At 49.8% G+C, this 116,874-nt stretch overlaps 3 protein-coding genes and 1 non-coding gene across 4 annotated transcripts; 2 read left to right on the top strand and 2 right to left on the bottom strand.

Annotated features, from left to right (window-relative positions):
* The first annotated feature begins 937 nt into the window (after positions 1 to 937).
* On the top strand, positions 938 to 26,853 carry PTPN23 (protein tyrosine phosphatase non-receptor type 23). Its single transcript, XM_026500708.4, has 25 exons — positions 938 to 1,108; positions 9,058 to 9,132; positions 17,941 to 18,068; positions 18,323 to 18,399; positions 19,096 to 19,145; positions 19,301 to 19,432; positions 19,699 to 19,779; positions 19,850 to 19,981; positions 20,069 to 20,116; positions 20,543 to 20,599; positions 20,714 to 20,772; positions 20,912 to 20,991; positions 21,113 to 21,227; positions 21,320 to 21,385; positions 21,782 to 21,927; positions 22,197 to 22,508; positions 22,609 to 22,763; positions 22,864 to 23,015; positions 23,104 to 23,283; positions 23,372 to 25,136; positions 25,218 to 25,402; positions 25,497 to 25,601; positions 25,690 to 25,828; positions 25,932 to 26,045; positions 26,124 to 26,853. Exons 1-25 carry the CDS (start codon positions 1,025 to 1,027, stop codon positions 26,601 to 26,603), a joined length of 4,917 nt encoding a protein of 1,638 aa, XP_026356493.2. The 5' UTR covers positions 938 to 1,024; the 3' UTR covers positions 26,604 to 26,853.
* Positions 26,854 to 27,137: 284 nt separating this feature from the next.
* On the bottom strand, positions 27,138 to 94,457 carry SCAP (SREBF chaperone). The gene is made up of 23 exons (XM_026500710.4): positions 94,377 to 94,457; positions 59,818 to 60,037; positions 48,007 to 48,136; positions 40,061 to 40,218; positions 39,092 to 39,312; positions 38,821 to 38,926; positions 38,005 to 38,177; positions 37,475 to 37,601; positions 36,074 to 36,186; positions 35,021 to 35,115; positions 33,724 to 33,822; positions 33,370 to 33,588; positions 32,155 to 32,531; positions 31,457 to 31,645; positions 31,168 to 31,369; positions 30,982 to 31,097; positions 30,373 to 30,895; positions 30,198 to 30,283; positions 28,493 to 28,575; positions 28,220 to 28,386; positions 27,980 to 28,060; positions 27,572 to 27,778; positions 27,138 to 27,488 (listed from the first exon to the last, which is right to left on the bottom strand). Exons 2-23 carry the CDS (start codon positions 59,937 to 59,939, stop codon positions 27,243 to 27,245), a joined length of 3,840 nt encoding a protein of 1,279 aa, XP_026356495.1. The 5' UTR covers positions 59,940 to 60,037; positions 94,377 to 94,457; the 3' UTR covers positions 27,138 to 27,242.
* LOC113257307 (U6 spliceosomal RNA) lies at positions 86,870 to 86,976 on the top strand. The gene has a single exon (XR_003316921.1). It is a non-coding gene; the product is annotated as a U6 spliceosomal RNA (small nuclear RNA).
* Positions 94,458 to 103,707: 9,250 nt separating the features above from the next.
* ELP6 (elongator acetyltransferase complex subunit 6) lies at positions 103,708 to 115,013 on the bottom strand. The gene is made up of 7 exons (XM_026500712.4): positions 114,845 to 115,013; positions 112,964 to 113,042; positions 111,589 to 111,659; positions 108,963 to 109,081; positions 107,358 to 107,559; positions 105,246 to 105,392; positions 103,708 to 104,132 (listed from the first exon to the last, which is right to left on the bottom strand). Exons 1-7 carry the CDS (start codon positions 114,896 to 114,898, stop codon positions 104,004 to 104,006), a joined length of 801 nt encoding a protein of 266 aa, XP_026356497.2. The 5' UTR covers positions 114,899 to 115,013; the 3' UTR covers positions 103,708 to 104,003.
* Between the last annotated feature and the right edge of the window lie 1,861 nt (positions 115,014 to 116,874).

Consider the following 116,874-nt stretch of genomic DNA (forward strand, 5'->3'; position numbering starts at 1 on the left):
TCTCCAAAACGTTTCTCAAATCTGCCCACGTTTTACCTCCCTCTGCCCCAACCCAGCATCACCTATGTTCTGGAAGACTACAAAAAGATTCTCACTGGCTTCCCAGCTTCCACTTTTGCCCTCACGATCTCCAAACCATTCTCCGTCTTATTTCTAAAGACAGGTAATACATACATGATTTAAAAATTCCAGCTCTACCCGTCACCCCTCTAGAGGCAACTTCTCTGTTTTGTGGTCCCCTTCCAGTCTGGGCATCCCAGGTACTCAGGTGGCCATACATATTCACCGCCGCCTGTCTACCCACATGGCTCTGGGCTTTAACACTCCACCAAGGCATTCTTTTCCCATCCTAAGTGGACAGACACCTCAGTCTCTCAGGCAGTCTGCGGCTTTTCAGGCTGGACCAAGTGTACCAGTCTCTAACTAGTCATTTCTTTGTCCCAAAGCTCTGCAACTTGGGATAAAACCCTTCGCTCTCTTCTTAGCTGCATCTCCCACCTGGCCAAGGGGTCCCTCCCTCAGGGCTCAGTTTCCAAGTCACCTCTTTGGGGCGGCCCACCCGTCACGTTATCTCTATCACAGCACCTGCCCCTGTCCTCTATGTCCCTCGGCTCTACTTGGGGCTACAAACTTATGGCTGAACTAACACCCTCCCCGCCCCGAGACAGGAGCGCCGAGCCCAAAGCCAGGCCCGCAGGTCCGCCTGGCCACAGAGGAGGAAACCATCTTGTGAGGGCTTCGCAGCTAAGCGAAAGAAGACTATCACTCCCAGAAACCCTTTCGCGGGGGGCTGGAAATTCGCTCTCCACGCCCTGTCTGCGGAGGAGACTGAGCATGCGCAACGGCAGCAGCGCTTAGCCCGAAAAGCTGCGCGGGCGGGGACTGCATCTCCCAGCAGGCCCTGCGTGCAATTTTCATCCCCGCGTGACGAGTGACTTCCGGCGCGGAGGGGCGGGGCTCGCGGCTGAGGCAGCTGCTGGGGCAGCTAGGGGAGCGGCCGGGTGGCCGGCGGGCGCCAGCCGCCATGGAGGCCGTGCCCCGCATGCCCATGATCTGGCTGGACCTGAAGGAGGCCGGTGACTTCCTCTTCCAGCCGGCCGTGAAGAAGGTAAGTGCTTCCCCCACAGCCCCCACCTCTCCCGCGTAGCGCCGTCTGCCCGCGCGTGACGCCCCCTGTGCGTCCATCATCTCCCTAGGCCTTGGTCGAGTGAGGCCAGGAGGGGCCTCCGCTGGATTTCCTCAGCCTGGCCCACCCCCCGCAGGCATTCCTGTCCCCTCCTCGCCCGCTCGGGGCTAGCACCCACAGTCTCGTCGAAACCCGCTTCCCGACTTCTGCTCCGGGCCATCCACAGTTCCCACCGAGGCAGCGCACTTCCTCGGGTGTGACGCTCGGGACCTGGTTCTGCTCCGCCCCTCCTCCTCCTCCTCCACGCCCGGACCGCCCCGCGGGGGGGGTGGGCGGCCCTGGCCGTCTCGTTGACCTGTGCCCTAAGTGTGCGGTCGGTCCAGGATCCTCCCGGGACGGACGCCGCGGATGTGGTTCAGCGTGTGTGTTTTAAAGGTGGGAGCCAGAGGAGTGCCTGACCTCTGCGATTGGGGTCTCTCAGACAGTTGGTGCAGTTCTCCCTGGTCTCTTAAGAAGAACCATATTCGGGAGCCCCCTAGGATCCAAAGATATAGTGCCTTGATATTTGTGGACTGCTTTTCTTAACCGCTTGGAGGGGCTAAACAGTGTTGTAGTTCCTGGAGAAACCTTAGCAGTTGTTGTGTTGAACCTTCAGTTGAACGGGGGAGACAGGCTGGTCTGGTGGTGGTGGAGGCAAGAGACCTCTGGCGAGATCAGGTGGGGCTGGCTCGGAGAGGGGCCAGGTGTGTTGAATGAGCATCAGGTGCCCTCTGAGACATCAGCCTTGGGGAGGGCCACCTAGTAGCATTGGGTCAGAGCAGGAGTGAACAGGAGCAACCAGGTTGTTGCAGGTTGGCATCCTTGTGGTTTTAGCAGAGCAACTGCCAAAGTCAGTCCCAGGTATTCGAGACGGTGCACCACTCAGCAAGGTACTCAAGAAAAGGGGTAGGAGAAAGTAGGTTTGAAAATGGTTCCTCCAAGCTGTCTCCCTCCCTCTCTACACTGCCAGGGCCTTAGTTCAGACACTAACAATTTGTATTCCTTTGATTCCGTCATTAAACTAAACCTCTTTGGGCATTTGTTTCCTCATTTGTAAAGAGAGGAAATTAGATTAATCTAAAACTTGAGAGTTTTGTTACCTTTTCCCCAGACTTTGGTCTTCTATCTGCTCTTCCATGCAAGCTCAGTTAGATGAATTTTTCTAAAACACAACAAAACTCCCTTGTTTTCAAGTTCAGCCCTAACCCATATAGAGTTCTCCCTGACCAACCCCAGCCCTTTCAGTATTTTTGAGGGCCCAGTGTATGCTTGATCTGTGTATTTCTGATACAGATTCTGTTCATAGTCAGCCATTTGCTGTTCTCCTAACATTGTATGTTTGCTCTTCTGTGCCTTTGGTTGTGGAATTTCTTCCATCCAGAAGTGCTCTCTTCTTTGTCCTGTGGGATGGGGATGGGGCCCTTCTGTATATTGGTTCTGTCCATCTTTTCAAGGTACAGTTCTTTCTCTTCCAGAAGCATTCTTTAATCCTTTCATCTGGGTTAATCTTTCTCTCCTCTGAATCCCTTTTTCCATTCTTTTCCTGGTGTTAGTATGTGTGCTATGTTTTAACCCCCCTATTCAATTCTAAGTGACCTGAGAAGCATCTCCCTGCCCTCGAAGCTTAGCAGGGGTCCCTCTACATAGTTGGCATTCAGGAAAATGTTTCTCAAATGACTGAATGACATTTGAGAGGGAATTTAGACATGGTGACCATAAATTTATGGAAATCCAGTGGATAAAATCTTAGCCCAGAAATCCTAGGAAATACTTTGTTTGAACTTAGCCTTTGATACTCTGGTCACCCTTACCAAACCAACAGGGTTTTATGTGAGTAATGACTTCTCTGGAAGCCTCTCTGAGCCTCCATGAGAGTAGGTGCTCATTAGCCATTTAGCCTGAGGTGGTATCAAATCCTGAAGAAACTGCTCACTTCCTAGACATCAGCTCTTTTTCTTTGTTTCCTCTTCTTTGGGATTGGGGAAGATATTGCCACTTACTTGGTAGGTTAAGACTGTGGCATGTATTTGCATGAACCCACTGAAAAGGAATAGCAACCTGTGGGTGGGCGGGGCTTGTGAATGGCCAACTCCGTCAGAGTACCCTGGAACTCTTCTGCAGGAGACTGCAGAAGCCACTTCATCCTGGGAACTCTTCCTGACCCGAACGCCTCTCCCCAACCCTAGAGCCCCGACTCTGCCCCTCATACCCTTGTCCTCTTCTACCCTTTCTTTCAGCCATGGGACCCTTCACCAGTGATTTGGAGCTGAGAGGTAGAATTTAGTTTACTGGGGTAAAAATTCGTTCTGTTGAGGTCAATCTGTTGAGCACTGTTACCTTGATAACACAAATGAATAAGAGACATTCTTTTTTTTCTTTCATGGAGTTCAATTTAGTAGAGGAAATTTAAAAATTAAATGGTGGTATCAGTGGAAGAGTATGTGTACAGAAGTACCAGCCTAAGGAGGGGCCATTAGAGAAGGCTTGGTGGGCTTTGAAGGATGAGTAGGAGTTTTCCAGATAGCTAAAGGGTTTGTTTCTTTGTAAAGCCTGGGCTGTTGAAAAGACCTTTCGTAATGGTTAGTATTGGTTTTCACTCCTGATGGACGTGCCTTCAGTTATGGAGTAACGTGAAATAAGAGCCAGGAGAACAGCAAGCCAGTTTGGAACTGCAGTGCCAAGCTTTAGGTTGGGATACCGGGGCCCACATGTTTTCTGGTGGGAAAATGCTGCTGGCTCTGTACTCTCTTACCTGTGCTTTGGAGCCCAAAGTGCTGACTCACTGGAAGCTGATGAAGGCTGACTTGTGCTCTTCATCACCGAGCGATTTGGTGACAGGTGTTGGTATTTGAAGTTGTTGCCTCTTCTCCCAAACACCTGCCCTTAATCAACTGCACTAGAGCTTAAGTCAGGCTCACTTAGACTTAGCTGTTAACATCCATCTCTGATTCATTTATTGAACAAATCGTTATTGAGTGACTGTAGGTGCCTGCCCTGGAAACTCAGGGCTGTATGTAATGACAAAAATCCCTGCTTTCATGGAGCTTATCTTCTGATGATCCACATGGTAACCCTTCCTCAAGGGCAGATGTATCATGTGGTAGCCACCCTGCTAACTTGAGCGGCTTCTGGGCCTCTCCCCTCCTCCCACTCTGGCTGGATTGATCTCTAAATCGCCACCTTTCCACCAGGTTCCTCCAGAGAAACTGCCTGCTATTCAAGGCCTGCCACGACTTGGCTTCAGCCTGCCTCTCTCTAATTCATTCCCCCAGGCCTCTCCTATAGGAACTGCCAGCCTCTTTTCCTTCCGCATCTGGCCTTTGTTCTTTCTCTGGTCCTTCCTGGAATTCCTTTCTTCCCTTTCATTACTCAGGTTGAACCGTACGTCCTCAGGGCCCCTTTAGCTGCCTGGCTGTTGTACCCCACTCCTCCAAATTCAGACAGGTCCTAGCACTCAGTTGACTTGCGCAACAGTGCGCACACTCTTACTACCTCTTCTTATGGTTCATCTTATTTACTTGTGGGTAAAGTCTGGTTTTTAGGTTTGTGGAATTTCTCTCCCTCTTCTCAGTTTCCCATGGGATAGCTTACTCCTTTGAAACACTTGCCATTTGCACAGAAAAGAAAATAAGACGACCAGAGGCCTAAAAGGGGACCCTGCCTCCTCAGCAGTGAGGAGCATGGGACACTCCCATTACCTCTGGTGGTGACCTGTCTTTTCTCTTATCAGAGGTTTGGAGTCACTGAACCTGTCCGCCCAGTTGTGTTTTACAGCAGAATAGCTTCAGGAGCAGATGACGTGCATTGTCCAGTTCATTCTCTCTGACTTTAGTCGCATACACCAAAAACCAGTATCCATTTCATTCCAGATTCTTTCCTTTACTCGGGAAGTAATAAATACTTGTGTGTGGAGAGTGCTTCACAAGTGTTGGTTGAATGACCTAGTCTAGTTCTAGCACCCGCCAAGAGATGTAACTTGAGTTGTCCTTACTGGTGTTGTTTAGAAGAGATGTCGGAGAGATTCCTTGAGTGTAGGGCTAGGTGTTAGACTAGCAAGGATGAAGGTCTGTTCTCATCCTCAGTGCTCTTGGCCTGTAATTTCGTTTTAGGCTTGCTGACATCAAGGGGCAGTAAAACTTCTTTCTTTGAATAAAATTAATCTCATTTGAAGTTCAGTATTAAAGCATATATTGTATTTATTAGCAGTTCTGTATTTGGGACTTAGTTTTATGTGTGTTTCCACGGACCAGCCCAAGGAATGCCTCATATTTGAGTAAATCCTGCAAGTGGGGAAGAAAGAAATAAGTGTATGGTGAACAAAGGTAATGTTCACACATGTGATGCCTTTTATTCTTTTTTTCTTAGATTACTGCTTTAATTAGCACCGTGAAATTCCAAGGTGTTATACCAAATTAAGAGCAAAAACTAAACACCCCCACCACCTGGTGGCAGGGGGGGGCACATACACAGAAGCATGAGAACGTGTTAATAGAAAAGAAATGGAATATCCCTGGGTCAGGAAACCTGGCTTAGGGTTCTAGCACTGCCATTGCTAATCTCTGGTTTCCCTTTTTCCAATCTGTAAAAAAAAAAAAATGGCAGGACCCAGGATCACTGTTTCCAGTGATCTCATCTACCTAAAAAATTTCATGCCATTTGTTGCTCCGTAAAAGAGAAGAGTAGTAGCATGGAAATAGCATAGACATTGGAATCAGGCAGACCTTGGTTTAGGTCCCATCTTTTCCACTTAATTGCTAAGTGACTTTCAGCTGCTACAAATGATTATATAACTAATCTGGTCGTCATTTTTCTCACCTGTAACATGGAAATCATATACCTCATCAGCTTGTGAGAATCAAGAATTAATGCGTGTGAGTCCGTATTAGAGGTCTTGACATCATATTGATATTTCTCTCTGGAAATGGCCTTTCCATTCTCTTACTATTTTGCACTTGTAACTCCTTCCTTTTCTTTTTTATCCCCCCCCACCCCACCCCCGCAGTGGCTCTGATCCTGGACACGTTCCCAATTAACATAGACCTGTCCATAGGTCTTACTGTTTCCTCAGAAAAGGATTGCCAGCTACTCCAGAGCCTGCCCAGGCTCTGGAGGTTCTCTGGCCCTCTCAGCCCTAACTGGCTTTTGGTTGTGTAGGTGCACTGGGGTCCTGTCGTTGCCTTCTAGTTCTTGCTCCTGGTCTGCGATCGCAGAGTCCAAGGACTTCCTGCTGCTGAGCCTTCCTTCTCAGGCTCTGTCGGGAGCTTCAGATCCTGACCAGACTCCATTCTGCAGCTCTAAAGAGTTTGATTTCACCGTGTTTGTGTGTTCTTTCTTTGTGTGTGTGTGCGCGCGCATATGCATATATCTCATGAAGCTTTGAAAGGAAGTTGTACACATCTCAGCACATCCTAAGAGTAAGGACATTCTCCTATGTAACCATATTATCATCACACATAAGAAAATTGACAAAAACTTTCTACTATAATTTATATTAAAATTTCACCTATTGTCCCCAAAGCATTGTTTTTAAAGATTTTATTTTTAAGTAATCTCTACACCCAATGTGGGGCTCGAACTCAACGACCCTGAAGTCGAGTCACATGTTCTACCCACTGAGCCAGCGAGGCACCCCCCAAAATATTTTTGACTTTTTCCCCCCAAATTCAGTTTCAGTCAAGGTTCCCATATTGTATTTAGTTCTGTTTCTTTAATCTTTTAAAATCTAGACTAGTCTCCTGTTCAGCCCCACCCCCATGACATTGATTTTTTTTTTCAGAGACTGGGTTAACTGTTGGTCCCATCTTTTGAATTTTCTTGAGTGTCTCCTTTTAGTATTTTCAGTTTGTTCATCCATCCTCTGCATTTCCTGTAAATGGAACCATTTGCTGAGTATCTAACACATCTAATAAGGCCCCTACCATTCCCGATGCACTTATTGCTTGGTGTGGGTTGGGGGGGTGTCACTGCCATGACCCTGCCACTGTGCCAGGCACGGTCTGGTGAAGGCATGTTTAGAATGTAGGGAGAGCAGCGGCTAAAGTTCAAGGAAGTGACATTTCATCTGAGTCTTTTTTTTTGTTTTAAGATTTTATTTATTTATTTGACAGAGAGATACAGTGAGAGAGGGAACACAAACAAGGGGAGTGGGAGAGGGAGAAGCAGGCTTCCCGCTGAGCAGGGAGCCCTATGCGGGGCTCGATCCCAGGACCCTGGGATTATGACCTGAGCCGAAGGCAGACGCCTAACCAACTGAGCCCCCCAGGCGCCCCTCATCTGAGTCTTAATAGAGAAGAGGGGACAACATGTGAACAAGCACTGAGACCTGAGAGCAGCAATTCCACAGGACTGTTGGCTGGGGCCCCTGGGAGTTGCTAGAAGAGAGTCCTTGAAGGCTGTTGGGAGCAATTGTGAAGGGCCGTGAACTCTGTGCCTAGAGTACCTTTGGTTTTGGAGGCTTCTGGGAGCCATTGTTGCACATCCTTTTCAGATTACAATTTTTCTCTTTAGATTGCAACTCATTTCTCATAATCTCACTATCCTGAGGAAAGTGTGTTTGGGTTTATTTTTTTCCCCAGGTGTGTGTGTGTTTCAGAAGGCTTTGAAGTTAGGAGTGACGGTGGATTTTGCTGTCTGGTCTCTAGGTAAGGGGTAAATTTGAAGGGGTGACAAGAGGCTAGAGAAGAGAGCTCATGGACACATGGGACTTGCAGGAAGTAAAACCAACAGAAGAGGGTCAGGGTTGGTGGTTTGGGAAAGTAACTGGTTGATGCTGAACTAAGCTCAGCAGGCGCCTCCCCTCTGCCTGTCCCTCCTCTCCCTTTCCCTGCCTGGGCAGGTAGGAGCTGCCACATGGCCTTCCGGGTTCCCTTGTGGCTAATGCCCCAGCTGTGTGGCATAGGTTCTAGGAAGGGACCTCAGAACAGGTGAGTGGGCCACAGACATGGCGTGAGTGTGCTACTGGACGGAGCAGGCGACCTCTTTTCAGACTTTTTAGCTTCCTTCTCTGCTTCACAAACCTTGGTTAAGGCCTTAGGGAACCTGTGAGGTGGGCATCAGTGCCCGTAGCGTTTGCGGAATGGGTCCATCTGGCTCCCCCAGATTGCTACCTTAGGCAGCAGGAACCGCAACAGGGGCAGTTCAGCGGTCTTAGTCTGTTGATCCTGGATGAACAAGGGGTCTTTTGGTCCAGGCTGTGCCTCTAGACTGATGAGTGTGCTCATTTCTGAGAGAGTCAGCTCCTGAGGTGGTGAGTGCTTTTGTGGCCAGGCGTGCCAGTCCCCTCTCTGATGTGGGCACTGACTTTTCCCTCTCCTGTCTGGAACATTCCCGTCACACACCTGTGGGCCTTTCTCCAAGGTGAGGATGATATAAATCATTTATACTGTGGTGCCCTTTCCTAGCCAGTAGGGCTGGCGGAGAAGGCTTTGCTCTCCCACTCTTGTGTGGTATCTCTTGTCTGCATTTGTTGTTGGGTTAGGATTATGGTTGTGATTCCAGAACACAGCAAGGTCCAGTCCTTGAGGGAGGCTTGAATCTGTGGCCTGTTTTGGGATGCTCAGTAGGATCCCATTTCAGCCAGCTAAGTTCCCCAGCATCCAGAGCTGCCAGAGTCCTGAACTTGACAGAAAGGGCTGCAGCCTCATGAAGACCAGCCAGCGTGTTCACGTAGGGCCAGCCGGTCGTATTTTCCATTTTGCTCAAAGGTAGAGCCTCCCATGGTCAGCATCTTAGTGCTACCCCGTGATTGAGGTAGAGCTCCCAGTGGTCCAGCAGATACGCTGGTAGTGGATCTAGCCTGGTGACTGCCAAGGCCTCAGGGCAGGAGTGAGAGCAGGGGAGTGTTCTGTATTCGTGGTTTACGTTGTTCTCTGTCTCTCTCTCCCTCTCTCTAGTTTGTCCTAAAGAATTACGGAGAGAACCCAGAAGCCTACAATGAGGAACTGAAGAAGCTGGAGTTGCTCAGACAGGTAGGAGGATAGTCTTTTTATGCGCTTGTGAACAGGACAGGTTTGGTGGGGGGTGAAGAAACCACCTGGAACTGTGTTCTTGTTTTAATTTAATATTTTTTCCTCTTTAAAAGCAAAGTTAATGATAGAAAAGTTTGAAAATGCTAAAAAGCCACAAAAAAAAATCCTTCTCACAAATTTTTGTATGTATATTTTGTAATTTTATATATGATTGACCCTTGAACAACACGGGTTTGAATGTGTGGGTCCACTTCTATGCAGGTTTTGTATAGTACGGTACTGTAAATGTATTTTCCTTATGATTTCTTTAACATTTCCTTTTCTCTAGCTTACTTTATTATAAGAATACAATGTATAATACATATAACATACAAAATGTGTGTTGATTGACTATGTTACCAGTGAGGCTTCTGGCCAACAGTTGGCTATTAGTAGTTCAGTTTTTGGGAAGTCAGAAATTATAGTGGATTTTTGGCTGTGCGGGGGGTCAGCACCCTTAACCCCACACTGTTCAGGGTCGACTGTGGATACTGTATAAAAACACAGTAGGACCCTACACCGCCTGTATAGTTTACGTAGTCGGCTTTTTCATTTAACGTGTTGTGGATTTGTTTCTGTATCCATGAACACAGAACCATAGTATTTTTAACGTCCTGTGATCATTCCATTGCACTGTGATTTAATCAGTCTGGTCTCAGAGAACGTTAGGTTATTTCAGTTTTCACCGTTGTCAGTCTGATCCGTGTCTGCATCCTTGGGCACTTCTGGTTGTTTCTGTAGGAACTAGTGGGTGAACAGGAGACGCTTGCTTTCATTCCCACCCCCGGCACGGTACATGCCTACTGCTGCTGTTACCATGCAGTGCTGGCAGTCTGGTAGGTGAAAAGGGTATTGAGTTCTAATTTTCAGTTTTTGGTTAATAGTAAGATTTCACAGTTGTTAATGTATCACATATCTTCTTTTAGGACTTGCCAGTGTCTTTTGTCCATTTTTCTCCTAGAGTTCCATAGGCAAACCTTGTATTGTGCTTTGCTTCATTGCACTTCACAGATACCGTGTGTGTTTTTAAAGATTTTATTTTTAAGTAATCTTTACACCCAGTTTGGGGCTCAAACCCACAACCCCAGATCAGGAGTCGTGTGCTCCACCGACCGAGCCAGCCAGGTGCCCCTACATACTGTGTTTTTACAAATTGAAGGTTTGGGGCTGTCCCGCCTGGAGCTTGTCTGTTGGCACCATTTTCCCGACAGCACTTGTTCTCTTTGTGTGTCTGTGTCACATTTTGGTAATTCTCACAATATTACAAACTTTTTCGTTATTATATTTGTTAGGGTGATGTGTGATCGGTGAGTTTTGGGGTTACTGTTGCAGTTTTTGGGGGCACCATAGACCCCATAAAAGCACGCAAATTGAATCGGTAAATGTTGGGTGCGTTCTGACTGCTCTGCCGACCAGCTGTTCCCCATATTTCTCTCTCTTCTTGGGTCTCCCTGTTCCCTGAGACACAACAGTATTGATATCAGGCCAATAAATAACCTTACAACAGCCTCTAAGTGTTCGAGTGAAAGGAAGAGTCTCATGTTTCTCATTTTAAATCAGAAGCTAAAAATGATTAAGCTTTGTGAGGAAGGCAGGTTGAAGGCCACGGTGGGCTGAAAGGTAGGCCCCTTGCACCAGTTATCCAGGTTGTGAATGCAAAGGAAAAGTTCCTGAAGGAAATTAAAAGTGTTAATCCAGTGAGCACATGGTAACACTGCTGATGTGGAGAAAGTTCAAGTGGTCTGGATAGAAGATCAAACCAGCCACAACATTCCCTTAAGTCAAAGCCTAATTCAGAACAAGGCCCTGACTCTCTCCAATTCTGTGAAGGCTCAGAGAGGTGAGGGAGCTGCAGAAGGAGAGTCCGAAGCCAGCAGCGGTTGGCTCTTGAGGTTGAAGGAAAGATGCCGTCTCCCTAACATCAGAGTCCAAGGTGAAGCAGCAAGTGCTGATGGAGAAGCTGCAGCAAGGGGTCCAGAAAATAATTCACGAAGGCGGCTACCCCACACAGCAGATTTTCAGTGTGGATGAAACCACCTTATACTGGAGGAAGATGCCATCCAGGACTTCACAGCTGGAGAGAAGTAATGCCTGGCTTCAAAGCTTCGAAAGACAGGCTGACTCTGTTGTTAGGGGCTATGCAGCTGGTGACTACAAGTTGAAGCCAGTGCTCATTTCCATTCTGAAAATCCTAGGGCCCAGAAGAATTAGGCTAAATCTACTCTGCTGTGCTCTAGAAATGGAACCACAATGTCCAGATGGCAGTACTTCTGTTTACAACGGAGTTTACTAAATATTTTAAGACTCCCGCTAAGATCTGCTCAGGAAAAAAAAGATTCCTTTCAAAATGTGACTGCTCGTTGACAATACGCACGGTCACCCCAGAGCACTGATGGAAATGTACGAGATAAACGTTTCCATGCCTGTTAACACAGCATTCATTCTGCAGCCCATGGATCAAGGAGTCATTTTGACTTTCAGGCTTATTCCTTAAGAAATACATTTCATAAGGCTATAGCTGCATAGATGGTGATTCCTCTGATGGATCTGGGTAAAGTCCATTGAAAACCTTCTGGAAATGATTCACCATCTAGATGACATTAAGAACAATCATGATTCATGGGAAGAGGTTAAAATGTCAACATGAAGAGGAGTTTGGAAGGAGTGGATTCCAGCCCTCATGGAGGACTTTGAGGGTTCAAGATTTCAGTGGAGGGAGTCACCGCAGATGTGGTGAAAACAGCATGAGAACTAGAATCAGAGCCTGAAGGTGGGACTGAATCACCGCGATCTCATGATCAAACTTGAACAGATGAGGACTTGCTTCTAATGGATGAACAAAGAATATGGTTTCTTGAGCTGGAATCCATTCCTGGTGAAGATGCTGTGAAGTTGTTGAAATGACAACAAAGGATTTAGGGTATCACATAAACTTAGTTGGTAAAACAGCAGCAGGATTTGAGAGGACTGACTCCAGTTTTGAAAGAAGCTCTGTGGGTAAAATGTCCTCAAATAGCATCTCATGCTACAGAGAAATCCTTCGTAAAAGGAAGAGCCTATCAGTGGGGCAAACTTCATTGTTGTCTTAAAGAATTTGCCACAGCCACCCCAGCCTTCAGCAGCCGCCAGCCTGATCAGTCATCAACATGGAGGCAAGACCCTCCACCAGCAAAAAGATTACGACCCACTGAAAGCTCAGATGATGGTTAGCATTTCTTAGCAGTTAAGTACTTTTTAATTAAGGTATGTACTTTTAAAGATATAATGCTACTGCATTAATAGACTGTAGTATAGTGTAAACGTAACTTTTATATACACTGGGAAACCAGAAAATTCATTTTGACCCACTTGATTGTGGTGGTCTGGATCTGAACCCGTAGTGTCTCTGAGGTATGCCTTTATCTTTGTTCTTATTAAGGTATAAGACTTATTCACACATTGATATTGTTCCTTTGTCTTACGTGATGCAAATTTTTTCAGTTCATTGTTTTTTGTTTTGGTTTTATTTTTTTAAGTAGACTCCACACTCAGCGTGGAGCCCAGTGTGGGGTTTGAATTTACAACCTTGAGATGAAGACTTGAGCTGAGATCAAGAGTCGAACACTTAACTGAGCCACCCTGGAGCCCCAGTTATTGTTTTTATTATGTTTTTAATGCAAACTTTTCAAATTTGACATATAAATATTAAAGTCAGGTCCATCCCATCATTCCTTTAACCTGCCTTTGCTATGCACTGAGAAAAACTTCATCACCTAAATAAAATGTAAGCAGTTACTGATGTTCTTTAGTACGTGTACTGTTTGATTTTTACGTAAACCTTTATATGGCATTTAAGTATATGATAGATGAGGGTAGGCTCAAGCTTTAACTTCTCCATACTTTTTCTATTTTTGGAAACACTCCTATGCTGAATTCTTACATACACATTAGGTCTATTCAGAATTCCCTGTTCTCTTCCACCATCTATCCTCCTGTGACAGGTCCACAGTATTTTTTTTTTTTTTTTTAAGATTTTATTTATTTGAGAGAGAGTGAGAGAAAGCACAAGAGGGGGGAGGGTCAGAGGGAGAAGCAGACCCCCTGGTGAGCAGAGACTCTGGGATCTCTGGGATCAGGACCTGAGCCAACAGCAGACGCTTAACTGACTGAGCCACCCAGGCGCCCAAGTCCACAATATTTTAAGTATTATTTGTTGTGCATTTTTCTGTCTGGTAAGACTAATTCCTGATAATAACTTCTTTTTTAAGTTTTCCATGGTTATTCTCACATGAATATTTGTCAAGTTCTGCAAAATAGTATTGGGAATTTTGTGAGCTCATAAAACTTACAAGGTTGATAAGATAGAGTTAATATCTTTATGAGGTTGCTGTTCTCTGCATTTCTTCATATATTATTTTTTCAGGTTTCTCAGTAAACTTTTGTTTATTTCTAGACTTTTTTTTTTTTAAGATTTTATTTATTTATCTGACAGAGAGAGACAGCCAGTGAGAGAGGGAACACAGGCAGGGGGAGTGGGAGAGGGAGAAGCAGTCTCCCAGCAGAGGAGCCTGATGTGGGGCTCGATCCCAGAACACCGGGATCACGCCCTGAGCCGAAGGCAGATGCCCAATGACTGAGCCACCCAGACGCCCCTAGACTTTTTTTTATTGTTGCTATTATTGAGTGTCCTTCCCCCTTCTTTTATCTTTTCCACCTGTTACAGTTGGCATAGAGAGAAGCAGTTGAGCAATTTATTTTGTTTTTGGTTGTTGTTGTTGTTTATTATTTATTTTTAATTAATCTCTCCATCCACTGTGGGGCTCAAACACATGACGCCAAGATCGAGAGTTGCACACTCCCTTACTGGGCCAGTCAGGTGCCCCGAGCAATTTATTTCGTTAATTATCTTCTTTCCAATGGTATTTGAGTTCATTTTCTTGGGTTTTCCAAATTACCCGAGTCATACCATATACACATAATGATTTTGCTTTCTTTCCAATGGTTGTAATCCTTATTTTCTTGGAATTGGCAGACATTTCCAGAGCATGGTTAATAATTGTGAGAATGATTTGACGCTGGCGTCGGGGTGTCAGCTTGAGCGCGCCGCTGGCCACTGTGCCAGTGTCAGGTGGCTTATTTCTGCATGTGGGGGTGCAGCGGCCCCTCGTCCTCTTAGCGACTCAGAGCCGCTTATAGTGGCGGGGTGTCTGTACGCTCGCTCACTTTGTGTTCTGATCAATTAACAGGTCATAAAAGCTGTAGAAAACTTGGTAAATAAGAGAAATATAAAGAACAAAACAATCATGCCCAGAGAGAATCACTGTGATTTTACACATTTCGTTTTTATTTTTAAAGCCGGAAGTTAAAATAACATTGTCAAAGCACTATAGACCAAGTCATTTTAATTGTTAAAAGATTCGCTTAAGGGGCGCCTGGGTGGCACAGCGGTTAAGCGTCTGCCTTCGGCTCAGGGCGTGATCCCGGCGTTGTGGGATCGCGCCCCACATCAGGCTCCTCCGCTGTGAGCCTGCTTCTTCCTCTCCCACTCCCCCTGCTTGTGTTCCCTCTCTCACTGGCTGTCTCTGTCTCTGTCGAATAAATAAAATCTTTAAAAAAAAAAAAAAAGATTCGCTTAAATTTTATTATGTTTCTAACCTTTCTTGTGCCCCTTAGCAGTAAACAAGGAACAATAGCCTAAATGCTATTTCTGGAATTAATATTAGGAAAGCATTTTTCCCCATTTTTTAAATAGAAATGACATAATATTGAATAATTTCAGCTCAGCTCTGGCAGGGGGCAAAGCATGATCCCAAACAAAGAGAACTAAGAAGAGCTCTTTGTCTTCTTCCTATACTGGAGTTCCAGTCCTGCTTTATTCATTCTGTTAGCAAATGTTCATTGACCGCTCTCCTAATCTCAGGGCCTCCTGTAGGCCCTGTGGCTTCAGCAGTGAATAGAACGAAGTTCCTGTGGCGTCACGTGGTGGTCTAAGTAAGAGTCCTTGAGCAGAGCAGCCCGGTGCAGCACCCCGGCATTAGGCTAAGCTTCCGGCATTAGGGAAGAAGGCAGAGGAGCCAAATCCTGGGGAAAAAAACAAAGAGAAAAACCAAGATTCCCAGTGAAGGAGAGGCTTCATGAGGGATCCAGGAAGTGTGACGCTGGAGTGGGGGTTTCATTTGGCAATTTCGAGTGAGGTCTTCATCCTTCCACGGGACTTCCTGATGCCTCCCTCAGCCTCCTGAGGTGGTGTGGTCCCAGCCATGCGTATGGTGGTTCACCAGAGACACAGTGGAGCAACAGGTATGGGAACCAGAGCTGGAAGATCTGACGTAGGCTCAGTTCCCAAGCAAGAAGTATTGTACTGCCTACAGCATCGCGGGGACAGTGTTATCAAGGCCAAGTGCCAGTTTGCTTATTGTACTTTGGAAAAATTGGCCCAAGAGTTTCAACAGTGGAAGGCTCCAATTAAGGGAGCTACTTAGGAGTCCATTGCAGATCCTTTTTTTTTTTTTTTTTTTAAGATGTATTCATTTGAGAGGGGGAAAGAGCGGGGAGTGGGGCAGAGGGAGGGAGAGAACATGCACGTGTGGGGGGAGCAGGGGCAAAAGGGGAGAAGGCTCGAGGGGGGGAGGGGCAGAGGGAGACTCTCAAGCAGACTCTGCACTGAGCGTGGAGCCCAGCGAGGGGCTCAGTCCCACAGCCCTGATATCATGATCTGAGCTGAAACCAAGAGTCCGGTGCTCAACCAACTGACCCACCCTGGTGCCCCCTGGAAATGGAAGGCAGATAAAACTTGGGGAGCTGTAGGCAATCCTCTTTATGCGATCTGGCCTTTGTTTCCTCATCCGTAAAGCAGGGGCTGGAAGAGTTGTCTCTAAGACCTTCCAGTTGCAACTCTGAGGTGTATTCTTGATTTACAGTGCATAAAGCTGGCAGGCATGGTGAGGGGCTTGTGGGGGGGTGGGAGTGGCGTGATCTCCGAGCTCAGCTGCTCCTGCTCTGCCTAGCTCCTCCAGGTGCAGGGCCATGCAGGGCGTCCGAGAACACGGCAGGTGCACCGGGACAGGGGGGCCTCTTCCTTGGCCGGATTAAAAGTGCCGGTGGAATTGTGTGACTTGGAGGGAGGGTTGCTTCCATTGTTTCTCAGAGATGGTTTTAGGAAGTACAAAGACAAATCTTTTCTGTTACCTTTTTGAATCTGCTTTAGTGAGTGTTAAAGAAAAATGTAGCTAGCACATCAGCCCTGTTGTTTCAAAGAGGCGGCTGCTTAGGATGTGGCTCCACTTTGAAAAATGTGTCAGCCTGAAGGAAAATGTGAAGTCCCTGTGCTATTTGACTATGGCAGAGGTTCTGATGGGGAGGGGGTGGTGACCAGATTCCAGAAGCCCTGGCCTGAGGGACAGGTCACACCTTCGCTGTATGGCTATGAACACGCCTCATCCTTGCCCTAGGCCCTCTGGAGGCTGCTGCAGGAGGGAGCTTATGCTCCTGTTCAGAGAGGAGCCGGAGGGCCTGGGGAGCGCTGTTGAGTGGGACTGGGGCCGACTAGCCCTGCCCAGCCCTGCCCTGCCGTTCCTTCTGAGAGCATCCCAGGCAGAGGCCTTGGAGCCCAGCTCTGGAGTGCGGTGTCCTCCAAGAAGGGTTTCTGCTAGCCGGTGCTGGCCAGCTCTCCTCTGGGCCTTGTTGTTGCTGAAGTCCCCAAGGGGGCGGAAGGGTGCCGTGGCTCTCTCCAGCGGGCGGGGCGAGGGTGGGCATGGTCCTTCTAGCCTGTCCCTTCTTTGTTTTGTGCACCTGCTTCTGGGAGAGGATGTTGTCTGTTCTTCTGTTTGAGCACAGGGTTCATCTGCTTTGTTTTGTTTATTTCCCCAAAATGGGAATAGCTTTATTGTTTTTTATAAAAAGTGGAAATTGGGGGAGGGGGGTGGGGGGGATGAGGTAACTGGGTGATGGACATTAAGGAGGGCATGTGATATAATGAGCCCTGGGTGTTATATGCAACTGATGAATCACTGAACTCTACCTCTGAAACTAATAATACACTATATGTTAATTGAATTTAAATCTTAAAAAATTTTAAAAATAGGAAAAAGCGAAAGTGGTGTAAAGAGTAAACAATAAAAAGAAATGTATGTCTCTGTGTGTATATACAGAATAGGATAAGTTACGTACACCCTGCTACCCAGTGGTAATCACTTAATATTTTGGTGTACAACCTTCTAGAATCTTTTATCTTTGTCTATATACCTAGTTGGCTGTCAGTATCTATACGATTTTACGTAAATGAAATCATACTGCTCATCTGTTACCTTTTTTTGGCTCAATAAATACATCACGAACATCTAAACATAATAGAGACTCTCGTTTTCAGTCTTTGTGGCTGTATTTGCTTTTGTAGTCTTGGCATAACTTATTTAAACAGTTCTCTTTGATGGAAATGTTGGTGGCATCCAATATTTGACCCTGTTAATAATACTGCAATAAATATCCCTGTATGCTCACCAAGCAGTTGCTTTTCTGGGTATCTTTTATTGTGTGTTTTAGATACAGAACTGTGGGTAGCATCAGGTACGTGCACATTTTTAACGCCTATTGTAAAACTGCGTTCCGGAAAGGTGGGACTGACTCAGCCCGCCCTGGCTGGTGGGATGGCTGTTGAACAGCTGCAGGCATCACTGTGGGCTTTCTCGTAGCTCAGATGCAGATTTCTTTTTTGAGCCTCTGTGGGCAGACAGACCTGCCTGTACTCTACCCCAAGTGACGGCAGGCCTGCTTCTCCCATCCGCCCCCCAGAATGCTGTCCGTGTCCCACGGGACTTTGAGGGCTGCAGTGTCCTGCGCAAGTACCTAGGCCAGCTCCACTACCTGCAGAGTCGGGTCCCCATGGGCTCGGGCCAGGAGGCCGCCGTTCCTGTCACCTGGTGAGAGCTGGCAGGCAGGGCTGCGGGGGGAGCCTGGAGGGTCCCTGGGGTGGCCCATGGTGTTTGGATGGTGGGGATGTCCCCTCCCCTTCCCCAGCCCCCTCCCCTCTTCCTGCTGCAGAGGATGGGGAGTGGCTTGGTGTGGTGTCCTTAGGCCTCCCTCTGACCTGCACTGGGGTGGCTCATCCTCTCACCTGGCCTCAAGGCCCTGGCCAGCTCCTTCCCTTAAGATGATGGGGGTGGCATGTCTGCAGGACCGAGATCTTCTCTGGCAAGTCTGTGGCTCATGAGGACATCAAGTATGAGCAGGCCTGCATTCTCTACAACCTCGGTGAGCTGCCTAACCCTTTCCCATTGGCCCTACCTCCCAGCCCTGCCAACCCAGGATCTCAGCAGGTCACAAGGCAGTGGGCTCATGGAAAGAAGCCCCTGGATGCTGACCCCTTCGCCACTTTCCCCATAGCTCTGCCAGCACCTCTTTTCTGGGCCATGGGCAGCCACCCTGCTGGGGAGAAGCTCCGCTGGGCTGGCTGCCACATGGTGTTGCTGTTGTGTGCTCTGGCTAGGAGCGGTGACCTCTCTTCTTTGACTGGACAGCTCTGACCCCCCTAATGGCTTTGGGCTGTTCTAGTTGAGAGAACAAGGCTGGCCTCAACTAGCCCTGCTGTCAGCCCTGATGACTTAGCCTCAGTATGGCCCAAGGGAGAAGCTGGGGAGCCTGAGTCCTGTGTAGGCATCCCTGGGGCCTCAAGACCGGACCTGTAGGCGGGGTGCTATGGATGGGAGTTCCTCCTTCCTCCACCCCCATGTCTGCCTGGTGTAGAGCAAGAGACTGAGGGGCTTGGATGGACTTGGGAGTTTCCCCTTCTGGTGTCCTTGGACCAACTGCCCCAGTTCTCAGACCCTGTCTTCCAGATCATGAGTGACAACACAGCCTCCCTGTCTTATGCTCAACAAAGGCATGGGGGCGGGCAACTCGGGGAGCAGCCCCAGGCTAGCCCTGACACCATGTCCTCTGACTCCCCAGGGGCTCTGCACTCCATGTTGGGGGCCATGGACAAGCGGGTGTCTGAGGAGGTGAGGAGGGGAGGGGCGGTGGGCGGGACATAGGACATAAGCAGGGGGGGGACTAAGTGTTCTTTGCCTCCAGAGTTTGCATCCTGTCCCGTGGGAGTGGACACGGGCAGCTGTCTGGCTCTGCCTCTGGCCATCATCGTCCTCTTCCTCCCCAGGGCATGAAGGTCTCCTGTACTCATTTCCAGTGTGCAGCAGGCGCCTTCGCCTACCTGCGCGAGCACTTCCCTCATGCCTACAGCGTGGACATGAGTCGCCAGATTCTCACTCTCAACGTCAACCTCATGTTGGTGAGGAGGTGCCCTTGTTGGGGCCCAGTTCAGTCCAGGGAGGGGACAGCCAGCGCTGGATCCTGGACCAGGCCCTGTGCACGTGGCAGTGGGGCCTTGGCTTTGATCTTTTGAGTCCCCGGTGGATCAGGGCAGGACAGTGCTGCTTGGAGTGGCGAAGGCGGGAGGAGAGAGGACAGGGCAGGGGATCTCTCTGTGATCCCCCTGATGGGCAGGGTAAGGTCTCTGGGTGAACGAGTGAATGCACCTGCATTTTGTCGGCACAGGGCCAGGCTCAGGAGTGCCTTCTGGAGAAGTCAATGTTGGACAACAGGAAGAGCTTTCTGGTGGCCCGCATCAGTGCACAGGTAGGGGCAGGGGTGGATGGTGGCCCTCAAGGGACTGAGAGCAGGCCTTCAGTTTACTCCTGGCCCCCAGGTGGTGGATTACTACAAGGAGGCATGCCGGGCCTTGGAGAACCCCGACACCGCCTCACTGCTGGGCCGGATCCAGAAGGACTGGAAGAAGCTTGTGCAGATGAAGATCTACTACTTTGCAGCCGTGGCTCATGTGCGAGCCCCGTGACGGGTGGGGGGGGGCGGGGGGGCGACCACAGCTTGGGGACTAAGTCGTGGTGTCTGTCCTTTCTTCCCCCAGCTGCACATGGGAAAGCAGGCTGAGGAGCAGCAGAAGTTCGGTGAGCGGGTGAGTGAGCTGTGGCAAGGAGGGGTTCGGACTGATGCCAGCCGTGTTCACGAGGTGCTAGAACGGTCCCTTCCCTTACAGCAAAGGGGGAGGCTCTCCTCACTGTCCTCACCCCCACATCCTTGCCTCCCCCACAGCTGCAGGTCTGGTGTTTGTATTGTGTTGTCCCATCTGCTTCACCTTCATCCCCAGCGGACTGCGGGTGTAGCTGCCCCCCCCCCCCCCCCAGTGGGGACGTTGGGTGGGAGGTGGAGCCGTAAGGTGGAGCCGGCTGGGCTGCCGCACTCAGTGCCGTTGGCTGGGCTGATGCCTGGCTGCTTCCTCAGCTTCTGGTCTTCCAGCGGGTCACCTCATGGCCAGGCAGGGCTTAACGGGGTGGCAGAGGGAGGGAAGGATGGACCGGGCTCTGCCTGCTGCCCCCCACAGGTCGCATACTTCCAGAGTGCCCTGGACAAGCTCAATGAAGCCATCAAGTTGGCCAAGGTAAAGCTGAGGAAGAGCCTGGCTGCCCCTCAGAGCCCTGAGAGAACCTGGAGCACGCCTGGTGGGGCCGAGGGTTGGCCTGGCACTGAGTCCCCTCCCATCCCTGTCCCATAGGGCCAGCCTGACACGGTGCAGGATGCACTGCGCTTTGCTATGGATGTCATTGGAGGAAAGTGAGTCTGTGGGGCTGGGGGTGGCCTTTGTTCCTTCTTGTTGGGGAGGGTCTTGGTCCTCTGCCTGCATCATTGGGAGGAAGGCCCCGGTAGCTGAGAGCAGTGGCCTGACTGCTGGACTCCCTGCTTCTGACTCCAGGTACAATTCTGCCAAAAAGGACAATGACTTCATCTACCACGAGGCTGTCCCAGCACTGGACACCCTTCAGCCTGTAAAAGGTCTGGAGCTGAGGGGAGGCCGAGGATGGGGGGAGAGCGTGAAGATGGGAGTATAGAACAGAGGCAGACTGGAGGCTTGTGTGGGCCTCCATTCTTCCTCTCACCATTCTTCCTCTCCCAGGCGCCCCCTTGGTGAAGCCCTTACCAGTGAACCCCACAGACCCCGCTGTTACAGGCCCTGACATCTTTGCCAAACTGGTACCCATGGCTGCTCATGAAGCCTCGTCACTATACAGGTGGGCGGGAGGGGCTGGCCCTGTTCTTAGCACAGCTGGGGTTGGAAGGTCTCAAGACCTAGTTTCCAGCAATTGCTTTGTCACTTTGGCAGTGAGGAGAAGGCCAAGCTGCTTCGGGAGATGATGGCCAAGATTGAAGACAAGAATGAGGTCCTGGAGTGAGTGCAGGGCTGGAGGTGGGAGGGGGATGGGTGGGTGGGTGAGGACGCAGGCCTCTGTGGGGTCCCCAGTGCTGCTTACAACAGGGAGAGTAAGAGTGAATGTCCTCTTGCATCAGGTTTCCTGGCTTTGCCCTTCCTGCCCATGGTCTTAGGTGCTAGATTTATAGGGGGACAGTCACCTGGCTTGGGAGGGTGATGTTCCTGTGTCTGTTTTCAGCAGTGCCCCAGGTGTGTTCTGTGGGGCCAGGCTAGACCTCCAGTGATGGAGGTCAGGATGCTGATTTGTCTCTGCAAGGACCCCAGACCTAGTTTCAGTGGTGGGGGCTCACCCTCGCGAGAGGAGAGAGAGTTGGGTCGGCGCCCACCTGGTCCTGTCTCTCCCCCACCCCGCAGTCAGTTCATGGATTCAATGCAGCTGGACCCTGAGACCGTGGACAACCTTGATGCGTACAGCCACATCCCACCCCAGCTCATGGAGAAGTGTGCGGCTCTCAGTGTCCGGCCCGACACCGTCAGGAACCTTGTCCAGTCCATGCAAGGTTAGCAAGGGAGAGAAGCGAGTGGGTGGCAGAAGTCCTCTGCAGCGGCCTTCTCCATGTCCCCTGTTCACTGAGGACAGAGGTCGTGCAAGCACCCACCCTGAGGCCTCCGTGGATCCCGGCACCCTGCGTCTGCCCTGCTCAGCAAGCCCGGGGCCACACGCAAGCCCTTGACCGTGTGGGTGGTTCTGTCTCCCCGGGGACGGACGCAAGTTGGGTGCCCGGTGTGCCTGCGTCAGGAGCTGTTCCCTTCCCGCAAACACCCCCAGTGCTGTCAGGTGTGTTCACGGATGTGGAGGCCTCCCTGAAGGACATCAGGGAGCTGCTGGAAGAGGACGAGCTGCTTGAGCAGAAGTTGCAGGAGGCGCTGGGCCAGGCCGGGGCCAGCCTGGCGGGCTCCAAGGCAGAGCTGGCCGAGGTGAGGCGAGACTGGGCTAAGTACATGGAAGTCCATGAGAAGGCCTCCTTCACCAACAGCGAGCTGCACCGGGCCATGAATCTGCACGTGGGCAACCTGCGCTTGCTCAGCGGGCCGCTGGACCAGGTCCGGGCTGCCCTGCCCACGCCAGCCCTCACCCCGGGTGAGCCGCACGCACTCCCCCGCCCGCCCGCCCCGTCCATGCCTGTGGGAGGGGGTGCGGGGCCGGAGCCGCTGGTCTCACCGACCACCGCTGCTCCCAGAGGACAAGGCTGTGCTGCAGAACTTGAAGCGCATCCTGGCCAAGGTGCAGGAGATGCGGGACCAGCGCGTGTCCCTGGAGCAGCAGCTGCGGGAGCTCATCCAGAAGGATGATATCACGGCCTCGCTGGTGACTACGGACCACTCTGAGATGAAGGTGGGGTTGGGGAGCTGGGGACAGTCTCTAACTGTGGGCTCCACCTTGCAGTGGTGAGGCCCTGAGTGTCTGCCCCCCGCACCCCACCCCCCTCCCTCAGAAGTTGTTTGAGGAGCAGCTGAAGAAGTATGACCAGCTGAGGGTGTACCTGGAGCAGAACCTGGCAGCCCAGGACAACGTTCTCCGGGCGCTGACCGAGGCCAACGTGCAGTACGCAGCCGTGCGGCGGGTGCTCAGTGAACTGGACCAGAAGTCAGTGTCCCGCCCTGCGCTCTGGCCCAGACTCCCATGCAGAGCTTGGCTCAGCGCCTCACCTCCTGCTGCCCTTTATGCCCACCAGGTGGAACTCCACGCTCCAGACCCTGGTGGCCTCCTACGAAGCCTATGAGGACCTGATGAAGAAGTCCCAGGAGGGCAAGGACTTCTATGCGGACCTGGAAAGCAAGGTGGCTGCTCTCTTGGAACGGGCGCAGTCCACCTGCCAGGCCCGCGAGGCCGCCCGCCAGCAGCTCCTGGACAGGTGGGTGTGGCCTCGGGGCTGCTGCAGCCCAGACCGCAGCTCCGCTGATGGGGGTCTGGCTCCACTCCTTCCTGACCTTGTTCCACAGGGAGCTGAAGAAGAAGCCGCCCCCGCGGCCCACGGCCCCAAAGCCGCTGCTGCCCCGGAGGGAGGAGGGGGAGGCAGTGGAGCCAGGAGACCTGCCCGAGGAGCTGCGCAGCCTGCCCCCTGACATGGTGGCTGGCCCACGGCCACCCGACACCTACTTGGGAACTGCGGCGCCACTCCACTTTCCTCCCAGTCCCTTCCCCAGCTCCGCGGGCCCAGGACCCCACTATCTCTCAGGTCCCTTACCTCCTGGTACCTACTCAGGTCCCACTCAAGTGTTGCAGCCCAGGGCCCCCCAGGCCCCAGGCCACCCTGCAATGGCAATGGCCCCTGGACCTGCCCTCTACTCAGCCCCCGCCTACACACCGGAGCTGGGCCTCGTGCCCCGATCCTCCCCACAGCACGGTGTGATAAGCAGTCCCTATGGGGGGGTAGGGCCCCCCCCGCCAGTTGCAGGTCTGCCCTCAGCCCCACCTCCCCAGTTCTCGGGCCCTGAGATGGTGGTTCGGCCAGCCACTACCACAGTAGATAGTGTCCAGGCCCCCATCTCTAGCCACGCCGCACCACGGCCAAACCCCAGCCCTGCTCCTCCCCAGCCCTGCTTCCCGGTGCCCCCACCACAGCCACAGCTACTGCCCACGCCCTATACCTACCCTATGGGAGGGGCCAAGCCACCCCTCGCAGCTGCCCCTGCCCAGCACCACTTTCCTCCTGGGATTCCCCCAGGTTTTCCAGCCCCCAGGGTTGGGCCCCAGCCCCATCCCCCAGGAGTGGCATTTGGGCCCCAGCCCCCCCAGCAGCCCCTTCCACTCCAGCATCCGAACCTCTTCCCACCCCAGGCTCCGGGGCGGGTTCCCCCCCAACCCCCTTACCCCTTCGCCCCTCAGCCTGGCGTCTTGGGACAGCCAGCACCAACCCTGCACACCCCTCTCTACCCGGGCCCCTCTCAGGACCCTCTGCCCCCCCATTCAGGGGCTCTGCCCTTCCCCACCCCTGGGCCACCTCCGTCTCCCCATCCCACCCTGGCATACGGTCCTGCCCCTTCCCCCAGGCCTCTGGGCCCCCAGGCAGCTCCTCTCTCCATTCGAGGCCCCTCACCTGCCGGCCAGCCCACCCCCAACCCCCACCTGGTGCCTTCACCTGCCCCGTCACCAGGGCCCGGCCCAGTGCCGCCTCGGCCCCCTGCCACAGAGCCACCCCCATGCGTACGCCGGGGCACCGCGGCTGCAGACCTGCTGTCCTCCAGTCCGGAGAGTCAGCACGGAGGCACCCAGCCCCCCGGGGGCGGGCAGCCCCTGCTGCAGCCTACGAAGGTGGACGCGGCCGAGGGCCGCCGGCCACAAGCCCTGCGGCTGATCGAGCAGGACCCCTACGAGCACCCCGAGAGGCTGCAGCAGTTGCAGCGGGAGCTGGAGGCCTTCCGAGGCCAGCTGGGGGACGCGGCGGCGCTGGACGCTGTGTGGCGAGAGCTGCAGGACGCCCAGGAGCATGATGCCCGTGGCCGGTCCATCGCCATTGCCCGCTGCTACTCCCTGAAGAACCGGCACCAGGATGTCATGCCGTACGACAGCAACCGCGTGGTGCTGCGCTCAGGCAAGGACGACTACATCAACGCCAGCCGCGTGGAGGGGCTCTCGCCCTACTGCCCGCCCTTGGTGGCCACCCAGGCACCGCTGCCTGGCACGGCTGCGGACTTCTGGCTCATGGTGCACGAGCAGAAGGTGTCGGTCATCGTCATGCTGGTGTCGGAGGCCGAGATGGAGAAGGTGAGAGGGCGAGGGGGAGGGGGCTGCGCAGGAGGGACCCTGGAAGAGGAGCCCTAACGGCCTCACCTCTTGGTCCCTCAGCAAAAGGTGGCGCGCTATTTCCCCACTGAGAGAGGCCAGCCCATGGTGCACGGCGCCCTGAGCCTGGCGCTGAGCAGTGTTCGGGCCACTGAGACCCACGTGGAGCGGGTGCTGAGTCTGCAGTTCCGGGACCAGAGCCTCAAGCGCTCGCTCGTGCACCTCCACTTCCCCACTTGGCCTGAGTTGTGCGTCTGCTGTCCCGGGTGGGGGCTGGCAGGTGGGGGGTGCGGTAGGGGCACCCTCTGAGGCCGGCTCTCGGCTCCCGCCCGCACCCCGCAGAGGCCTGCCAGACAGCCCCGGCAACCTGCTGCGCTTCATCCAGGAGGTGCACGCGCACTACCTGCACCAGCGGCCCCTGCACACGCCCGTCGTTGTGCACTGCAGGTACGGCCCGCACGGGGGGGGGGGGGGGGGGAGGGGCGCCGACGGGGGCCCAGCCCTGGGCCCTGCTTACACCCGCTTCCCACCGCAGCTCTGGGGTGGGCCGCACGGGAGCCTTCGCGCTGCTCTACGCCGCCGTGCAGGAGGTAGAGGCTGGGAACGGGATCCCTGAGCTGCCTCAGCTGGTGCGGCGCATGCGACAGCAGAGGAAGCACATGCTGCAGGAGAAAGTGAGGCGCGGCTGGTGGGGGCGGGTCGGTGGGTGTGGGAGGGGCCCTCCACCGCGGGGCAGCAAGGCCCGGCCCGGCTGACCAAGCCGAGGGCCCTCTCCAGCTGCACCTCAGGTTCTGCCACGAGGTGGTGGTGAGACATGTGGAGCAGGTCCTGCAGCGCCATGGCATGCCCCCTCCGGGCAGACCATCGGCAGGCACGAGCGTCAGTCAGAAGGTGAGGAAGGAGCCCCTGGGGCTGGCGGGGCCAGCCGCAGCCTCGTGGACTGGTTTCCACCCACTTCTGTCTTCCTAGAACCACCTTCCTCAGGACTCTCAGGACCTGGTCCTCGGCGGGGACGTGCCTATCAGCTCCATCCAGGCCACCATCGCCAAGCTCAGCATCCGCCCTCCCGGGGGCCTGGATTCCCTGGCCGCCAGCCTCCCAGGCCCCGTAGAGCCCCCGGGGCTGCCACCAGCCAGCCTCCCGGAGTCCGCTCAGCTCCCATCCTCCTCCCCACCCCCCCTCTCTTCACCCCAGCCTGAGGCCCCCCAGCCTGAGGAGGATCAGCCAGTACCTGAGGCCCCCAGCCTGGGGCCCCCGTCCTCCTCCCTGGAGCTGCTGGCCTCCCTAACTCCTGAGGCCTTCTCTCTGGACAACTCCTTGCGAGGAAAGCAGCGGATGAGCAAGCAGAACTTTCTGCAGGCCCATAATGGGCAGGGTCTGCGGGCTGCCCGTCCCACTGATGACCCCCTCAGCCTTCTGGATCCGCTCTGGACACTCAACAAAACCTGAATAGGCTTTGCCTGCCCGGTCCTTACACTACATCATCTCCTGCGCCGGTCTGCCCACCCTAGCAGGGCCTCTCCGGCAGGCCTGGTCTCTTACTCCCATTCCTGCTGCCTTCAGCCCTACCTGGCCCAGCCCGCACCCCTGTGGGGTGGAAATGCCTCATGGGCCTTGGGTCGGGTTCTGCTCCTTTGTGGGACCTGACATTTTTCAGCTCTTTGCTATTAAAGTAATAAACCAACCTGTTCTCTGGCCAGCGTCTGCCCATTGCTGCCTTAGGAAGGGAGCCTGAGCCTCGGTAGCACCGCCTGAAACGTGGTGCCTTTAATGAGCGTGGATGTGGCTCGGCGCCTTCCACGCCTCTGAAGGCTTAAGGAGGCAGGCCCGCAGCCCGCGCTTGCGGAGCCTCCCTACCCGGTACCGGCCCTGTGCACCGAGCACGTCACAGGCTCGTGCTGGGAGCGGCTCGAGCACGTGCAGAGCAAGTGCTGCAGCGGCTCTAGGGCAAGACGCAAGTGGCTTGGAAGGCCCGTGGGCAGATGGGATTAAAAAAAAAAATTTAATATTACAGTCACGAGGCAGGACAGGACAGTTGAGAGACCGCTTCCGGAAGACTCAGCTGTGCACCGCAGCCCCCGCCCCCGCTCAGTCCAGCTTCTCCAGCACGGAGGGCACATACACCAGGCTGAGCTCGCTGCCAAAGTTGCAGACGATGGCGGCGTTGTCCAGCACCAGGATCTGGCGGGTGGGCTGGGCCTCACTGTTCTTCCCCAGGTAGACGGTCTGTAACAGGTCCCCGTAGTTTAGGTCCCAAAAGGAGACACAGCCCTGGCCGCCAGTCACCAGCAGGTTGTCGGAGATGACCCCCAAGCTTGCACCACAGCCCAGGTCCTGGAGGCAAAGACAGGATCAGCTCAGTGTCTCGAGTCCCTCCCTGAAACACCCAAGAACCCTGTGGCCTCTGTCCTGCCCACCTGCTGAATGGAGTAGAGCTTGATGCCGGTGCTCCGGTCCCAGATGCTGATGAGGTCATCCAGGCCACTGCTGATGACGCAGGACGTGGTACAGGTGAGGGAGGTGATGTCCCCACGGTGAGCGAACATGTGGCTGACCCGGCTGCCTGTCAGCACATCCCACAGGCAGATGGCCCCATCTTGTCCTCCACTGGCCAGCACCATGGTCTAGGAGAACAGGCCCAGGGGGGCCAGATCACTGGGGGAATACCTCTGTCCACAAGGGTGTCCCAGTGCCCGGGGGGGTGGAGGGGGTGTCCTCCAGCTCTGCTTCCCAGAAGGTTCTGGGGCCAGCTGTCCACACTCTGAAATAGAGGCCATGGCTTGGTACCCTGGCACCCCACCCACAGCCCCCCGTGGCCCCCTCACCTGGTCAATGTACACAGCTGTGATGGCCCCCGAGTGGCCCTGCAGGGTGAAGAGGCAACACGAGTCCTCCAGACGGAACACCTGGGGCAGGGGTGGGCATCAGGTTCTGGTCTCAGGTGGTTTCCCAGTTACATTTTGGCCAGGACATCCCTCCTCTGCATCCTCTCCCTGGCTGACCCCACACGCTGGCCATCCCGGGCTAGGCCACCCCAGCCCCCACAAGACGGAGCCAACCCTCACTCTCAGTGTGTGGTCCTGGCTCCCGGTCACAAGTCGCCCAGCCGCGGCCTTCAGGGCTGTGATGGGTTTCTGGTGTGCACAGGGCACGGTGTGGGTCAGGCGACAGGCTACTGTGTCACTGCTGCTATACACAGGGGACGTGGGGGAACTGCTTCGCCCTGGAGTCCCTGGAGATGACAGGCCAAGTATGGATCTCTGAGGAAACACCCTGCAGGCACCACCGCACACCCCCCCCACCAGGTACAGGCACCTGCCCAGCACAGGCCCTCTGACCTCGGAACTGCAGGGGGCTGAGGGCAGTGTGGGTCTCCAAGGAGAAGAAATCCAGGGAACCGTTGAGTCGGGCAGCCACAATCCTGGAAGAGAAAAGTGGTTGCTGGTGGCTGTCCCTCAGAACACCCAGGCTGGGGGCCGAGCACTGTGGCCATCGGACAGGTCAGCTCTGCTGGGCGTATAGGAACAGACGGAGGGACCAGGGCCAAGAGGTGAGCACAGGTGCTGGGAAACACGCTGAAGCCAGGGGACCCAGGCTGAACTCTCCTCTGCCTCTGTTTATCTGTGATACAGGGACAGCTATGCCCCTCGCAGAGTGGTCACAAGGGTAAATGAGCTCATGTGTAAAGTGGCACCTGGTAAGACTGTGAATTAAAACCCCTCACAGGCTAGAACTAAAGGAGGGGCTTCTTTTTTTTTTTTAAAGATTTTATTTATTCGACAGAAATAGAGACAGCCAGCGAGAGAGGGAACACAAGCAGGGGGAGTGGGAGAGGAAGAAGCAGGCTCATAGCGGAAGAGCCTGATGTGGGGCTCGATCCCAGAACGCCGGGATCAGGCCCTGAGCCGAAGGCAGACGCTTAACCGCTGTGCCACCCAGGCGCCCCTAAAGGAGGGGCTTCTGAGGAGAGAGGAGGGCCTCAAGGGGGCCGCAGGAGGCACTGCGGTTTCCGCCCTGGAGAAGCAGCTTTGATCAAGCACCACCCACTGCACCTCCTTTTTCCACAAAGAAAGAATTTCTTCACTGCCCAGGAATTCCTAGGCAGAAACGGGGGCATTTGCCCAGGGGTCCCCAAAGCCTTGAAGTAAGTGGAGTTCAAAGTCTTCCTCCAGCACAAGGCAGTGCATGCCTGGGCCCTGAAGTGGAAGGGCCCCGGCCAGAGCCTGCCAAGACACGGGGTAGGGGGCGCGGGGAGGGCGAGAAGGACAGCCCACGGTCACCGGCAGCTCTGAGGGCTGGGCAGGCACCCCAGGCCTTCCCTGAGCCTGAGAAAACAAGCAGCGGGGAAGAATTTCCAAGTGTGGAGGAACCGACAAACGTGGCCAGGCTGGAGGGGAGGGTGTCAGCCAAGGCCCGTGCAAGCAGCCTCGAGGGGGCCGAGAGGACAGCAGCACCCACTAGAACCTGAGAGCTGAGGGCCAAGGGTACCCCACCCCCGAGAAGAAAAAGGCTCCGGCTCTAACTAGAGGCTGGTGCTACAAATGGTCGGGACCCGGAGGACAGAGCCAGCACGGGACAGGTGGGTCGTGTTAAGCAGGAGGCACCTGGTCGCAGAGAGACCTGGGTTTAACGGCCAAGAGCGGGGAGCGAAAGCTCTGGTGGCTGAGCACCCACAGCCAAGGAGCACGCCGAGGAGGGAGGTGAGAGCAGCGGACCGCAGCGGACCGCATCAAACATGAAGGGAAGTTTTAAAAAGAAGGTTCTGCTGAGAAAGCATTTTTCTGTCACTGAAAATGCAGCCAAGACCTGGTAAGGTCCACACTGATGGGCTCATCCCAGAAACCCTGACTTGGCAGAATAAGAGGGAAACCGAGTCACAGTGATTAAGGGCCTAAGTGTTTCACTTGTCACCCCTCACAGTGGTGGCCTACCTGCTGTTCACAGGTGTGGGGCTGAGTACTGAGAAGGACCATCAATGGCGCAGTGGGGAAGGGACCAGGAATGGGACACCTGGGTAGAGGCTGGGCGGTGCGGCGCTCTCACCTTTTGTCCAGAAAGACGAGGGCCGTGATGCCCGAGGACACCTCCTCGCTGCTGCAGCGCAGTGTGCCCTCGATGGCGTCCCACACCTGCAGGCCCAGAGGCCGTGAGCACCTGCGGCCGGGGACGCCCCCACAGCCCGCGCACCGACGGCCTTCCCACCCAGGCCCCTGCCCACCTCCAGGCGGCCACTGCTCCGCCCCACCACGATAAGGCTGCCCTGTAGCTCCAGGCTCCAGATGGAGCCGTCTGCGCTGGGGGCCCAGGCCAGGGAAGGGGAGCCCTTCTCGGGAGGACAGCCCCCCTCGTCCTCGGGGGTCAAGGGCGGCCCGGGCCCAGGGGAGGCCGGGCGCAGGGCTGGCGCGCGGCTGGGCGCCAGGCCGTCCTCCTGGTACACGCGCTGCACCAGGCGGCTGAAGTCGTAGCCCGGGCCGTCGCGAGCACGGCTGCAGCCCGCCCGGTGCCGGGGCTCGGGCTGCGTGGGTTCCGAGAGTCTCGGCTGGGCTGAGAAGTTGGTGTCGATCAGGCAGGTGAGGTCTGGCTGGTCCCGGAAGAGGGCAGGCGGCGGAGGGCCCCGGGGCCGGTGCCGCAGAGGGGGGCTGTCCCCCGGCTCCTCTGGGCCCCCCTTCCCGCTGTCGGACAGCCGTTCCCAGCTCTCCTGAGCCTCAAACGCGCTGCCAACGCCACTGTCGCGGCGCTGCCTGCCAGGGGCCAGGAGGACTGAGTGAGGACAGAGTGGGATGGGGGGACGGGGAGGGGCGGGGGTCGGAGGAGGGCGGGCACCTACCCCGGGCGCGGGATGCGCGTGAGGCAGTCCCCGGTCTGCGCGTCCCACACACACACGTGGCCCGCCAGGCAGCAGCTCACCAGCAGCATGCCGTCGCTGGCCAGACACTCGATGTCCTGCGGGAGGGGCGCGGTCAGCTGTGGGCCCCGCCCCCGGCCCGCCCCCGGCCCCGCCCCCCGCACTCACCATGAGGTGCCCGCGCAGCACCAGCGGCACGATCTCCGTCTCGGGCGGCGCGTAGCCGTAGTCGTCGCAGGGCAGCTCGCCGCGCCGCCGCCGGCCGGGCCCGCTGCCGGGCTGCCCGTAGTTGCGCGGGCAGAGCACGCGGTAGAGGCAGAGCAGCAGCAGCACGAGCACCATGCCGGCCGCCAGGCCGAGCGCCGCCACCCTGCGCGGCCGGGAGAGTGGTCAGGCGCGCCCGCCCCTCCCCCTCCCCTCCCCCCATCCCCATCCCCTACCCCCTCTTGGGCCTTACTTGTACAGGGTGACGTCGCCGTGGGCCGGTGCCACGCCCGGCGCCCTGGGGCCGGCCTCCCAGAGCCCACCCGGCCCGGGCTGTCGCGGGCGCCAGGCACTGCGGCCGTCCTGGGGGTGCCGCCCCTCCAGGGCCTCTCTGGGGTTCAGACGCAGCGTGACCGGGATGACGGGCAGCAGGCTGATGTACCTGGGGGGGGGGGTCAGCGGGGTGCCTGCAGAAGGACCCCTCCCCACTTCCCACAGGGGCTGGCTCCACCGGCTCCACTCCAAGCCCACCCCCTGGGGACAGGCTTCCCAGCATTGGGGGGGCAGTCAGCGCGGAGCCAAGTTCCTCCCAGCCCAGCTCTAACACCCAGCCTTGCTCTGTGACAGGCACCAGCGCGGCAGAGCCACCACTGCATGCGGGCTGCCTCTGTCACCGTCCTGGCACAGAGTGGGTGACCACTGGCGGGTTGATCTCATTCGGGCTGAGGGGCTGGCAGCAACCTGTGACTTCCCAGGCCGGGGGACCCAGGGCTCCTGTCGGGTGGTGGCTGCCTGATGCACTGGTTCCTACCTCACGACCCTATGCGGGTTTCTTTGAAAGAAACTGCGGAATTCAAAGCAATGGGTCTCCGGCCTGAGGGGGAAGGGACGCTCTGGGGACGAGGCGCTGACACCAGGCGGGGAGGGGGCAGCCGGCACAGCCTAACTCACCTCTTGGCCAGCGTGATGTTGTAGTAGCTGAAGAGCGTCGGCCAGTGGCGGAAGGAGAGCTGCCTCCAGAGTTCTTCATCCTCAGGCCCCCACGTGACCTCCGGGACAGGGCTGTCATGGGCACCCTCTGCTGGGCCCCCAGGCTCAGGTGGCTCTCCAGGCAACGTCTGGTTCTCGGGTAACTTAGGGGCATCGGGTGGGAAGATGGAGAAGGCAGGGTCCGGGTGGCTGGCGGGCAGCACACCACTAGGCACAGGCATGGGAGTCAGGGCGCCCTCGCCCAGCGGGCTCTGTTCGGTCACCTGGGCAGCAAGGTAGGTGCGCAGCCCGGCTGGGTCTGTGTACACCAGGATGCCGATCCAGACGACGGTGCCGGCCTGCAGCGGGGCAGTGGACGTTCAGCGGGGCCTCTGGGTGCCCCGACCCCCAGCAGCCTTGGCCCTCATGCCAGAAGGAAGCAGCACAGGGACCTCAGGCCTCGAGGTGGGGAGAAGACGCAGGTCCCAATCTGTCCTCCCTTCTGCCTCGCCAAGTCCTCCCACTACCACCTGGGCCAACTGCCACTGGAGGGACCTGGTTCCCTTTTCACGGTCATGGTTTGGGTTTCCCAGCCTTGAAATAGAAGAGCGTCCTTGGAACTTCCCCAATCCCCATCTATCGGCTGGGGCCAGAAATCAGGCACCATTCCCACGGACAGCGTGGCGAGAGGGACCAGCTAAGTGACCTGCTCCAGAGACGCCCGTGGGTCCCCCAGTCCGCAGAGGGCCTCAGCCTTGCTCCCTCTCCCGGCAGCTCCAGGGGGCGCCACTGCTGGCCACTAGCCAGCCCTGCTCCTCTCCTTCCGCCCAGCCCAACAAGCCAGTGATTCTGGCCAGCGTTTTCTGATGCCTGCGCACTGTGTGGCAGGGGAACCCTAGCTTGGGGAACCACGGTAGTTCCAGCCCGGAGCACCCCATCAACCAGGCTCCTGTCCTGGGTCCCTCTAGGGAGATGATGACTCTTATACCCGATGCTCCCAGGGCTGCTTCTCCCATGGATAGGCTTATCACCTCAGAAGCTACCAGGACCCGGGCAGGAGCGTATGGTGGGCAGCTTCCCAAAGCCAGGCTTCCTGGGGCCACGAGGACCTGAGGGGCACCCCCCACCTCCAAGGCGAAGTGCAAAAGTCCAGAGGGAACGGAGTGCTGGCCCTCAGAGGGCAGGGGCGGAGGGTACCATGATAAGGCGCTGTGCCAGGCGGGTGCGGGCCAGGAAGTAGACGACGCGCAGCCTCTTGGGGAGCCGCAGGTTTCGGAAGGAGGACGGTTGCAGTGTGATGGTGTGGGGTGTGGAGGGCCGCACAGCCAGCTGCCGCTCGAAGCGTGCTGGCCGCCCCACTGGTTTCGCTGGGGGCAGGCAGGCCTCCGAGGGCAGCCGCTTGTTCAGGTCCGCTAGCTGTGGGGGGCGCAGTGGTCGGGGCTTGAGGCTGCTGTCCGGTGGCTGCCCCTGACCGAGGTCTGCACAGCTCTCACCCCAGGACACCCTGAGTATGGCCAGGAAGGGGGGGGGCAGGGCACAGCGCAATCCTACCTCCATCCGGCGAATGTCAATGGAAAGGACAGTGGTGAAAAACAGCATCTGAAGGAAGAAGTCTGACACCAGGCCCACGACAGCAAAGAGACAGAACTCCTGGAATAAGAGCAGATGAGGGGACATGATGACAGCATGGCCCAGCCCCTGAGAAGCAGCTCCCTGCCTGCAGGCACCTCAAAATCTGCAGGGCAGTGGCAGGCAGAGCCCCACAGAGAGAAAGGAGATGCCGAGTCTAGGAGCAGCCAAGGAGAGGCAGTGCCTGCTGCTCCCTCCCTCCCCACCAGGGGGCAGCAGAGACACCCCACCCCACCCCCACCAGGGGAAGTGGAAGGGTGGGTGCTCTCCCTAAACCTTCCAATCCCCCTAGGGAGAAGGGCCTGATCCAACCTGCAAAGCTCTGAGCCCCACCATCCCCCTTCCCCAAAAGCCCTCCCCCACTGACCCTCTGGCCCTGCTTAAGTCCTATGACCAATGTGTATCTAGCACCCAGGCCTGACCCCACGCAGGACTCTCAGAAAGCCTGGCCAGTGACTGCACAGCACCAAAGGAGGGAGAGAGGGCAGGAGGGAACCAATTTCTGCCCTGAAACTGAATACAGTAGTATCTCTGCTCCCCAAGCTCTGTCAACAGATGGGATCAGCTGATTTCAGTTTTTCTCCTCTGCCCTTCACCACAGCTTCCACTCCCACCCGGGGTAAGATGAAGGACCCAGCTCATGGTGGCACAGTGCTCACGGCAGCTCTAATGTCCCAAGATGGCACTGTGTCCTGCAGATGCCCTCTGGGTCACCCTGTGTTCTCTGCTCACCCCCACAACTCAGTAGGCCTGCCAGCTCTGGGGGAAGGAAGGCGAGGACAAGACAACCCTCGAGCAGGGTCAGCAAGTCAGCGTTCTCACTCCGTGTAGGTCCCCCTCCACCTGCTTGCAGCCCCACAGCTGAGTGGGGGCACTTGGCCAAGAGCAGGAGCCACTCGGAGTAGTGGGTGGTGGCCCTCCCATGGGGGGGGTATGTCTGGAGGCTGCAGATATGGGTCAGGCCTAAGCCTAGGAAGGAGGAGGGGACCAGTGCAGGGGCCCCACAGGGCTTCTGCTGAGAAACGAGAAACAGGTCTCACTGGACCTGGGTGAGAGCTTCTGAACCAGGCCTGCCAGCAGCACTCTGCACGGAACGCCATCCGGGCAGCACAGGTCCCGAGGCCGGGGTGTCTGCGCTGAGAGGGGACCCCCCGCACACAGGTGGGGAACTGAGCAGCTGGCTCCACACTCACCCGCGGGGCAGGCCTTGGGGCCTTACCTGGATGGCGGGCACCAGGGTGAAGTAGCCAATGAGGATGATGCCCAGCTCCGTGGCCATGTTCTTCATGATGGACCAGCTCTCACTGCTGAGGCCTGCAGAGGACAACGGGGCCAGGGGGCCAGCACATGGGGAGGGTGCCCAGCCTTCCGAGGCAGCCATTCCACCCCAGGGGCCCAGCGCCCAGGAGCTGCCACCACTGCACAGCTGCTGCGGGAAGCAGCTGGAGAGCAGAGGAGAGCTGCAAGCAGCATCAGAGGAAGGGAGAAGCAGGGTGCTGAGATGAGCACATCCGAGAGGAAGGCCGAGTGCCACCCACTCTGGCACATCCGGCCTCCACGTACCGTTCTGTCTGGTCCGCACAGGCCTGCCCACACCGGGCAGAAGGCCCGAGCGATGGAAGTGCTAGCAGTGTTCTTCCTCCAGCCCCTCCCCCACAGCAAGCACCTGCTGGCTAAGGGGCCAGGTCCCCTTGTGTCCTCAGAGCTCCCCATCGAGCGCAGGGCCTGGCGTCTCATAGAAGCTCACGAAGGCTTGTCGAGTGAACGAACAGCCTGCCCTCGGCCCCGCTCCCACAGACTGGGGGTTAGGAGGAGGAAGCACAGAGTTCAGACTTCCAGCTCTAGGCTCTCTGCCCACTTTCCTCAGCATCCCGATCCCCAGCTCTGGGCACCGAGTCACAGGCCCTTCTATGGCAGCTGTGGAGGCAGCGTCTCTGAAGTGCCCAGCCGCGGGAGCCTGGGCCGAGTGTGGCGGCGGGAGGCAGGAAGAGAAAGCACCAGGTGCCAGTCTGCACAGAGGGCCACCGAACACTGAGCCCTGCCACAGAATTCGGCTGTGTTCTTACTGACACATGCCCCAGGACAAAGTCAAGTCCAGCGGTTCTGTGGTTCCTCAGGGCTCGTGCTAACACGCCCCCAGGGCCTGGTGGTCCACGCCATGCTACACCAGAGGTCAGAGCAAGGGCGATTTCTGGGGCTCCCTGTCCCCTCCACAGCAGGAAGCCCAGCAAAGAAGGCCCCCCCAGGGCACCCCCACTGCCAGCCGCGTTACCTTGGGCTATGCGCAGCTTCACCTCGAGGTCCACTGGGGTCGAGACCACGGACTTGGTAAGCACCAACACGTTCTCTAACCCAATAACCACCACAAGGTAGGGGAAGATCTCGCTGGGGACAGAGAGGGAGAGGGTGAGGACAGTGCTGAGGAGGGCCCCCAACACATGCTGGTTCGCCACGGGTGTGGGCCCCAGGAAGGCTGTGGGCTTTGCGGCCTCTAGTGGGAGGCTGCTGAGTGACTTCCAGAAGCGCAGGGCGCAAGCCCCAGCCTCCCCCGCCACCCCACACAGGGCCTCTGCCTGCACAGCTCTCAGCTTTCAGGCAGGCCTGGAAGCCTGGCCGAGCGGTCAGCAAGCATCCCGGCCTCCACCGACGCGGCACACAGCGGCTGCCGGCGCACCGCTCTCCCTGTCCCTCCCACACCAGACTCCGCTGGCCGGAGCAAACGCCAGGAGCCTCGGCAGCACTGCAGGCCAAGCCGTCGGGACTAGGTAGAAGGGGGATGAGAGGAGCCTCCAGCCCTACTCACCTCTGCAGAGGCTGTCTGGAGAGCTACTAGCTCTCTGGGAGCTGAGGCTCACACTGCTGGTGAGGAGCCACGAGAGGCAGGGCCACCGGCTGAGGTATGCCTGCCGGGATCCCCGCCGTGGGGCGGTGGAACCCAGGGCTCTGAGGAGGGCACAGCAGACGGCCCGCGGGGGAGGGGACATCAGCCCCGTCAGGTTCAGGAAAGGAAGCAAGTGTTCCGCGAGCAAGGGAAGTAACAGAAAACACAACGTCGCTGCTCCCGCAACCAGCCCCGGGAGGGGACAGGCCAGGCGGTCAGCGACCACTAACGGACGGGCGGGTGGGGCCTAGTGAGAGTGGTGGAGACCGAAGACAAACACGGGGCAGGGCTTCTGGCCCAAGAGTTGGAGAGAAATGGCAGGAGAAAAGCACGTGTCAATGGAAAGGCGGCAAATCAGAGTGTGCTTGTGTCTTAAAGACTGCGAAATGACCTATTTTATTAGTCACTTAAATGTTTTCGTAGTAAAGGGAAGAAAATGTACGTCTCTTAACCTCCCACCCATCTGTGCCTTAACCATCGAGGAGCAGTATGCATGTGTATATGTAACAGATGAACACACACGCACACGCAGGTCAAGACCACACACGTGCGGAAACACACGTATATACACATATATGAACACACGCCCTACACACACACCCATACATGTATTACATGTATGTACAGACACACTACACGTCCAGGAGTACGAACACAAGCCAAAGGTAAAGAATGTACCTCTTAAACGTCAAGATAACAACGCGAAGACACAACGCAACAGCAAGCATCCAGTCCCGGGCAAGCCCAGAGGCTCTCCGGCCTGAAGCTCGGTGGACCCTGGTGGGGACCTACCCGCCGTTGAGGGTGGGTGTCAGGCCGAAGAGTGTGCAGAGCCCCACGGACATGAGCAGCGAGCTGAGCACTGTGACCACGGCAGCCAGAGCCAGTCCCCACTTGGACTTGACCATGTCGATCTTGCCTGCAGGGCGGAGAGGACACATCAGGGCAGCATCTCCCCCAGACCCGGACGCACCTGGGCCCTTCTGGGCTTATCTCCTAGGAGCAGAGTGTGCCCTGACATCTGAGAATGGGGAGGACCCCGGTTTAACCCAAGCAAAGGACAGCCACGTATACTTCCCCGTCTCAGGGAAATGGTGTGTCTTTTAGGAACCCTAACCCAGGAAGGGTCTTTTCCCAAGAAGCCCAAGAAGGCCTGGACCCACCCAAGCCCGAGACTGTGCGGGAGGACGAAGCCCTGGCTTTTGCGAGCACTGGGCATGTTCGACATCTCTGCCCGAGCCACTTCCAGAGGTGGGGAGCAGGTGGTCTGGAATGCGCACTTAGCTTGGAGAAAGCCCCCAGCCCCTGTGCTGTGGACCCACGTGTGGAGAAGTAGATGTAGGCGAACAGGATGATGTAGGTGGTGACGAGGGGGATGAGTTCGGCGATGCCAATCTCCTCCTTGAAGTGCACGTGGACCAGGCTCTCGGCGCGCAGGCTGCAGTTGGGGCTGGGGTGCAGGAGCATGAGGCGGGCCCGCAGGCTGCCCAGGAACCTGGTCATGGAGTCGGGGGGGGGGGGGGGAGACGGATTGTCCCTCTTGGGCCAGGGGCAGAGACGACTCCTGGAAGGCAAGTCCATCAGGGCTTCCCTCTCCTCCCCATGATGGAGGGCGCTTTTCTGGGGTGTCTGAGCTCCCCCTAGTCTCCAAAGTTGTCTCAGGAGCTCCCCCGCCTCCCTCCTCAACACCCTTTCCTGACCGGTCACGGCACTCTGAGTACCCGAGCCCCAGGACGGCCAAGCGGAGGCATCTCTGGTGCTCTCGTCCTCGGCAGGGAAGGCCTGCGGCCACTTCAGGCTCAGAAGCCACCCGCTTGGGACTCCCGCCAGAGGCTCCAGAAAGACCATTGGAAGCACCAGGACAATGAATTTGCCTTAGTCCCTTCTTCTTCTTCTTTTTAAATTCAATTACCCAATGTATAGTTAGTCCCTTATTCTCAACCAGGCGTCAGGTCATCCCCGCTCAAATGGGAAAACAGAGTATCCTTCAGTCTAAGGGAGAAACATTTCAACAGGAGGCCTGAAAACTGCACTTTCCCCTTGGGGCATTCCGGACACCCTAAACCAGAACGGGGACTACTCAAAGACTCATGCCATCCCACAGCCCGGCCGGGAGCCCCGAGTGCCGACGGCCTTACTTGGCATGGTAGCGCTGGAAGACCAGCGTGATGGTGTACGAGACCATCCTCTTCCTGGTGTAGAGGCTCACCCCGCTGTACTTCCCAGGAACACCAAAGAGCAAGTCTGCACACAGAAACCAGCAGGTACTGACACAGGAACACAGCCACGATGGAGCCATCAAGGACCCCTCCCTACCCCCCACCCTAAGAAACAAGGGGTAACCGCTGATCTGCCAGAGTGCCCATCAGAGAGCACACGGTGACCCACAGGCACCCTGCCCGGAGGTACCTTTGAGCGTGGCTGAGGTCTGTAAGGTTTTGGGCTCGTGCTGGTGGATGGTCCCGATGATGTCAGGATCAGCATGGAAGCGCTCCCGGTCATTCTGCCAGAAGTTCCCGGGGGACAGCAGCAGGCACCCATGCTCAGGAAGTAGGTTCCGGAGCTTCCTGAGGCCCGGCAGCAGGTCGGTCACCTGCAGGCACACCTCCTCCAGGCCCCTGGTGCCGGAACTGTGCGGGAGAGAGCACGGGGCACCTGCTGAGCCTTGCGCACAGGGCAGGCGCGCTGCACTTACGGGGAGCCTCTGTCATCGGGTTCCTGGGAGCCTGCTACCTCAAAGAGCCCACGGATTAGGACAGCAGGGGAAAGTTCTTCCAGGTGGTCAACAACCAAACCGTGTGGTTGATGGACCTTCACAGGACACATGAGGCCCCAAGCCTCTCTGAGAAGTGCCTTCCGGGAGCACGCACAACCTCTCACCCACTAAGACGCCTCAGCCAATTCAGTGGGCAGCTAGGGTGAGAATGAGGTGCTCCGTTCCATTCACCGAAATGCGTGTCAAAGCCCTCAGCGAACTACAATCCCAGCGGGCGAAGCGGCCTGTGAAGCCAGCCCACTCCAGAGACCCACGGGGGGCGGGGGGAAGTGACCCCCAGGTGGAGCGTGCTTCTCCTCGGCCTGACCGCCGTCACGTTCATGCCTCAGAGCCGCCGAGCAGTAAGCCACCTAAGGCGCGGGGCAAGCGGCTCCCCGTCAGCTCAGCACAGGCTCGACGCTGAGACCCAAGGACGGACCCCTGCGCCCTCCACAGAGGTCCAGGGGAGTGAAGCCACAGTGGCCCCACAGGCTGCTGAGAAACGCAAAGGTGGCTTCCCTGCCACTCTTCTCACTTGTTCGATTTCTGCCGAGCTGGACGGCACCCCCCCGCCCCATCGGTACGGACGGATTCAGGGAGGCTGGGGTCTCTGGGAGAGATACCTGTCTCTCAGCACGTGGTTCCGGATCTCCTCCACCAGCTGGAATGCCCGGGACAGAGGGGAACGGAACACATCCACTGCCAGGAGATTCCTGTGCCAGGGAGACACCGAGGACTTCACAAATATCTGCTGGATGTAAGCCACGGGGGCACCCACGTACTGCAGAAGAAATAGGGAAGCGGTGGAAAGGTCAGCTCAGCACAGGAGAAAAACAGGCCCACGGTGAGGAAGGGTCCTGAGCATCTACGATGGGCAAAGCGTGTGGGGCCCAAAGGACAGGCCTTCAAAAATGAAGATGTCCACAAGAGGCTCTTTACCATCTACGAACCACTTTCCTACACGCCTGCCAATAGACCAGGGGTCGGCAGACTAGGGCCACAAGCTCAATAAGCCCAACACCTGCTTTTCTAACTACGGTTTTCCTGGAACACAGCCGTGCCCACTCCATTCCATCCTGGCCCCAGCTGCTTTCATGCAATGATGGCCCAGGGGTGTTCACCCCAGACTGTGACCCACAAAGCCTAAAGCACTTACCATCCAGTCCTCTATGGAACCGGCCTGCCAAACTCACAGTGGACCCTAAGCTCCCAGTAGGGTGCAGCCTGTCTTACGGATCCTGCCACTTGCAGGTCAGCAGATTTTCATCCAAAGACCCAATTTTAAATCCCAGCTCTCCACTGTACAGCCTTGAAAACATGTTGGACTTCTCTGGATTTCAGTTTCATCACTGTGAAAGGGGGTGACTGATATTCACCCTGCAGCATCGAGAAGACGCGTGCACACACACCCCTCCCGCCACACAGACCCACAGACACACACGGGCATACAAACATCACATGCAGAGATTAAGTACTCTCGGAAATATCAGCAATAAACAGTTGCGGCACATCTTTACATCGACCCCCCGCCCCCGACAGTCCTACGAGAAGCAAGGTGACTCCCCAGGCTTTCATGACTCGTGCAGGGTGGTGCAAGGGCCCAAGCCCATGTCTTCTCACTGAATGTCACACATTCCCCTCACTAGAACCTGCCATCTGCCTGGGAGAGCTAACAGGCAGCTGACCAAAGAATTCAGATGTGTAACAGGCATATCTGAATGATTCCCAGTGATGGAGAGGTCTGGAACACCCCCAAAATGAGGTCCTGGATTAGCCGTGGCAGGATTACGGCCCAGGGAGACACTGCGTGGAGCTGTGAGGTGGGGGAGGCCTGGCAGGAGAGGAACAGGGAGGGCCTCGGAGAGCACAGCCAGTCTAGAGAGCACAAGGGAGTCCTGGCAGGTAATACCAGAAATCACAGCTAGAATGAGCAGGGGGCTGGGAGGACGCCTGCCCCAGAGGCCTGGACACTAAGCAGCTGACAAAGAACAGCCCCCCCCGGGGGGGGGGGTTCTGAGAGGAAGGCCGACCGGACGACAGCAGCGCTCGGGAAGCCCACTCAGGAGTGCGGAGTGCAGCGTCATCCGGTGGAGGCAGGGCGAGACAGCCTACAGCCTGCAGCAGGGAGCTGCAAGGGGGGTCTCCAGGCCTGTATCGCAATCGGGGACTCCCAAGGGCAGGGGAGGAGATGAAGGAAGGCCACTTGGCCACTCGAGGAGAGGTTCTCGCACAAGCAAGGCTCAGGATGCTGAACACGAGCAGCAAGGTAAGGCCTCCTGTGCCTCTGCAAGTTTACATTTATGAAGCCATGTCTTACCACGGCTCTGGGGACAGAAGGCCTCACCTGTCTCGTCACTGGCACCGCAGGCCTGCTAGAGCAGCCCGGAGGCACAAGAGGGATCTGGATGCAGCTGGCTGCCGCAGGCTCTGCCCTGAGTAGCAGCTCATGCGCTCAACCCCTCACCCAGGCCTGAGCGGGCGAGAAGCCGTCTGGAGACGACGGCTCTACAAGGAGAGCCACCCCAGGGCAATCGTCCCCAAAGCCTGTGAAGGACATGACGTGTCACCCAGGGACAGCACGGCACTGCAGAGCCTCTAGCCCCGGGTCTGTGCCCGCTGGCCACAAGGCTGTGTCGCACACGCCACCTCCTCTGTCCAGTGCCCTGCTGGGGACACCCCTCCACCCTCAGGCCCACCGAGCCTCTGCGAATGAACCCTTAGTGTCCGGGCGGGAAACTCCTTCCGGCTCCTGGGCCCTCCACTCCTTCTCCAGCCCCCTTCCCACCCAGGCACCTTCTCTCCACCCAGGCCACCATCTCAGTAAGGACTAACAAACATGGCTCAGAACCAGAGCCTTCTCCCTGGGCTCTAGGGACGGCTCTAGAAGTTCTGGGAGCACCTTGCTCCCCCAATTTTTAAAAGTTTCTGCCTAAAGTGTACATATTATGACTACCATCATCATTTTTAGGGGAGAGGATCCTTGGCTCTCGTCAGATTTTCACAGGAGCATGTAATCCCTTTGCCCTAGACATCTCTTTCTCCGCTGTCCTTCCACTAGTGCCGGGTAAACCCTCTACTCATTCGTTTGCACGCCCGGCCAGGAAGCCCACCAGGCAAGAACCGGGGAATAATGAGTCCTACTGCACAGCTCTGATCCCTGGCCTTGGCTGGGCCTCCCTCTGCTGGAGGACTCTTGCCTCACCCTCCCTGATTTCCAAATGAACTTCCCAAACAGCTATTTCACGTTTTTGCAACTCTTCCAAGGTCACGTTTTTGCAACTCTTCCAAGGTCACGTTTTTGCAACTCTTCCAAGGTCTCCGTCTGCTCATTTAACAGGATTGTAGCAAACTCGTCACCCAACACAGGCCCCCTCTTCTGGGAATCAAAATTCCCTTACGGTGGTTTATTCAACAGGAATAGGCCTGCCTCTTACCTCAGTCTGGGTTCCCCAGGAGCAGGCCCTAAGACGGGTGGTTTATTTGGGAGGGGCAGAAAGCACAGAGAGGGGAAAGGGACAAGGAACAAGGCAGGGAAAGCCGCCACCAAAGGGTGTTACTGGCCAAGTGACCTTCATGGGTAACGGGGCTTAGCTGAGTCGTCCCGCCTAAGGGACTAGAGGGCTCAGCTATTACACGGCCCGCCGCGCAGCTACTGCTCGAGGGCTGCTCCTAGGGGACGCCAACACCCCGCACCTCAGGCCTTGCTGCCCCCGACATCCTCTGACATAGGAGGTGCAGGGACTGGCGGGCAGGCGGGCAGGCGCTGAAAGGGCAGCGGGGATGTGGCCAGGACCCCACCACTCCCAGTGCTGGGTGCTATCACAATCGCTAGTGGGTATCGAGTGAGAAACAGACATGGAGACAGACGTGACACGCGGTACCCGAAGGGAGTGACCACGGAAGCGTCCAGGCCCGGGGATCCAGGTGCCCGCAGGCACGGAGTGCAGACTCCGCACTAGACGGAGCTTGCCGCAGTCCGTCTGCTACCGCGGCCCCAGGCGCCCCCACCTCCCGGGGCTCACGCCCACACGCAATCCCCCCGAGAGTGCGCTGCGCCTAGTGACTGGCTTCTGACAAACAGATGACAACAACAGTAATGAGATGTCGTTTCTGAGATTAGGTTACAAAAGATTATAACCCTTGGGGACGTAATGCTGAGTGAAATAAGCCAGTCACAAAAAACAAGTACTGTACAATTCTACTTACACGAGAGACCTAAAGTAATAGATTTATAGCCACAGAAGGAGCAACGCTGGTTGCCAGCGGCTGGAGGAGGAGGGGGTTAATGGGTATGGAGCTTCTGCTTTACAAGATGAAAGGTTACAGAGACGGACGGCTGCGCTACACGAATGTATTTAATACCAGCGAACTGTGTACCTGCAAAGGGTTCATACGGTAACTTTTATGTTGTGTATTGACACGCACACGTGTGCACACGCGCATAACTGGAAAGAAAAAGACGCTAATTCTTCCTCTTTCCCGTTCTTCAGGGGCCGCCACTCTGGTGAAGTTATGAGCCCTGTCATGAACTTCTCTGGAAGGTCCACGAAGCAAGGAACTGAGGGGACCCTCCGCCAGCACACGGTGAGGAAGGGAGCCTCTCAGCTCAACGGCCTGCAAGAAACCTGTCTGCCGACTGACCGCGGAGCGGGCCTGGAAGGAGATCCTCCCCAGCCGGCTTGGAGATGACTGCGGCCTTGGCTGACACCTTGAGTGCAGCCCTGGGAGACCCTGAGCTAGAGGACCCAGATAAGAAAACCAGGGCCCAGAGAGATAAAGGATGTGTCCAAGGACAGAGGTGACAGGCAGCTGAGCCAGGATTCAAGCCAGGGCCGCCCAATTCTCAAGCCTGTTTTTTCTCAAAAGCCAATGTGCCTGGGTAGTTGGGAACCATGCGAGTTCCCGCAGGAAACAGGAAACAAATGGGAAGGCCCAACACAAGCAGTGCAGTAGGGGAGCTGAGGTCTTAGGGATCCCCAGGGTCTCCAGCCACCAGCATTCACAGCATGAGGCACTGACCGGAGCTCCTTGGAAACCCCACGTCCAGGCTCAGCCACCACCACAAATACCGCAGCGCTGGCCCTGGAAGCCCAGTCGGCTCTGCGGCCAGCCCGGCAGGGCTTCATGGGAAGTTCAGGTTTCCTGATGACTGGGTCTAGGGAAGCCAGGCCAGTGCGGGAGACCTCAGCTTGTTTTGTTCTTGTTTCTTTAAACACAGTCCTTCCTCTACATTCAAATAGAGCAACCTAGAGCTCCAGGGAGTTTACCTTTATGCTGACAACACCCAGGGGCTCTCTGTAAAACAGTGACAGAAGACGCCTGTTACTCAGCAATTCTGACAAACAGGGCTCCTGATCCTTGTCCTCCAGCCCCAGGCATGTAAGGGGGGGGCGGGGGGGGGCAGGGAAGGGCAGGCTCAGGGGACCGAGCTGGGTTCAACTTCTAGTGCCAGCCCTGGCTGTAGGCCTTGGACAACGGTGTCTGCACTCTCTAAGCCCTAGGCTCTTCCTAGGGAACAGGGATGGAATCCCAGACCTCACACATCAACTGGGAGGACCCAAAAAAAACCACATACAACCATTCGGCAAAGTGGCCAAAAACATGTCAGTTATATGGGGTTACATTACCATGGCTTACAACCATTAAAATTAGATTTGGCGTCTCCTGAAGATCAATCCCTCCACTCCTTTCACACCCCCACCCTTCTCCTAAGCATGGTCACCTCCATCCCCAAGTTTCTCCAAGTTCAATACAACTGCTCCTACTGCCACTTTCCTCATGTCCTTGCCTCTGGGGGACTGGCTTCCCACTGCCCACACACTCAAAGTTGAAACCCCACCGCCGCAGATTCAACTTGGCCCCAGCTACCTCATCACCTATCATGCTCCAAGAAAAATGCCTCACTTGACATTCCTGCCCCGCTACAGAAGCCACAGTTCCTCTGTCCAACAAGAAGCTTTTCTTCAGCATCCACTGTGTTAAAATACCGGACTGCACATGCTTGAATGGAACACAATTCCTACTGGGTGGAAATACAGAGCAGAGAGGAGAAACAGGGCAAGAAAGCTGGGGAAGGCTTCCTGAAGAGAGTGGCATCTGAGCTCAGGCTGACGGACTGCGGGCCTGCTGTGTCCCCGAGGGCAATCCAAGCATTTGAACTTTGCTCCTTCTCCAGAACTTTGGCCAGATCTGATCAATGACAGTGACAACAGTGATAGCCACAAACGTGTCAAAATGCAAGTGATGGGCCAGGCACCGCACTAAGCCTTTGCCTGCCTTCGAGTAATCCTCTGATAACTATGATATAGATAGCATTACCATCCCCACTTTATGAATGCCGAAACAAGGGCACAAAGGCGTGAAGTAACTTGCCCAAGGTCACATGCGTGTGCGAAATGCAAAGCTTCTACCATTTCTGCTTTGTTCTTCTCTTTCTCCGGTAAAAGCATCTCTCTTTCTAGAAAGTGTCCCTCCCAACCTGACAAAGCCATTAGTTAGTGACTCCGAGAAAGGGTGGGCCTGACTCAGAGCACCAGGACCCCGCAGTGGGTCTGAGCCTCCTGCTTCTCCGTGGGAAGTGGTCCTCTCTCGTTCTCAGCCTCATGATGGAGACAACTAACAGATGAAGCCAGTCAACAAAGTACCCGCCTTCACCACAGGATCTGGGATGGGGACAGGCAGGTAACCTCACTTAGGATCAACCTGGCACCCTCTCACCCTGCACGGGACTGCCTATTGCAACAACACGGGGCTGAAGCTGCCGGAGCTGCTGTTGGGCAGATCAAGAGTGTCGCTGACCGAGCAGAGAGGTGGGCTGCTCTTGAGGCCCAAGCCATACTATCCCTGGGTTCTAGGACTCCAAAGATGACCTTTTTGCTTACTCTGGTTTGGGCTGAGTCTTCTGTTCCTTGTAACTAAAGCTTCTGTTTTGCTGGTCTGAATTTTTAGCACGGACTGTCCGTGGAGGTAAGGTAACTGACCGCTGACCTGCACAGTACCAGGTGACTGCACCGAGGCCTTCAAGGCAGGGGTGGGGGTGGGGGTGGCGGGGGCGGTGGAGGGGGCTCCAGTGAGGAAGAGAGAAAACAAACAATCCTCTGATTGTTGGCCCTGAAGTTATTTGTACACCTGCTTACTATCATCATCCCAGACCAAAGAAGGGCACAATGGAAGTTTAAAGAGCTCACAAACACGTCACCCCCCTCCCCCAATAGCTGTAGCATTAAATGTCTCCCCTGTACCGTCAGGCCCACCGAACTCCTGGAGTCACGCAGCATCCGCACAGACCACCCTGCTGTGACCAGGAGCCAGTGCCACTCTGTGGTACAAGTGCATCCAGAGGTTAATGAAGGTAAAAGGTCTGAACCAAGAAGGGCCTATGCTGCGCCAATGGTCAAGCTGGGACATGAAGTCACAGAGCTGGCTTCTGCCAGCATCGGACCATGCTCCCTCTGACCTTGATGGACAGAGTCCTAGTAAGACGGATTCATGTACAGCTTAATACACACCCAGCTGACCAGCCAGGTCTCTGTTTAGCACCAGCAGGGCTAAGTTTTTAACAAGATACCTGATGGCTACATTACCCACGAAGGGAACAGAAAGGAATGTATACTCACTGTCAGAGAGAGGGCGGGAGAGGAAGAGCTCTGCTCTCTGAGCTCTGGTTCTCTTCCTTAACCACACACCCAGACCAGCACGAATCCACGGGACCAAAGCACAAGTGGAAGGAAGGACCCTTTATCCACTAGCTGGCAGGTAAAAGTTAGAGATGGGCTAACTTGTAAGATCTCCGAAGAACGAGTCCAGTGTCACAGCGAGTGAGCTCCCCTGCCTGAGACCCTGTACTGGAGCGGCTGTTACTTCCTCGTGGACATCAGTGCTCAGCTCAGAGACAGTCAACCGAGGACAGTGTGGTCCAGAAGCAGCACGGACCTGGGGTCAGGAGTCCTGGGGTTCGGATGCAGTGCTGACCCCACGTAAACTAAACAACAGAGGCCCTTCATCACTCTGGGCCCCGCCTCCTTAACTGTAGAAGGTATTAAAAAAAAACCCCAAACACAAAAACTCAACTCTTTCTACCTAACTGCGTTGTAAGGAGAAAATCGGACCTAACCAATCTGAAAAAATGAGGTGCGCACTGCATACATTGATGATGTCAAGACTCCGACGACAGAACATTCTCTAGGGATGCTCCATGGTCAGTCATGGTTCTCATGACCACCTGGGGCAAGGAGGAGATGGCTTGTCTGCCAGAGCACTGCTCGGCCCCGCACGTGGTGTGTGGGCAGCCCAGCTAGGAAGCCAGACCCATCTGGCCATAGCGACAACAACCACAGGTCCCAGCCCGCTGTAGGACAGTCACACTTTTGTGTCATTTGGGGTTTCCTTTCAGAAAAGGTTATTCGTTAACTGTGTGACTAAGTATTTGCGGTGTCTCAGCAAAGCCGGTCAAGCGCACGTATCCACCAATCAGAAGCTGGCCACCCCCACTCTCACTCCCAGAACCCCTGCCTTGGCCGATCTCCACCCAACCCTAGGGGCTCTCCCCGGCCACACGCTGAGCACCTACCCACTCTGGCCGCTCACTGGGCTCCCCTGGTTTGTGGTCAGGGGCCGCAGGCGGGGGCGAGTAGTCCTTCACGGGCGTGGTGAACTCCACCGGTCCTGTCCCTGGCAGGGGCAGTTTCAGCAGCGGGCAGCTGGGACGAACAAGGAGAGGAGGGTTAGAACATGGCAGGAGCACAGTGTGTGTCGGGATGAGCGACGTGGGAGCCACTGCAGGTACTCTGCGTTCTCCCTGCTGGGACTGTGCGTTGTAAAATACCAGAATCATAAAACTTCCGGACTAGAAAGACACACAGAAGCCACCTAGATCAGAATTTTTTAAGCTCATTTTTAGTCACAGAAAGCTTACAAGGAAGTCCAATTCATAGAACAGACGGGTTGAATATTTTTAGAGATGTAATAAAGATGCTAAAAAAAATAAAAGAAAGAAAAACTTGTCGAATTAGATGTAAGTAAGACTACAGTAAGAAACTGGCGGGGGGGGGGCGCCTGGGTGGCTCAGTCATTAGGTGTCTGCCTTCAGCTCAGGATGTGATCCCAGGGTCCTGGGATTGAGCCCCACATAGGGCTCCTCCGCTGGGAGCCTGCTTCTTTCTCTCCCACTCCCCCTGCTTGTGTTCCCTCTCTCACTGTGTCAAATAAATAAATAAAATTAAAAAAAAAAAAAAACTGGCGGGGAAATCTATAAAAATCCCGAAGGATCCTGATGCACATTGCTGGACAACTGCTCCAATGTAAAGAGATCACGAAAATCGTGTAGAACACACCGAGGGTGTGGTTTACGCTCAGACCCACCATTCACATGGGAAAACCTTGGCCTTATACCAAAAAGCTGGCAAACTGATGTGCACTTGGTTTCACATCTTTTCAACAAAACTTCTGTTTTTAATTGAAAATTAGCTTTTATAGGGGCGCCTGGGTGGCACAGTGGTTAAAGCGTCTGCCTTCGGCTCAGGGCGTGATCCCGGCGTTATGGGATCGAGCCCCACATCAGGCTCCTCTGCTATGAGCCTGCTTCTTCCTCTCCCACTCCCCCTGCCTGTGTTCCCTCTCTCGCTGGCTGTCTCTATCTCTGTCAAATAAATAAAATCTTTAAAAAAAAAAAAAAAGAAAAAGAAAAAAAAAAGAAAATTAGCTTTTATAGAATTGAGAATTAGCTTTTATAGACTATGACGCACAAATCTTAACTATGCAGTTCAATGAATTTTTACATACACGTTCACCTGTATAATCACTACCTACATCAAGCTACAGAACATTTCCAGAACCTCAGAAGGCAGCCTCGTGCCCTTGCTCAGTGAAGAGCATCCCCCAAACTACTATCAGGGGACACCTGGGTGACTCAGTCAGTCAAGCGTCTGACTCTAGTCCCAGCTCAGGTCTTGATCTCAGGGTCGTGAGTTTGAGCCCTGCACTGGGCTCCACACTGGGTGTGGAGCCTACTTAAATAAATCAAAAAATAAAAAGAACTTCTATCCCCATAAATTAGTTTTGCCTTTTTAATGGCTTATAAATGAAATCACCCATTCCATGTGTGTACTCTCTGGTGACTGGCTGCTTGCACTTAAATTTTATCTGCTAGATTCATCCATAGCGCTGCACGCAGCCGATCACCCTTTCCCGCAGATACGTGCCATCCCACTGGATTATACTTCAGTGCGTGTTTCCAATCCACTGTCAAGGAACCTGTGGCTGGTTTCCAGTTTCCGTTATTAAGAACAGAACTACTACGGTCATTCTTATATATGGCTTTTGGTGGCCATAAGCACTCACTTCTGTTGGGTGTGCTCCCAGAAGACAACTTCTGGGGTGAGGGCACACATGTCCAGCTTCACAGACAACACCAATTTTCCAAAGTAGTTGTACAAATGTATGTTCCCACCAGTAGCGTGACAGGAGTTCCAACTGCTCCAGAGCCTTGCCACCTCTAGATGCCGTCAGGCCAATTAACTGTACCCATGTCGAGGAGGAGGCAGTAGGGTCTCTCTGTGTTTTCAATGTGCAACAATGTTGAAAATTCTTTTGCACGCTTGTTGGCCATTTGGACAAATCCTCTTGTGAAGTCCTTCAACTCTTTCGACTATCTTCTCATTGATTTATAGCTCTTTATATATTTTAGTTATGAGTACTGAGTCCTCTTCACAGCCACATGTTTTCCTCCTAGTACTACTTTCACAGCACCCCACCAGACTTGGGGTATCATGTTTCCGTTCTCATCTCAAGGTATTTCCTAATTTCCCTTCTGATTACTTGACTCGACTCACTGGTTGTTTTAGGATGTATTGTTTAACTTCCACTCATTTGTGGATTGTCCAGTTTTCCTTCTAGTATTTTTAGTTTCATTCCACCATGATTGGAAAAGACACTCTATGTGATTTCAGTCTTCTTTCATTTATTAAGACTTGTTTAATGTGCCTAACATATGGTCTATCCTGGAGAATGTTCCATGGGCACTTGAGAAGAACATCAATCCTGCCGTTGCTGGGTGTTCTCTACACGCCTGTTAGGTCTGGCTGGCAGACACCGTTGCTCAAGTCCTCCATTTCCTTATCATCTTGTCTGGCTCCTGTATCCAGTGCTGAAAGTGCAGTATTCACATGTCAACTATAACTGTGGATTTCTCGATTTCACATTTCTATTCAGTCCATTTTCAATTCATATGTTTTGGGGCTCTGTTGTTATTAGGTGTGAGTGTTTGTAACTGTTGTGCATTCTTGCTGTATTAAGGCATTTATCAATATACACTGTCCTTCTTGGTCTCATAACCTTTTCAGCGGTGTCTGATAATCATACAGCCACTCTAGGTCTCCTTCCGTTACTATCCGGCATGGATTTTTTTCCCATCCTCTTCTTTTCAGCCTCTTTGTGTTCTTACATCTGGTGCATACTAGGTACCTGACGTGTCTCTAGACAGCAACACAGATGGATTACTTTTCAATCTAATCTGCCAATGTCTCTTTTAATAGAAGAGTTTAATCCACTCACATTTTATGTGATTACCAATAAGGAAGGATTTATTTGTGTCACTTATTTGTTTTTGCATGTCTTATGACTTTTGTTCCTCAATTCTTTCAGTTGCTGCCTCTTTTTTTTTTTGGCTGATTTTTGGTAGTGTGCCACTTTGACTCCCTTCTTTTTTTTTTTTTCTGTATTTTTCAAGTTATTGTTTGGTTACCGTGGGGATTACAATTATTATTAACAATTTACAACAACCTACATTGAATACTGTTGCTATAGAGGGGTTCTACAGATGTGAGCAGGCAGGAGAAGGGGTCAGCAACCTTGAAAATAAGAAAACTGAAATCATCCAGCCTGAGGAGCTTAGTTTCAATAGGATCTAAAAACCGTTTCTATAGATCTCTGCCTCTCCCCTTTTATATTGCGATCACCACAGATTACAATTTATACACTGTAAGCTCATCACCATACATTTAAAAAATATTGTTCAATGCATTTGCCTTTTAAAGCCCAAAAGACAAAGAAAGATGTTACAAACCAAGCCAAAAGTTGCAAGTCTGGTTACCTTTACTAGTGTTATTTTTAATTACGGTGTCAGATTACCATCTAGTATCCCTTCATTTCAGCCTGAAGGACTTTCTTTAGTGTTTCTTGTAGGGCAGGCTCGTGGTAACAAATTCCCTCAGCTTTTGTTTATCTGGATATATCTCAATTTCTCCTTCATTACCAAATAATTGTATGGTAAAATATACCATTCTTGGTTGAATTTCTTTCATCCACAACTTCCAATGTTATCCCACTGCCTTCTGGCCTCCATGGTTTCTGAGGAGAAATCAGCTGTCAGTCACAGTGACATTCCCTCGTACAACTGTTTGGAGGTAGGTGTGAAGGGCTGTCTCCAGACTTGGCTAAGGTTCTGCTCTGGAAAGCTCCACACAGCACCCGGGCTGAGCCCTAGGCTCTGCGTGTGGAGAGGAGTCTGGGGGCCTAGAGCGAAGCCCGAGGGAGCCTGAGCCCGACTACAGGAAGAAAGCAGGCAGTGCACTCCGCATCTACACCCACTACCCACAGCTCCGCTGCTCCAAGCACACGACAGAACTAGGGGCAGCCTGTTTCTCAAACTGTGAATTATTACAAACACCTGTGAACTCCAGCAGTCTAGACACTGCAGCCGGAAGAGAAAGAAGGGCAGTATACTACAGAGCCTCCACCTTTCTTAGGATAAAGTCTCTTGGGAAAAGTCCACAGGCTCGCAGTCATTCTCCACCCTTGCCCTGAAGCCACACAACTGCTCTCCTGCTTCTGAGGCTCTGTCCTTGCTGGAACACACCTACCTGTTCTTCTAGATAACTCCTCTTTGAGGCCTCAGCTGTGGTACCACTTGCCCCAGGAAGACTTTTCCCTTTCCCCAAAGTCTGGGTTCCCTTTGGTAGCTCCTCCTGTGAGCTACCAAAGTGCCCCATACTCACCCCAACACGGTTCCTATCAGTGACAGTGGACCTGTCACTAGTGATGGTTTCTTCCACTGAATACCTATGTGCTAGGCACCAGTCCCAGTGCCTTCCACCTATTTGCTCATTTAAGCCTCACCACAACCCAAGGAGACATGCAGAAGCTATGTCCCCACTAGAAAGCAACAAAACCAGTATGTCAAGACAGGCAGCATGGCACCAGGATCCGTGCTCTTAACATCACACTCGAATGCCTCGTATCGCATTTGTTTTGCTAAAAAAATTTTGATGACCAAGGAATACTTTTAACGTAGGCAAAGAAAAACACCAAGAAAAAGATTCTACCAAACTGCAAGATGCAAGGGAATAATCACCATCCATGGCTACCAAATTCTACCCAGAAGGAAAGCTTGGAAGAAAAGTTGTCAGGCAATTTTCAGAAGTAAAAACACTCACTTTTCCAAGGTTAGAAAACAGACTAGAGACATTTAAAGAAACGATCTGGGGATTTCTACCACCACCCCCGTTACTTCCGCAAAACTCATTTCTAAGACCAGATTGTATCTTGGCTTACCCTGATCTTACAGGCGCAAAGGAAACGAACCAGGTCTCTAAAGCCTCCCCTGCCTTTCCTGTCTCAGCTCCGCCCATCCAGCTGCTCAGGCCAAGCACTTTGATCCTGACTCCTCTTTTTCTCAAACTTCACGTCTGGTCTTCAGATAATCCTGAGGGCTCCACCTTCAAAATATATTCAGACACGGCCACATCTCATCACCTCCAGGGCTCCCACTTAGACTAAGCAACCATCAACTCTCGCCCATGCGCTGGCCTAGCTAGACTCTGCCTCTACCCCTGAAATCATCTCTCTCTTAATCAGGTATGGACCTGAAATCCCAAACCTCCCCCACCGCCCAACCCCATAACTTTCTGTTGCCACACCTGTACAGCCTGCTCCCCACATGTGACCACCCGACACACCCCCACAGGCTGCTGGTGCCCTCCCCTGACCCCCTCCATTCTTGTTTCTGGGCACGCTGGCTCCATTTCCAATTTCCAACTGCTAGCGCTTGCATTCTTTCCCCGAGACTGTTCTGCTGCTGTCGGGAGGCTCTCTGCCTCAGTGCTGGGAACTGGCGCTAGCTGGAGGCAGCCCTCAGCCCGCAGCTGCGGACGCTGTTGTACAGATCAGGGGTCACGAATCACAGCTATGGCCCATTTTTGTGTGGCCCATGAGCTAAGAATGGTTTTTACACATTTAAAACGTTATTTTACACAAACAAGGGGGGCCTGGGTGGCTCAGTCGGTTAATCGTCTGCCTTCAGCTCAGGTCGTGATCTCGGGGTCCTGGGATGGGGCCCCACATCGTAGGGCTCCCAGCTCAGCAGGGCGTCTGCTTCTCCCTCTCCTCCCTGCTCGCGCTCACTCACTCTCTGTCTTAAATACATAGAATTAAAAAAAATAATAAAACAAAAATCAAAGAAAAAACATGTGACAGAGACCATATGGGCCTTACTATCTGGCCCTTTAGGGAAAGGTCTGCGGACCCCTGGCACAGATCATCCAACCCCCACACCCAGGTGGGAGCTCTGAGGTGGCCGTCCTGTACCGTTTCTCAGCACTCCCCAGTGATATGACCCAGCGGCCTGTGGGGGTGATGTGCTGGGTGCTGCTGCTTCCTTCCTGGCTCACTGTCCCACCTTGCTGCCAGTGCTCATTGCATCCAAATGCCTGCCTAGCCTTCAAGGCCACACTGCCTCTCTACTCCTCTGTCCCCAAGCAGGCAGGTGCCTCTCCTCTATACTCTATGGCAGCCTGCAATCACCGATCCCAGAGACCTCCAGTCATCTGCACGATGATCCAAGAAACAGAGGGGACATGCCATTTTAATTTCTGCATCCCCAATGCTAGTCACATGGAAGACATTCAGGAAATGTTCAGGATGAGTTATCTTCCGGATGGCCCACGCAAGCCTGGCTTCATGGGTGTATAACCCATACTGCCGCACAGGACCCTAAGCAAAGAAGGTCTGAGCGCTTGGGGTTCAATGCTCTGCAACAACGGTATGGAAATTCTTAATAAATTTATCTTTAAACTTATGTTTTGAAGTGAAGTCCATCACAATGGAGCGTGTGCTGAGCGTATGGAGTGTAGGTTCACCTGTGGTCCCCCCTCCCTGGGACACGTTCTTGACCACCAGCTCCCCTGCCCCCTCGCATCCCAAGACCTGGCCTTGCCCTCCCTTAGCCACGTATCCCCTTTGTTGCTGCCGCCTGGCAGGGGCCTGAATGTAAAAACAAGAGGAGGGGTCGGGGTCAGATGTGCACACCCTATTGTGTCCTAGGGCAGGGTGAGGCGACGGCCATCCTCTAGCCCAGACTGGCAGCACCACAGCACATCTGGGGGGCCTTTGGGTGGGGACCTTTCACCCACTCCCATACAAGCACATTTAGGACCTTTAACGGCCCTTTCCCCTGCTTCTTGACCAAGCAGCCCTGCACCGTCCTACTGCTCTGGTCCCACAATTATGTGGCTGCTACTGGCTCCAGTCTCATCCCCTTCTCACTCCCAGTCCTCTGGGATTGGGGTTCAGGAGACGCTGAAGACAGAAGGAAACAGCAACCACAGAAATGACGCTCACAGATGTGGCCCGAGGCGCCTGTCTGGAGACATCAGGGTGAGAGATGTTTTCTTTCCCCCTTCTCAGCGGAGAACAACAGTACAGGATTGGGGTGGGTAGTGAAAGATGAGACGGCGGTACTTCTGAGATCTCCTGCTCTCTCTTGTGTGAGGAAATTTCGGGTGGTGAAGGAGTCTTTGATCTCCCACAGGCATTTCAGAGCTTTTCCGGAGCTTGTTTGTGAGGCCAGGAGTAACTTTTGCTGGGTGGAGACCTTGGCCTGGGCATGCTGAACAGGCCAGCGTCCTGGAGCAGCCGCAGGAGCTGGTCCCTTGGGCTCTCAGGTGTAGGCCTCAGGGCAGAGCTCAGTGGAGCTTCGGGACTTGTTCTCAGCTATCCAGCCTGGCTCTCCAGAACAGTCACAGAACTTCACTTCGGTTTCTTTTCTGTCCACGAAGAGAATATAAATGTGTCTAGAACGGCCATACAGGCATAGAAAAAAGGAGCCTTTAACACAAGCCCCTCCATGCACACCCTGCCAAGAGGCCACAGTGATCTGGGGAAACGCAAAACCCGGGCAGACCGGGAGAGAGGCTGACAAGCAGAGGCCACCAAAACTGAGACATGCACCTCAGCCCCAAGGTACTGCGTCCCTCCAGAGGAAAAGGAAGAAGACAGGGGCCGCCTGCTCGGGAACACCCACACAGGCTGCACGATGACCGTCCTCCATGAGGTTTCAGAATGGTCTCATCGTGATTTGACTTGCTCTCCATGTTAAAATCACCCTCTCTAGCCTTAAGCATTAGGCTGCAGAATCAACAAGGGACCAACGACCCTCCTGTTAACCTCTGACCTGCACCCAGGAAGGCCGGTAGGCAGCCTGGCACCCAAATGCTCTTTCTTCATCCCACGGTGCACCCACCACTTCCCTGCCTGGAAGCAATAGCACCCTGTGCCTTGCTGGGCCGCTGCGGGGCCACACCTCAGGTGGCCTAACCTGTAGGAAATATGAAGACACCTCTTGCCACAGCGCCTACGGGTGCTGCAGGTTTCACCAGATGTTCCCAGAGGAAAAAGCACTCACGGCTCCCAGGGTGATCCGGTGCTGACGAACGGGGCTACAGCTCAGGTGGCCGCTAGATCTGAACAGGGCCCTCAAGCGCAGGAGTCCTCTGAGTTCAAGCTGCACAAGTGCCTCATTCCAGGGACAATGAAAGACAAGCCACTAAATAGAACGTAGCTATCTAACACAACTACTAAAAGCTGTCTATGCCCCACACTTTGTTTTCTTTCTGCAGGCAACCTGAGACTCTGAACAGAAGGGGGGACCCTGCTCTGGACAAAAAAGCTTCCCAGGTTACAAGAGGACAGGGAGGCTTGTGCCCTAGGCCACAATATCTGGTCTCTTGGACAAAAAGGCCCAGAATCTGTGGATTCTTTGAAACAAACTGTCATTTTAGGAGGCCGACAGACTTCATCTAGCCTTGGAAAATTTTTCCTAAGCCAATCAGATTTTTTTTTTTAAAGATTTTATTGATTTGACAGCCAGCCAGCGAGAGAGGGAACACAGGCAGGGGGAGTGGGAGAGGAAGAAGCAGGCTCCCAGCGGAGGAGCCTGATGTGGGACTCGACCCCAGCGTGGGATCACGCCCTGAGCCGAAGGCAGACACCCAACGACTGTGCCACCCAGGCACCCCAAGCCAATCAGATTTTAAGAAAAGTTGTTAGAAGGCTCCTTTGAGATGACACGACAAAGACGCTGGTTTGGGAAAGTAAGTACACAGCACTAAGAACGGGGTAGTACCTAAGGCTGGTTTTCCTCTTCAAAGAAAAACCTCGTGACTGCAAAGACATGAGGAAACTGCAGCACCTTTGGAAGGCGGCACCAGAGGAGGGAGCAGGTTCTCAGAGGGGCTCCCCGGGGCACCGCCCTCCCTGCCCGGCTGCTGACTGAGCTGACTGATGGTCACGACCATAAACAGCAAAGGAGGCAGGAAGATGCCACTCATTCTTCCTGCAGGGTTTTGGCTCAGAGGTGCTCCCCCCGAGAAGCCTCCCTGACATTGTCTGCCTGTGACCAAGGCCAGGTCACACCTGCTGAGCGCAGTATCCAATGGTACTGCAACTGTGTGTCTCGGGCCCAGACTGCGCTTCTGAGGAGAGATGTGCGCGTCACGGGCCCGGCACGGTGCCTGGCATAGATTATGGCCATCTTTATTGAAGTGCTATAAAACCCAACTTTGTGCTCTCTCCTCAACTTCTGCTACACAGGGCTACTGCCTCAAAAAGCCTCTCTGCTCTTGTCTAGGCAGAGCCTGACTAGACCCTGCTCCTGGCCCATGGCAGCCGAGACCATCTCTCTTAGGCTTCCTGTTCAGGGAGCAAACTCCTTGCAATGATAGCTATCAGCAGCCAAGAGTATTCTTCAAAAAGTTCTTATCACCTTGGTGAAGTGGAGAAAGTACAGGGCTTTCCACAAGGACCTGCCAGTTGTAACACCACTTATCAGCTCTCCATGCTAGTTTCATCATCTTGAAAAAAACTAGGACATAACATCCCCTCTACAGATGTCGGGCACCAAACAGAACACCACATGTGAAAGGAAAAGCACCAAAGGACTTACGAAGCCAGGAGTCAATGAAGATCAGTCTTCCTTGCCTTCCCATCAACTCAGTCCTACCCCGAGCCTTGCCCACCCCCTTCCCAGAACCGATGTTCAGCCAGGAGCACCTGTGGGATATAAGGGAGGCTTAGCTGCATCTGGGCTGTGCTGGTTGTTAAATATTGCTATCATCACATCTACCTCTTCCCCCACCTTCCAGCCCATTCTAATTCACCCTGAGTCAAGAAGGAGTCCTCCAAACTTGAGACCCATAGCCATCTCCTAAGGTTTTCATACCAGAGGCCCTCACGTCATAAATCCAAGGACTGACTGTCCTGAAACACTTGTGTAATAGCAAATTACTCACTCACAGGTAAGGCCAGACTGCACGCAAGCAGCTGCTACCTGTATCCTACATTCCCGGTCCAGGACGCTGCCTGGTCTCAGCCGGTGACACCCAATCCCCAAAGATGAATGGCAAACAGGAAACACCCTTTCCTTTTCTGTAGCCAGAGCTATCTTTGTGGAAGGGGAATCACAACTACCCCTCTTCAAGTCAAACTGACCACACAGCATGTAAGTACTTCTTACCACCTTCCCACGTGCAGAGGCCACTGAGGACCTGAGAATTTAGTGCAGGGGAAGCTCAGGCCCACCACCCTCAACAGAAGGCCATACCAGGGATAATAACCACGAGCGTCCCCACGAACTGCTGCTTCAGAAATCAGAATAAAAGAGAACACACTTTTATATCTGTGTTAGATGTGACAGAGCGGCAGAGAGATTTTCAAGAAAGACAGTCTAGTGGCTCTCAGCACGTGGTCCCAGGCCCGGGAACTTGTCAGACACACAAATTCTTAGATCCAGCCCAGACCTGATGAATGAGAAACTCTGGGGCGAGGCTCGGCAATCCGTGTTGCGCATGCCTCCAGGTGACTCTGTTGCTAGCTCAGGTTTGAAAACCACGTATGCCAGGCCTAGGAAAACATGACTCTGAAGGACAGAGGTGACTTTTAAAAAGTATGACCCTGAGAAATTTTTTAAAAGATAATTAACTTAGAGGGTAAAAAACAAACACAGGATCTGGGTTCTACTAATTTATCTCCCACAGGATGGAGCCGTATCTTATCTTTTACAACACAATTTAACAAAATTTAAGCATCAGTACAAATACACGGAGCCAGAGCAAGGAGAGTAGACCACGCAAGGCTCCAATCCTCCATCCTCTTTTGGTTAAATGGAAATATAACTGGACTGCTTCCCAAGGTTATTATGAGGATTGATGAGATTAATTACATGCCTGAAGCACCCAGCAGGAAATTCTCAATGAAAGATACTCATCTTTCTTAGTCCTAATTAGAGAAGAACTCGGTATCATTACCAACGCGACAGCGAGCTCAGTCCTGAACCACCCCCCTTCCAGCACGGCACTGAGTACGTCTAACAAACGTCAGATGTACAAAGAATGTGGGACCCTTTCCAGAGGCAAGGATAACACAGTGGGCTCTTTTCATGGCTGTCAGTGTTTTAGGGCCAAAAAAGGCCAACAGATATCCTCCTACACCAAGCCTGTCCTTTTACATGTCATCATCAGCCGTGGCCTTCCGCTTCTGTGAGGCCCTGCAACAGAAAGACAGACGTGAACTGAAGGCGGCTACGGCAGGCACGACAGTCATCGGGGAGCACGGCAGGCCCTGAGAATCAGCAAGAGGTCAGAAGGACGCTCCTCGTGAACACCAGAAAATGACAAGAGAGCAGAGGACCAAGTCTCTGGGTGACCCTGCACGAGGGTGTCCAAGGACTTGTTCACACGGACTCTGTTTTACAACACTCGAATGCTCCTGCTTTTAACCAGGTACCAAAATGAAACTGTCACTGTTGAGAAGGAATATTAAAGATCATGCCTTTCAATTATCTTTCAGTATCTTAGAAGTGTCTAAACATTATTTTGAAATAGACTACCAGTGATGTGAACAAATCTGGTGAATCGCTAAGTCAGGGCCAGCCTGGACTGTTTTCAGTCTAGGAGCCCCAGGACTCGAACTCTCCACCCAGAAGCTCCGATGAGCCTCCAGTTCCAATGTGTAAAAAGTATACACAGTCCGAGGGCTACAGAGCAATCAGCATTAGGAAACCTACTGTCCCAATGCAGTGGCCCGCCACATCCAGCGCGACTCAGAAACGTACCAGCAGGCTAAGATGCAGAGCCCCGTGAAGAGGATGATAGGGATGGGGTAGGATGCACAGAGCAGCCCATGGTTGTAGAAGGCCTGAGATATCTTCTCGCGCAGCCTTTCAGTCAGGGTCATCCTCAGCTGAAGTCACCTTGCTGCCATCCCGGAAAGTGACCATGGATCAGCCTGGTGTGCGCTGGACAGCACTGACAATGGACACCATCTGCAGGTACCTGGCAAGAAGGGAGAAAAGTCAACGAGTCCTGGGGCTGCTGGGGGGGTAGCTGTGATGCGTGGCTGGAGACATGTTTCAGGATGCCTACATGCAGGGTCTGGAGACATCAGTACACACACACACACACACCCTCTGGTCAGCTCTTGGTAACTGTGGGCGGTTGCTCAGTCAGTCTAACCAAAGAGGCCCAAAAAACTCCCCCCCCCCCCCGCACTGATGATAAACTCTCAACCCTCTTCCATACAGGCACTTCTAGAAGACCATTCCCTGGAGAGGGCACCCTTCCCACTGGTGGCCCAGGAAAGCACACCTGGGTAACAGAAATCACCTCCAGCTGCTCTCTGACAAAGGGGCATTCTGGACATCCTCCCCACCTTTCTCTGGACATAGGCCGCCTTGACAGAAATCCTCGGGGAAAAACTTTACACAGGGCTGACCCCTCAGAAAACACAGTCTTGCACACACAGTGTTTCACTGGTAAAGAATGTTCAGTGGAGTCAGCCTTTAACACGAAACACCAAAAGGCCCAGGCCTCTGACAGAAAACAAATGTCACTGTGGCAGCAGCATCAGGGGGAAGCTACCGCTCCCGGTGAGGCAGCTGTTCCCGGGACGCAATCCTGCTCGGGCCTGCCCAGCAGCCGGCTCCTTTGTGGCACAGAGGAACCACCTCTCTCCACAGGATTGGGCCTGGACAGGCTGTCAGTCAAGGTGCCCCTCCCTGACCCACACCAGGCCGGGTGGTTGGGCCTCTGTCCGTGGACTTTGACTTCTGAGCAAAAAGCAGCAGGAACTGGATGTGGTGGTGTTATTCACCCCCAAGAGGTTCCTATTCCCGAGATCATGGCTCCTCTGACTCCAGCCCTTTCTGAAGACGAGGCTCAGCAGCTTTTCTTTCCAGTCTGTGAGCCATCCCATATCCTTCCAATAAATCCTCTTTCTGCCTGTGTGAGCCAAAATTAACTTCTGTTGCTTCCAAGTAGAAAACCTTGACCAATAAAATCAGAATAGAAAACTACAGCAGAAGGCCCAGGGATCTAGAATCCCCTTCATTACGAGCTCTCCGCTGTTACCCACGTATAAACCCACTTCTCCTGCTCCACGTTGTTGTTTTCTTTGGTCTGCATTATAGGGAATGTGCCCGGACTTGTATCTTGGCTTGATCAGGCTCACTGATGGAAACCCAGGCCAAAGAGGTGACTCTTCCGCAGCGTTGAGACCAGAAAGGAGAAGCCAAAGGAGTCACACCACGCCAGTTCACAAGATGAATGGCTAACACTCCTTCTACCTTCCAGGAAACACAAGCTTTAAGTACATATGCAATTTTCCAGTCCAGCAACCTTCTAAGGAAATAGAACCTTCTGTGGGTCAACTCAACAGGCTCTAGATAGGAGAGAGGAGCCTACAGGTGGCAGCTGCTGGCCCAAGCAGCACAGGTGTTTCCAGCAGCTCCACATTCACGAGGCTCACCTGGAGCACCGCAAGTCAGAGAGGTCTCTAGCAGAGCACCCATGGGGGCGACCCGCACTAGTGCTCACCACCCAGCGGGCACAAGGACTCCGGGAAGCAGCGTTTCTGCTCGGGTGCCTTGGCCCTCCATCCTGCCCCCAGGCTGGGGGTGGGGAAACAGTGATGAGCTGTACGCCTGCAGGGAGAGAGACACTACCGCAAGGATCTCCCAAAACTGAAGGCCATAAACCAACTGTACCTCTTCCAACCTCAGTCCTCTGACAAGTCTCACATCTCTTCCCTTAAGTGTCGCAAAACCAAGCCCTCCAGAAAATTCTGACTTTGTAATCCCAATCTCCTTCGCCGCCGCCTCTGTACACACATTGGCAACACACGAGGGGGAGGGGCCCCCACCTCTGCAGTCCTGCTTTAACAAGTGGAACTATAGAGAGGAGAAAAAAACTAATTCACTTCCAGTTTGCAGCAAACACAACTCTTTCTGACATGATCTTAGTTCATTTCAGCTCCCACTGATTTTAATATTATCAGTTATACTAACTGTTAATTTTCACAGCACCTGAAAAACAAAGCAACAACAAAAAAAATCTAAATTCTAGTTCATTACACAGCCAACCTACCTGAACCTACTAAGAGGAGACATTATTTATCTCTACTCCACTGTATACATTTTAATGCAAAGCTACTCCAAAGCAAAATTTACACAACCTGATCCAAAAACCTGTTTTTCCTACATTGCCCCATACTTGTATAGGTTTCTTCAGATCAAAATCTACAGCTCGGCTTCCTGAATTTAAAGAAACACCATGTGGCAAGGATAGAGGGCCGGGAGGCCTAAGTGTCTGTTACATGAAAACGCAAACAATCCTGCTGCCCGCCTTTGTGGGAGACCCCACTATAAGCAAAAACAAAGGAGTTTGTGATTAGACACCCAAATTACAGAGCTGTTCACATAAAGAGAAAAACTCCTAGAACCATTCAGAACAGCCCTGAGGACAAGCCCGGATCAAGTCAGACACTCGGGCTCAGAAAATAAAGGGCAAGGGCGCAAGGAATGGAATGCACCCTTGAGGACAGACTGGGAAGGCAGGCTCGTCCACTCTGTCATCAGCTTGCTTGAGATGCCCACAGTTCTGAACGGGCCCCAAATGAGAAAACACATGGGAAAATGTCAGGAAAATCCACATATACGTAACATATTCTCATGAGATTTTTTTTTTTAAGATTTTATTTATTTATTCGATAGAGATAGAGACAGCCAGCGAGAGAGGGAACACAAGCAGGGGGAGTGGGAGAGGAAGAAGCAGGCTCATAGCAGAGGAGCCTGATGTGGGGCTCGATCCCAGGACTCCAGGATCACGCCCTGAGCCAAAGGCAGACGCTTAACCGCTGTGCCACCCAGGCACCCCTCTCATAAGATTTTTAAGAAATGATTATCTTTTTGTGCCTATATTCACCAAACACTCAACATTTAAAATTCTCTTCAACCAGCTCACACTTATTAAGAATCAACCAAGAAAAATAAATATGCCCAAGACCCAAAGGATGTGCGGGTAACAGGAAAAAAAGATGTAAAAAAAAAAAAAAACTATACAGACTACAGGCTCTATCCCACCACAGCTTTTCAGAATCGTTTGTTGAAAATACTCACCATCTCTCCCAAGCTTCAGCCACACTGGACCTATCATGCTTGTTTTTACCACAAAGGTTTACTAACTATCCCATTTCTCTGGAATAAATGCCTACAAATGAAACTGCTAGATAATATGGCATGCAGTTTCCTAAGAAACTGCCAAAATATTTTCCAGAGTGCTTGTACCATTTTATATTTCCACCAGCAGCATATGAGATTCTGTTTCTTCTCATCTGCCATCATTTGGTATTTCCACTATTTTTTATTTTGGCCACAGGTGTGTACTGATAACTACCTGGGTCTTAAACTGCATTTCCCTAATGACGACACTGAACACCTGTCTCTCTGCCATGTGTGTATGCCTTAGGATGTTATATACATAAGATCATGTCATTTGCAAAGAGAGTTAGTTTAATTTCTTCTTTTCTAATCTGGATGCCTTTTATTTGGTTAAGGTTGCTAAAGTCATTAAATAATACATAGCAAAAACAAATGCATTAACATTTTTTAAAAATGGCTATAGAATCTCTCAGTTTTGTAAAATGAAAAAGTTCTAGAGATCTATTTCACAACAATGTGAAATACTAACACTACTAACTGTATACTTAAAATGGTCAAGATGGTCAATTTTATGTTATGTGTTTTTATTACAACGATAGATTTTTAAAAAAAAAGAAAAAGAAACTGTCTTGGCTAGAACTTCTAGTACAATGCTGAACTGCAGTGGTGAGAATGAACCCTCATCTTATTCCTGAGCTTAGGAAGAGAACATTCACTCTTTTACCATTAAATATGGTATTACGTTGAAGTTTTTCATAGATGCCTTTATCAGGCTGAGAAAGACCCCTTCTCTTCCTAGTTTGAGAGGGTTTTTTTTTTTTTTTTAGAGTTATTTTAAGGGGGGGGGCGCGGAGCAGAGGGAGAGAGAGAATCTTATGCAGGTTCCACACCCTGTTGTGCCCAGCGAGGGGCTTAATCTTATAACCCTGAGATCATGACCTGAGCTGAAATCAAGAGTCAGATGCTTTACTGACTGAGCCCCTCAAGAGCCCCAAGAGTTGTTTTGTGTTTTGGTTTTTTTTATCATCAAAGGGTATTATGGCTTTTTTGTGTGTCTTTTGAGATAGTCTTGTGTTTTTTTATTTATCTTACTAATGATGTATATATTACAAAGGCAGAGTTTTCTCATGTTGAACCAACTTTGTATCACTGGGTATAACCCTTCTGAATGTTGGCAGTCTTGGTTTGCTAAGGGCTACTATGTCTATATTCATAAGGGATACTGGTCTGCAGTCTTCCTTCTTTATGATGTCTTTGTCTAGCTTTGATATTAGGATAATGCCGGCTTCACAAGATGACTTGGAAGTGCTTCCTCCTAATTTTTTGGAAGAGTTCATCATAAACCTTTATTTTTTAAATTTTTTATGATGTTAGTCACCATACAGTACATCATTAGTTTTTGATGTAGTGTTCCATAATTCATTGTTTGCAGGTAACCAGTGCTCCATGCAATACGTGCCTTCCTTCATACCCATCACCAGCCTATCCCAATCCCCCACCCCACCCCTGAAGCCCTCAGTTTGTTTCCCAGAGTCCATAGTCTCTTGTGGTTCATTCCGCCTTCTGTTTACACCCCCTTCATTCTTCCCTTCTTTCTCCTACCGATCTCCCTGCACTTGATAGAATTCACTAGTGAAGCCATCAGATATTGGGCTTTTATTAATGGAAAGGTTTTTTGTTTGTTTGTTTTTAGTATAGGCTCCACGCCCAGTGTGGAGCCCAACATGTGTCTTGAACTCACAACCCTGAGATCATGACCTCAGCTGAGATCAAGAGTCGGACACTTAACTGACTGAGTCACCCAGGCACCTGTTTGGGTTTTTTTTGAGTGGGAAACTTTAAAATTAACTCACTCTCTTTCCCTGTTTCCTTGTTTCCTGCTATTCAGATTTTCTGTTTCTTCTCAGGGCACCTGGGTGGCTCAGTCAGTTAAGTGGCCGACTCTTAATTTGGGCTCAGGTCATGATCTCAGGGTTGTGAGACTGAGCCCTGCATCAGGGTCTGCACTGGGCGTGAAGCCTGCTTGGATTCTCTCTCCCCTTCTGTCCTTCCCCCCCAACTCCTTTCTCTCTCACGCTCTTAAAAAAAAAAATTCTATTTTTTAAAAGATTTTATCTATTTATTTTAGAGAGAGAGCATGAGGGGGGAGGCACCCCTCTATTTCTTCTTTAGTTTTCTTTGTATGTTTCAGGATCTGTCCATCTCATCTAGGCTATTTTATCAGCATCGTATTTACTGTTCACAGTATTTCCCTACAATTATTTTTACTTCTGGAAGGTTGGTGGTAATGTCCCCACTTAGTAATTTGAATCTTATTTTCTTGGTCATTCTGGCTAAAGGTTTGCCAATTTCGTTGACCTTTTAAAAGAATCAGTTTTTGGTTTTACTTACTCTGGTTTGCCTATTCTCTATTCATTTGCTTCTACTCTAGTCTTTATTTTCTTCCTTCTGTTTGCCTTGGGTTTATTGTGCTCTTCCTGTTCTAGTTTCTTAAAGTAGTTAGTAGTTGAGCTTACGAACTCGGTGTCTTCCTTCTCTCTTAATACAGGCATTTACAGCTATAAGTTTCCATCCAAACACTCCTTCAGCTGCATCCCGTAAGTTTCCATACGTTGTGATTTTTGTTTTCATTCATCTCAAAGGATTTTCTCATTTCTCTTGTGCTTTCTTCTTTGATCCATTGGGTATTTAGGAACTGTTGTTGAGGTTTCCTTATAGTCTTCCAATATAAGTCTTTGATATGCTTCGATATGAGTCTTTGTAGCTTGTGTCTTTATTCTTCCCACAAACACTTTGACAGAATCAAAGTTTCTAATTTCGATGAAGTCTAATTTACCCATTTTCTCTCTTTTATGGATGGTGCCTTACTTGTCATGTATAAGAATTCTTCACCAAGCTGTACTTCTGAAAATTTTCTCTGATGTTTTTCTCCTTTTTTTTTTACAGTTTTACAACTAAATCTACGATCCATTTGAATTACTTTTTGTTTAAGATGTGAAGCTTAGGCCTAGGTTGTTCTTTTCCCTCCCTCCATGGATATCGAATTGTTCCAGCACCAACTGATGAAAACACCACGCTTCCTCCACTGAATTGCTTTGGCCCATCTTAGTCTGTCCGAGCTTCTATAACAAAATACCACGCACCGGGGCTTAAACAACATACGTTTATTTCTCACGGTTCTGGAGGCTGGGAAATCCAAGATCAAGGCTGTAGCAGGTTACATTCCTGGGGACGGCCCACTTCCTGGTTCACAGATGGCCATCTTCTGTGTCCTCACAAGGCAGAAAGGAGAGTAAGAGCTCTCTGGGGTCCCTTTTATGAGGGCACTAATCCCATCTGTGAGGGCTCCACCCTCACGACCTAATCACCTCCCAAAGTCCCCCACTTCCCAGTAGCATCACACTGGGGTTAGGATTTTAACATGTGAATTTGGGGGAGTCACAAACATTCAGTCAAAAAGCAGTTGGCTGGACTTATGTGGGTCTATTTCTGGGTTTCCTGTTCAGTTCCAGTGATGAATATGTCTACGGTTCCACCAGTACTACACAGTCGTGATTACTGTAGCTATAAAATAAGTCTTGAAATGGGTACTGTGATTCCTCCCATTCAAAACTATTTTCCCTAGCGTCTTTTTCATGGATTCCTTGGGATGTTCTAAATAGATTATGTCATCTGCAAATGGGACACAGTTATTTCTTCCTTTCCATAACTTTTTAGTTTCCTGTACCACTCCATTGCCTCTCCTTTTGGGATTTCCATTAACATGAAAGCTAAGCCCTCTGTTATTGTCCCATAACCCCCTGCAGCTCCGTGTGCTTTTCCTCAGTTTAATTTCTGCTGGGTTGGACTGGATCATTCTCATTGCTCTGTCTTCAAGTTAACTGACTCTTCTGTTACCTCCACTCTGTTACTGAGACCATTTGATGAATTTTTAATTTAGTTTGTTATAAATTTTCCAAGTTTAAATTTAAATATCTCATTTTCCATTTGTTTCAAGAGTGTTCACCCTCACTTCTTAAAGGGAGGTTTTTTGTTGTGTTTTTTTTTTTTTTTAAGATTTTATTTATTTGACAGAGAGCAACACAAGTAGGGGGAGCAGCAGGCAGAGGGAGAGGGAGAAGCAAGCTCCCATCTGAGCAGGGAGCCTGATGCGTGGCTTGATTCTAGGACCCAAGATCATGACCTGAGCCAAAGCCAGACGCTTAACCAACTGAGCCACCCAGGTGCCCCTTAAAGGGAGGCTTTAATTATATTTTAATTCTACTTTTTGCCTTTAAGTCTTTGATAATCCCAACATCTATATCATGTCATGGCTGCCATCTGTGGTTGACCATCCTTCCCCCTTAGGAGACAGTAAGACTTTCCTGATTCTTCATATGTGGGGCAATTTCGAATTTCTAGATATTACGCTATGTTAACCTGGATCCTGCTTAGGTGCAATGGAAAATGTTGGATTTTTGTTCGCTTTAACAATAATTAACTTGATTAGGTCTGAGCCACAAGTTCCTATCCATCTTTTGTGGGCTGTGTTCCCATGTCAGTTTAGTTTTCACAGCTCTTGCGGCAGTATTTTGATCTGTCCCAGGGACACCATGCAGTGGCCAGCACAGGACTTGGGCAGGAGTCTACTCCACGGTTGAGTCTTCAAGGCTCTCGGTATGCCGTTTAGGATCAATGCATGCATGCTATTTCAAAGGAGAGCCCAGGAGTTCATTCACAATACTATGGGTTCCCTTTGTTAAATTCCTTCCTCTCTGCAATCTTCCTGACACTTTCCATCTCCCAGGGGCCCCTTTCCCAGTCTTCTGGCTAGAAAGGAAAAACTTGAGTTTCTCTGTTGAGTACCTACCACAACTGTGATTGCCTCTAGGGTAAAGTGGTGATGGGAGACAGAAAACAAAATCAGTGAATCTCTCTCTGTGCTCTTGGGACCATAATACGTCTAAATAAAAAGGATTCCTCCCCCATCTGGCTGCCAGTGTCACTGCTGCCTTGGAGGCTACAGAATTTCATGGAGGCCAGGGCAGGAGAAAATGGCGGCGGGGGGGGGGGGGGGCGGCAAACAAAAAACAAGAGATTCTCTTCCTCCATTTCCTGACCCATAGGAATCCCCTTTCCTGCTCCTGAGACTAGAAAGAGGGGTCCTGGACCTTCTTCTGTCCGCACCCAGTCCCCAGTTCCAGGTTTTGTGCTACCTTTGAGTCCAGGCTGGAAGGTACTCTATGGAAACAAACAATAAAAACAGCTTACTTTCCCAATCCATCTGCTATCGTTTATCTTTCAGGGTACACAGCCAATCCATGCAGTCTATCCAGGGATTTTAGTCACATGCAGTAAGACAAAAAGGATAGAATGTGCTTACTACATCTTGACCAGAATCAGAACCCTTTCATTTCTTACAAATATCTTCATAAATTCCTGGATTCTTTGCCACTAAAGAAATTTAATTGCTATACTAGGCCTGTTGGCATCTTTCTATCAATCGTATCATCATTCCATTGTGAGAAGTATGTAGTGCCTTACTGTGTTGAACAAGTTCTCCACACAGAGCACGTATTGTTTTTATAAGTCTGAAATAATGAAATAAAGGTTATAGGCAAAAAACGCACATCAGAAGAATGGAGGGAAATGTAAGTACTGGTTGTTGTTCTTCATGTGGTATGAGGTATGTGGAGAAATATTTTTAGTCAACTTTCTGTACTTTTACATTTATTAAGTACTGCCTTTTTTATTCTAAATAAACTTTTTAAATTCAGCATAAAATATCACAAAAAAGTATACAAATTATAAGCATACAGCTCCATGAAAGCAAACACATCCATTTAACCTAAACAACACTCGCATCAAGAAATAGAGTATTACCCTTTACCCCAAAGTTCTCCATTACCAGCCACCATAGTGACTGCTTTTCAATTATAAAAATAGTACACTCATATTTATATTCAAATAGTACTAGAATGTATTTCTGATTTTAGTTACTGTGATGCTTATCTCTTTATATGTTGTCAACATTTATATTTACTTTTTAAACTATTACAAAAATCTCCTGTACATTTTGTATAGGTTAATTCTAAAATGTGATAACCATTTAAAAAGCATTTGGAGGGGCACCTGGATGGCTCAGTTGGTTAAAGCCTGTGACTTTTTTTTTTTAATTCAATTTAGTTAACATATAGTATGATGAGGGAGCAGAAGGCTAGCTGAGGACAGGCAGAAGCTGACACCCCACAAACACCCCCCACCATAGGATATATGTGACATTCCTTAGGCACTTCTGGCTGCCCTAAATGAAAACCACGTAGTTAATTTATAGAGACTACAATTCTGCAAGACATGAGTCTCCCTTAGCAATTATACCTAGACACCTCTCATCTCCTGATGAGAACTGATGGGCATCTCCCCATGTCAACACTGAACTCCTTATTCTTTTCCCACAACCTGCTCTACCCACAATTCACTCCTTAGCTGATGGCAACTCCATCCTTCCACACACTCAGGCCAAACCCTTGGTGTCCTCCATGACTCCTTTCCTCTCATTTCAGCATCCAACTCAGCAGGAACTCCTCCAGGCTTGACTTTCCAAGTACATCCAGAATCTGACCACTTACCACCATCATGGCTCCTCCCAATTTAGCATCCATTATCTTAAATTACAGCAATGGCCTCCCAACTTGTCTCCCAGCTTCTACCCTTGCCTTCCTACAATCTATTCTCAACAGAGCAACCAGAATGATCTTTACCTACCTTCTAATAAGGTACAAAAGAATTCAGCTCATTTATTCCCTATGCTTAAATGGTTTTGTTCTTCCTTAAAATAAAAACCAAAGTCCTTTTAAAGGCCTAGGAGGATGTGTTCTTCCCCATCCCCCCACGTCATCTACTATTCTTTCTTTGGGTAACTCCCCCTCAGCCACGATGGCCTCCTCGCTCTTCTGCAAACTCACTGGGCACATTCCAGCTTAGGAGGTTAGGGACCCTGGCTGCTCCCTCTGTGGAAACTCACTTCACAGCCACAAGGCTACCTTCCTCTCCTCATTCAAGCCTTTGTTCAGGTGTCACTTTTTTTTTTTTTTTTTTTTTAAGATTTTGTTTGTTTATTACAGAGAGCCCAAGCGGGGAGAGCAGCAGGCAGAGGAAGAGGGAGAAGCGGGCTTCCTGCTGTGCAGGGAGATCAATGCAGGGCTCCATCCCACGACCTTGAGATTATGACCTGAACCAAAATCAAGAGTCAAACGCTTAACCAACTGAGCCACCCAGCTGCCCCTCAGATGTCACCTTCTTACTAAGCCCCACTCCTTTCCAAAACTGTAGCTGTCTTGAGCCCCACATTCCTGATCCTTTTACTCTGCTTAATGTTTTTAGCATGTAACACCTTAACTATGCTGCTAAATGTTCAGCCTGACCAGATTATAAACTCCACGAATCCATGAAGAAAAAAAAAAAAAGTCTCAGCAATTTACAAGAACAACGCATTTCTATCAATGGTCTAGCTTCCAGAAGGGAACGTGGATACGGTTAAATCTCCTTATAATCTGCAGCCCGTTGACAGATACTTGAAGCAGGCAAAGTGTATGATCTTCCAGGATTCTCCCAACTATCTTGGTGTTACTGCCTTGCTAGAGAGAAAAGCAACCTCAGATCAGCCTCCTCCAGTATCTTGTAGGTCCTCTTTAGCATATGAAAATCCTTCCGAAATCTCCCCGTTCCTTACCTCCTCCTCATAGTATACAATCAGCCACCCCTCACAACCCCGGGGCAGCAGCTCTTTCTGCCCACGGTTCCATCCCCGTGCTTTAATAAACCACCATTCTGCACCAAAGATATCTCAAGAATTCCTTCTTGATCGTCAGCTCTGGACTTCACACCACCGAACCTCACCTATATTCCAAAACCACATCATAGTATATTATTAGCTTCAGGGGTAGAGTTCAGTGATTCATCAGTTGCATATAACACCCAGTGCTCATCACATCAAGCGCCCTCCTTAGTGCCCATCAACCAGTTACCCCAACCCCCAGTCGCCTCCCCTCCAGCAACCCTGTTTGTTTCCTAGAGTAAAGAGACTCTTATGGTTTGTCTCCCTGTTTTTATCTTATTTTAGTTTTCCTTCCCTTCCCTTATGTTCATCTGTTTTGTTTCTTAAATTAAGCATCAGACTCTTAATCTCAGCCCAGGTCTTTATCTCAGGGTCACTGATGTCAAGCTCTGCAAAGGGATCCATGCTGGGCATGGAGCCTACTTTAAAAAAAAAAAAAAAAAAAAAGATAAAAAGCACTTGGAATATCTGATAATACAATTGTCATTCACTGGGAAAGCCTTATCCCCAGCAGGCTGACAGAAGAAGGTATTTCTCTCCGAAAGCCAGTCAGTCAAGGCTGGAGAAGGTGAATGCTTCTTCAAATGCAAAGACAGCAACACAAGATATCCAGGAACGTGAAATCAAGGAAACAAGACATCACCAAAGGAACACAGTAATCTTCCAGCAACTGACCCCAAAGAAATACAGATCTACAATCTACCTAAAAAAGAGTTCAGCTTAGTGAGCTATAAGGAACCACTGAAAGACAATTCAATGAAATCAGTAAACAATACCCAAAACAAGACGTTTAACAGAGAGACAGAAATTTTAAAAAAGACCCAAACAGAAATCCTGGAGGTGAGGAATGCAATGAGTGAAATGAAAAATGCAGTAGAGAGCACCAACAGCAGACATGATCAAAGCAGAAGAAAGAATCCGTGAAGTCACAGGTCACCTGAAATTATCCAGAGGATTACAAAGAAAAAATAACAAAAGTGAAGAAAGCCCACGTGAATTATGAGATAACATCAAGAGAACCTATTTAAGCATTGTTGGCATCCCAGAAGAAAAAGAGAAGAAGAAAGGGACAGAAAGCTTATTTAAAGAAACAATGGCTGAGGCCTTCCCAAGTCTGGGGAGAGACTTAGACATCCACATTTGTAAAACTCATAGGTCCCCAGAAAGATCTTTTCCTAGACAAATATAATAAAGCCATCTAAAATCAAAGAATTTTTAAAGTGGCAAGAAAATAAAAATTCTTAACTTACAAGGAACCCCCATAAGGCTATGAGTGGACTTCTCAGCAAAAACACTATAGGCCAAGAGAGAGTGGGATGATGTATTCAAAGTGCTGGAAGAGAATGACTGAGGAAGATGATGGTGGAGCCAGAGGGCCCTAGGCTTGCCTCAACTCACAAATACAATTAGATAACTATCAAATTATCCTCAATACCCCAGAAATTGATCTGAAGACTGACAGAAAAAACTCCAAAACTAAAGGCAGAGGAGAGACCACATCAAAGAAGGTAGGAAGTACGGAGATCCAGTTCAGGAGAGATATGTGGCTACTGCAGTGGGGAGGGAGCCACAGGCAAGAAGGGCAAGAGACACACTAGCACAAGGAGGAGTCCATAGCGAAAACAAATCCCCATAGCGATTGCCTTGGAAAGCAAGAGGGCCTGAATCTCATGAGTTCTTGCAACTGCTGGGGCTTAAAGACTGGAATTTTAAAGGTCAGCATGCTTGGCTCTGGAAGGGCTGAGAGGACACTGGGGTTGCTCTTGGAGAAGAGGCTAGGGCAAACAGCCTGCAGACATACAGCCTAGAAACAGTGATCTGAAGAGCACCTGGGCACTCAGTGGGGAGGTTAGTTGCTCATCTGGGAGCATGTCGCAGAGAGGCAGTATTCACAGAGACAACCCCTCCCCCCTGCCATGAACACAGGAACTTGACAGTGCCATTTCCCTCCTCCACCCCTCAGCATAAGCACAGAGCCACTGCCAGGAACGAGTGCAGTGGCCACACCCCCTACCTAATTTGCTTACACCAAGCTCCCTCTGTCACCCACTTCCCTGCACTCAGGTGGAACCACCCTTCCCAGTCATGCTTACCTCAGTCCCAGCTCAGGGGGGCCCTCCCCTTGAAGACTGGCCCAAACCCCTGCCCACACCATGTCTCCCAACCCAGGAGTTTTGTGGGGCCTCGATTCCAGTGACAGCAGCAACAGGTCTCATATCACAAGCAGGCCAGAGCACAACAAGTTAAAAAGTGCCACATGCAGGCCAGGGACCAAACCCTGCCCACAACAGGCAAAGAAAGCCTCTGCAGACCACGGTCTGAAGGATAAAGTGGCCAGGATACAACAGCAGAGCACACACCGGAGACAGTCCCAGAAGTACCAGGCCCTGGAAACGGGGGCCACTACACTGTAGGGCACTACATGACCTCTTCTTCATAAAGCCATTACATACTCAAGAACAGGAGATGTAGCTAACTTTCTTTACACAGAGAAACAAGCACAAAGACTTAGACAAAATGAGAGGACAGAGGAATTTGTCCCAGATAAAAGAACAGGATAAGACCATGGTCAGAGACTTGAGTGAAACAGATATAAGTAACATGCCTGATAAAGAATTTAAAGCAATGATCATGGGGCGCCTGCCTGGCTCAGTTGGTAGAGCACACCACTCCTGATCTCAGGGTAATGAGTTCAAGCCCCACACTGGGCCTGTACAGAACTTACTTAAAATAAAAACAAAAACAAAAACCTAAAGCAATGATCATAAGGATACTCACTGGACTTAAAAGCAGAGGACATCAGTGAAACCATTAACACAGAGTTAAGAAATAACATAGCAGAGATAAAGAGCTCAATAAATGAAATGAGAAACACACCTAATGGAATGAACAGCAGGCTGGAAGAAGCAGAGAAACAAATTAATGACCTAGAACACAGAGTAATGGAAAGTAATCAAGCTTAACAAAAGAGAGAAAAAAGAATTATGCAAAACAAGAATAGACTTGGAACTCAGTGACTCCATCAAACATAGTAACATTCACATTATAGGAGTCCCAGAAAAAGAAGAGAGAGAAAAGGGTACAAAAAATTTATATGAAGAAATAATAGCTGAAAACATCCCTAATCTGGGGAAGAAAACAGACATCCAGATCCAGGAGGCACAGAGAACCCCCTAAAAAAAATCAACAAAAGCAGAGTGACATCAACACATATTATAATTAAAATGGTAAAATATAGTGGTAATGAAAAAATATTAAAAGCAGCAAGACAAAAAAAAAAGACAGTTACATACAAAGGAAACCCCATAAGGCCAACAGTGCATTTTTCAGCACAAACTTCCCAAGCCAGAAAGGAGAGGCATTATATATTCAAAGTGCTAAATGGGAAAAAGCTACAGCCAAGAATATTCTGTCCAGGAAGGCTATCATTTAGAACAGAAGGAGAGAGAAAGAGTTTCCCACACAAACAAAAACTAAAGGAGTTCGTGACCACTAAACCAGCCCCGCAAGAAATATTAAAGGGGACTCTTTGAGTGGAAAGGAAAGGCCAAAACCCATAGCATGAAAGTAGGAAACACAAAAGCAATAAAAAGAAGTATTTCTATAAAAAGTCAGTCAAAGAACATAAAAGGATGTAAAATATGACATCATATACCTAAAACATGGAGAGCAGTAAAGAATGGATTCAAACTTAGATGCCCCTCAACCTTATATAAACTGCTATATGCAGAAAATATAATTTACAAACTTGATGGTAACCACAAATCAAAAACCACTAAAAAATACGCAAAGAATATAGAGAAAGAAATCCAAATACAGCACTAAGGAAAACTAGTATACCACAAAAGAAAGGGTCAGAGAAAATCTTCAGAAACCACCACAAAACAAGTAATAAAACAGCAATAAATACATATCTATCAATAATTACTTTAAATGTAAATGGACTAAACACTCCAATAAAGACATATGATAACAGAATGAATAATAATTTTAAAAAACTCATCTACATGCTGCCTACAAGAGACCCATTTTATACCTAAAGACACTTGCAGATTGGAAAGTGAGGGGATGGAGAAACATTTTTTTTTTTTAAGATTTTATTTATTTATTTGACAGAGATAGAGACAGCCAGCGAGAGAGGGAACACAAGCAGGGGGAGTGGGAGAGGAAGAAGTAGGATCATAGCGGAGGAGCCTGATAGGGGGCTTGATCCCAGAGAAGCCTGATATGGGGCTCGATCCCAGAACGCCGGGATCACGCCCTGAGCACGAAGGCAGTCGTTTAACGACTGCGCCACCCAGGCGCCCCTGGAGAAACATTTATCATGCAAATGAGTGTCAAAACAAAGCTGGAGTAGCAATATTTTTGTTGGACAAAATAGACATTAAACAAAGACTGTAACAAGAGACAATACTATAATGAAGAGAACAATCCAACAAGAAAATATAACAATTATAAATATTTATGCACCCAACATGGGAACTTCCATATACATAAAACAGTTAACAACAAACATAAAAGAAACTAATTGATAATACAATAATAGTGGGGGACTTTAGCACCCCACTTACATCAATGGACAGATCTTCTAAGCAGAAAATCAACAAGGAAACAAGGACTTCGAATGATACACTGCACCAGAGGGTTTTAACAGATATATTCAGAGCATTCCATCCTAAAACAGTAGAATACACATCCTTTTCAAGTGCATATGGAACATTCTCCAGAAGAGATCGCATATTAGGCCATAAAATAAGCCTCAACAAATTCAAAAAGATCTGTCACACCATGCATCTTTTCTGACCACAACACTATGAAACTAGAAGTTAACCACAAGAAAATATCTGTAAAGACTACAAATACATGAGGGTTAAATAACATGCAACTAAACAATGAATGAGTCAACCAAGAAATAAAAGAAGAAATAAAGAAGTACATGGAAACAAATGAAAATGAAAACACAATGGTTCAAAACCTTTGGGATGCAGTAAAAGCAGTTCTAAGAGGGAAGTTTATAGTAATACAGGCCTACTTGCTCAAGAAGCAAGAAAAATCTCAAACAACCTAACCTTACACCTAAAGGAGCTAGAAAAAGAACAACAAACAAAATCTAAAACCAGCAGAAGGAAGGAAATAATAAAGATTAGAGCAGAAATAAATGATATAGAAACTAAAAAAAAAAAAAAAAAAGGAGAAGAAGAAGAAAAAGGAAAAAAAAATCAATGAAACCAGGAGCTGGTTCTTTTGGGGGGAGGGATCAATAAAATTGATAAATCTCTAGACAGACTTATCAAGATGAAAAGAGAAAGGACCCAAATAAATAAAATCACAAATGAGAGAGGAGAAATAACAACAAACACCACAGAAAAGAGAATATTATGAAAAATTATATGCCAACAAATTGGGCAACCTAGAAGAAATGGATAAATTATTGGAAACATATAACCTACCAAAACTGAAACAGGAAGAAATGGAAAATTTGAACAGACCAATTACCCACAAAGAAATTGAATTAGGGATCAAAAAACTCCAAAGAAAGAAAAGTCTGGGACCAGACGGCTTCACAGGCGAATTCTACCAAACATTTTAAAGAGTTAATACCCACTTCGCAAGCTAGTCAAAAAAACAGAAGAGGAAAGAAAACTTCCAAACTTATTCTATGAGGTCAGCATTACCCTGATACCAAAACCAGAAAAGACACCACAAAAAAAGAGAACTACACGCCAATATCCCTGAGGAACACAGATTAAAAAAAGTCCGCAACAAAATACTAGCAAACCTAATCCAAAATAAATTTTAAAAAATCATTCACCACGATTAAGTGGGATTTATTCCTGGGTTGCAAGGGTGGTTTGCTACTTTCAAATCAATCAACATAGTACCTCACATCAATAAGAGAAAGAATAAGAACCATATGATCGTATCAGTAGATCAAGAAAAAGCATTTGACAGGGCGCCTGGGTGGCACAGCGGTTGGGCGTCTGCCTTCAGCTCAGGGCGTGATCCTGGTGTTGTGGGATCGAGCCCCACATCAGGCTCTTCTGCTATGAGCCTACTTCTTCCTCTCCCACTCCCCCTGCTTGTGTTGCCTCTCTCGCTGGCTGTCTCTCTCTCTGTCAAATAAATAAATAAAATCTTTAAAAAAAAAAAAAAAGAAAAAGAAAAAGCATTTGACAAAGTACAACATCCACTCAAGATAAAAATCCTCAACAAAGTAGGTTTGAGGGAACACACGTCAACATAATAAAGGCCATATGTGAAAAACCCACAGCTAATGCCATCCTCAGTGGGGAAAAACTGAGAGCCTTTCCCCTAAGGTCAAGAACAACACAAGGACGTCAACTTTCACCACTTTTATTCAACATAGTACTGAAAGTGCTAGTTACAGGAAGCAGACAACAAAAAGAAATAATCCAAATCAGCAAGGAAGAAGTCAAACATTCACTATTTGCAGATGACATGATACTATATATAGAAAACCCAAAAGACTACACCCAAAACTGCTAGAACTGGTAAATGAATTCAGTAAAGTTGCAGGATACAAATTCCATGTACAGAAATCTGTTGCATTTCTTTACATTTTATTTATTTATGAGAGAGAGAGAGCAAGAGCATGCGTGCACGAGCAGTGAGGAGCAGCAGAGGGAGAGGGAGAAGCAGACTACCCCTGAGCAGGGAGCCTGATATAGAGCTCGATCCCAGGACCCTGAGATCATGACCTGAGCCAAACGCAGACGCTTAACTGACTAAGCCACCCCGGCGACCTAATCTGTTGCATTTCTATACACCAAAAATAAAGCAGCAGAAAGAGAAATTAAAAAACAATCTCATTTACAACTGCACCCAAAATAATAAGATACCTAGTAATAAACCTAATCAAAGAGGTAAAGACCTGTATGAAAGAAACTGAAGATGACACAAAGAAATGAAAAACATTCCATGTTCATGGATTGGAAGAACAAATATTGTTAAAATGTCTGAACTACCCAAAGCAATCTACACATTAAATGCAATCCTTATCAAAATACCAACAGCATTTTTCACAAAGCTAGAACAAACAATCCTAAAATTTGTATGGAAATACGAAAGACCCCAAATAACCAAAGCAATCTTGAAGAAAAGCAAAGATGAAAGCATCACAATTTCAGACTTCAAGTTATATTACAAACCTGTAGTAATCAAAACAGTATGGTACTGGCACAAAAACAGACACATAGATCAATGGAACAGAATAGAGAAGCCAGAAATAAACCCATAATTATATGGGCAATTAATCTTTGACAAAGTAGGAAAGATTTTCCCATTTTATCCAATGGGAAAAAGGACAATCGCTTCAACAAATGGTGCTGGAAAAACGGGACCACTTTCTTACAACATACAAAAAAATAAATTAAAAATTGATTAAAGACCTAAATTTGAGACCTAAAACCATAAAAATCCTAGAAAAGAGCACAAGTAGTAATTTCTCTGACATCAACTCTAGAAACTTGTTTCTAGATAGGTCCCCTGAGGCAAGGGAAACAAAAGCAAAACTATAACCTGTTGGGACAACATCAAAATAAAAAGCTTCTGCACAGTGAAGGAAATAATCAACAAAATTAAATGGCAACCTAAGGAATGGGAGATTTTTATAAACAACATATTCTTTGAAGGGTTAGTATCCAAAATATATTAAAAACTTATAAAACTCAGCACCCCAAAACCAAATAATCCAATTTAAAAATGGGCAAGAGACATGAACAGACATTTCTCCAAAGAACACACCCAGATGGCCAACAGACATGAAATGATGCTCAACATCACTCATCATCACAGAAACACAAATCAAAACCACAACAAGGGGACGCCTGGGTGGCTCAGTCCGTTGGGCGTCTGCCTTCAGTTTGGGTCATGATCCCAGAGTTCTGGGATCGAGTCCTGCGTGGAGCTCCTCGCTCAGCAGGCAGCCTGCTTCTCTCTTTCCCTCTGCCTGCCACTCCCCCTGCTTGTGTTCTCTCTCTGTCAAATAAATAAATAAAATCTTAAAAAAAACACACCACGATGAGATATCACCTCATACCTGTAAGAATGGTTAAAATCAAAAACACAAGAAAAAACAGGTGTTGGCAAGGATGTGGAGAAAAAGGAACCCTCAGGTACTGTTGGTCGGAATGCAAGCTGGTGTAGCCACTGTGGAAAACAGTATGGAGGTTCCTCAAAAAAATTAAAAATAGAACTACCCAGTGATCTAGCAATTGCACTACTAATTATTTACTCGAAAAATATAAAAACACTGATTCAAAGGGATACATGAATCCCTACTTTTATAGCAGCGTTATTTACAATAGCCAAGATATGGAAGCAGCCCGAGTGTCTGTTGACAGATGAATGGATAAAGAAGATGTGGTATATACATGCAATAGAAAAGTATTCAGTCATAAAAAAGAGTGGAATCTTGCCATTTGCAATAACATGGATGGAGCGAGGGACTATAATGCTAAGTGAAATAAGTCAAAGAAAGACAAATACCATATGATCTCACTCATATGTGGAATTTAAGAAACAAAACAAAGGAGCAAAGGGGGTTAAAAAGAGAGAGAGAGAGAGGGGCGCCTGGGTGGCACAGCGGTTAAGCGTCTGCCTTCGGCTCAGGGCGTGATCCCGGCATTCTGGGATCGAGCCCCACATCAGGCTCCTCTGCTATGAGCCTGCTTCTTCCTCTCCCACTCCCTCTGCTTGTGTTCCCTCTCTCGCTGGCTGTCTCTGTCTCTGTCAAATAAATAAATAAAATCTTTAAAAAAAAAAGAGAGAGAGAGAGAGAAACCAAGAAACAGACTCTTAACTACAGAGAACAAACCGATGGTTACCAGAGGGGAGGGGGTTGGGACTATGGGTGAAACAGGTGACAGGGATTAAGGAGTGCACTTGTCATGATGAGCACCAGGTGATTCAAATGAAAACTTAAAACAAAAAGCAAAAAACCCCACAAAGCGTTGCAAGAAAAAACTGCCAACCAATAATGCTTTATTCAGTAAAGCTGTCCTTCAGAAATGAAGGAGCGATAAAGACTTTTGTGGATTAACAAAAGCTCAGAGTTAATCACCACTAGACCTGCTTTACAAGAAATGCTGAAAAGAAGTCTTCAAGCTGACAAGAAAGGACAATAATTAGTAACATGAAAAGGCAAGTATACACTGGGTAAAGGCAAGTATACAAATTCAGAATACTCTAATACTGTAATACGGTGGTATGTTAATCACTTAACTCTAGTATAAAGGTTAAGAGACAAAATTACTAAAAATAACTACAACTACAATAACTTGTTAATAGCTACAAAAAAGACATAAAAATGCTCAACAAGTACATGAAAAGGTACTCAACACCCCTAAGCATCAGGGAAATGCAGATCAAAACTAACTCACACTTGTTAGGATGGCTTTTATTTAAAAAGACAACATGGGGTGCCTGGGTGGCTCAGTTGTTAAGCGTCTGCCTTCAGCTCAGGTCATGATCCCAGGGTCCTGGGATCGAGCCCCACATCGGGCTCCCTGCTCAACGGGAAGCCTGCTTCTCCCTCTCCCACTCCCCGGGCTTGTGTTCCCTCTCTCGCTGTGTCTCTCTCTGTCAAATAAATAAAATCTTTCAAAATAAATAAATAAATAAATAAAAAGATAAAAAGACAACATGGGGGTGCCTGCGTGGCTCAGCTGGTTAAGCATCTTCAACTCTTGATTTCAGCTCAGATCTTGTTCTCAGGGTTGTGAGATCGAGCCCTGCATCAGGCTCATGCACTAGACATGGAGCCTGCTTAAGACCTTCTCTCGGCATCCCCCCAGTAAATAAATAAATAAACAGACAACAGATGGGGCGCCTGAGTGGCTCAGTCAGTTAAGCATCTGACTGAGAGGGTTGTGAGTTCAGGCCCCATGTTGGGCTCCATGCTGGGTGTGAAGCCTACTAAAATAAAATAAAATAAAATAAGATAAAATAAAAAGACAACAGATAACATGTGTTGGGAAAGATGTGGAGAAAAGGGAATCCTTGGGGCGCCTGGGTGGCTCGTTAAGCGTCTGCCTTCGGCTCAGGGCGTGGTCCCGGCGTTATGGGATCGAGTCCCACATCAGGCTCTTCCGCTACGAGCCTGCTTCTTCCTCTCCCACTCCCCCTGCTTGTGTTCCCTCTCTCGCTGGCTGTTTCTGTCTCTGTCAAATAAATAAATAAAATCAAGAAAGAAAGAAAAGAAAGGAAAGAAAGGAAAGAAAGGAAAGAAAGAAAGAAAGAAAGAAAAGGGAATCCTTGTACACTGTTGGTGGAAATGTAAATTGGTACAGTCATTATGGAAAACAATATGAAAGTTCCTCAAAAAATTAAAAACCAAACTAACTTAAAATCTAGCAATCCTACTTCTGGGTATATATCCAAAGTAAACAAAAGCATTATCTTGAATAGCTACCTGCATCCCCATGTTCAGTGCAGCAGTATTCACAATAGCCAAGTTATGGAAACAATCTAATTGTCTGTGAATAGATAAATGGATAAAGATGATGTCGTGTATATTTATAATAGAATACTATTCAACCATAAGAAGGAAATCCTGCCATTTACATCATATATACTTATAGATAGATGATAGATAGATAGATACAGACTTCAACTATTTATATCCTTCTCAACCCCAAAGCCAAAATCAAGCCCCTCAGGAACACATTAGAATAATTCCCATCAGAGTCAAAGGCCAAACAAGCCCGTGCACTTCACCACCACCATTTACTACTGCTGTGGAGGTATCAGCGATCACAGCTGGGCAACAGAAAGAAAACAAAGGTATGTCACTGGAAAAGAAAAAGTAAAATGATGACTATTTGCAGATGATATTCTTACATAGCTAGAGAATCCACTGAAAACCTTTACCATTTTATAATCAGGTAAGGTAGTGAAAATGAATATACAGAAATCCATGCCTTCCGCGCATCATCAACAAGAAGGGAGAAGAGAAAATGCTTCAACAACACTAAAAACAAAGAAAAAAGATCTGAGAACAAACTTAACAAGAAATGCCAAGAAATCTCTCACACTCTGAGGGACATGAAAGAAGACTCCCGCAAAGAGAAAGGCACACAATCCTAGTGGGGAAGACTCATCACCTAAATGTCACTCTTCCTACATTAACCTAAAAATGTAACACAGCGCCAATAAAAACAAAAAGGATTTTTTTTATTTTTTAAATAAGGCAGATTTATGTTAAGGTTCATTTAAAAAAACAACATAGCTAGGAAAGTTCTGAAATTAAAGGTAATGAATGATAATTAACTTTACCAAATATCAAAACATGCTCTAAAACCAGAGTAATTAAAATAATGTGTCCCCAAACATACATGCACAGATACTGTGTATAAGAGAAAGTCCAGAAATAGACCCAAATGTATATGATACGTGGCAAAGTATATCACATATAGAAAAGGACATTTGAACAAGTGGGAGGAAAAATGAATTGCTCATTACGAGGTGTTGCAAAAATGGGTGGCCATTTGGGAAAAAATTAAGCTGGACCCACATTTCTCACCAAAATAAATGCCAAATGGATAGAAGATATAAAGGTAAATAATGAAATTTAAAAAGTACTTTAAGAAACCACAGGGTAATTTTCCATACTCTTCAAATAGGGAAGATCTTTCTAGGTATGACAGAGAACCCAGAAACCTTAAAAGTCCAATGAATATGACCCAAGTAACAACCAATTTTTTTTTCATGACAGAACCATCCTAAATAAAAAGAGAAATTAACAATCTGGAAAAATACAACTGCAATTTGTATCACCAACAAAGTGCTAAGTTCCTTCATATAGAAACCATTTTTACAAAATCAATGTTAAAAATACCAAAGCCCAAAAGAAAAATGGGCAAAGAAAATGGAAATGGTCCCTCACCCTTACAACAACAGGAGAGCTACAAATTAAAAACTACCCCTGATATGAATGTTCATTCTATTACTCTTTTAAGTTTTCAATAGGGTAAACTAAGTTTTGGAAAAAAAAAATTTACACAAAGAAGTAATTTTTTTCACCTACCAAAGGGGCAAAGATCAAACTGTGCTATCACAGTGCTGGGGAGGGTGTGGACGGACGGGCACCGGCGCACACAGCCAAGGGGCATACGCGGACAAAGCCGCTATGGAGGTGTATCTGGTAAGAGCTACAAAAGCACGTACTCACCAACCCAGCAATCTTGCCTCTGGTAAGTGACCAGACCCATGCACTTGGCCATGCATCAAATGATGCGTATAGAAGGTTACTCAGTGTTTCTGCACGAGCAAAATTTACAACACCTTATACGTCCATCAACAGAGCTCTGGCTGAATAAAGGTACATCCTGACAATGGAATATCATCCAGCTGTGAAAGACAATGAGAAAGCTCTTCTGTGTTGATAATGAACTATCAGAAACAAACAGAGAAAAAAGCAAGGGATATAGTGTGCTACTTTCATGTAAAAGAAAAGAGCTCTCTGTGTATTTGTCTGTATTAACGCAAAGAACACCCCTGAACAGATACTGGAGAACTGGCATCACTGGCTGCCTCTGGGGAGAGGATGTGGCGGCCAGGGGCAAGATGGAAGGGAAACTTTCCCATGTATACTCTGTTGTTCCTTTTGAATTTTATGCCATGTCAATCTACTATCACAGTGAAAAGCTAAAATTAAAAATAATGAACGCTTCCTTGTGGAAGCAGCAGCCTTCTTCTCTGAGCTTCTGTAACTGTGTATATCCACCATGGCTGTGTTCATTCCGACTCTTTCGGCCTCCTCTGCTTGATTGTGGTTTCTCTGGGAAGAAGGTCACTGCTGAATCACCTTTGTGTTCCCTAGAGCACCCAGCGCCTCATTTGGTGCTGAGCGGAAAGTCACTGAAGGTCTGTCCGTTCACTGCACTAAACTAGTCCACTGGTGCAAACAGTTCATCCTTGGGGGAAAGGAGATTTTTCTGAAAGTTGCCTTGTAAAGCGGACCAATGATTAGGACAGGAAATTCTGCTTCTGTAAGCAACAAAATTAGCCATATAAGCCAGAAGAACGCTCAGCAGAACAAGTTAAAAGTACTGAAAAGAGAAAGGAGTTTCAGTTCAGGAATGGAAGCTGATTTCAGAGAATCTGAAGCCTCAAAATACCTATATTCAAGAGGATGACCTCTGCCACATTTAGAATAATCGTTGGGGGCACGTGGGTGGCTCAGTGGGTTAAGGATCTGCCTTTGGCTCCGGTCATGACCCGGGAGTCCTGGGACTGAGCCCTGTGTCAGGCTCCCTGCCCAGTGGAGATCCTGCTTCTCCCTCTACCTACCACTCCCCCTGTTCATGCTCTCCCTCTCTGTCTCTGTCAAATAAAGAAAACCATAAAGAAAAATAATCATTGGGATGGCACAGCAACACCCAGACTGAAGGGAAGACAAAATTATATCACCTGGTTGTGACGGTCGTCACAAATAACCAAGCACATGATGCCAACCTCTGCACAACCGAACATCCACAAATATATTAAAGATTTTCCTTCCACAATGCCAGCTACCTACGTTCTTATCCCTCTTGACCTGGTCAGGAATGACTAACAAAGAGACTGAGCTGACCCCTGCTAAGAATATGGGAAAAGAATTTGTTTTAAAGCTAGAAACAGGGGCGTCTGGGTGGCTCAGTCGGCTTAGGTCATGTTCTCAGGGTTGTTGAGATGGAGCCCCACAGCAGGCTCCATGCTCAGCGGGGAGTCCGCTTGAGATTCGCTCTCTCCCTCCCTCTGTCCCAAACCCACTTGCCCACTCACTCCCTCCCTAAAATAAATAAATCTTAAAAAAATAAAATAAAGCTAGAAACAACCCAAGAGCCCAATGGGGCAGCCCTGTCATTTCACAAGACCTTTGGCCCAGCCAGAGCGTGCCTTCAGTCTCAGCCCCAGCAGGTGCCGGCAGGAGCCTGACTAGGACCAGCCACCCGCTCCCAGCTACACATGGGCAGCCTCATCCACATCCACACAGGACGGAGGCCCCTTGCCTGGTTTCCTGGCAGATGTGTGGCCTGCTGGAGAGCACCATGGTTCTTGATAGCTTATCCCAAAGTGGGGGTGCGGAGTCTCTTTATTACTGTCTCAAGAGCTTTTAATACAAATGGCGCATGGAAAATGGTTCCATTCCCAACACAGATCCACAAAAGCACTGTCTGTGAGGGGAAGAACTGCAAAGAAGAGAGCAAAGAGCCCTTCTCCTTGACACGGGCTTTTCAACAAATGGTGCTGGGAAAACTGGATAGCCACTACGTAAAACAGTTCAGTTGAACTCTTACATCACATACAAAAATTCAAAATGCATCAAAGACCTAAACAAAGAGCTAAAACTATAAATCTCTTTTTAAAAGATTTTATTTATTTGAAAGAGAGAGAGAGAATGAGAGAGAAAGCACAAGCAAGGAGAGGAGAGGGAGAAACAGGCTTCCCACTGAGCAGGGAGCCTGACGCAGGGCTCAATTCCAGGACCCCAGAATCATGACCTGAGCCAAAGGCAGACACTTAACCGACTGAGCCACCCAGGTGCCCCTAAAACTATAAAACTCTTAAAAGAAAGTAGAGTAAAAGCTTCATGACATTGGATTTAGAAAGGATTTCTCGGATATGACACCAAAAGTACAGGTAAAAAAAGAAAACAATCTGGGCTTCAAAAAATAATTTTTGTGCAACAAAGGAAACTTTCAACAGAGTGAAAAGACATCCCACAGAATGGGAAAAAGTATTTGCAAATCATGTCTAATAAGGAATTAATATCCAGAATAAAGAACTTTTATAACTTGGCAACAAAAAACCAAACAACCCTATTAAAAAAACGGGCAAAGGACTTGAACAGACATTTCTCTAGAGAAGATATACAGACGGCCAACAGGCACATAAAAAAGATGCCCAACATCACTAATCATTAGGGAAATGCAAATTGAAGCCATAATGAGATACCACTTCATACCTACTAGGATGGCTCTTATTAAAAAATAAAAACAAACAAATGAAAATGCGAAATGAGTATTGGTAAGGATGTGGAGCAACTGGGAACTCTTGTGCATTAGTGATAGAATATAAAATGGGGCAGCTGCTGTGGGAAATAGTTTGGCAGCTCCTCAAAAAGTGAAACATAGAATTACCAAATGATCCAGCAATTCCTCCCCTGGGTACATATCCAAAGAACTGAAAGTAGGGATTTGAACAGGTATCTGTACACTCATGTTTATAACAGCATTATTCACAATAAGCAAAAGGTACAAATAATCCCAATGTTCACTGACAGACGAAGAGATAAATAAAATGTGGATACACATACAACACAATATTATTTGGCCTGAAAAAGGAATGAAATTCTGATACATGCTACAACATGGAGGAACACTGAAAACACTGTGTTAAGTGCAATAAGCCACGTACAAAAGGACAAACACAATATGATTCCACTTATACGAGGGACCTAGAATGGGCCAATTCAGAGACAGAAAGTAGAATAGTGGTTGGGGGCGGGGAGAACAAGAAGTTGTTTAATGAGTATGGAGTTTCTGTTTGGCAGGACGAAAACCTTCTGGAAACGGGCAGTGGTGATGGTTGTACAACACTGTGAAGATATCTGATGCCACTGAATGGTACACTTAAAAGTGGTTAAAATGGGGGCGCCTGGGTGGCACAGTCGTTAAGCGTCTGCCTTTGGCTCAGGGCGTGATCCCAGCGTTCTGGGATCGAGCCCCACATCAGGCTTCTCTGCTGGGAGCCTGCTTCTTCCTCTGCCACTCCCCCTGCTTGTGTTCCCTCTCTCACTGGCTCTCTGTCAAATAAATAAATAAAATCTTAAAAAAAAAAATGGTTAAAATGGTGCTCGCTTTGGCAGCACACATACTAAAACCGGAACAACACAGAGAAGATTAGCATGGCCCCTGCGCAAGGATGACACACAAATTTGTGAAGCATTCCATATATTTTTTTTTAAAAATGGTTAAAATGATAAATTTTGTAATGTATATTTTCGCACAGAAAAGCTTATCAAATAATTTTGAAAGAAAAAAAAAGAAAAATAACAAAAGGGAAGAGGACATATCTGAAGCAAGTGGGCCTTGAGTTAATGAGTAAATGACAGCTATAACCGAATGATAGACGCACAAAGGCTCAGTGCTTTCTGCTTTTGTATATATTTGAATCTTACCGTAATGAACATTAATAAACAAGGAAGTCCTTCAGAATGTGCAAAACCTTTTTAGAATTTATCCCCTTACAAAATTTAGCAAGATTAGAATACACAAGGTTGGAAGACCTGGGGCGCCTGGTTGGCTCAGCTGGAAGAGCATGTGATTCCTGATCTGAGGGTTGTGAGTCTGAGCCCCACTTTGGGTAGAGATTACTAAAAAGAAAAAAAAAAAAAAAAAAGGTTCAAAGACCTAAACTTAAGACCAAAAACTATAAAATTCTTATAAGAAAACACAGGGCAGGGGATGCCCGGCTGGCTCCGTAGGTACAGCATGCAAGTCTTGATCGCAGGGTCTTGAGTTTGACCCCTGCATTGGGTGCAGAGATTACTTAAAAAAAAAAAAGGGGCAAAAGCTTCAATGACATTGGACTTGGCAATGATTTCTTGGATATGACACCAAGAACACAGGCAACAAAAAGAAAAAAAAACAAATTGGACTTCATAAAAATGTTTAAATTGTGTACATCAAAAGACACTATCCGGGCTGCCTGGGTGGCTCAGCTGTTAAGCATCTGCCTTTGGCTCAGGTCATGATCCCAGCATCCTGGGATTGAGCCCTGCATCAGGCTCCCTGATAAGCAGGGAGCCTGCTTCTCTCTCTCCAACTCCCCCCTGCTTGTGTTCCCTCTCTCCCTGTCTCTGTGAGATAAATAAATAAAATCTTTAAAAACAAAAAACAAAACAAAACAAAAATAAAAGACACTATCAACAGAGTAAAAAGGCAGCACACAGAAAATATTTACAAATCAAGTACTTGATAAAGAGATTACTATCTAGCATATACAGAGAACTCCTAAAACTCAACAACAAAAAACAATCTGATGCAAAACTGGGCAAAGGACTTGAACAAACATTTCTCCAAAGATACACCAATGGCTAACAAGCACATGAAAAAATGCACAACATCACTACCCATTAGGGAAACGCAAATCAAAACTACAATGAGATACCATCTCACACCCACTAGGACGGCTACCACCAAAAAACAAAAACAAAAACAAAACAAAACAGAAAATAACAAGTGTTGACAAGGATGCGGATAAACTGGAACACTTGTACATTGCTGGTGAGAATGCAAAATGATACAGCAACTGTGGAAAACAGTATGGTGGTGCCTCAAAAAATTAATCATAGTGGGGCGCCTGGGTGGCTCATTTGTTAGGCGTCTGCCTTCGGCTCAGGGCGTGATCCCGGCATTCTGGGATGGAGCCCCGCATTGGGCTCCCTGCTGGGAGCCTGCTTCCTCCTCTCCCACTCCCCCTACTTGTGTTCCCTCTCTCGCTGGCTGTCTCTCTCTCTATCAAATAAAAAAAATAAAATCCTTAAAAAAAAAAAAGAAAACGGGAACTTGAATAAATATTTGTACACCCACGTCCATAACAGAATTATTCACAATAGCCAAAAGGCAGAACAACACAAATGTCAAGCAATGGATAAATGGATAAACAAAATGTGATATATAAATTCCACGGACTATTATTCAGCTTTAAAAAGGAAGGAAATTCTAACACACGCTACAACATGGATGAACCATGAGGACATCATGCTGAATGAAACACACCAGTCACAAAAAGACAAATACTGTATGATTCCACTCACATGAGATACTTAGGAGTAGACAAAATCATAGATGGGAAGTAGAATGGTGGTTCCAGGGGCAGGGGGAAGGAGGGAAAGGGGAGTTACTGTTAAATGGGTACGGAGTTTCAGTGTTGCAAGATGAAAAGAGAAATGGAGAAGGATGACTGTGATGGTTGCACATTATGTGTGTATTTAACACCATTCAACTGTACAGTTAAAATGATTAACATGGTAAGTTTTATGTGTATTTACCACAATAGAAAAATTAAACAACAACAACAACAAAGAATGAGTACACAGAAGGGGGCAGGGGAAGACAGGGCTAGGAGGAATTCAAGTGTATTACAAAAAAAGGAAATAGGATGGGAACACATATTTGGTTACAATATAATCACAGTAATCTTTAGAACAGGGATGAAATGTGTTCTATATTTTATGGTAAAATCTGAAACAGCAAAATAACTAGCCACTAAACAGAACATTATAAGCCAAAAATAATCTTAATACAGAAAGCATAAGCCATAGAACTCTGAATACAAACGGGACTCTGAGCTCCCTAAGAGCCAACGCAAAGAGGGAAACATTATTGACATAGTTCACGGTATACTTTAGACAAAATCAAACCAGTGGCTTAGAAGAGGCACAGTCACTCCAGGCACTGAACCTGAAGAAATTTCTAATTGGCCTCACGGATTTTCTTGGGGACTTCTCAGATAGATCTCAATGCAAGCTGATGGGGCCATGCAAAGTCAGTTTACTAAAAAGCTGGAAGAGGGGCCAGAATTATGCTGCTTCCTAACGATGTGGCTTCACTCAAAGACAAAACACTGCCTGGAATGTCAGTACTAAAACACCTTCCAGCACAGTCTGATCAATGTTCTTTCTCTCAGCTGAGCTTCAGATGGCATTTGGGAGAAGCAGTCAAGGTTATCCTTCCTGACAGGAATATGAGATACAACATTCTCCGTTGCTTGCTAAAGGCAGGTCTTGGTGTTTCCAATAGTCACTGTTGCAGGGATGACAAATTAGAATGCATGTCCAAATCCAACCAGGGCTCAGGCTGGAAGAAGGGACTTAATCAACCCATGGAGATGAGGCAGCATCAATGTGAGCTGGTAGGGAAGAAGGGCTGGGTAGGCCAGCCTGGGGAAGATCATGAGAGCAGGGGGATATTGAAGATGTTGAAGAGGACCACGACTGGAGACTTTCTGAGTGACAGTGCAGTCTTCTGAAAGGTGCGATCCAAGCCCACAGCCAAACACAGCAAGCTGCTCAAAGGATCAAGTTATTGGGAAACGTAGAAATAAATGAGATTTTAAGTTTAAAAAAAAACAAAAATGTTGTAGAAAACAGTATGATCCCATTATAAAGAGAGAGAAAAGGAGAATGAGCAAGAATGAAGCCTGCTGTCACCACTGTGATTACAGACAAAAACTGTGCAAGTGCACGCCTGCCTATTGTTCTTCAACACAGACAACTTGTATTAAAACAAAAACAAAAACACTTCTAACTCCTCACGAAATTTAGAAATATAGTATTGCAGTAAAAAATACAAGTAGCAATACAAATATGTTACTGAGAATGAAATCTTAATTATGACATCATCTAAAAATCAGGGAAACTGTCTAAAACCAAGAGCCGGTTATGTACTTGGCAAACCTATGATACACAACTGATGCTGATGGGATTCAGTGTGAAACATGTAAGCACGGGCATCGCGCTCCGGTTTTAGGCGTGCCTGTATGGAGGCATGGCTCTCAAAGTATGGTACCTCTGGAGACCAGCAGCAGCAGCCTGAGAACAGAGACTCTACTGACGTGGGATTACAACAAGGTGATTCTAATTCACACCAAAGTCTGAGAACCACTGGTATGAATAATGTCTCACCTATCTAGCGAGGGGAATATAGCTCTTGCTCAAATCCCATTCTATTAACCTGAACTCCTGCACAAACACTAATCTATTCAATTGTGAAATAAGCTGGAAGAGAATTTGAAGATATTTTCAAAATTACGTAGAATTCTGGAATCGCTTGTTTTGATACAATGTAGCAACTACTGCAGTGGCGTGACCTGAAGAAAATCAAATTTAGTTTGTAAGAAGTGGTAAGGGATCAACATATTTGGTATTTCAATATATCTAAATATCATCTAAGATTTGCAAATACTCTAAAGTTAACAGCACAAATATGACTATTACAACTGCCACATATATGTTAACTGATTATCTTAGTCTCTCTTATTTCTGACATGAACAGATTTGAAACAGAAAAGGTTCAACGAAATTTTAATTTCTAAAAGGGTTATATCAGTCACTATAGCTCCAAACTTAAGATTGCAGCTACATCTGAGACATAAAGACTATTAAAATACCAGATCCTCTTTCACAAAATTGTGACTGCAATTTTTAAAATAATTTATACTTGGTTACTAATATGAAATACCATTCTTGGGGTGCCTAGGTGGCTCAGTCGGTTAAGCATCTGCCTTTCACTGAGGTCATGATCTCAGGGTCCTGGGATAGAGCCCCACATCTGGCTCAGTGGGGAGTCTGCTTCTCCCTTTGCCCCTCCCTTCCTCGTGAGCACAATCTGTCTCTCTCTCTCTCAAATAAATTTTTAAAAATGTTTTTAAAAATATGAAATACTATTCTCCCTGATTATGTGGAATTACACTGAACTTCACTAAACTTCCAACTCAGGAACAAATGGCTAGCACAACACTTTACATATTTGATACAAATGCTAGATACCAAATAAATCAGTGGTTTCCAAACGTTTTCTGATTTGAACCCCAAACAAGAATTGGAGTATACGTCCCAATATATGTATATTCATATATATGTATATACTACTGTAATATATAGTGTACATCATAAAATAACCTAATAAAACTTAAGTAAAGCTAAAATGGACACAAAGATCAGTTGTGATTCCCCCCTCCCAGACCTCCATGCACCCTTGATGCATGCACACCCCTCATCTTTGGACTCCAGTGTGAAGCTTCCCGCAACCCCGCGAGCATGCTCGGCCAGCGCCGGTGACCACTCATGTGGAAGCTGTCACATGCAGCAGCCAAACTGCTGTCCCCTTCCTGCTGAGTTCCACGTCTCTGACTTGATTCTATGATGCTGGCTCCTTCCCTTCACCCCATCACCTTCTTCTGCTACCTCTCACCTGCCAACGGGCAACAGAGGAGAAGACTGTGAGGCCAGCATATGCCAGAAGAGCATAAAAGCATGGACTCCGTTGTCAAGCAAACCTGGGTTTGCACCAGGGCTCTGCCTCTATCTCAGGAGGTGACCCAGGGCCAGTCAGATAACATCTATACAACTCATCATTAAAGGGGGGGTGATAACAGTATCTCACTGGGTTACTATGATGACTAAGTGAGATAAGCTATTATTAGAACACCTAGCACAGTACCTCGATAGCACAGATGTTCAATAAATATTTCACTCAATTACTACTTCGGGCGGCCAAAAAAAAAAAGTCATCTGGACTTTGTTTCATCAGCCAACTCAGGAAGGAAGGAAGTTACAGTGGAAGTAGCTCAGGCAGTAGAATCTGGCAGATCTGGTTTGAAGGCCTGATCCATCACCTACAAGCTGGGTGACCCTGGAAACCCAGCTTCTCTATAAGGGGCTGACTTCTCATCTGTTCAAACCGAAATGATGACATAAACCGTATACAAAGTATCTGTCAGAGCCAATATAACTAACCCTGGCCACAGCAAATGCCAATGGTGAGAGTAAAGGGAAAGCACATAAACCAAAGTGTAATTCCAGCGTGCACGGGACACATTCATGGGGATGGCTAGAAAACAGAGAGTAAGCATCCCTAACGTCTGCCCCCAAACATTAACAAATGCATGAGTACTGAGCCCCACAGGCATGGTTTGCATCCCAACCGGTCAGTTCACTTGCTCAGATATGACCTCAGGCAACTCATCATCTCTCTGCCTTCATCGTTTAGTCATAAGCTAGTAGACTTTCTACCCACCTCATAACAGTAAACTGGTCTAGATGATGGGGGGGGAGGGCAAACCAATGATGATAAAGCACACGGAGACCTCAGGAAAGGGGCTGCTTTTGCACAACAGCAAAAGAACAGAGACGGCTCTCAAACACCAGATTAGTTCATAATGAATGAGAATTCTTTCAATCTAAGACCAAAAGAATGACTATGAAAATACGTTTATATATATATTCTGTTTTTTACATCATGCACCTACTGGGAATGCTGCAAATGTGTAAAACACCTAAAACCCACTTAAGTATTTACACTTAAAAAGATACAGGACACAGGGCCCGGGTGGCTCAGTCAGTTAAGCGGCTGACTCTTGCTATCAGCTCAGGTTTTGATCTCAGGGTCCTGAGTTCAAGCTCCCGACTGGGCTCCAGGGTAGGCGTGGAGCCTACTTAAAAAAAAAAAAAATACAGGTCAGATGGTAACTACTCTTGTGGTGAACATAATGTACGGAGCAGCTGAATCACTGTTGTAGCTGTACACCTGAAAATAATGTAACACTGGAGTGTAACAACTACACTCCAAAAAATTATTCTTCAAAATGGCACCATAAAAAAAAATTAAAAAGTGAAAGAAATAGTTCTTCAGTTAAGCATCACTCAGGAACACTAATCAGACATTCTTGACCCTGGCTTCAGTCTTTAGCAGGTTATCCTGAGACAGCAGCACACCAATAAGACACCGTATTACCAAACTCCAAAAGAGATCTGGTCAGGTAAAGGAAACACACACAAAACATCATTAAGGAAACCTTTCCTAGGTCTTCTTCACAAGAATTATTACAAAATCCCCCGAAAGAGTTTAATCACGCAGCTTTATCACCATAGATGATGGGACAGCAAGTAGCCTGGAACGAAGGGCAACTCCTGCCAGAGCCCCCGCAGGGACCCTCCACCCCCTCCGGCCAAGAGCATCTCCACCTGTGCAACTTTCTGAGCTTCAAACGGTCCAGGCTCCCTGCAACTCTTGCCACCGTGACATTATAATCCCGTATGATATACTGAGGTAATAAACACCAGGCAACACCGTAAACACAGGCAACGTGAGTGAGCAAAGTTTGGGCTTGGGCAAAACTAGAAGCCAAGCAAAACGCAGCAAAGGAGCTACGTGTTGCCTCAAAACCAGACAGCCCAAAAGAGGCAGGAGTGGACAGCATGCTCTCCCCCGCACTCTGGAAAACCCAGACAGCTCCAAAGCAGGTTCTAGAAGCGGCGGCTTCCCGGGGACGGCGGGCCAGGGGCCGCCGCGGCGCGACCCCCTCTCCCGGCAGTGGTCATCACCCGGGGCCAGAAGCTGGGTGGGGACACGAGGGCGAGGGCGGGGGCGCGGCCGGGGTGGGGGTGGGGACGCGGCGGCCCGGCCCCCCTCTCTGGGCTGCGGTCTCCCGGCCCGCACGGCTGCTGGACAGCGCCCACGCCCGCGCGCCCGTGCCCCCGGCGGCCCCCACCCCCAACCTTCCGGGGCCGCGCAGCCGGAGGCCCGAGCCCGGGCCCGCGGACAGGCGCCGTGGGGGACACGCGCGGCGGTACCTGTGGCGGCAGCGGCTCCCGGGCAGCGGCGGCGGCAGCGGCGGCGGCGGCGGCAGTGGCGGCGGCGGCAGCGGCGGGGGCGGGGCGCGGCGTGCGCGCTCCCGGCCCGCGGTCCGATGCGTGGTGCCCGCCCTCTCTCTCCCGGCCTCCCGGCGCCCGCGCAGCTCTCCGCCCCTTCACCTCTCACCTCCTACCTTTCCCCTCCCGCCCTCACCGCCCCCCGCACGTGCTTCAGCGGCGCGCACATGCGTAGTCGAGCCCCGCCCGCGGCTCCCGCTCGCCCCCTGGCGGACGCCCACCACGCCACCCGGAGGGAGGGAGAGGAGGCGATCCTGGGCGGGGTGGGGCGGGGCTTGAAATGGGGCGGGACCCTGAGTACAGCTCCAGGACTTGACAGCACCTTCCGGAGAATTATCAAGAACGTGCGCAAGATGCCTAGGTCCCCTTTTAAAACACCAAAAAACTAAAAACAACAATACAGATGCACAACAAATACAGATGGGTCGAATAAATTCTGTCCATAAAACGAGTTTCCCTACAGCCTTTTTAAAGGTAAGTTTTATGAATACTTACTGATGTTGAAACCAGCTCCGGAAAGATGGTTCAAAATGAACTGTAGAGTACGATCTCATTTTTATTGAAAGCCATCCACGGAGAACGACGGGTCTGGGTGCTGCTGATGTGTAGTGGGTGGATATGTCTGGGTGGCAGATTTAGGGTGTTGGGTTTTTCCATTCGCGGATGGGCATTTAATCATTTTACACGGACCGTGTCTTGCTTGGAATCGCATCGCTGCGACCTCTGAGCATTTACTCTGTGCCGGGTGCTGAGCTGAGCATTCATCTGAGCGTCCCGAAAACCCCGAGGGAGGTCTCCTTACTGGGTCTCATACAAGGGGGACCGAGGAGGCTTCGCCTGCTGTGGGGAACACGCCCCGGCCCGCCCAGCGCTGGCCAACCCGGGATGCTGCGCGCTGAGACTGCCCGAGGCCCGCGCACGGGGACCTCGATCACACCCCCTTGCCCTCGAGGGACCGGGTCTCGAGTGTCAGGGATAAGCCCCAACCCTGCTGCCCTTGGCACGCTCAGCTCAGCCGCACCCAGGCCAGGCAGACCCTGCTCCTGCCCTCAGAGGCCGCAGCTCTGGGATGGCATACTGTGTAGATACAGCCACAATGCAAGGTGGGATTCAGAAGTGGCCCGTCTGCTGGTCCAGCCCCCTGGCCTCTCCTAAGCCTTCTTCCAAGAGGCATACCCTCTCTTTCACACCCATTCGTTTCCACTGGACTCAGGACCACCTCTCCAAGGCCGCCCATGTCTTGTCTCCCTCCCTGCCCACTATTGTCACCGGGAAATTAAATAGTGGGGACAATTGACATTGGTCTGAAGTGACCTTTAAGATTTTGCCCCTTATTCAGGATTGGCTTCTGGTTTCAGATGGGGCTTTGGAGAGGGCACCTAGAGAGAGTACTCAAGTATAAGTCATTACAGTTGATTATTTCCTTGTTGCCTTCTCGGTCAGCAGACAGATCATATACACAGCCCTGCCCACTGTTCAGTGACTGTGGTGCCTCCCCATACTGAGTGCACTTCCCTCTCTACTGGCAGCTTTGGCCACGTGTCTGGCTTTGGTCAACAGTGTGTGAGTGAACATGACCTGCACGGGCCTGGCAGAAGCTCTGAGACATTGGTTGGGAGAACGAGCCTCTCATTCTCTCCCTTAGCCAGGAGGACAGCAGTGCCACATTGGGACTGCTCCTTCCAGCTGGGTCCCAGAATGAGAGGTCATGGAGCAGAACGGAAGCAATGACCCATAGTTCCAAATATGTAATGTAAATGAAGAATATGTCTGTCCATTTAAGTCACTGGGATTTGGAGTCTGCTTGTTACTACAGAACAGTTTTAAGTGGTGGAATCAGGGTCCTAGCCTTGTTTTTTTTTTTTTTTTTTAAGATTTTATTTATTAATTTGACACAGAGAGAGAAACAGCCAGTGACAGAGGGAACACAAGCAGGGGGAGTGGGAGAGGAAGAAGCAGGCTCACAGCAGAGCAGGGAGCCCAATGCGGGGCTCGATCCCAGGACCCTGGGATCACGTCCTGAGCCACCCAGGTGCCCCCCTAGCCTTGGTTTTTTTAAATAAACTTTACCTGTTTTAAGTGTCCAGTATACGTAGAGTGCAACCATCACCACAACCTAACCTTAAAACATTTTCATCCGCCCAAGAAGAAAACTAGTGGAGTCATTGCCCGTTCTCACACCCAGTTCCATGGAACAGTGCATGATCTGGTCTTTTGTGTCTGGCATCGTGTTTTTGAGTTTATCCATGTTGTAGCACTTCATTCCTTTTAATTGCTAAATAGCATTCCACTGTAGGGCTGTAACGCGCATCGTCTGTCTGTCCATCCATTCATCAGCTGATGGAGATTTTGTTTCCACTTCTGGGCCGTTAATGAATAACACTGCTGTGAACATCCACATACACGTGTTTATACTGTCATTTCTCTTGGGTATATACCTGGGAACTGAATGGCTGGCTCATATGGTTCATCTATGTTAAGAAACTGCATCTGGGTGGCTCAGTCAGTTAAGCGTCTGTCTTCTGCTCAGGTCATGATCCAGGGGTCCTGGGGTTAGGCTCCCTGCTCAGTGGGGAGTCTGCTTCTTCCTTTCCTCCCTACTCATGCTCTCTCTCATTATCTCTCTCTCTCAAATAAATAAGTAAATAAATAAATAAAATCATTAAAAAAACCCAACAACTTCCAAACTGTTTTCCAAGGTGGCTGCACCATTTTACATTCCCACCAGCAACACCTGAGGGCCCCTATTTCTCCATCTCCCTAACACTTGTAATTGTTAGTCTTTTCACTACAGCCATTTCAGTGATTACACAGTAGCATCTCGTGGTGGTTTTAATTTGTATTTCCCTAGTGGGTAATGATATTGAACACATTTTTATGTGCCTATTGGCCATTCCCATGTCTGCTTGAGTGAGATGTTTGTTCAAATCTTTTGCCTATTATTTAACTGGGCTGTCTTCTTAATGAGGTATAAGTTTTTTAATATATTCTAGACACAAGTCTCTTATGGTATATGTGATTTATAAACAATTTTGTAAAAAAAATAGAATGGATAATTATTTCAGAAATAAATAGTACTAAAACTGGCACAACCAAGAAAAGTTATCATATATAAAGACCAATAACAAAGAAATATTTTTAAACTACCTCCAAAAAATGACCTGAACTTGACCAAAACAAGTCCTAATTTGGGATAAAAAACAGTAAGAATTTCAGTGCATAAAAAGGTAGAGAGTTCCTCAACAGGGTTTATGAGGCATATATTGCTATTTTTGGGTAAGATTTATTTGAGAGAGGGAGAGAGAGAGAAGGGCGGAGGGGCAGAGGAAAAGGGAGAGAATCCTCAAGTAGACTGCCTGCTGAGCACAGAGCCTGACATGGGGCTTGAACCCAGGACCCTGAGATCATGACCTGAGCTGAAACCAAGAGTCAGACGTTCAACCGATTGAGCCACCCAAGTACCCTGAGGCATATATTGTTCTAATGCTCAAACACAGCCAAGCTAACAGAGAGAAGCAAAAACCTATAGTTCATCTTTGCTTACAAATAGATTGTATAATATCTTAATAATATTAATTTTAAAATCTTAGCAAACCTAATATAAGCAGCAGGTTATAGGAAATACACCAAATACCAGTAAGACAAGGCTGCAAAAGGAATTTAGGGCTCACACAACAGAGAGCTGCTCAACACATCCACAGGAAAAGTAGTGCCGATACCTCAAAGAGGCTGAGAAAGTACAAGAATTCACTAATGATTACGGGTCAAACTCTAAAAGGTGGGGGCAAGAGATTGAGGAGGAGCATTTCTTCTTCCTTTCCTTTTCCAAGATTATTTCACTGACTTGATACTTCATGTATTTTAAAATTAAGAATTACTATAAAAATACTTCCTATTCCCTTAAAAACAGAAATTAAGACAAATACCTTCAGACCACTTTTTTATAAAGATTTTATTTATTTATTTATTTATTTATTTATTGGGGGGGAGGGAGGGGGAGAGAAACAGACTCTTCGCTGAGTGGAGAGCCCAACGCAGGGCTCGATCCCAGGACGCCGAGATCATGACCTGAGCTGAAGGCAGATGCTTAACCAACTGAGCCACGCAGGCGCCCCCTGTCCTCTCACACCACTCTTAACAAATTTCGAAAAGCTGACTAAAGTTATTCAGGGGAAATAAACTATTGGAGCTATGTCAAACTAAAAAAACTTTTGTATAGCAAAGAAAACCATTAACAAAACAAAAAAGCAACTGACTGAATAGAAGAAATCTGCAAATGATATACGTGACAAGAGGTTAATATCTAAAATACATTTTAAAAACTCCTACAACTCAACACCAAAAAAAAAAGTCCAATTAAAAATGAGCAGAGGACCTTGAATAGACATTTTTCAAAGAAGACATCCAGATGGCCAACAGACTCATGAAAAGATGCTTAACATCACTCATCACCAGGAAAATGCAAATCAAAACCACAATGAGATACCACCTCACACCTGTCAGAATGGCTAGAATCAAAAACACAAGAAATAACAAGTATTGGGGAGGATGTGGAGAAAAAAGGAACTCTCAGGCACTATTGATGAGAAGGTAAATTGGTGCAGCCACTGTGGAAAACAATATGGAGGTTCCTCAAAAAATTAAACACAGAAATACTATATGACCCAGTAATTCTACTTTTGGGTATTTACCCAAAAAAAACAAAAAGAAACACAAAGAAAACAAAAATACTAGTTTGAAAAGATAATGCACCCCTATGTTTATCGCAGAACTATTTACAACAGCCAAGATACAGAAGCAACTCAAGTGTCGATAGATGAATGGATAAAGATCACACACACACACCCCCGCTGGACTATTACTCAGCTATAAAAAAAGAATGTTGGGGTGCCTGGGTGGCTCAGTCGTTAAGCGTCTGCCTTCCGCTCAGGGTGTGATCCCAGCGTTATGGGATCGAGCCCCACATCAGGCTCCTCTGCTATGAGCCTGCTTCTTCCTCTCCCACTCCCCCTGCTTGTGTTCCCTCTCTCACTGGCTGTCTCTCTCTCTCTGTCAAATAAATAAATAAAATATTTTAAAAAAATGAACTCTTGCCATTGGTGACAACACAGATGGACCTAGAGGGTATTATGCTAAGTGAAATAAGTCAGACACAGAAAGACAAATACCATATGATCTCACTTATGTGTGGAAACTAAAAATGAAAAATAAAAACAGAAACAGATTCATAAAACCAGAGAACTGGTGGTCACCGGGGGGCGGGGGGTAGGAGGATGGGCAAAATAGGTGAAGGGGATCAAGAGGTACAACCTTCCAGTTATAAAATAAATAAGTCGCAGGGATCCAAGCACAGCATGAGAAATTTAGTCAATAATAGTGTAACAACTTTGTATGGTGACGCATGAGAATTACCACTACTTGTATGATGGTGAGCATTTCATAATGCATGTAACTGTCAAATCATTATGTTGTACATCTGAAACTAAAAATGCAAGTTAACTATACTTCTATTAAAATTTTTTCCCTATTTAAAGGAAAAATCAGCAAGGTTGGCATTATTTGCAGATGTTAATATCTGAAAAAAGGAAAACAAGAAAAAATATCTAAAAATTCAGGAATCTCAATTAGAAAATTATTAGAATAGTTTAGAAAAACTGTAGAGGGGCGCCTGGGTGGCACAGTGATTAAGCGTCTGCCTTCGGCTCAGGGTGTGATCCCGGAGTTCTGGGATCGAGCCCCACATCGGGCTCCTCCGCTAGGAGCCTGCTTCTTCCTCTCCCACTCCCCCTGCTTGTGTTCCCTCTCTCGCTGGCTGTCTCTATCTCTGTCAAGTAAATAAATAAAATCTTAAAAAAAAAAAAAAAGAAAAACTGTAGAATAAGTTATACATTTTAAAAAGTCAACTACATCCCTACGTCAAAGACACCATAGAAAAATCCACAAAATGAGGGGCACTTGGGTGGCTCAGTTGGTTAGGCATCCAGCTCTTAATCACAGCTCAGGTCTTGATCTCAGGGTCATGGGTTCAAGCCCCATGTTGGGCTCCATGCCAGGCGTGGAGCCTACTTTAAAAAACAAAAACAAACCTAAAAAATTCCACAGAACCAGATCATTTCTTTTCCAATAATAAAAAACATTTAATGAGAGGGTATTAATTTCTTCACTCGTTTTTTAAAATAAAGTTATACAACTATAATTTTAAAAACAAGAGCAAAAAATCCTTGAAGGGTACTTTACAGAGCTTGATAATGTGCTGGTGAAATTCATCTGGATAAATAAGTGGGCATGATATCCTTTTAATAAAGGCTCTTGAGAGCAGACATATACTAACCTTTCAATACCTGCTAAAAACAAATTTCAGGAAAGCTCAATTTTAAGAACTTTACATATAAATAAACCCAAACTACATAACGAGAAAGGATCACTACTTTTCAGTAAATACTGTTGGGCTATTTAGTTATCAGCACGGAGACAAATTACAATACTGTAGCACATTCTAAATAAGTTAATTTGAAGCGTATTTTAAAAATTATTTTAAACTAGAAAAAACAACAACAAAGGACAGCACCTTCATTCCATTCAGGAAGGAAAATACCTCTGAATCCTGAAGAACTAAGATGCCGTCAGAGACAAAATAGGAAGAATTCCAAGGTCTTGTTCAAATAGTATTGCCTCTATAACTTCTTCCCCAATTCTCTGCTCCCTCAACAAACCAAAAACAAAAAACTGATGGGGGAGGGGCGCCTGGGTGGCTCAGTCGTTAAGCGTCTGCCTTCGGCTCAGGGCGAGATCCCGGCGCTCTGGGATCGAGCCCCACATCAGGCTCATCCACTCGGAGCCTGCTTCTTCCTCTCCTGCTCCCCCCGCCTGTGTTCCCTCTCTCACTGGCTGTCTCTCTGTCTGTCAAATAAATAAATAAAATCTTAAAAAAAAAAAAACTGATGGGGGAAATAATCACTCTTTCCTGTGGCCATCAGCCCACCACGGTCCATTACTTGAGTTGCCTTCATGGCCCTCATCATCTTCTCCCCTGTGTCGCGTTACTTAAGGGCCTGTTCCCTCGCCCCCCATCAGAGCACGGCAGGTGCCTTTAGGACTGTCTTTATCTTAACGGTCCCTTATATAGAACAGGTGGTCCACAAATATTTCTTGAACAAATGCATATCGGAATGGAAAACAAATCTTCCTGAAGATAAAACGTTTTTTAAAAGTAGAAAAATATATACATGAACAAATGATAAAATCCCTTCCAAAACATTACAAAGAATGGATAAAACAAGGTTGACCCCGGATTCTAATTGAGAAGTGATTAAGGGTGAGGAATACGTTCTCCACACATGGGAAAATACGGAGAGAAACTCGTATCCTAGTCATGAAAGAAATGTCCTTCTTCACACAACTCTCAGCAGCTATTAAGTTAGTAAAAGAGAAATTAAATCCAAAGCTGGTGGAGAAAAGCTTACAGATCGGTGATAACCGGCTCCGTCATTCTGGAGAACAATCTGATACCACGGGAGGGCCAGCCCACGTTTTGTTTTGCTTTTTTAATTAAGGAGGCTTCACGCCCACCATGTGGCTTGAACTCAGGACCCGAAGCCAAGTCACATGCTGTCCAAGTGAGCCAGCCAGGTGCCCCAAATCATGCTTTCATTCAGAAATTCCACTTGAGAGAGAAGACTAAAATTTCATCCTCCCTCACTTTCATAGGCCCCTTCCCCTGCTTTTTTATTTCTTAAAGTTTATTTTACTTTTTTTTTTAGTAATCTCTACACCCAACGGGGGGCTCGAACTCACAACCCTGAGATCAAGAGTCACGTGCTCTACAGACTGAGCCAGCCGGGTGCCCCTTCCCTGTTTTATTTATAGCACTTAACACAGTCTAATTCTACACAGATTACTTCTCAGTTTGTTGCAGGCAGGGACCTGCTTTGTCGTGGTCGTACCCTCAGTGCCTACAGCAGCCTGCCACACAGAAGGTGCTCAATATTCGTTGTGACTGAATGAATGTTCTAAGGAAGCAAGTATTTGCCCCCACCTCCAAAGGTATAGTATATAAAATTCGTAGGGCACCTACGGGTCCTGGAATCAAGCCCTGAGTTGGGCTCCCTGCTCAGCGGGGAGTCTGCTTCTCCCTCTCCCTCTGCCCCTCCCCTCTGCTTGCGCTCCCTCTCTCTCACTCAAATAAATAAATAAATAAATAAATAAATAAAAAAAATCTTATTTAAAAAATGTAGTGCACTCACTTATAAATTAAGTGAAGGAACAATAGCAACATTCGCACCATGTAAAGCATGTTTTGTGGTGCCGGGCCCATGCAGAACCGGAGCTCAGATGAAGCTGCGTACTGAAGAGTATGCATCAAAGAATCATTAGATTCCTCAATAACCACTTCCTCAAGTTGTACACATAATTTTCAACTATTCCATCAGGCCTGCGATATTTGGGGAAGAAAAGCAGCCACTGTTACTGGTTATGAGTGGGATAACCAACACAATAGTATGACATGAGGGGAGGAGTGATGAATTGTTCCCTTTAACAAAAACCAAAAAATGTGAAAAGTTAAAATTAAACAAGGGATATGAAATTTCCTCAGGCCCAGGTGAGCAGTGTCATTGTTTCATTTTATTTACTTTTAAAATCAAATTCACTGCGGTATAATTTGCGTACAGCAAAAACGGGCCCAGTCTAAAGGAATGCCCTTGGCGTCTGCTCCGAGGTGATCCTGACTCACGGGCTCGGCGTGGCATCTACGGGACGCCGGGGCAAGAGCTCGCCTCTTCGGTCTTCCTAGCTGAGGCAGCAACTTGCCAAGGCCCCATCCCGCCTGGCCGCAAGAACATTCCTTACCCCTCTCACCACGCCAGCAGGCCTCACGTGCCAGGGACCCCAGAACCAGGGGGAAGGGAAGCTGTGGACTGAGTGGGGAGCCTGCCCCTGGCCTCTGGGAGGCTCGGTCGGCAAGGCGGGCTTGAGAGTCAGGCTCCGCGGCCGCCAGCCTGCTCTCCAGCCGTGAGCGCGCTGCCCAACCTCTTTAAGCCAGTTTTCTTACTGGACTGAAGGGCAGATACCTCTGCGGGACGCAGGTGAAAATTAAATGAGACAGTCCATCCCGAGGAAGCCACGACACGGGGCCTCTCCTCACGCCAGCCATGATTACCCACGGCGTCCCTCGGGTGCCTGCCACCCGGGACTGTCTCCTAGCTGGCACGTTCATACCCACTCTGGCTCCGAAAGGCACAACGACCAAAAGTGGGCAGTTGAGGCTAAAGCGTGTTTAATGAAAGGCTCCCGGGACCACTTTCCCTGGTTTCAACATGCAGCGTCTCTCTCCGCAGAGGCCGGGTTGCTCTTCCTTCTGTGCCTTCTGAACGGGGCCCGGGGGATCTAGGGCGTGCTGTCACAGCCCCATTCCCCTGCCCCGCACCGCGGTGGGGCTGCCGGCCCAGGCTGAAATGCCACTTCAAACGTGTGCAGGCCCATTCTGACCCGTCGCTTCATCGTTCACATCTGAAGACAGTCCAAGGTCATGACATGGGCTCCTCAATCAGGTCACAGAACAGCCGGGGACATTCCTTTAGCAAAAAAGGACACGCTCTTGTCCTGTATCTTGTACTGGTAAGTGAGGCTCCAGTCCCGCTGGGCCGCGGGCTGCGATGGTGTCCGCCAGAGGACCCTCAGCTACAGGGACAAGGAGAAGAATGACAGAGAAGCAGCCCCCAAGTGCCCGCCTCCTCCACGACTCGCGACCGGGGCCTCGAGGAGGAGCCAGTCACGTGCCATGAAGCCACGCGACCCACTTCGGAAAGAAAGCGTACAACCAGCGAACTAAAACTAGAGGTTTCCCCTTCATTATAGGCGTGATATCTGCTCGTTACAGGAAATGTGTAGGAGAAAGAAAAAGAGAAACAGCCATCCAGGGAAAAACCACTGATGTAATTTGGTCTTTCTTCTATGCATGGTTTTGTTGGCCACACTGCTTTTGAAGATCAACTCATGAGAGTCAGTACATTCCGATCAGTACAGGCTCAGGAACGCTAGAGGTTTATTCTCATGATGTCTCAATGCTAGGCACGCTAGAATGCTCTGGGGGACTGGCCTCAGAGAACCCTCTCTGAACCCTCTCCCCACGCTGTGCACACAGGCTCCACCAACACAGCATCTTTGGGCTTGCCCATTCGTTTTCTTTTCTGATTCTGGGCCAAAACTCCCCCCCATGCTAAGGGGTCAAGAGTGGTCAAGGTCAGTTAACCCAGAAGCCGTGGTCGGGGCTTTGGGGGTTATTCCAAAAGAGAAGTTCCAGAAGGCAGAGAACTATGGCAGCCCGTTGGGAGGGGGTAGAACCTGACCTCTCTCCCAAGGCAGGACTCTCAGTTTCTGCCCGAGTTCTCAAACCTTCTGGTCAGAGACAGCAGTGGGGGCAGCAGCGACCCCAGCCATGGGTATGGTCCCCCCTGGATTGTACTTTAAAAAGAGCAGCATTGACCTGAGTAGACAAAGCCTGCTGTGGTCCCTGTCTGGCAGCAGGGCCCCTGCGTTCTGCTCCAGGTGGCGGTCTCCTTTTTAGGAAGTTCCGCTTCGGTCACAAAGGGACCGCCGTGGAAAACATGCACTGTGCGTGAGGCTAGCCCCCCCGGAACGGACTCTGTCTTGCATTCACACAACTCCTGAGGTTTCTCTTGCACCCGAAGGAACACCCCCAACCAGACAACCCCTAGGGCCCGACCCTATCCCACGTCCGGTCCCGGCTCAGGTGCAGAGGCAGCAGCTGGTGCCCCGTGAGCCCCTGCGCACCTGTCCATGCACGTCCCTGCAAAAGCCCGTAGCCAGGCCCTCGGCCCGCAGGATCAGGTGGCTCTGGTGACTAAGGCCGTTCAAGAGGATGTCATTCTCCTCGTCCTCGGCGTCTCCACTGTCGTGTACCAGGGCCACAATGTTTCCCTGCAACAGAGAGTCCAGATGAGAGCCTGCTCCCCCAGGCAGCGCCATCAGGGAGCACCGGGCTCTCAGTGCCTCCAATCCCCTGCACGTCTTCACCCCGCTCAGCCTCCACGCTGCTGCTCAGAAGGACCCTTGCCTGCGCTCCAAGACCCGAATTCCAGCCTCGCCGGCACATTGAACCTATCCTGCCAGCTCAGTCCCTTGTAAACCGAGCTCAGCTCAGCCTCCACGTTAGCAAAAAAGGGCCGCCTTTCTGCCAGGCTCCTGCTCTTCCTGAGTGCTCAGCACGTGCCAGACCCCGCAATGGAGATAAGAGGGGAGTGGTGTGGGCCCTGCAGACAACACGGGACACAGGCCAGGAGAAGGGGGACGCGGGGGGCACAGGGAAGAGGCATCCTGTCGGGCCCAGCGGAGAGGGTCAGGAGACGGACACCATGAGCAGAGTCAGAAGGGCAAGCAGGACTTAGCCAACAGGAACCGGAGGGGGAGGTCAACGCGCTGAAGGGGAGACCCTGAACAGTAAGTCCTTTCAGAGGTATACTGTCCAGTTGTTAAAAAGAATGAGGCAGGGGGCGCCTGGGTGGCGCACTCGTTAAGCGTCTGCCTTCGGCTCAGGGCGTGATCCCAGCATTCTGGGATCGAGCCCCACATTGGGCTCCTCCGCTAGGAGCCTGCTTCTTCCTCTCCACTCCCCCTGCTTGTGTTCCCTCTCTCGCTGGCTGTCTCGGTCAGATAAATAAATAAAATCTTTAAAAAAAAAAAAAAATGAGGCAGACCCGAGTGTTCTGTTCCTGGTAATGGACACCAAGATACAAGTGTGCTGTGAAAGGGCACGGCAGGTGACCAGCGACGTGAAGAAACATGCAGAGACACACCCGTGAAACATGTTCACAACTGCGCAGACTCTCTGGAACAATACCCACACCAGGAGAGAGACATTACCGCTTGCTCAAGTACTCACTGTTTGCTCGAGTACTCACTGCTTGCTCGAGTACTCACTGTTTGCTCGAGTACTCACTGTTTGCTCGAGTACTCACTGCTTGCTCGAGTACTCACTGCTTGCTCGAGTACTCTGTGCTATTTATTCTTTCTTTCTTCAACTATTCCCAAGTTTTACTCTTTCAACTAAAAGAGGTATTTGTACAAAACGAGGGTGGCAGTGGGCCACAGAGCAAGCTACGCCATGGGCGGTGTGCTATGCTTTGGTGTCACCGATGGCGCCCTCTGCACCCGCTCTGTTCCCTCCTCCTCCCCTGCTCTCCGCGTTGCCCTGGGACTGCAGCCCCGCAGCCCCCGGAGCTCCCCCGAACCCAGCCAGGCAGGCCCTGGCACACAGGAGGTGCTCAACGTGCCCTGCTGGGTACACGCAGCCCTGGCTGACGCCAGGAGCTCACCCCAACCGCTGCCCAGCACCCTGGCCTGACCACACGCTGCGGGGCGGCCGCCGTGGGCCAGACGCTGTGTGCGCGTGCTGCAAGCTTCGGGTCACTAAACTCTCGCCGCTGGGATCCTGTGAGGCAGGCACCAGAGCCATCCCTTTTTTATAGGCGGGTCTACTCCCATTGTTTAACTCTCTGTTTTGGCAAAATCCCCATTTCTGCCTCATCATTTGACGGGAATGGTTACGTCCTATACTTGTCTTGCGTCTCACAATTTTTTACAGCGGTTTATGTCTCAGCTGATCTTCAAAGCCCCCGCAGAGCGTTAATGCCTTGTCCCAGGACACGAGGCAATGCGTGCCAGAGCTGGGACTGCTGCAGTACCACACACGACCGGCCACAGCCAAGACAGTACTGGTCAACCTTTTCATTTTGAGGCCTTTTTTGGCAGTGGCAAGCAGTGGCAAGCAGTAAAGTCAAACCCCCAGGCAAATACACAAGAAAGACCACTGCAAGCAAGGAAGGTGTCGACCCACAGGCCCACGGAGGTCACAGGCAGGAGCGCGGAGAGCAGGCCCATCAGTACCTTTCGCTCCCAGCACACGGCGACTCTGCAGTAGTGGACGAAGTCCAACACAGCCACCGCCCCCAGGCCCAGGCTCAGCAGCACGCTGAGGTCGTCCACCAGCAGCACCGGGCACCTCCATGCGGCCTGTCCATCACCCACGGGCTTCAGAGCCTCTCGCACAAACTCGTACAGGGGCTGCAAGTTCCCAGCATCGGCCTCCCTGGAACATCAAGCAAGGGTCACCAGAGAGGTGACTCTCTATAAATGTTTATCTGGGACCGAGCAGCACCACGGGAAAGGGCTGGGGAGGAGGCAAAGAACCGGATCACAGGCCTTAACCTAAGGGGTTCCTGATCGGGTTGGAAAGAAAATGTGTACATGAGCAAGCTGTACTTCCAACATTCCTTGAGGCCTGGGAGGTACAGAGCACTGTGCTAGAAACTAGGGGACACAAAACAAACAGCCTCCTGGCCCCTCAAGAGACACCACACAGCCCCTCCACCTAAGAGCTTAAGGCATCGGAAGATCAGTCTGGAGTGGGCAGGAGAAGCCTTCCTGGAGGTCATCATGGGGATAAAAAGCTAAAGAGCAGTTCGGGTGACCTAGCGGTGAGGGACCAAGGTCTAAGGGCTGTTTGCGCACCTAACCAATTCCACCTGTTTCTGAACAAGTTGGCCCAGCTCCCTACGCCGCCCCAATGACTACCCTTGGCGGTCACCTGCCAGCAACAGAGGCTCAAAACACAGCAGAGCACAGGGCCTCGGCACCTGCCCACGCTCCAGGTCCGAGCCCGCTAACAGCAAGGACAACAACTTCCCACACCCGGGGGAGGGGGTGTAACCAGGCCCGTCATTCAGATGAAGACACCCCGGTTCAGAGGCGGTAAAGGCTGTGTGCGAGATCACACACGCAGGGTCAGGGCATGGGGCCTTCTGACTCCACGCTGCCTTCCGGGCCCTGCGTAAGGCTGGGTCTGAGAAAGGGGATGGCGGGGAGGGATCCTGTTTGGACTCCTTTGTGGCAGCGGAAGAACAGCAGCCAGGTGGGGAGTCTGCACAGACCTATGTTTGTGGCTGACACTCATAAAGGACAAGAAACAGGAAAGCCAAGCTCAGAATAGCAAATGCAGGGTCAACGGACTTTTTCTTAAAGGGCAACAGTACTATTTTAGGTTTGTGGTCTCCGTCTCAACGACTCAACTCTGCTGTTGCACTGCAAAAGAGCCAGGGACAGTATGCGAACAAATGAATGCAGCTAAAACTTTATTTACAAATACAGGGAGCTGGCCCACGGGCCATACTTCGCTGAGCCCTGTATCGAGCCAAAAACAGAATAAAGGTGTGTGCTAGGGCTCTGAGCCAGGGTTGGAAAAAACATAGTGTTCTGCCATAGTCCCAGCAAATAATGCTTTCTGCAGCTTTTGGGTCAGCCATACACCCTCTGGCCCATGAGAAGAGCCAAGGGCTTTCTGTTGAAGCCGCAGCACCAGGGAAGCGTCTGCCGCCTAAAGCCAGCTCTGTCCCCCCACATGCCACACGCCAGGGAGAAGGAATCACAGGGCGAGCCTGGTCTGGGCCCCCCCACCCGGTGGGTACTTCTGGGCGGGGCTGCAGGCTGACCGACCTGAGGAACTGCAGGGGGTGTGGCGCCGCCTGAGCTCGGAAGAAGACATCCACCGAAGACTTAAGTCCCTCGAGGAACACAAGCTGCCCACATTCCCGGGCCGCAGTCAGGCTGACACCCTAAACACAGGGGAGAGTGAATCACGGTGCCTTGCAGGGGAAGACACCCCAGACTCCAGCTCACAAAAGGGTACAGGGCACACTCTGCAAATGTGCACCTGTCCACCTCCGGATGGGGCCCATGCCTTCTTTCCACTGGGTGCTCCCAACCCACAATCTCCACTGTGCCCAGGTGTGCCTTGATATTTGTCACTTGGTAAAAAACTGACGTTTTGCTCACATGTTCATTTTCATGACGGCTCAATACTTGGGTTTTAATTTGGAATAGTATCAGAAAGTGTATCATAGGGGCACCTGGGTGGCGCAGTCGTTAAGCGTCTGCCTTCAGCTCAGGGCGTGATCCTGGCGTTCTGGGATCGAGCCCCACATCGGGCTCCTCTGCTGGGAGCCTGCTTCTTCCTCTCCCACTCCCCCTGCTTGTCTTCCCTCTCTAGCTGGCTGTTTCTCTCTCTGTCAAATAAATAAATAAAATCTTAAAAAAAAATGTATCATAAACTTTTTTCTTATCATGAACTTTTTAAATGTATGTATTTACAAAGTTAAGCACATTTAGAAATGATAATAATGACAATAAAATGGTGGGAGGATGACCAGGTCAGAAAAATGCTGGCTGCAGAAGAAAGGGCCAGATGTGGGCTTTGAGTTTCACAAACCCCTCGGGTGCGCCTCAATGGCATGGGACCTCATGGCTGCTCCTTGGCTTTCAGTAACATAGCTCATAGGTCATAACTGCCAGGCTGCTACGATACAGGAAGATCTCATCACCAGCAGGTTCTCCTTCTCTTCCCTCTTCCCACGGGAGCTAGGGCACCATGCACTCCTGATGCACTAGTTCGGAGGTGGGCAAAGCTTCTCTGTGAAGGGCAAGACAGGCTTTCAGGCCACGCCGTCTACGCTGTAGCGACTCAACTCTGTAGAGTGACAGCAGCCACACATGATTCATAAAGAAATGGGTCAACCCCTGCTCTGGACCAGATTTCTTTTTTTAAGTTTATTTGTTTATTTTTTAAAATAATCTGTACCCCCAATGTGGGGCTCAAACTCACGACCCCAAGATCAAGAGTTGCATGCTCTCTGGACTGAGCCAGCCAGGTGCCCCGAGACCAGACCTTTTTAATATGGCTCTTCGTGACCTACCCGATTTAAGCAGCTCTGGAGTCACCTGATTAAAACGCAGATCCTTGAGCGCCACTCCAGACCTCCAGAATCAGGAGCTTTGCGGGCAGGGCCCAAGAATCTGCATTTCGACAAACACCCAGAGATGGATACAATCTAAATATGCAACCCGCTGCTCTATCTGTGCAGAAACAGGCCACATGGAACTCCTGAGACTCCTCATGCCCCTAGACCAAGTCTCAGTTGCTCAATCACACCCCAGTGTCCCCCCCGTGCACGACCACTAGCTCCACAGTCACCCCTGGCGGACAGAAAGACTCCTGTTCACCACCTTTGCTCTTGCTCATTACCATTCCACTCCTGGCAGCTCAGAAACACACCGAGTGTGCAGGCTCACTCTCGAGTCCTTCGCGTGCCCAGGGCCGTGCACCCCATCCCTGCTGTGCTGCTGTGTGGTTGCTGAGTCAAAGGTAACAGAACACGTAGCCAATCTGGACATGAGCGTACACAGACTTCTCATCCAGAAACACAGATGCTAGGGTCACAGAGACATGCTTCACAGACATGGGACGTAACGTGTTCTTAACGTGACTGCTCTCCCTGAGCTCATGCTCTGATCTCTAACACAGGAACTTCCTCCTTCTCTGCAGAGGATGGGAAAGAGTCTACCCTCTTCTCATCCTCTCCTCATCAGAGTGACATCGGGCAGTGACGTGGCCCAGTAGGAAGACTGGCATTTCAATGATCACTGGTAATGGGTGGCCTGCTTCTTTCCCTCCCTAAGGCTGGCCTATTAAACACAAAACAAAACAAGACCAAAAAAACAAAAACAAAAACAAAAAAACCCCAAAACAGTTAGCCCCCCTGGTCACAGGTCATGAGTGATGGCCTAGGCTACGCCAGAAGGGTCACCAGCCTCTTGGCCATCTTATTCTTGCCTGCCTGCATCTGACAAAATGAAGTGCGGCCAAGATGAGGTAATGAGCAGGTGACAAAACCACCTTTCCCCACATTTGGGTTCTAAGCCCTAAACTTAGGGAGACAGTAGGAGGCACTCAACTTGGTGGTAGACCAAGCTGTGATCGCCAACTCAGCAGGACTAAGATTAAAGCCCACACTAAGAAGGAGAAAATCTTAACTGGTCCAGAGTCAGAGGAGCCGCATTTGATTAACTAACAACAGACGTGGTTCTATAAACTCTAAATTAATAAGACAGGTAGAGATGCTGCCTTAGCCCTTTAGGTAAGGGGTTCACCCCCCCGCCATGATTTCCTCAGTCACTCTCTTGCTAAGTTCTCTACAACCCACACAGGGGAGCCCAGCCTCGGCCCCACTCACACCTGCGTGACCCACGTACTCGGGACCGCACCTCGGAGCTCTACGATATTTACCAACTTCTGTCCCACGATATTGTAGTGACTGAAGGACTGGATGAGTGCCACAAAGCAGACTTTGCAATTAGCTAGAAAACAAAACAAACAGATTTTTAGTGAAGTTTTTACTTATAATGAGTCTCATATAGTTCATACTTCTGGAAACAAAAGCACTGGGACAGGTCTAAACAGACACAAGGGGCCTTGCAACCTGATATACCCAATTTGATTCTAAGATGCACATTTTCTCATATGTAATTATATCTTATTTCACTGAACCTGAGATGTACTTCTATTCTGTGTATTACTTGGTACCTTATTTTGTTCTATTGTAAATAAACTGTGGTTTTTAGAAAATAATATTTTGGGACACCTGGGTGGCTCAGTCGGTTAGGCGTCTGCCTTCGGCTCAGGTCATGATCCCAGGGTCCTGGGACTGAGTTCCATGTCGGGCTTCTTGCTCAGCAGGGAGCCTGCTTCTCCCTCTGCCTGCTGCTCCCCCTGCTTGTGCTCATGTGTGCTCTCTGACATATAAATAAATAAAATCTTAAAAATAAATAAAATAAAAAAAAATAATATATTTCTGTTTGTTGGTGCACAGAAATACAACTGATTTTTTTTTTAAAAGATTTTATTTATTTATTTGACAGAGAGACAGCCAGCGAGAGAGGGAACACAGCAGGGGAGTGGGATGCCAGGATCACGCCCTGAGCCGAAGGCAGACGCTTAACGACTGCACTACCCAGGCGCCCCACAATTGATTTTTTTTTTAACTGGTCTTATGTCCAGGTAGTTATAAAGGGAACACAAAGAAGCTCTAGCTACCTTACTGAACATAATTAGCTCTAATAATTTATCTGTAGATTCTCTTGCTCTTTCAGTGCTGACAATAACATTATCTGGAAAAGAAAGCAACTTTCAAAGCTGTGAATTATTACAACTAAGAGGGCCAAAGGTCCACCCTCTATCCTGGCCTGGCTCAGCAGGGGCTCAAGGAGAATCAGTTGATAAATGAGTCTTTTTTGCATTTGGCTGTTTTCTTCTTCTAATCTAGTTCCTATATATAAGTCGCAGCGGCCCTGCAGTTTTCCTATGTTCTCTAGGAAGCATCTACTGCCAAGGCAACGTGTCAATGGGTCCACGGCCCAAAGACCTCAAGATACACGAGGACTGAGGAGCAACTAAACCAGGTGGAGAAGGGAAGATAGGACATGGATACAGTGAGTACATACCACCCTTTGGGATGGATGGGCAGGGAAAAGACGGTCAAATAACCTGCCACTTAAGGCACAGCCATCTGGCTACCCGAACACCAAAGCCCTGGTTGGTTAATACTATTCCCATTGCGTTTTCCCTTAGGTTTCTTTTTCTACAGCATCAATGAGTCCTATACCTTTGAGGTAGAAGGAGAGAAAGTGGTGCACAAGGAAGCTGCCGTCTGTCTTGGCATCACAGAGTACAGTCAGTTTCCCCTACAGGTTAAGAGGAACACAAAAAGGTGAATTAGATTCCCTGGAAGGAGGTGAGTATCTACACACAACGCAGAGACACATACACATGGATTACCAAAAAGAATAAGTCAAAACTATGGAAAAACCAACAATTAAAGTGATTGCTATTAAGTCACTTATTATGGGCAAGCATATCTCAGCTTCCACTTTCCCAAGGCAAACAGAATAAAGTGTCTCCTTTTCCTCACTCACCTTGGTACCTCAGGGACCAGTGCCGGGGAGAAAGAGATCCTGAACAAAAGCAGCTTTTACCGTCAGAATCTAACAAAAATCACAGCCTGCCAAGATTGGAATGGAACTTCAAAAAACTAATCTGACTCAACTTCCTATTTTTATTTTTATTTATTTTTAATTTTTTTTATTTTTAAAGATTTTATTTATTTATTCGACAGAGATAGAGACAGCCAGCGAGAGAGGGAACACAAGCAGGGGGAGTGGGAGAGGAAGAAGCAGGCTCACAGCAGAGGAGCCTGATGTGGGGCTCGATCCCAGAACGCCAGGATCACGCCCTGAGCCGAAGGCAGACGCCTAACCACTGTGCCACCCAGGCGCCCCTCAACTTCCTATTTTTAATTCTGATACCAATTCTGTCCAATAGGGTGGGGGAGAGGGAAGAAGTAGTAGTCGACAGAGACCTGCATTAACAAAGCTCTCATCCCAATAGCCCAGGACACTGCTTCAGGCAGAGCTCTGATCATGGAAAGTCCTGGAAAGACCTCTAAAGATGGTCTCTACAGGGGCTGGCTGCCCTGCTCCAGCCACCTCTAGCTCCCAGTCGGTGAAAGGGGAGGTCGGGATCAAGTGGTGTCAGACATGACACTACCATGTTGTGACTTTTTTTTTTTTCCCACTTACGAAAGGTCACACTATCAGACCGTGAGGGTTGCCTCAGGGCTATTTCCTGGTGCCCACTTTGATCCTCCATTCCTCCACTCTGACCCTGGGCTGAGCACTCTGGAGGCGCCAGGAGTAACCAGCAAGGTCGCCAGTGCCATCTGCAGGCTTGGGCCACTGAAACCCACAGGGTCTATTGAAAACTGTAATTTGCCCGACACTGTGGGTTCATAAAAAAGACCTGACTGATACACATGGTGTCTTGGCTGCCTGGAGGAGCTTACCATTTCCTTAGGAAGACAAAGGTTACAAAATAAAACAGGTTAAGTTCCTGGGAGAAGTAACCCCCGGGCTAAAATGTGAAAAATTTCGGGATGCCCGGGAGTGCGGGAAGGAGGGTGGAGAAAACAAAGTGGTGGAGCTGTTGTGCCCAAGGCCGACTTGATACAAGCCGACGCTGGCTGAGAGCAACTTGGGAGAGCACCATTCAAGACCACGAGGAGGAAGAGGTGGAGCCGCGTTCACTGCGACCTGCACAGTGCCGCAGGGCCAGAGAGACAGACTCAGGAGGGTTAAGCAGCACGTCTCCTGGGAAGGGTGGAGAATCGAACTCCCGACTCTCAGGCAACGGCCTCTGAGCACGCACAGGGCCCCTCGATACACGTCTGTGAACGTAAGCCAATGCATATACGGCCAAGGTTCCTGGGCACTTTTGAGTGAACACACGGCCTTAGAGAAGACGCCCACCTTCCGTAAGCGCCGGCGCCCAGCCCAGTTCGCGGGTCGGCCCTCCCCGGACTACAACTCCCAGGCGCCCCCGTGCCCGCGGACGTCGCGTCTTTCCCAAGGATCCGCGTGCGCTTCATCCGGGGGTGCGGTCTTCCGCCACGCTCCGGGACCCGCCCTCTTCTCACCGCACGGCGTCTTACCTGCTCCGCCCGGTCAGGGGTGGTGTTGAGAAGGTTATTGAGTTCCGGGAACATTCTGAGCTCCGGGCACGAGCGTACCGGACCGGGAGTTGGGGATGCGGCGGGGACGACGGAAACCGAAGAGCAGCACACCACTCGGGTTCGCGCGGGGGGACTGCGCACGCGCAACGCCGGGTCCAGGCGCCGCCGCAGCCAATCAGGCGGGCGCCTGGATCCGGGCCACTGCCGGCGCACGCGCGAGGACGCGCATCCGGCGGGGGTAGTGGCGGGTGCTGGTCTTGCGGTTCCTTCTTGATTGCGGCGCGCCGAGCCTTCGGCCGAAGCCCCGCGCGACGCGTCTCTTCCGCCTCCCCTTGGCCTCGCTCTCTCCCCAGCCCCGGGCGTCGGGGCAGTATAGTCCGCCCCTCCACACGTGCCTGTCGAGCTCCTGCCGTGTGTCCCCCTGGTTTCCAAACTCGGGCTACGTAGGGAGCGAGATGAGTGAGGACACCCCCCCCCCCTTTCTCGCAAAGCGGAAAACAAACGTAATAAACGCGGAATTGTATATGGAAAAGTTCTTGGAAAAAAGCAAAAGCTGGCTAGGGGAGTAACTGTGGGGTAGGGGTAGGCTCACTAGGAAAATATGGAACACACCTTGCATGCTCCTACTCAGGACTTTTGCACCACCTGTTCCTCCCTCCTGGAATGCTGTTTTCCCAGATATTCAGAAGATTAAAAAAATCCCGCACTTCTTTGAGGTCTTTGCTCAGATGTCACTGATCTTCGAGGCCTTCCCTGACCATCCTGTTTAAATTGCAAACTGCCCTTTCCCGAACACATACCTTTTCCCCCGCCTGCCTTTTTTTTCTATAGCATTTATATCTAGCGTACTATGGTTCTGTTGCAGACCGAGGAGCCTCAGAGCACCTGGGACAATCCTATAATTCAACAAAATCAAGTTTATTGCCTCATTGCAAGGAGAGGTCACCAAGCAAAGGAAAGGGAGTTGTTTTGGGTTTGGGGAAAGGATGGAGTTCAGGTAAAATGTAAATGAAGTGGTCTTTTGGGGGACTTGGGTGGTTCAGTCGGTTAAGTGTCTGCCTTCTGCTCAGGTCATGATCTCAGTGTCCTGGGATCAAGCCCCACATCTGCTCCCTGTTCAGCAGGGAGTCTGCTTCTCTGTCGTCCATTCCCCCCCCCATCCCCACTCCTACTTCTGCTCTCTCTCAGATAAATAAAATCTAAAAAAAAAAATTTTTTTTTTTAATTTTTTACATCTACTACATAGATATATGTAGTCACTCACTTATTTGAAACTCCCCACCTGGGCTGGAAATCGAGCCTGCTTCTCTGTGTCAAAATCACTTAGATCCTCCAGCCAGGAATGGGACGTTACATGCTTACTGGTATGGGAGAGAGAGAAGAGCAGGCCCTGGCATCCAGGGGCTAGTTCTTGGTGTCGTCCTGTTGAGCATAAACAACTCCACAAAACATCGACATCAGGTTGATTATGGTGGTCAAGACGAAACTAGCCCGCTCCATAGTTACGTTGAACACAAAACATGAGCGTTGTCCAGACATCCCCGCTCCCAGCTAATGACTGCTGCTACTTGACCATCCCAGCTTTAGCATCTCGTCCGCCCTCCCTGTAGATGAGATGAGCTACTCTATCATAAAATGAACCCCGCTTTTGACAGCATCCAATCCCAAACCCTCCTCCCAATCACCCAACAAGCCCAAATCCTATATAATTTATTTGAGAGAGAGTGAGAGCATGAGCCAGTGGGAAGAGCAGAGGGAGAGAGAGAAGCAGACTCCCGCTGAGCAGAGAGCCCAGGACCTGGGATCATGACCCGAGTCAAAGGTAGACCCTCAACCGACTGAGCCATCCAGGCGCCCGTTACAACACTCTTAATGGTACACCCATGATGTCCCATGGTGTGCATTCTCTTTCAGTGCGATGAATAATAAACCCCACTTTTCACCAATAGACGTATTCCTGGTGGTCGTTGCCTGGAAGGAAATGACAGGATTTCACAGTTTCAACTTCA

This window comes from Ursus arctos, unplaced genomic scaffold (genome assembly GCF_023065955.2).
Source record: "Ursus arctos isolate Adak ecotype North America unplaced genomic scaffold, UrsArc2.0 scaffold_14, whole genome shotgun sequence".
Lineage (NCBI taxonomy): Eukaryota > Metazoa > Chordata > Mammalia > Carnivora > Ursidae > Ursus > Ursus arctos.

Bases quoted from the DNA above. Each gene is read 5' to 3' on its own strand.
- SCAP (XM_026500710.4), bottom strand. From the start codon at position 59,939: ATGACCCTGACTGAAAGGCTGCGCGAGAAGATATCTCAGGCCTTCTAC. The intron at 39,313-40,060 runs GTATCTCTCCCA...TCTCCCGCACAG, and splicing joins AACCACGTGCTGAGAGACAG to TTCCGGCACCAGGGGCCTGG. The intron at 38,178-38,820 runs GTAAGGCCGTCG...CTCCATGACCAG, and splicing joins TTCCAGCGCTACCATGCCAA to GTTCCTGGGCAGCCTGCGGG.
- ELP6 (XM_026500712.4), bottom strand. From the start codon at position 114,898: ATGTTCCCGGAACTCAATAACCTTCTCAACACCACCCCTGACCGGGCG. The intron at 105,393-107,357 runs GTACTGATGGGC...TCTCTGTTGCAG, and splicing joins CCGTGTGCTGGGAGCGAAAG to GGAAACATTGTGGCCCTGGT. The intron at 104,133-105,245 runs GTGCGCAGGGGC...TTGTCCCTGTAG, and splicing joins GCAGGGACGTGCATGGACAG to CTGAGGGTCCTCTGGCGGAC.
- PTPN23 (XM_026500708.4), top strand. From the start codon at position 1,025: ATGGAGGCCGTGCCCCGCATGCCCATGATCTGGCTGGACCTGAAGGAG. The intron at 1,109-9,057 runs GTAAGTGCTTCC...CCCTCTCTCTAG, and splicing joins TCCAGCCGGCCGTGAAGAAG to TTTGTCCTAAAGAATTACGG. The intron at 19,780-19,849 runs GTAGGGGCAGGG...CCTGGCCCCCAG, and splicing joins TGGCCCGCATCAGTGCACAG to GTGGTGGATTACTACAAGGA.